At 44.5% G+C, this 133,638-nt stretch overlaps 8 protein-coding genes across 11 annotated transcripts; 3 read left to right on the top strand and 5 right to left on the bottom strand.

Moving 5' to 3' along the window:
• Window positions 1-19,533: 19,533 nt before the first annotated feature.
• On the bottom strand, window positions 19,534-25,131 carry LOC307086762 (kelch domain-containing protein 1). 2 transcript variants are annotated; one of them, XM_079752080.1, is made up of 14 exons: window positions 24,996-25,131; window positions 24,621-24,727; window positions 24,395-24,492; window positions 24,156-24,273; window positions 23,728-23,840; window positions 23,305-23,386; window positions 22,842-22,925; window positions 22,094-22,174; window positions 21,946-22,004; window positions 21,491-21,600; window positions 21,289-21,361; window positions 21,000-21,084; window positions 20,620-20,672; window positions 19,534-20,510 (listed from the first exon to the last, which is right to left on the bottom strand). In XM_079752080.1, the coding sequence occupies exons 2-14, from the start codon at window positions 24,717-24,719 to the stop codon at window positions 20,363-20,365; spliced, it is 1,203 nt and encodes a 400-aa protein (XP_079608206.1). In that variant the 5' UTR covers window positions 24,720-24,727; window positions 24,996-25,131; the 3' UTR covers window positions 19,534-20,362. The 2 variants fall into 2 exon arrangements, with proteins under 2 accessions (XP_079608206.1, XP_079608207.1); XM_079752081.1 differs by having other exon boundaries at window positions 24,395-24,465.
• A 91-nt stretch (window positions 25,132-25,222) lies between these two features.
• On the top strand, window positions 25,223-36,063 carry LOC307086903 (DNA polymerase epsilon subunit 2-like; the record flags this gene model as incomplete). Its single annotated transcript, XM_079752249.1, has 31 exons — window positions 25,223-25,299; window positions 25,544-25,644; window positions 25,732-25,807; window positions 26,264-26,341; window positions 26,430-26,523; window positions 26,670-26,744; window positions 26,843-26,926; window positions 27,002-27,058; window positions 27,315-27,363; window positions 27,463-27,535; window positions 27,921-28,093; window positions 28,362-28,451; window positions 28,549-28,603; window positions 29,118-29,177; window positions 29,267-29,344; window positions 29,750-29,858; window positions 30,228-30,404; window positions 30,512-30,583; window positions 31,799-32,161; window positions 32,282-32,361; window positions 32,449-32,566; window positions 32,748-32,860; window positions 33,373-33,457; window positions 33,578-33,661; window positions 33,938-34,018; window positions 34,102-34,160; window positions 34,432-34,541; window positions 34,935-35,007; window positions 35,340-35,427; window positions 35,520-35,572; window positions 35,940-36,063. The coding sequence occupies exons 1-31, from the start codon at window positions 25,229-25,231 to the stop codon at window positions 36,061-36,063; spliced, it is 3,003 nt and encodes a 1,000-aa protein (XP_079608375.1). The 5' UTR covers window positions 25,223-25,228.
• A 1-nt stretch (window position 36,064) lies between these two features.
• nemf (nuclear export mediator factor) lies at window positions 36,065-49,734 on the bottom strand. The gene is made up of 32 exons (XM_079751917.1): window positions 49,576-49,734; window positions 49,395-49,463; window positions 49,142-49,244; window positions 48,882-49,007; window positions 48,606-48,754; window positions 48,221-48,288; window positions 47,986-48,075; window positions 47,708-47,778; window positions 47,544-47,614; window positions 47,350-47,425; window positions 47,001-47,141; window positions 46,477-46,685; window positions 45,445-45,627; window positions 45,291-45,354; window positions 45,074-45,162; window positions 44,876-44,979; window positions 44,720-44,782; window positions 44,377-44,489; window positions 43,859-43,916; window positions 43,705-43,763; window positions 42,109-42,229; window positions 41,543-41,780; window positions 41,262-41,304; window positions 40,761-40,810; window positions 40,365-40,524; window positions 38,433-38,510; window positions 37,941-38,105; window positions 37,782-37,817; window positions 37,487-37,593; window positions 37,358-37,401; window positions 37,187-37,266; window positions 36,065-36,956 (listed from the first exon to the last, which is right to left on the bottom strand). Exons 1-32 carry the CDS (start codon window positions 49,632-49,634, stop codon window positions 36,879-36,881), a joined length of 3,165 nt encoding a protein of 1,054 aa, XP_079608043.1. The 5' UTR covers window positions 49,635-49,734; the 3' UTR covers window positions 36,065-36,878.
• Window positions 49,735-50,135: 401 nt separating this feature from the next.
• mok (MOK protein kinase) lies at window positions 50,136-54,543 on the top strand (the record flags this gene model as incomplete). Its single annotated transcript, XM_079752036.1, has 12 exons — window positions 50,136-50,322; window positions 50,956-51,070; window positions 51,360-51,449; window positions 51,562-51,632; window positions 51,845-51,923; window positions 52,010-52,058; window positions 52,147-52,325; window positions 52,683-52,784; window positions 52,916-53,089; window positions 53,365-53,524; window positions 53,841-54,038; window positions 54,192-54,543. The coding sequence occupies 12 exons, from the start codon at window positions 50,136-50,138 to the stop codon at window positions 54,267-54,269; spliced, it is 1,482 nt and encodes a 493-aa protein (XP_079608162.1). The 3' UTR covers window positions 54,270-54,543.
• A 1,180-nt stretch (window positions 54,544-55,723) lies between these two features.
• Window positions 55,724-61,652, bottom strand: wdr20a (WD repeat domain 20a; the record flags this gene model as incomplete). Its single annotated transcript, XM_079752130.1, has 4 exons — window positions 55,724-57,126; window positions 58,006-59,349; window positions 59,620-59,802; window positions 61,389-61,652. 4 exons carry the CDS (start codon window positions 61,650-61,652, stop codon window positions 57,073-57,075), a joined length of 1,845 nt encoding a protein of 614 aa, XP_079608256.1. The 3' UTR covers window positions 55,724-57,072.
• A 5,068-nt stretch (window positions 61,653-66,720) lies between these two features.
• On the bottom strand, window positions 66,721-108,390 carry dync1h1 (dynein, cytoplasmic 1, heavy chain 1). The gene is made up of 76 exons (XM_079752177.1): window positions 108,059-108,390; window positions 107,062-107,149; window positions 106,675-106,848; window positions 105,848-106,103; window positions 105,343-105,529; window positions 104,859-105,130; window positions 104,331-104,558; window positions 103,244-103,897; window positions 102,411-102,833; window positions 102,050-102,229; window positions 101,796-101,945; window positions 101,229-101,375; window positions 100,526-100,666; window positions 99,734-99,910; window positions 99,319-99,429; window positions 99,058-99,177; window positions 98,676-98,915; window positions 98,325-98,480; window positions 97,802-97,915; window positions 97,539-97,649; window positions 96,874-97,083; window positions 96,238-96,384; window positions 95,718-95,884; window positions 95,261-95,434; window positions 94,526-94,880; window positions 93,891-94,085; window positions 93,214-93,496; window positions 92,838-92,938; window positions 92,381-92,540; window positions 91,698-91,938; window positions 91,274-91,457; window positions 90,604-90,816; window positions 89,932-90,170; window positions 89,594-89,750; window positions 89,098-89,322; window positions 88,373-88,603; window positions 87,909-88,049; window positions 87,299-87,532; window positions 86,787-86,993; window positions 86,428-86,549; window positions 86,028-86,193; window positions 85,456-85,619; window positions 84,901-85,030; window positions 84,365-84,498; window positions 84,153-84,267; window positions 83,772-83,933; window positions 82,989-83,203; window positions 82,134-82,338; window positions 81,569-81,742; window positions 80,997-81,116; window positions 80,710-80,830; window positions 80,244-80,439; window positions 79,256-79,373; window positions 78,386-78,601; window positions 77,794-78,006; window positions 77,239-77,366; window positions 76,958-77,111; window positions 76,438-76,735; window positions 75,789-76,042; window positions 75,090-75,224; window positions 74,546-74,640; window positions 74,280-74,454; window positions 74,033-74,108; window positions 73,710-73,870; window positions 73,166-73,277; window positions 72,883-73,067; window positions 72,251-72,364; window positions 71,750-71,920; window positions 71,406-71,623; window positions 71,162-71,265; window positions 69,993-70,204; window positions 69,307-69,460; window positions 68,917-69,059; window positions 68,373-68,541; window positions 67,811-67,935; window positions 66,721-67,178 (listed from the first exon to the last, which is right to left on the bottom strand). Exons 1-76 carry the CDS (start codon window positions 108,300-108,302, stop codon window positions 67,050-67,052), a joined length of 13,920 nt encoding a protein of 4,639 aa, XP_079608303.1. The 5' UTR covers window positions 108,303-108,390; the 3' UTR covers window positions 66,721-67,049.
• Window positions 108,391-109,508: 1,118 nt separating this feature from the next.
• On the bottom strand, window positions 109,509-113,553 carry tmem30b (transmembrane protein 30B). The gene is made up of 8 exons (XM_079752846.1): window positions 113,416-113,553; window positions 112,859-113,054; window positions 112,618-112,725; window positions 112,407-112,514; window positions 112,152-112,242; window positions 111,917-112,054; window positions 111,496-111,702; window positions 109,509-110,393 (listed from the first exon to the last, which is right to left on the bottom strand). Exons 2-8 carry the CDS (start codon window positions 113,042-113,044, stop codon window positions 110,215-110,217), a joined length of 1,017 nt encoding a protein of 338 aa, XP_079608972.1. The 5' UTR covers window positions 113,045-113,054; window positions 113,416-113,553; the 3' UTR covers window positions 109,509-110,214.
• A 376-nt stretch (window positions 113,554-113,929) lies between these two features.
• kdm1a (lysine (K)-specific demethylase 1a) lies at window positions 113,930-129,125 on the top strand. Of its 3 annotated transcripts, XM_079752329.1 has the most exons (22): window positions 113,930-113,983; window positions 115,200-115,493; window positions 115,596-115,631; window positions 116,209-116,374; window positions 116,542-116,675; window positions 116,783-116,861; window positions 116,956-117,048; window positions 117,181-117,287; window positions 117,403-117,484; window positions 117,632-117,726; window positions 118,557-118,574; window positions 119,346-119,488; window positions 119,632-119,722; window positions 120,043-120,177; window positions 122,101-122,174; window positions 123,707-123,818; window positions 123,981-124,113; window positions 124,811-124,998; window positions 125,812-125,926; window positions 126,274-126,401; window positions 127,016-127,162; window positions 128,084-129,125. In XM_079752329.1, exons 2-22 carry the CDS (start codon window positions 115,221-115,223, stop codon window positions 128,285-128,287), a joined length of 2,553 nt encoding a protein of 850 aa, XP_079608455.1. In that variant the 5' UTR covers window positions 113,930-113,983; window positions 115,200-115,220; the 3' UTR covers window positions 128,288-129,125. The 3 variants fall into 3 exon arrangements, with proteins under 3 accessions (XP_079608455.1, XP_079608457.1, XP_079608456.1); XM_079752331.1 differs by lacking the exon at window positions 115,596-115,631; XM_079752330.1 differs by lacking the exon at window positions 115,596-115,631 and having other exon boundaries at window positions 116,206-116,374.
• The last annotated feature ends 4,513 nt before the right edge of the window (window positions 129,126-133,638 follow it).

The following is a 133,638-nucleotide window of genomic DNA, read 5'->3' as shown; positions in this document are numbered from 1 at the left end:
TTAATTGTTGAATAAATACCACCTACTGCTTTTTCGTACTGCTACTTTTTGGATCTGCTATAAAGTAGGTTGGATTAACAGGGTGTAGTACATCAGGACGACCCAGGGACCTTCTGGGTAGGCAGTCACAATGATACCTCAACGCAGGGCCCGCTTTTCCAGCATACAAAAACAAAAGGTATTTGCTCCCCTTGAAAAGACACAACTCTTTAAAGTGTTTAAAGCAGCACATTTAGCAAGTTGCAAAACAGAACTAACTTTTTAACACTTTTATCAAAATTCATCTTGGTTCTCTGCGTCCTGCTTAGATCTTACCATTGATAAACAGATGATTATATCCTGCATTGCTGAACCCATATAATCACTGTAATTTTCCAACAACAACGGTATTATTAACAGGTTAAAAGGAAAAAAACGTTTAAAATCGCTGAAAACCTTTGTAGCTCAACAGCAGATACAATTTGAAATATTGAAAACTGTAGATGTTGGAATGAGACATTAGAGAACAAGCCCATGTTCCATCACCAAGAGTCGGATGGGAAGCCCTAAATCCATGATGAGAAGAAAAAGATTTCAACATTTCAGAGAAACAACAGAAAATAAAGAGGAGATCTCTTTCCATTTCCATCCCTGGCCTACTGTGCTGGTTTCAATGCATCGGTCCGCATCTGCCAGTTGGCTTCCTCCTTACATGCTAAACTGCTTAACCCAACCGTCTTGAATAGAGCCATTGCATACAGCCAAGTGATCTGACGCCTTCTTTCAAAATAAAACCTGCATGCCCTGCTGCTGTCAGTGCAGTGTATTGAACCACCAAAAAGCACACAATAAGCAGCAACTCCCTTATTGGCTGTTTCTGGTTCCATTCTGACACAAAAGCAGGCAGCATGAATTGAGTTCAAGACGGTTTTGCGGGTTTTTTTTTTAAGGCAGAGGGAGTTGTGATGTGATGATGTGTTTGTCTTCTCTAGAATGGAAGCGGGTACATCTGCCAACTCTGTTGCAGCGAGTGGGAGACTAACATATCGAGCCGGAGGTATCGGCTGGGGGATTATGGCAACTAGGATCTCCATGGTTTTAAACGACCTGGGCGTATTAAACATGGAGAGATAAATCTGACTATGTTTGGGGTTTGAACCTCACTGTGATGCTGTGCTCTCTGTCTTCTGCGTGGCTGAAGAGTGCATTATGCCCCGCACCATATTCCTCAGAATCAAGCGCACACCCACAGGCAAACATACACACACACACACACACACACAAAATAAATCTCTTCACGCACACACAAATACACACAGACTTCCAGGCCTACACCCACAGGAACACATACAAACACCAAGACTTTTATTCCCTTCAAACACACACATACAATTCTCCTCTTCAAGCACACACACATACACAAATACACACACACCTACAGGCACACACACAGGCACACACACATCCACAGGCACACATACACACACATACAATTGTCCTCAACATGCACGCACACACACACACACACAACAGTCATTACACACAAACACACACACACACACTCGGGCAAACTGAACGTGGCCATGACTTCAGAAGGAGCTCGGGCCCATGGTTCAGATGTTGTTTCTATCAATACCTCGGTAGGTGCAATATTGACTTGGGTGTGTGGAAGCAGCAGAGGCAGAGGAGCTTCAGAAGCGCTGTGTTTTCTTTTACTGTTGTGAGTTATGAGGAGAGGCTTAGGGGTAAAGCGAGAGATGTTAGAAGCTCAGTGTTTCTGAACAACAATAATGAGCTCCTGCCTTTTCCCGCCCAGTCAGATATCTGAACATTGGTCCCAGTCTCACGTTGTTGTTGTTGCTGTTGCAATTGTAGCGTGGGTTTAGAAATACCCCTGAAGAGTTTCACTCGTGAAGGGTTCAAGAGTTTAACTGGGAATTCATGATGAGGACTTTTCGAAATTATTCATAAAACATAATTTTGAATGAATCAAACGTAATCATTCAAATGTGCGAATTGCACTGACTCATGTTTGGAAATGTTGTAAAGTTATCCTCCCAATTTCCATCAGCCCAACCTTAAAAAACCCAAAAATAATAATACATGACCTGGCAAAATGTGCATATTTTACAGAAAAAGGGTCACAGTATTTAGTGAACACATGAAATGGGATGAACTGGTTTCATTCCCTGTACTTGACACAGCACCAGGAACATTATTGAGTAAGTTTGCATTTTTGAAAGGGCCCAAATGCCCTAGTTTTTAAGGATTTGAGTTGTTAGAATGATTGCAAATAAAAAGGCTAATTTGAAAGCTTTTTACTAATTAAAAAATACTTTGCAAACAAACCTTCGGAAAAACTGACATGTGACATATCCTTACTCAACTTATCAACCTATTAATCCATGAAATAATGCAATTAATTCCTACTAATACACCAACCAACCAACAAATCAATGCATCATTCAGTCAGTAATCATTCAAAATAAACATGCCACAGAGAGACACATTGGACATCCGAGTGTCTCTCTCTTTCTGTACCATATTTCCAAGCCGCTCTTGTCACTCATCATTGAATGTAATTTCATGCACTGCCCAGCCGACAGTGGGGAATCCTCTATAGTCGAGGCTTCCCAGGAATTCTGGCGGTCAAGCTGGGGGAAGCACCCATCAATAGTACAAAGCCAATTACAATTACACCTTGTTTAAACTGGGACATCTATTGATTAACCTCATCGTTAGTTATTCACTTCCATCGCGCCGGAGCAGGCTCTGTCTGACTGAAATCCGATCGCATCAGCTGCCAGATCACAGCTACAAACGTTTAAGCCCGGAGGAAAATCATGATCTTCATGGATGCTCAATCCATTTGTGTTCTGATGTGACTCAAGCCTTTCATTGAGTTTAAGCACTTTATTTGTACAGAGTCCTTGGGTACCTTGAAAGGCACTTTTAAAATAAAACGTATTATTATTATTATAAAATACTTATTGGTGTTTGGAATGAACTCGATGAGGAAAAAGATGTGAATGTTTATTTTTTTATTTTTTAAGGAGGGAGGATGAGGTGGGTTTAAGTGGTGACTTGACACTAATTTAAATAATACGAGCCAATAAAAGTATTGGACGTGCGCTTTACCTCCATATATGCAAAGAGCAGCCTTTTCTTATTCTTGTTTTTATTTTTGCAGGGGTTTTATTTAATACTGTCCTGTAAGCACACCTGAATGTTAATACTTCCAGGGCTCTGGGATCCTTTTTTCTAACCACCTCCCAGTTTTCCTGCAGACTCAAAGGGCCTTGAACTGTCAGTGTCCCCCTGCCCGGGGCACATTCACACGGCATAAAGTCTCTGCTTAAGCAGCTTTGATAATAATCTGGCCTCAGCTGATTGGGGGACTACGAAATTCAGGCCCTTCTTAAAGGGAATAGATCTTTTTTTTTCTGTTCAAACCTTCCACCTCCCTTTGTTAGAATTTTCATGAAAAGTTCACCTCCACCTCCCCCCCCCCATTAATGAAGAGTTGACATGGCTGCGATTATTTATGAGGCATCTTTGTTGCTCGCATGCACACCATTACTTACTATCGTGGCACTGCAGAGTTGGACGATGAATTAACAAAATTACATTCATCAATTGTGATGTAAGTAGGCGACTGAGTTCGGCAAGAGTTTAATCTGGAATGTAATGATATATTTCTCCAAATAGATGGATAAAAAAATGGTACTACCATGGCAGCTGTCTTAAAACACTGCCCTCAAAACCCACAGAACCAGACTTTTGAATAAGTCAAAAGTCTGATGGGAATGTGAAAGCAAATGCGAGAATACCACAATACCACATCCCTGTTATCTCTTGTCAAAGTCCCTTTCTGCACAATGCAGATCTCATGATCATTTCATTAAATTGTCCACATATTGCAAGATAATTTCTGGATCTCATTTCATCATTTCACACACAGACACACACACACACACACACACACACACGCACACACACGCACACACACGCACACACACGCACACACACGCACACACACGCGTGACGCCACACACCACACACACTACTGCCAGGCTTCCAGAGCACTTTGCATAGATACGGGGCTTCCAGGCTCCTAATGTCGATAGATGTCTTCAATGGTGACAGCCGAGGGAGAGGGGGGCATCACCATGGAAACCTTTAGGTGTTGCTCCCCGCTGTGTGCCAAGGTGGTCCCTGGCAGAGTCCCCCTGTCCTGGCCAGTCCCCCCCCCCCCCCCCCCGAGAAACCCCCACCTCTGACAGGGCTGTAGCAGACCACCAGACCACCACATTGTTGCGGAGATGATTAATTACAGTCATGATGAAATAGGATGGCTGTGGAAATGTCACAGGGGTGACACAAGCCTGTCACTGTGTGTGTGTGTGTGTGTGTGTGTGTGTGTGTGTGTGTGTGTGTGTGTGTGTGTGTGTGTGTGTGTGTGTGTGTGTGTGTGTGTGTGTGTGTGTGTGTGTGTTTGTGTGTGTGTGTGTGTGTAGGGGGGTCATCTGCTGGCATCACACACATCACGTTGCTCATTATGCCGGTGTCATGGTTTAACTGTTCTGGTGTTACTAAATGTTAAACTGTGTGATTGTTCGCTCATAATTAAGGTGGTTTATTCCTTCAATCAAGAATTTAAATAAACGTATTAATTTGACTCCTGAATGGGGAAGCTTCCAATATAGATAATAAAGGGGATTTTTTTTCGGTGTTCCGTTCAATTAGACCACCTTCAGAAGCAATGCTGATTTGTACAATATACAGCTATACTTGCTCTATTGCATGCTAAGTTCAAAGCACTTTACAGTGAATGTGGTCAACCAGTGAACTAGCACTCTGCAAATACAAAATAATTTGTGATTTCTAATTTGTGGCAGGTCGGACATTAACCATGTTAATAAACAACATGGTGTTACGCATTCATAATTTTGATTTGGCACATTTATTTAATCTTTTACTCTGGGTCGTGCGATAAGATCTCATAACTTCTGCTGGAGAAAAAAAGTGTTTAAACCATGTGTGTCTGTGAGAAGGCAGAGCGTTTTTTATCACTTGATGAAAAACCTGAGGGACATTCTAGATTTCCCTGATGAATTGTTCCATTTACTGAAATAAATTGAATTGATGAAAAGGATCCCGGAGGAGCAGAGAATTGTCCAGGGCTAGATGAAAGCCATCTTAGAGCCCCTATAGCCGCTATCTGGAGCCTGGCTTATTTGTGTTACACGCTCTATAAAGATGTGCTGACAGTCCTTGTTTATGTCTTTCTGTGTTGGGGAAACAGGCTTTTCCCTTTTTATACTAGGGGTTAATAGTGGGGACGTATACACAATCGTTTGAATAATGTGTTCAATTTTGTTCATTAAGCATGCATAGGAATTTGACTCATTATGCAAAATATATATATATTTCCCTTTTGATTATGTTATCTTGGTTCAATCTCACTTAAGAGATAAACTTTAAACAGTTGAAGCAGAACAGGCATAGGTAATTTGACAGCATGGTTACGGTAAACAGAATGTTAGCTCATTGAATAAAAAGAGAAGGGTATTACAAATTCACGTTGACGAGTATGTAAATTAATCATCATGGCATGGGGAGTCATATCATACGTGATCAAAGTCAAGTCAACATCTGTAGCCAGCTAGAATAATTTGTATTTTTTAATATGGTCCTCCACAACATGCTTTCAACGTGCACATCTGCCTGTCACGTGTGTTGCTAAAGCTTATCGGAACTGTCTTCCTTCATGTGGGATAATATTCTGTGTCATGCGTCATACGTGCGCAGGAATGGCAACGAATTTTGAATCAGCTCTGCACAACTAAACATGTTGTGCAGTTGGTCGCTTTGCGTTGAGACAGGAATCTTCAGGACCTTCAAGGTTGGGTTTAACAGTTGACTATGATGCTACAGACACTGTTGTTGTAAAATGAGCATCTTCAAGTCATTCATAACTAACAGTACAGTACAAAACCTTTTTGTATACACGTTAACCAAGTGGCATAAAATCATTTTATAGATTATTTGCTTTAAGGACCAAAACAAGGCTTAACAAAGATCCTCTACAGTTTATCTGTCTCATATCCAAACTACAGGTTGGAATGGCTCCAAGGTAAGGGTGAAACAGGCAAAACTGTACACAGTTTCATTATCTAGTATGGGGACTTTCTAAGTCATTGTGAAAAAGCATTGATCTTGTTTACCAAACACTGATTTATTTGACAAAAATAGCATCCAGGTAGCCTCAAACGTCCTTGATAAAAGAAAGTATGTGTACTTTCTTTGTCCGGTGAACTGTATATAAAACAATATGTTTTTACATTATAATCACTTTCATTTCAAACCTTGCCAACATCAGAGACATGGATTTGGGTGGAAGGCAACACAGGTACTTACAGATAAAAAACTGGTTTTAGAATGTTAATTTTTTATATTTTTCTCGCATATCGGCAATGAGCTTGTGTGCCCTGTGCTTTTGAAATTTTCTGCTGATAAGGAAGGTCATGGAGAAAGTAGGGAAATGGTGGGGAAGTTATCCAGGCACCCAGGTGATTATAGAGGCGTACTGTTTCATCTTTGAATGGTTTGAGTACGAAGGGGATATAGATAACCATCCCCACACCACTGCATACTGATGACCGGCTTGCCTTCTGCTTCGTTCGCTAAAATTATTCAGGTTTTATGCTAAAGAAATTATTATTCAAGGATGGGATATTTTTCTATTTACTCTTTTGACAATCAGTATTCTTCCACTCTATTGTACTTTCTTTCACATTGTTACGTAACAATTCTTTCATTATTTAACTCATTCAATTCTTTTAAAATTGTGATCATTGACATGCATATATGTGCATGCATTTATTTAATTCACATACAGATGCGGATCAAATTAAAACTAATCGTCAAATCATGTTTGTTAAAAAATGTATAACATTTTTTGTTCACTATGTAGATGTTTTTGCAAGTTATCTCACATAGTATGTATAATTGTCCATTTCAATGCACCAATCAAAAAATGAACTCATCCTCATTGTATCAACAACCTCCGTCGACCTTGCAACAAACTTGTGTTCTGGGCAACGGTAGTGAAAATAACGTTAGAGGCCGATGATAAAAGCTATCTGCTGTCCTATTCATCCTCCTGACCATCTCATCAGCAGCCATTAATCTTTCTGGAGAGGGCCATGGCTGCACTTTTAAAAGAGCTGCTGACCCAAGTACAGGACGTTTTTCTGGGTCCGCCAAGCAAGGTTCTCTCCTGGTTTGGTAGCACCAGCAGTTCTCTGCTGCTTCGACTGAGTCCATATAGAGTTTTATGTGAGGAGGGTTGTGTGAGGGTTGGGATTTTTGTGGGGGACGGGAGTACAGATGGGAATCAAACTGCAGCAGATGCATTAAGTGAAGGTAATATATTTGGCCACAGCGTTTATGCATTGTATAGAACCGTATAAAAGTAGGAATTCTAATGTCATTGGCATATTAGGAGTACTGCCATGAGACAAATCTTTGTCATCAACAATCTATTAAAAAAAGTGGAAACTTGAATCCCTTTTTGAGAGGTTGCATCATGATGGATGAGGATGTGGTTAGCTCAGAAGTTGAGCTGTTCGCCCACAAAGAACTACAAACATACAGATTTTGAGGTACTCAAATTTTTGCAACTCTGACTGATACAGAATAATGATAATAATAATAATAATAATAATAATAATAATAATAATAATAATAATAATAATAATAATAATAATAATAATAATAATACAAATCTAATCTTCTTCTTCCATACATGGTTATTTTATTTTAAAAGTCACCCTGCGTCTCTTTCAAACCCCGACCTGGGTCGCCCGGGCCCTTCCTGGGGCCAAGTACCCCGGGGACTTCTGTTACCCCGTCCAAGGTGGTTTTCATGAACCTGGATCAGAGCCCCCAGGGGAACTCAGGGGACCTCAGGGCACCTGCCATGGGACCATTGTCCTGGCAACCAAACACTAAAACAAAAACCCTAACAATAAAACGTAAGCCTAAAAGCAAACCCTGACCTCTACCTTAAACCACACCTAACCCCTTTAACTCCTCTAAATATCAGGCCACTCCAAGGAGGAGCAGCCCTGAGCTCAGACCTTCAGAAAACACTCCAACAAACAGCTTAGAACTGTAGACAAACTGCCCACCAAACAACAAGCACACCGTCCGCGCAGTCTTTCAGTGCAGGAGGCACCCACTCAGCACTGACTTCACCGTTTGATTAAACAGTGGTGTTGGATTACATCTGCGTATTTCGGCTGAGCAATAGAGAGCCTGTGTTTTTGTGCGTCTGCAGTACTTGTACAAACACCTTTGACTTTGGCGCACCTGTTCTCACCGTTTTTTCGGATATAACGTTGTGTACAATATTTTAAAGATGTTTGGATGTCATAAATCGTTTTATTAAACGTATATTTATAGTTGGCTATACCATCACTGGTGTCAAGTCCGTAACAAAGGGGCTTTCTTCTCAGTTCTGACTACAACATTTAATGACATTTAATTATGCTTTAATTAACAGATACGTCTACACGCACAGAGATGTCCCAAAGGATTCCCCAGCCCACATAGAACAGCGCAGCTCATGTTACTGTTAATAATGTATTGGAGGCAACACTCAAATAGAGTAAAAGACCAGAGCGAGTGGGCCCAGATTTGGGCTCTGAGAGGGCCAGGTGAGTTTGAAAGACAGCTTAGAAACACTGGGGGGCTTGTGGTGGAGATCATCAGAGGTGAGGAGGGGACAAGGACCTCAGCTGGACGTCTTGCTGATGTAGAAGGTGACATATTATACCACCAGGTGTGAGTGTGATTAGCCGTTACAAGCCGTTTTGAAAATCCACCAGCTTGTTTTGTCAGAAGAGGTAGATTTTCAAAATGGCTTGTAACGGCTAATCACACTCACACCTGGTGGTATAATATGTCACCTTTAAGTATAGTGAAGCATGAGAGCCAAGGGAAGCCACATTGCTTATGAGCTTCATCTAAACAGTTTAAATAAAAATTATAATAGCGAATATAATATTGCCAAATTCTATGCCAAAACCGGTACTGAATCTGTGTATATATATATATATATATATATATATATATATATATATATATATATATATATAAATAAATACACATTATTTTATATATGTATGTGTGCAAAACAAAGTTTTTGTGTGGCTATTGATAGTGGATTTAGATAACGTCTAATAATATTGGACAGTTTTATTACCTTGTTATGATGAGTTGTACCTTGTGGAGAAACATGGTGCTGGTCATCACATTTTTTCAGCCCCATGAACCAGCCATGAACCGCCTCCTCTGAGGCTTCATTGATAAACATGGACATGCCTCCATCCTACTGGTCGGTGGGCAATGAAAACGTAACTTAACATTAACGCCAAGAATCCATCCAGACTCTCCGAGAGAGAGACCTGAGCGTTGTCTCTGCAACAATAACTACAGGCAGTATATCAAATATTAATGGAAGAACTGCCACGAATCGAGTCAAGTCTAGCCATCTAAAAGACTAGGCATATCCACCCCTTTTCTCTTTCTGTCTCTCTCAACCTACTAACACGTTTACCTTCTCTCTCTTCCTCTGTCTCTCTCTCTATCTTCCTCCTCTTCTTGCCAGTATCTCTCCTACTCTTCCTCCTCATAGCACTGCAACCCGACACAACAACATAAGAGTTCATGTTCAACGTGTAATGTATCACCAATACGGCTTTAGGAGCATATAACTCCCGTCTGATGAAGGCTGACCTCTGACCTTACGTGCAATGGAATCCCCTCCTCATGTGATTTGTGTTGTCGCATGCCAAGTATCCGCCATGAAAGGTCAATCAAGATAGGTCACAGGGGGCTTTGATACTAAAGAGGGGCTGCCGTGACCTTCATGTTGGTGGCATTCGTGGGGGGGGCGGGGGGGGTCATAAGGGCTGCCGGCGGCCATTATGATATGCCCTAATGTAAACACAGTATCGGGATCCGTGTACAGCTTTATATCTGTGACTTCAGTGTGACTGTACAGTACACTGAAACGTTAAACCGCCCATGCAGGCAGAATTTAATGGGATGTAAATGGCAGAAAGACACTTGAATACATATATCAATGAATTAATATATGGATTGATAAACTTAAATTACTATCGTTAAAAGCCAAAGGCCATTGTGTCGCATTATAAAAAAAGGTATAGCTTAATACCATGATATTTACACCCCTTATGAAAGAATGCCAACATCTGAAGGCTTCAAAGAGGAACCATTAGGACATCATTGAGACAGTGTGGTGTGGGGGAACAAAAAAAACATTTGATTTGAAGCCGGACATGAGGTGCTAAGAGATCACATCTCTTTGAATGCCCAACCTGTGAAATGTATTTACAAATCAAAGCCCAGATGAGAGGGACTGCAAGCGGAAGGCCAGCTTGCTCGATTGCTCCTGACACGCAGGCTAATGGCCCTGCACTGGCGCTCAAATGTCACGGCTTTTCCCAGGTGGGCCATTCCATCAAATAAAAAAATGCTATTGGCTTTAGAAGTCTCTCTCTCTCTCGCGCGCTCTCGCTCTCGCTCTCTCTCACTCTCTCTCACTCTCTCTCTCTCTCTCTCTCTCTCTCTCTCTCTCTCTCTCTCTCTCTCTCTCTCTCTCTAACTCTCTGACCATCCCTAATTCTCTTTCTCTGACCAAAAAAACATAACGTTATATGGCACTGCCCTGGTAAATCAACAATATCAATAATAAATGACACGCACACCCTGCTACAGATGTCACTTATGAAGATGACATTTGAATGCACACAGGGCTAATTAGCACCGTAGCTAGCGTCTTAGCATTTAATCAGATATTACCAAAGAGATGACACTAAGTAGGGGTTCCAGTTAAGGTAATTTAATCAATTAAATTTAAATGAAATGCATGAATTTCCTCTTCTCTAATAAAAATGTACTTTCTGTTCAACCTACATTCGGTAATAGATGCATGGACAGCCTTCTGGGCCACTGTTGATTTGGGGTTTGGTGTTGTTTTTTATTCTCCTTTTTTCTGAACCAGCAGAGGTCAAACAGCTTGGCAAGGAATTGTTGTCCGTACACAGGCAGCCACCTGCTGATTTGCTTCCGCTGTTGCAGTCAACCACTGGGAAGAACCTTTTGCGATATCAGCCAACTTTACCCAATTCTTTTTGTCATTCAGGAACAGGACAGGGGTTAGAAGTCTTCCCACTTGTCAACTCAAGGATGTTGACTGGTGGGCTAGGGACATTGGGAATTGAACCCAGAACCCAAACAACTGTTTGGCAAACACCCCATGTTGACTGGCCAAGCACCCATATAGTGCAAGTGTCTGGAGGAGTCATGGAGTTTTTCTTATTACATATGGAACTTCTGCAGCTCTAGTTGAGGTGAATGAAGAGATTGCATGTTGGCATGTTGGATCAAGCAGGAGCAGTTGCAGGTGGCTGGCTGTTAACCAGCTGCAGATGTTGATGTCGTGTTCAACAGGCGGAACAGTTTTTAGTCTTCCCCGATGAAAGCAGCTGAGAGGACAGCAAGACAGACGCTATGATGGGGCCAGATCTCTGAGCTCCTTTATTATTTTATTTTTTATTTATATCAAATTATGTGTTCAGTGTTTTTGTATCAGCACAGGATATACGCGTTGATTGTGTTTCCTATCACTTGTAAGAATTCTCAGTTAGAGAAAGTAGAGACATAATCAAGGTGTCGTCATGCACATATTGTGTTCATGTGTTTATTTCTGAATGAACACATGAACACAATATGTGCATGACTACCCCTTGATTATGATGTGTCAATTATCTTTCACCAGATGCATCGTAGTCATTAGTGTCCTCACAATACGCGCTGATTTTGTGCAGTTCCAGGAAAAGAGATGCTACAAACTGTACCGGACTGCTGAAAAGAGGACTGACGCCTCTCGGTGTCAGTCAATCCCCAGCCACAAAACATAGATCAGCACAACCCCCTGTATGCCAGTATATGTTAACAGCATCATTAACATACCCAGGGGCTTTTCACTTTAACAACCTCTGTTCTCAACCGCTTGCGTGAAGTGCACACGTCGTCAGTAAAACCGTTGAGGAAATCTATTTATTTTTCCCCATCATGATTTTTTTTGCCATGCCAGCTGATCCTGGATGCATCGATAGACATGCACACCAGCTTAGCAAGGGGAATGTTTATTCCCCTTGCTAAGCTGGTGTAATTGGTTGAGAATTGGTTAGCGGTACTCCACAGGAAGTTCAGGTCAAGCGGAGGTTTGAGCTTTAGACTTAGGATGAGACGCCGGGTTTTCCATAGGCCCTCAACCTCCCAGCTGAGGCGGAAAACAGGCAAAAGCAAGTTAGTTAACAGGCTGGGCAAATAGATCTAGAATGTATTACATATATGAACAATGCAAATAGATTTATCTATGCAGCCATACAATCTTTCTTTCTATTTGTGTTCATTATTTTGTTCTCCTCTCAACTTCTCCTAATTGGGGTTTTGGACTTTTATGGAAACAGCTTGCAAAATGAACCCCCCTCCCCTTCAGTTTTAAATGCCAAATTGTGCATGAGTCTTAAACTCGTATTTTAAGACAGCTGATAATAAGGCATGCCAGAAACAATCCTTTTATGAAACTCTGGAGGAATTTTCTGTTGTTTGTTTGTTGTTGTTATTCAGGTTTTGTCATTTCAGCCTAATATAAATTACCACAAGAGATATAACTGTCAGGTTTAGTGCTCAGAGAGATCGAGAACTAGATGGACCCAGGCGCCAAGGGCTCCGACCCACAGATATGGGTGAACAGCCCAAACAGAAAAGTAGCATTAAAACAAGTCGAACAAAAAAGTTCAGACGTGGAACAAAAGGCAGATCACAAAATATGAAGAAAGAAAATGCGACCAAAGCAGGCTATTCCTAGGCTCGTTATCCAAAAATCCAGGTTCAGGCAGAACACCACAAACAGATTGGCAGGTAGTAAAACAGATAACAAAAACTCATAATCACACAGAAGCTTTGATGAAGCTGAGGTCAGAGACATGGCAAAAAGAGAGCATCTAACAAGCACCAGGCATACGGTGATCTGACAGATAGGCACAGACAAAGCAGGGTATAAAATGGCTGGGTATTACAATTAGGACTGGAAAAGGGTGAGGGCCGAAATTGGCTGGAAATCAGAACATGCGTATATATTTTCAATACCACCATTCCCCAACACAACCGCTGAGCCAGTGGCTGGAAGAGTGGTGGTTTTCTGAGTACACCTCTGTGTTTTTGCGTGCATGTTTTACACATGGGCCTTTGGCTGAGGCAGGGCTACAAAGCAGGCCACTCTCATCAACATGACACTGCTGTCTGCCGGGCAGCTGGCCGAAACACCAAGGAAGAAGAAGGGAAAAACAAGCCCAGCAATGACCAAAGGGAGAGACATTAAAAACAAAGTGACTAAGCAGTGGATAAACCAGGTTAGTATTAGCCTTGGGAGAACATGTGTGCAATAGTATTACACTGTTTAGGATTTTGGAATACATCTTTATCTTCTATCATATTGTTAAAACAAAATACCACAATACAACACATTAAAATACAATGTTGATATCATACAATCCAATCCAATATGATTTGTGACGATAAAATACATTATGGCTATCATACAATACAAAACAAAACAATACAACATGGCACAATTAGCTCAGCCACAGGTCGACAACAACAAATACAAAAACAGGTCGCAATGCTACATGAGACCATAATTGGCCGATACTTGAGATGAGAGCGTTGACACTGATGAGTCATCTCAATTAGTAGGTGATTATACAGCGAACAGCAGAGGGTATTGAGTGTATTGAGAGACTCTGGGAAGGGAGTAGTATTACTTTCTGCTGATTAAATTGGCCAAATGGGAGATAAACAGGTCACTGTGCTCCACTCTGTAGAAGAGACCTACAGCACAGAATTAACAGTATAAGGACATCACAAAGAGACATGACAATAATGTTATTTGATTGTTTGGTTCGAAAATCCAGAAAATCCCAATCATTGTATTTGGGCATCCTAAAAACCTACAGTTGCAAAACAAAAGGTAGGTTTCTCTTTTGGGCTGAAATTACTGTAACATTTCCTGAATGCATGTTGCAGAGGTAATACTTATTTACCATGGCTAGTATGTCTGGCAGCAAGTAATGATCTGTCATTTTCCTCACACTGAACCAATTTTCTCCCTCAAGGTGATCTATTAATGTGTATTGTTAATGTTTTCCTTGAATGTTGGCTCCATCTGCTGGTACCAATGCTAAGATTCCCACATAGGCTTAAATTGTTCAAATATGCTGAAGTAAATGCAAATGTCTCATGAATTTGATGTGACGGAAATACAGAGAGAAAGGTGATACTTTAATGTATGTCATATGGGGGAGCTACAGGGCTTCCATAGCATACGTCAGAACATATGCCAGACACAACTCATAAGATACAAGGGGTCATCTGAAGTGCACGGCTTTGACATAGCCTCAACCTAAACGTCCTCACCCAGATCACATCACACAAAAGCCCACTCTTGGATGGAGAGAAATAGCGCTAGGATAAATAGAACCTCGGCACTCGTTCCACTTTTTTTTCCTACATTGAAGTCTCTTGGCCGTGCTTCCACGTTGCCTTGACGACCTTATGCCATTATGTCAGCAGTACAATATGCCTCTGTCTCGGGGCTGAGCACATCTGTTTAGTTGGTTTAGTTTGGTCTCTCTCTCTCTCTCTCTCTCAGAGGTCTCGCTGCTGAGGTTTCCTTAGACAACTCTGTTTAATCTAAGAGAGAACTTGCGCTAAAAGAGATGGATGTTTGTTAAAAAAAATAACATAGGTCAGGGTCTTTTTCTTTTTTTGTGTCTAACAGTGCACTGTTGTTCTCTGGAAGCTGTGTGTGTGTGTGTGTGTGTGTGTGTGTGTGTGTGTGTGTGTGTGTGTGTGTGTGTGTGTGTGTGTGTGTGTGTGTGTGTGTGTGTGTTTGCATGTGTGTGTGTGTTCATGTGCGTGTGTGTCTGCAACAAAATACTTTTAATGACTGCTGTGGAAATCACTGCTTTGAAGTGAGGTATTCTGTCTGCTTTTGGAAGAAGGGCACTGACAGGGGTTGGAGCTGCTGCTAGCTGAGAGAGGGTTAAGAGTCAACTTGTAATGGGGTTGAGGATTAAGGTGAAGAAGTCTGCGTTTGGAAGGGCAGTGAAGCTGGTGGCGTCCATTAACGTTGTGGTGGAAGTGATGCCTCTTTATGCTGATTTATCATGCCTCAGGAGCTATGTTATATTTCCTTCCCTCTACATATGCACTTTTGAGCAAGAGTCGGTCAGCAGTTTGTTCATGATCAGAGGGTCATTTTGTGTGGATATTGTGCAGACAGAGAGAATTATAAAAGAACATCTTTGTCAGATGGAATATCATTGCAATGTGGGATCAGTTGTAAGGGGAACTAGGATTTACTTTGATTAGTCTCTCAATTGTGTTCGACAGAGCTTCATTGACATGGAATATAAAAAATACATTGACTCATAAAGTAAATATTATATAAGATGCGTAACTTTCTCTTCATGGAAAGTGCTGGGTAAATTATAAACAGAAAGAGCTGTACACCCAGTCATTAAAAGTATTCCAGTCAGCAGCACACATTTTCTTCAAATTAAGGGGAAGTCGGAAAAACCACAGTTATTCCACAGGCTGGGCCTCCCTCCTTCCCTCTCGTCTCCTCTCTCTCTCCTCCTCTCTCCCTTCCTCTCTCTCTCCTCCTCTCTCCCCTCCCTCTCGTCTCCTCTCTCTCCCCTCCTCTCTCTCCTCCTCTCTCTCTCTCCCCTCCTCTCTCTCTCCTCCTCTTTCCCCTCCTCCCTCTCTCCTCCTCTCTCCTCTCCTCCTCTCTCTCTCCTCCTCTTTCCCCTCATCTCTCCCCTCCTCTCTCTCTCCTCCTCTCTCCCCTCCTCTCTCTCTCCTCCTCTCTCCCCTCCTCTCTCCCTCCTCCTCTCTCTCCTCCTCTCTCCCCTCCTCTCTCTCCCCTCCCCTCTCCCCTCCGCTCTCTCCCCTCCCCTCCCCTCTCCCCTCCTCTCTCCCCTCCTCTCTCTCTCTCCTCTCTCTCCTCCTCTCTCCCCTCCTCCTCTCTCTCCTCCTCTCTCCCGTCCTCTCTCTCCCCTCCCCTCTCCCCTCCTCTCTCTCCCCTGCCCTCCTCTCTCTCCCCTCCCCTCCCCCCTCCCCTCCTCTCTCCCCTCCCCTCTCTCCCCTCCTTTTCGGCCTGGTCTGGAAGCTGTTGAGCTGTTCTCCAGATGTGGAGGTCTGAAGGCTTGGCTTTGCACAGCCCCCTCCACGCTGACGTTGCAACGCAGCAGGGGGAGGCCAGAGGGGGGACTCTGTCCACACTCCACTCTGGGATTAAATGTGGCAAAACGCACATGTGATTGAAGAATAAAATTGATCAAACATGACTAACACATGATTTAAGAATACAGAACAAAAAACAAACAATCGAACATGTGCCGAAAGATTTTTCTAAAAACATGGCAACATGTGAAAAGAACATGACGTTTTAAAACAAACCAAGATGTCAACATGTGACTTCTTAGGCCTGTGGCGAGTTAAAGATCAGAGCGGTTTCCTGAGTAACTCAGTACCCAGGGCTGTCCTTACAGCTTGCTTTACAGTGCAGGGGACGGCTGCAGCTCTAGCTTCTGATAGGGGGTCAGGGATCAGGGTCAGGCTCCAGTGTGAGAGCAGGTTGCACAGCTGTTTGACAAACCACAAACGTGTGTGTGGGAGAGCGAGGTAGCAAGCGAGAGAAGAGAGATAGGTTAGGGAGGGAGATAGAGCTAGGTGTTAAAACAAGACAGTAAACATCTCCTTCAGTGGGGTTTTGGGACCCCCCCCTCTTACTGAGGAATCTCTGGGGGGTAGGCCATGCTGATGGAATGGAATGGCAACCCACCTCCTATCCTAGTGCTCAAGGCTTCAGTATTAATCATTCACTGAGAGAGAGAGAGAGAGAGAGAGAGAGAGAGAGAGAGAGAGAGAGAGAGAGAGAGAATAATTGCACTATTGCACACATCCTCCATAATGTAAATACTGTTAATTTAGAGTGTATCTTTAATTTATCTGTTTATACGAGACACTGTATTTTTTGTAATTTTTATAATATCGCACATTTTACTTTTTAAAGTACTTTTATAGTATAACATTTGATATGTAGAGATATCTTGTATTTAACGGTTTATACTAATTATATTATTATAATATATACCTTACCTTTTTACTTTTTATTTTATAACGCTAACCCTATAACGTTGAATTAGAGAGAGAGAGAGAGAGAGAGAGAGAGAGAGAGAGAGAGAGAGAGAGAGAGAGAGAGAGACGAAATCATTAGCCAGGAATAGCCCTATAACCCTGAAAGATGCATTATTTTTGTGCATGCATTTAATACTGTAGCCTGTTGTATTGTATAAATCATTTCCATGTACTGTGTGTTGTGCGGTTGTAATGTAGGCTAATTATGACATATTCTAATGAAAGAGGAGGAGTTTTCTCCCCGGGTCGTTTGAGACTAAATAGTTACGTAACTGCTGGTGTCCTTCTGCGCCGCCAGTGCGCATTTCTTTGGAGTTCTGCGCTCTGGAGTTGCTATATTGGGATTCCCTCTTCGGGGATATTCGAATTCGGGAACATGTGGCTTTACAGTAACGTATATTTTGTCTGCTACATGCAAACGTCAAGGAGGAACGCAGTGTCTGGAAAAGACCAGCTATTTAGCTGAATTGCGCACGGAATCCAAAGATTGAAAAGTGATTTAAAGGCTTCTCGGATTAACGTTATTAACTTTCTCTCGGTCGTTGGAAAGTTAATGTTCAACCCCTGCTCGACAACTTCGTTGGGCAGCCAGTAGATTCAATGTAAACTATAAGACATGGGTAGCAGTCTGAGTCTGAGCAGAAGTAAAAAGATCGCACCTGTGTGTGTGGTCGAAATAAACGTTTCCAAAAGAGAAACCGAGTCGCCGGAGGAAACAGTCGCCCCTGCTCCGAGTTCTCCCGGGGATGTAAGGAATTCTTTCAGGCGATTTAAATTCCCAAACTTTACAAACGGTAGCAACTTTTCCAAAGTGGAGTGTGGAAGACGCGACTCGCCTCGATCCACCGAGAAGGATGATGCACATCGAGGGAAACCGGAGCGAACTCCTGCTGCTTGTGATGATGAGCATGGGAATATTTCTAAAACCAAGAATGGACATAATAAGAAGTCTTTCGTCAGATCCAGGACGTACGGCCTGTGCACTTTTAAACGAGTCAGCTCCAACACGGAGTTAAACCCAACGACGACTCCATCGCAAGCGTTCACTTCCAGCAGTGAGTCGCGTCGCCAAGAATGTGGTTGGGAAGACGTAAACAAGAATGGGAACAGTGTGTTCAGCCACGTGAGGAAACACGCACCCGCCGCAGGCTCCGACCACGAGCACAGAGTGAGTGATTAATTGGATTCGGTTAATTAATGAATGAACAGAAACAATCATTACATTCAAATCAAACATTTATGTAAGGCATAGGGCTTACATCATTTGGCAATCAATTGATCGATATTGCACGTAAGGTACCCAATATTGTAATATAACTTACTTTATGCTCATTTTTGTGATTCTGTCTTTCCAGGGCTTAGGTCCAAGTCGTTCTTGTGTGGAACAGGTTCCCAGAACAGGAAACGACTCGTAAGTACGCCGATGTTCCATTATCTTATTAATAATTTATTATCAAGATGAGTTGTGCGCACAGGGGACTTCTGTTGTAAAAAGTCTGATCCCACAGCCAAATCAAATAAACATTAAGGTATTCCAAACCATTAGTACCTTTCCATATCATTTTGCGACTTATCGGTGTTTTGGATGCTTATTTATTGTATTTTGTGCCTCATGAATCATAAAGCCATTGCATTTACAGTAGCCTAGAGTCGATATGGACACACATGAAAACAATTAACGAGAAAAAAGTACTCTCTCATTTCCGCCAGATCTTTTGCCAACTGTCTGAACACCCCAGTGACCACGCCCGTCATTCTGTATGATGGCTCTGAGGAGGAGCTGATGGATACTATCGAGAGGGAATTCAGCTGATCCCCACTCCTCATGGTCATGAGAACGCTTCCATCTCTACACACCGTCTTTGGAAGTGATCCTCAAAGTTATTCAAAGATTCATGTTGTTATTTCGTTTCTCTCGTCATATTCATGGGTGTGCGTAGACCAGTCTCCTGGATTGGATCGTTATTAACTATCCAGATTATTATTATTATTTTGAATATTATCGCCCAACACTGGGCACATCTTAACAATAATGTGTCCGAACTTTCGACAGAGACAAGTGACTGGTCTATGATTTGTCCCCCAGAAGGCTTGAAGCACTCACATATTTGTTACCCATTGACTTGTGTTACCCATTGACTGCTTGTCTTTCACTTGTCTGTTATATGACAAACCTTAAAAACGTTACTTTTTGGCTTTTTATAAGTGGAACATCAATTCAACACAATTAAAGCATAAGTCTAGTAAGATATTGCATTAACTTCGAAGTTCTAGATACAAATGCAGCATGGCTTTTCCGTTATATGATAAGTGGCCACTGCTGTGCAAAGCGGGTATGGGTAGGATTATTTATTTAACGTTTGTTCCCTGACCATGTTTCCTCAACTCCTTAAAAGGAATGTGTGGCCGTGGAGAGATGTAAGAATGAGCTCAGAATCCAGGCTCAGTCTTGGCAGCTGTGCTTCTGCTGCTTATACAGTCTGTGAGCTGCTAGAGATTATTTAGCTTCGTGTTGACATGAAGGTTTACTGGTACCTAGTGGAGGTAGCATGAACTACATGTGGCCCTGTTAAAAAATGCAATACAGACAGTTAAGATCATCTTTCAGCCTTACAGTAAAGCAACTAGTTTGGTTATATTATAGTATATTCTCCAACTTCAATATTGTAAAAAGTGTTTTTTATATACAGTATATATAATTGTCAAATTCTGAACATTGAGACAAGGGTATGTTTCAGTGAGAAATTAATTCTGCAAACACGTTTGCATTAAAGTAAACGTTTTACTAGATGCCTGTTAAGATCTGACAATACATAAAACTCATGTGCCATTTATTTAACGCAGGTAACATAAAATATTTTTTCTTTCAAAAAATACAAAATAGATGGCACAATATAAAATATAAATAAAACAATAAAATATATAATTTCCCCCAAGTTAAATACAACCCCAGATTCTAAGACTTCATTTTAAAAGAAAGTAGCAATTATAAACCAATATAGAGCAGCTAAGAGAAAAATCATTCAAGTGGTGTTCTGTTCTTCGGTGGCTTGTAATAACTCATTCTCCTGTTCACTATGTATTGAAGCTTGGAGGGCAGGAGAGGAATCTGGCCTCCAAGCATCTTGCATATACTGACGTTCTTAGCAATGTAATCCACACAAGACCTACCAGAGGAAAAAACTGTTAGGAAAGCCGGTTCCAGTATTTTGATTTTAAAAAGTAGCACAGCTATTTTTATTATATTGTCTTCAATTATATATGTATATATTTTACCTGAATAGAGGATATGGCTCGGTCTGAAACACTAGTGCATCATTGCAATGACCCTGGAGAACAATACAGATAAAGAAGTGGTTAGGGTTTTCTTGTTTTTATGATCAAAAAGCTTTATGTGACGTTTTTTTAACTTTTATGCATTCATAAAAAGCCGTCAACAATGTTGGTAATAAATGCATTTAAACACTTAACGTATAATCTCAATTCTTATTTATTCTGCAAAACATTACTGAAACAATTTTCCGTTTTCTGTTGAAAAAACACTGAAACGGTTCATCCTCTTAAATTTTGAAAAAAAATAAATTATATATTTATCTATATCTATATTATTTTATATCCTTCTATCCCTCCGACCGATAATCAAGGAAATAACCTACGGTATCAACTAGAAGTATGTAGTCACAACTTCCACCAAACACGATCACATCAGAGTCCTTGCCTGCACTGGCTGTGTGCCACAACCTTACACACGAGGGGGGGAAAAACACCATCAGAATTTACACTACAAAATGTTGCTGTTGATCCTTGACTATTTTAGTAGATGTTTGCAATGGGATTTTTTGGGCGGAACCAAATAATGTATTTTTACAATGTAGTGACCTTTAACACACGTGAGCAAACTGAAGTTAGATCACTGAATATGTGCAGTGGTTCAGATTGTACTACCTTGGTTTGTTCTCGTAAGGGTGGCTAATCTCCCGCCATTTCTTTGTTTCAACATTAAGCAGCCAGCCGTCACCTAAAAAATGTATAATAATAATATAATATTATAAAAAAAATTATTCCAACAGATCACACCAAAACATTTTTGAAACAGCTGATATGATCAAAACAGCTTTCGAAACATAAGTGCTGATAGGTGTATTACTCATTGGTTTGCAGTCCACACTTAGTCCTCCGAACAGGAATAAGGAGCTATCAGAAACCGCAGTGAGTGAATGCCAAGATCTGCCTACTGGAACAACTGAGAGCGGGACTCTGGAAAAAGTAATTTCAACAAATTACTCATCTAGAGCTAGACACATTATAGACACACACATCATAATATTGTATGTGTATTGACTCCGGATTTCAGGGCTTTGGATTTTAGATAAGATTAGAAAACGTTATTGTCAATCACCTTGACAGAAAACAGTTTGAGGTGATAGTCTTTGTTTTGCACAAGACAGTGGAGACAGACAGGAAAGGGGGTGAAAAGACAAGAGAGATTGACATGCATCGTAGGAACAGAGGTCAGAATCTATCCAGGTCACTACAAAACGAGCGTCACTAAAACAAGCATTAACAATGTCTATCAAAATGTTATGGTTGACCCCAACATACATTTCCGCCCATGTCCACGTCTCAAGGTCCAAACAGTGTACATCATTGGTCCTCGTTTCCTATCATGAAAAACAGGATGCTCAAAGGCCACTTTCAGTCATTGATTAGCAATGTGTTTGAGGGAGGGAAAGTGTCAAATGCATCTTACCATTACTCTTCCTCCACAGACGTATCCTTTAGAACCCAGGGTGGTGCTGGCATGGGCAGCCCTGGGGGCCGGCGGGCGGCCCTGTCCACAACCACGACAAACACATCTCAACAAGTCTTCATCGTTTACTTCAAGCTTTAACCACTTTTATTCTTGATTTTCCAGTCAGGTCCATTTTATTTGTATGGCACAATTCTGAAAGTGTTTCACAGGATGCATTATATGGCAGCCCCCTAACCTGAAAACTCCAATAAAGCAATTGTAAAGGCTTAAACACGTTGAAATTATTATAGAACATCTTATTTATATAATACATTGATTTACTATTAATTTCAGGGTAAATTTCCAATATATGTAATGTTGTACCGATTTTCGGGGCTGGATTTTGATCCTGTACCCCTCACTTTCAGGGAAGAACTCAAAGACCCAAACAGAAGGAAAGGCTATTGTAGTCAGTCTTGCAATTGACTATTGTAGTCAATACTTGGGGTGAACCTTGGGTGTTCAGGCAGCTATAACTGCCACTATTGACGGTATGTCAATATGGTAAAAACAACATCTTGGAGATTACAACAGGTGCCGATAAAGAAGTTTGGCGAGTTATGCATCTGTTCGTATTCTTTTCATTCAGGAAATTTTGTTCTTATCCCCTCGCCAAACTGGTTTTGAGCAGCAGGTATCCAGTCGTCCATTCATGATCACAGCAACACACTTAAACAGAGACAGCGTTATAGTAAGGAGGACATACATTAGTCTGGGGCTCCGTCCAACTGGCATGATTGGGGTCGAACACATGGACTTCGTTGTTCCAGCCCCAGTAGACGTCGTCCACCTGGTGGTGAACCAAACAAGGAAGGATGAGATATAATGGAAGGATCTGGTCCAATTGATGGATCTGTCCGGACAGAGATGCTATCCCAACCAGGGCTGATGTAAACCGCCATTTTGCTTTTCAATGAATCAACAATAAACCATTCATAAAACCAATGCCATGAAATGCCCATCACAAGTTAACAGACCCCAAAGTGATATCCTTCATTTGCAAAGTGTAATCCAGCAAATGTTTGGTCGTTTTTCTAGATGAGCGACAAATTTACGAAGTTATAATAAATATATTTTCTGTCGATCAATAAATCAATAAATCAACGGTCATTGTCCCCTTTTCCCTGAATTAGGGTCCCGAGTCTACCAAAGCACAAATAGTTTCATACCCATGATGCCTCGTCCAGGATGAAGTTCCTCCTGTTGATGTCATTTCGTAGTTTGTGACCATATCCTCCAAAGAATGTGATCCTATTACAAAAAAACATATTTATCCATAACTTAAGACTGAAGGGATGAATGATGATAGATTAACAAAAGAATAATGTCAAAATGATGTTTTGGATGAGCAAGAACCAACACACACACACACACACACACACACACACACAAACTTTTAATCTATTATTAGTATACTTTTACAACAGCACAGCATCATTTGATGCTCAACATTTCGCAATAGCTGGTGCTATCCAATTGCTGATAGAAAATTATTAATACTACCAGCACTTTCTATTATTGGGTTGAACCATGGAAGCAGAGGTGAAAACCTGACTGGGCTGTGATACTTGGAGAAAGTTATCTACACACACCTGCCACCAAAGACCCAGCAGGACAGTTTGTCTCGGGGTGAGGGAGGAGCTCCAGACACTTTAGAGATCTTCTTCCAAGTGTAATTCCCATCCAGAAGGTTGACACTGTATATCTGTTTGACAAATATTGAAAGAATTAACAGGCCGAACAGGCTACCCTAATGTGTCTTTACTGTTGATTTAACCCACTTATCTCCCTTTCCTTTTCTTCTGCTGATTCCCCCTCCCCCCCCCTTTTGAAATAGCTTTAGGAAACTGTCATACATGTACTGCATACATTGTATATTGTATCTATTATTTCAATTGTGATGTCCACATCAACTTAAATTAATAAGAAAATAAAATGTTTAACGACATAATGTTAAGTTACTGCAGACCGGCATTTTGATACCCAAACTGAGTTAGTTTTAAATCCATTTTGAACCCACCTCATTGGTCTGGCCATTGTTGTCACAACCTCCAAATATGTACATATGTCCATTTAACGAGCAGCCACACGTGCCTGACATGGCTGGTGGCACATCTCCCCTCATGGTGGACATTTCCCTTCAGTATAAGGGAAGTGACTTGATGATTTTGAAGATGAGGTATGCGAAATACATGTATGCCTGGGCTGCCAAGTGGTTTAATATGCATATGCACTCATTATAATGACCAGCATTCTTACCATAGGCCTCGGTCCATGTCATAGATCCAGATTTCATCATTTGGTAGAAAGACTTCATCGTCAGCAATTGACTGTACAATGATATATAATAAGGTTAGCTGCGAAAGTGGATTTTAGATGTTTATGCTTATATTTCCACGGATTAAACAATATATGGAGGACAACGGCAGATAACGTAAAATCGATGAGGAAAATGCAAAACATTAAATAATATCCGTTTCTTTACCACGTAGCCTCCCCACACGTACAGGAGATTGTCTTCCACCACAGCCGTGTGTCCACTCCGCTCCTGGGCCACCAGTTCTGAGCGATGCCTCTCAGCCATGTCTTCGGCTGGGGACAGAGAACACAACTATCTCTATAATCACCTCTTTCTGTAGAGAAAACATGACGATCAAACATCACCGATTACAAATAAACTTTTCGGTCAGTCAATAATGAATCGAATTGGAAAAGCCTTGTCGGGCTGTGCAAAAACAAGCCATTTTGACAGCAAAGGTTGACAGAAATTGACAAGGTCTAGAACATGATGGCCAGGTTTTGTTGTTTTTGTGTTGTGGTCATTCCCCTCGTCATAACTCGAACACGAAGACATACTCACTATTGACAAGAGTCACAAAATAAACATCTGCACGGGAAATTTAACCCTTTGTAGTTGTGTTTTCATAGCCATTGCATCGCTGACCGAGTTGAAGGACTGCGATTAGCACTGCCTTCATTTTTTTTTTTGCGTTGTTATCAAACAGCAGAGGACTGCAGAGCGGAAGTGATGAAACACAAGAGGAAGCGCGTATTTAGCGCCAAAGCTTGAGTCGGTAGCCGGAGCCTGTAAACATGGAGGTTCTTCGCAAAATCAAGACAAAAGTTTCCGCAGACTTCAAGATGAGAGGACTCATGCTTCGCCCGTATGTATTCTATTAGCTGCCGTTATTTTGATATGTTTTCTCATTAAAGAAGGAATTTCACCAAGAGTATCCCACAATGACAGCTTTAAATGGTGGCAATAATGCTTTCTACACAATCCATTCAACTGCGTGACACCTCTATTATTGTATCCGCCGCTATAGACATATCAATAGTTGTTGATGTATGGGGTTGGTGTTTTTATATCAGTATTAAAAATGTTCATGGAATTTTCCATTATTATAGAGACGCTAGTAAATATCTTGTGGAAGTCCTGGAGTCTGTCAATCCCGACGAGTTGGAGGATGTTATTGAAAAGATATTGGATGCTGTGGAAAAGCAGCCACGTAAGTCTAGACTCTCAATGATTTGTCTTAAATATGTATGCATTTGTGATTGTGTATATAATGATGTCCAAATTTGCATTGCAACAGTTTCCTCTTCTATGATCGAGCTGAGTGTCATGGAAACTGCTGTTCAGGACTGCAGTCAGTCGTGTGATGAAAACATGTAGGTCAATGTTATTCTTTCATGTAATTAATTTATATTACTTGAATGTTATCATTGATACTAGTGGTATCAAAACCCAGTGGGGATCTTCACACTGCTTACAAATTATAGTTGAGTTTTTTACCAGAAATCCTGATTACCCAATTAATAATACAATGTACATATTGTGCCGTTGCTAAAGCTGAATATCTTTGCAGATAGCAAACACAATATAAGATTGCATTAGATTGCACCCGGAGATGAATATAATAATGAACTTACTGGTCTAATCCAATATTAATAATGCTGTAACAATTACAAAGTAATTGTATAAAAAAATGACACGTTGACATTACATTGTTACAAAAGAAAATACATCACTCACTATAAGGCAGTGGCCATTACAGTGACAACTATCCTTCATCCCCAAATGCATTGATTTAAAATGATGCCCTGTGAATTGATTTCTATGTACAGAGACAATGTGTTCAACATCATTGGCGCGTTTGATGTGCCCAGATATATCTACAGTGTGGAGCGGAAGAAATTTGTACCGTAAGTTAATAATTTCACTAATGATGTCCATTCAATTGATCAGGTTACCGTTGACTTATATTTTTACCTTTGACCATGTCCCACTCAGCATCAATATGACCAAGCATCCAGCTCCCAGTCTGTGTGGTGTGGCAAGGGACAAGGCTGAGCTTTTCAGAGAACGCTACACCATCCTACAACAGGTTTGAATTCATTCAGTCTCTTTATATGTGTGTTTGCGTTGCTATATATGCCATCTCGAACGTCTGGTATCTATTGGCTCTGCAGTTAAAAAAATGGTTTATTATCCATGCTATCAATGTAAGTACATATTTTTGTTTATTTCTAGCGAACACATCGACATGAGCTCTTTACCCCACCGGCGATAGGCTCTGCTGTCGACGAGAGTAGAAACAAGTTCCAGGTAATAATCCCAAATACAATAGGTTTTGCTGATTGATGGTCATCGCCTTTATTTCATTCAAATGCAGTGAACTGTAGTTCTGTTGCTGTACTGTTTAGCTGAAAACCGTTGAGGCGCTCTTGGGCAGCACAGCCAAACTGGGAGAGGTCATTGTGCTGGGGATGATCACGCAGCTGAAGGAGGTAGGCAACTGACACCGGTCTAGTCTCACTTCAAGTAAAATATACAGGCGCTAATATTAATCTATTCTTTGTTAGGGTAAATTCTTCCTTGAGGACCTTACTGGTACCGTACAGCTGGACATGTCCAAAGCAATATCCTTTTTCCACATGCCAGAACTAAAAATCTTTTTGTAGTTTAAAATTGTCTGTCAACATGATATTTAGGCTTGTGAAACTCGCAACTTACATTAACCGATGTAAGTCGCTTTGCATAAAAGCGTCTGCTAAATGCCCTAATTGTAATTGTAATGTTGTTGTTTATTAATTATTATTTCTGAATCATCAATAATAATAATAGTTCATTATTTCCATGCTATCAATGTAAGCACACACTTAACCCTGCCTATACCAGTTCCATAATGGCCTGTACACAGAATCCTGCTTTGTGCTAGCAGAGGGTGAGTAGAAACCACCCAACTTCATATTATGGTCAAGGCGATGAACCCTATTTGTGTTTTTTATAAGCATTAGCTGATGTTTTACTTTGTCTCCTAAAGGCTGGTATGAGGACTCGTTGTTCCATGTAAATGCCTTTGGCTTCCCACCAACAGAACCTTCTTCAACGACAAGGTTGGTACTGGTTCATTTTAAACCAAAATTAATTAAAATCAGTTTTATTTTTAATAAAAATTATTATTTGGCCAAGATGGCTCTTTAATTCATACTGTCAAAAGGGAACATATTATGAAAACGACTTTTCCTGGGATTTGGGGTGTTGTTTTGGGTCTCTGGGGCTCCCACACGAATACAAATTTTGAAATAAGTCCATGCATGATTTTTTGAGTGAGATATGCATTTCTGAAAGTACCCCGCCTACAGTTACCAAACGAGCGAGTCAGTTTTGGCGCCCCCTCCTACGTAGGAAGGGGGCACACTTGAATATTACCTCCCACTTCCCCACCCCCCTCCAATCAGAGCTTAGTCAAAACTGTAAAGTGTGTTATTTTACCTCCAGAGCTTACTATGGAAACTTGAACTTCTTTGGTGGCCCGTCAACCACGTCAGTCAAAGCGTCTGCGAAGCTGAAGCAATTGGAAGATGAGAATGAGGACGCCATGTTTGTAGTCCTATCTGATGTGTGGCTGGATAGTGTTGAGGTGATGGAGAAAATTCACACCATGTTCTCAGGTACTCGTTTTGATTGTATGACTTTATATAAGATATGTATTTTATTAAAATGAATATTTGTATTGTCTTATTTACACATTTTAGTAAGAAAGTCAAGTCAACCACTCCAACATGCACCGAAGCATACTTTTTCTGTGTTTAAGGTTTTTGGAGTCAAAGGGTTGAAGAAGCCACATTACAATCATGAGAATGAAATTTTTTGATAGAAACCTATTGTGTGTGTGTGTGTGTGTGTGTGTGTGTGTGTGTGTGTGTTTTTGTGCTGTAGGCTATGCTACAGTGCCTCCTACCTGTTTCATCTTTTGTGGAAACTTCTCCTCTGCTCCCTATGGGAAAACACAGATCAAATCACTCAAAGGTGAGCGAGATGAATAATCGAATAGGTAATTAAATATTGTATAGTATAGCCTTTGAGAGATGCAATAAAGGGAAGTGACAATACACTCTGTTTTCAGAATCTTTGAAGACTCTTGCTGATGCAATCTGCTCCTATCCCAGCATTCACACCAGGTATTGTAGGTTTGAAATTAAAGGGGACATATCATACCACCAGGTGTGAGTGTGATTAGCCATCACAAGCCGTTTTCAAAATGTGCAGCATTGTGACATCACAGGTGGGCGTGTCCACCTAGATGTGTGACGGATAGATGAGCAGTGTTTGCTAGTCTACTGGGTAGGCTGGTAGACTGATCTATCCAGCATACATCTAGATGGACACGCCCACCTGTGATGTCACAATGCTGCACATTTTCAAACCTGCTTGTAATGGCTAATCACACTCACACCTGGTGGTATGATATGTCCCCTTTAACATAAATTTCTCTTCCTATTATGGTTTATATTGGGTGCATATCAGAGGAAGGTTAGCCAGTAACAATTTCAGCCTACACCAGCGAAACTCAGTCATACCAAAATCTGTTGATTGTAGACGACATATCAATAAATAGCTTCTTAAGGGAGCTCCTGTGTGATATATACTGTATAAATACAATATCATTTATATTCATTTATCTTCAACCCACAGTAGCCGCTTCATCTTCGTACCAGGTCCTGAAGACCCGGGCCCCAGCACAATTTTACCACGGTAAACATTTCGACGTCATTATCTGTTGGATTGAATGACAAATGTTTTTCGTGAACGTCTAAACACTGCATGCTTTTTCTTCTTCCCAGGCCTCCGTTGGCTGACCACATCACGGAGGACTTCCGAGAGAGGATTCCCTTCTCTGTGTTCACCACCAACCCATGCAGGTAGAATTATGGGAGCTTACAGGATTCTTTCAAATACACACACACGAAACAAGGTCACTGGTTATATTGGTGGTTATCAGACACCAGTTTACATCATGAATCCCATGGCTACTCTATTGACTATCAACATCTTTACTTCAAATATGTCAGCTGTGAAGTTAAAGAGCAAATTGCTTATTATAATGCTCATAACAGTTACACAACGACGGTATTAAAAGGTATCATAAAGTTGGCGTGGGGATGACACGCCCCGCCTCTTTCCAGCCGAAAACACATTTCTTTAAATCACATAGTGTTCAAATTCAATCTGAAACAGTGGGTCCATTGACTCTTTAACTGATACCGATGCAGTGATTCCGGCCACTGGTTGGTAGTTGCTGAGAATGATACCTTACGGGTTGGCAGGATTCAGTACTGCAGCCAGGAGATTGTGATCATCAGGGAGGACCTAGTTAACAAGATGGGCCGAAACTGTGTACGCATGCCGACCAACAGCCTGGACATCCCTAACCATGTGAGTAGCGGCGTCCTCCCGCTCTGTGTGTAACTTGGTGGCCCAAAGCACATTGTTAGCAGACGGGAAGAAATGGTTTTCAGAGACTACAAATTAAAATTGAATCGCAAGTGGGATGAGTTGTATCTGTCCCTATCAAATAAACACTAACTTACTCATTTGAATTAAAATAAAGACAAACTATTTACTATTCATTCATATACTCAGTGAGCAGAACATTTTGCATAAATGTCTTTGATTAATTAATGAACAGGTAGGTGCAGGTAGACTGTGGCTACCGGGGTTCAAACACTGAGCCCCCCCCCCCCCCCCCCGTTCCTGGTGGGTGTCGTGACATGTGCTGTGCCTGGTTCTTCGTCTGTCTTTTAGTTTGTGAAGACGATCCTCTCCCAGGGCCACCTGACACCCCTGCCCCTGTACGTGAGCCCCGTGTTCTGGGCGTACGACTACGCGCTGCGGGTCTACCCAGTCCCCGACGTCATCATCTTTGCAGACAAGTACGACCCCTTCAACATCACCAACGCAGACTGCCTCTGCATCAACCCGGTAGAGAAACCCCCACTTTTGTCTTCTTTTTGAACCAGCTGTACTCGGTTGACATATCGTTGGTGATTCTGTATTTGTATTGATTTATAATTACTTTATTATAACAGGGTTCATTTCCAAGGAGTGGCTTCACATTCAAAGTGTATTACCCTTCGAACAGGACTGTTGAGGACAGGTGGGTTGGATTGTCTCTCTCTTTTTGGTATTTTCGTGTTTTAATAAAAATAAAATATTTATAATTGATAGGCTATCTTTGTATTATGAGGCTAATGTTGTATCTATTTTGTTGCAGCAAACTTCAGGGACTCTAAGGATTTGGATTTGCAACGGGATCTGCTGGCGTCTGTTTTATTCCTACTTTGTAAAATGTGTCCAACTTTAATATTTTAATATGTGTGTACCTTTTTTATGTAAAATAACTAATAAAGGTTTAAATTCCTAATGTGACATTGTCCAGCTTTTTACTGGTATAGTAAAAACAAGTACTGAGTATTTTTTTTTAAAAACGTATTTTAGAATGTATATTTAATGACCTTTGAGGAACATCAATAATAAGGCTCATTGTTTTCCCTTGTTATCATTGTTATCCCTTGTACCCCAGTTCTCATAGTTCTAATAAAAAATTGACACGCAACACATATATTGACATAGACGCAACCACCCTGGCCCCGCCCCGAACGCGATTCGAAAAAATGAACGGTATGGGCGCCGCCTACTGACATACATTTTTGTTGAAACTATTTGTGTGTATAATAGCCGATTCATTCTGTTGGAATTATGTTGGTCTACTTAATAACATGTTATATTGGACGGTGGAAAAAATAACGAACGACCGAAAGGTAATTCTTGCTTTGACCTTTCAAAAATGGCGTATTAAGGGGGTCCGTGTTTACAACTTCCGGCCGTGCCCCCGGAATTTCTCGACCTCACATTTATGGCGTGTTGCTATTGAAAATTGAAGAGAAAAACAAATATTTCTAAGGTAAGCCTATACATTTAAAATGTTCATTAATAGTACATTGTTCATACAATGCAGTTCATACAATTCAGTGCAGTATTAATGTAATGGCAAACGTGTCAGCCTGAAACGGATGCTTTGCTTGCTTTGAAATAATAAACCATGGTATATTCGCATATGGACAGCTGCTCATACTAATTATCTAACTTGCCTTACTAGCCAGACAGGATATTTATGAAAACTACACAATTAAAATGGAAAATAAACGCAATTCCTTCGTGAACTGCTAATCATGCGTTCATTATTCCGTAAACAAGGGAATGTGTTAGTTAGGGCAACAATATTGAGTGTTTATAGCCAGATGGCAGATTGGACCTCATAGAAATTATGTCTTTGTTCTTTTTCCTTCATATCTAGGTGGCTCCGTCATTTATAGACACCCACGAGTGGGTGTCCTGACCTGTTCGAAACCCTTTTCTTTCGGACCAGTAAGGAATCACAAGTCATAGTTGTTGGACTCGCCGAGTCCAAGACCGAGATGGACGAGGAAATGGGCGAAGATTTGCCTGCAAGAGAGGAGGAAGATGAGGAATCGGAGGGAGATGAGGAATTTGACTGGATTGTAGAAAATGACGGCGATGATGATGATGAAGAAGATGATGACGTTGAAGAAGAAGAAGACGATGATCCCATTGTAACTGAACAGTCAGAGAACTTTGAGGTCAACACTCCGCCAGAACGCAGTGGCCATATAGCAGTAGTAGATAGAAACTGCATGTATGTTTGGGGTGGTTACAAGGTAAGTTTCCTATATTTGGAAGATGTAATAGCACATACTTGTTTGACATATGTAGCTATATTGCTCATTGGCAGCCACTTTCGAATAGTTATGATGCATCATTCTTTGTTGTCAAACAAGAATGCTGTCAACCATGGATTCTTTGACCTGTACTTGCCAAGAAATGAGCTCTGGGAATACAACATGGAGACCGGAGTATGGTAAAAGAAAAATAAATTCCTAACCTTGCAATCCAAATGGATACAGAACAGAAATGGCTGTTATTGAAAAGAATAATCTGTTTACAGGACAAAGCGTATAACTGGAGGTAACCTCTTCACATCGATGTCTGGCAGCTGCGGGGTGTGTGTGAACGGAGTCCTCTATCTGTTCGCAGGGCACTATGCCAGGGGAAACATCAACAGGGTACCGTCTCTATGTTATCCCTGTGTTACTGTCTCGGTACAATATACAGATTTATAGAACTGCTTGTTGAGCCAACTGGATTAAAGGACAGGGCTGTTGGTAACTCAGCCTAACGCCTTGTATTCAGTGCTACTTCTTGTCTTACTAATATATTACTATTATGTAATGTCTTCCTGTCCAGATCTTCTGTCTGAACCTTAGAGCATCCCTCCTCATCTGGGAGGAAATGAAGGATCTGAAGGGAGTCCCTCCATCTTGCAAGGATAAGCTAGGTTGCTGGGTCCAGAAGAACAAGTATGAACTGGAGACTGGGATCAGTGTTGTTTTTATTTGTTAAAGGGGATGTGAACCCGAAACAGTTATTTTTGGTTATGTGTCTTGTATGATCATCAACATAGCATTCTATGCCATTTGGACACTTCTCGTATGCCAGGGTTTGTGTTGCATTTCCTGTACAACATCGCTCATTATAGCTCTCACACACAATGCAGCCCCTCCTTCCAAGAACTCTCAGCCCGATCCTATTTTTGTTTGGATTCGAGCTAAAACCGGGCGTTCACTTTAACAAAAAAAAAACAATTTTAGGTTAGTTTGCAAAAGACGCCTCCTTCTCTAGGTTAAATAACATATGTCAACTTATGCTATTGCATACGTTACCTGTTATTAGGCAGATTATGCTTACTGAATCACCTACTGATCAGCGTTGATGCAACACACCTGTGCTGAAGCTAAATTGAAGAGGAGGCCAGGGAGCTGGCAACCCTGTCCCAGAATGAATTTCTTTTAATTTCTCATGATTTTTACAGGCTGATATTTTTCGGAGGTTATGGTTATGCACCACAAGGACAGCATCTGGGAACATTTGAATATGACGTATCCTCGTCATTGGGGGTGAGTGTTTGACACATTACCATGTTCCATGTTTTGTATTAGAAGAAAAAAATGCTTCAAATAAAAAACAGTATACCAACATGGTCATGCTTTTGCTTTACATTTTCTGTGCTTTTTTAGTGGAACAGCCCCAGTCGAGGCTGGAACAACCACATCCACATTCTGGACCTGGAGACGTCCACGTGGAGCCAGCCCATAACTAAGGTGAACACCTTCTAATGTGCACACAGTCTTCATGACTATACTTAACCTCTCAAGAGCTGTGGGCCCCCACAATTCCCAGAATGCTTCTGAACCTCTGGAGAATTCAAAAAATGTGGATGAGGGTCGGTTATTCTGACAGACCCATGTAGATAGTTTTGCCGTCGGCCTAACATTTTACATCCACCTGATTCCACCATTCGTGGAATCTGGGGGAAACCGAAGTTGTATATTTGAAATGCAGCTCTTTGAACTCTCTCCCCCCCCTCTGCCTCATAGGGCAACACCCCGTCTCCAAGGGCCGCCCACGCCTGTGCCACGGTGGGCAACAGAGGCTACGTGTTTGGAGGACGATACAAGGTACAAAATAGCCGGTTTGATTTATGAATATGAATGCTCGTTTAGCTGCTGTATGGACGTTGACACGTGTTTCATGTCCACAGAACTTCAGGCTAAACGACCTGTACTACATCGAAATGGACTCCTGGGAGTGGCACGAGATGTAAGCAATCAGCGGAAAAAGAGAACATTATAAATGCCCGGCGGAATAAATGGAAACCCGAGGCGAAAAACCCGAGCTCTGCAGTTGGTGTGGCTCATTGAATAACATGGGAGGGGCTTGATGGGCAGATGCACTTTACGTTTGTGCTTTGCTGCGTGTCAGACTGGCCGTTTATGAGTTCAGGGTTTACTTTTTTATTTTTTATTGTATGCTAAAAACCTGTAAAGTGACCCACGTCCCGTTTCCTCGTCTCCTTCCTGTGACCTCACAGGAGTGTCCCCGCCGGGGGTCCCTCGGGGCGGTCCTGGCACTCCTTCACCCCCGTGTCAGAAGATCACGTCTTCCTCTTTGGGGGCTTCACCACGGAGAGGGAGACACTGAGTGAGTCAGAGCCCGGAGAATGAGATTTGTCCCCCGAGGTGGACAACCTAAAGGCACGGTTATGGTTCCACGTCGACGCAACGCAATGACCACGCAGACGCTCCGGCGCAGTCGTGAACCTGTTTTGGTTCTGCGTCGGGTTTTAGTGAGCGGACCAATCGGAGCCCTTGCTGCTGTGTCGCATCAACGCAAGGTTACAATTTTTGGGAGGCGCACGTCAGGCCCTTGCGGTGGACGCAAGGAGGATCTGCAAGGATGTAATAGGTCCCTAAACGCCCTTGCATTTCATTGACGTGAAACCATAACTAAGCCTTTACTAAGGAGCTGCTTGTGTATATATAACTACCTACTGGCGGTACTCCCTAGAGAGACTAACCCATATGTATTCCCCAGGTGACGGATGGCTTTACTGTGCCAGTAAGAACGAGTGGAAGCCTTTCACACACAGTCACACAGAGAGCCCCAGGTAAGCGTCTGGTGGCGTGTTGGTTTGCGTGTGTATACAGCATGTGAGATGGAAAGGATGTTTGACATGGGCAGGTTTTCTGATTATAAAATACACTTCTTGTTCCTGGGTTTCGACCGACTTGTAAATGGGATATAATGGGTGATGCTTTTGGGTCTGTCAAACTGTATATAAGTGTTTGTTTTGTATCGGGTGTATTTCAGTTTTGCTCTAATGCATTTCAATGTATTGTCCAAGTCATCTTTTTAGACAATTTATAGATATTGGGATGTGGTGAGTGTATTGGTGTGCCTCTATGATCCATCGTGTTTATGTGTCTCTGCATCGCCCAGGCTTTGGCACACGGCGTGTTCGGGTGCAGATGGGGAGGTGTTTGTGTTCGGTGGCTGTGCAAACAACCTGCTATCGCATCAAAGAGCTGTGAGTTGAGCTGAACATTCTGCCTAATACCACATGAAATCCGTAGAAAATACTCATACCTTTTTATAACGGCATGTGTTTCAATCAAACAGGCCCACAGCAATGAGCTGCTGATCTTCAACGTGCAACCAAAATCGCTTCTCCGGTGAGTTGATTTTCGTCCCTTTCTTTGGGCTATTTACGTCCTCCTCATAATCTTCAAACCACTTATCCGGGGTCGGGTAGCAGCTCTAGCAGGGGGCCCCAGACTTCCCTTTCCAGGGGCCACATTGATCAGCTCTGACTGGGGAATCCCAAGGCGTTCCCAGACCAGTGTTGAGACATAATCTCTCCAGCCAGTCCTGGGTCTTCCCAGAGGTCTCCTCCCCAGGCTGTTAACCTCATATTTCATGTTATGAATGTCCCCTGCAAACTTGGTTTGCTTTCGAGTCATATCATGAACATCATCCCAAAAACATCCATCAATCAACACGTCTCTTTACAAGAGGTGCGTCCGTCCGTCTGTCCTCCAGGTACTGCATGCAGGTGGCTCTCATGCACAGGGAGCGTCTGGCCGGTTCCTGGGACTGCCTTCCCAAGCACCTGCTGCACAACCTCCAGCAGAGAGTGGGCCGCGTCAACACCCCAGGCTCATAGTCCAGGAATACGCGGCCCAGCCACCCCCGATAAAGATGGCAATTCTGTGCGCCGCATACCCATGAATGCCTGCCATAGCATGTCCTTACCTCCACACCAGTGGGGCACATACCAAATTCGGCAATTCTATCCCTCAGAAATTGGCTGTAACAATCATTGAGGCACCCATAGACCGCTGGCTATTCGATGTGCTTCAGAGACCGTCAATGCGGTTTGTAAGTATTTGCATTGCGATGGTCGAGATTTAAATTAATGGTTTCAACTGTTATTCAGAGTGAAACGTCCCTTTAAAGCTAAAATTGCAATATTGATTTTTGGTGACAGTAAAGTACTGAGCATGTTAATCTTGTATATATTGTAATTTATATTGTTTTGCAATGTGGTTTGTGCTTGTGTTTTAAGGGCATTTTGCCATCTTAGAAGTTATTGAATACAGCTTAATCCCTTAACTTGTTTTCAAAAGGCTCTTGTAGCATTTCATCTGGGAATTATGTAGCTTGGTAGGTAGTTGACGTTGGGCCATGTTGCACTGAAACTTCCTCGGTTTTCTCTTTATCATTACTACAATGCAGAACACATTGTATAAAACCTATTTAAAATGTTGTAGTCGAGAAAAAAATAAACTCAAACGATTTTGTATTGTTAATTTAGCATGGTTTTTATTTGAAAAGAACACACATTCCATCTCAGATTTAGAAAAAATGAAAGCTGACCCTCAGGGTCTAAAAGAAACCAACCAGTCTGTTTATCTATCCTCTATAAATTACAATTAAAATACTCAAGGCTCAAACTGATCCAAATTCTCCTTTTGATTCTCATTTCCTCTTGGCAGCAAGTAGGTTTGGTGCAGATACTTTAACTTTCCCAGGCATGTTCCTTGACAGGTCCGTATCCTGCAACACACAGTATCCCGGTTACAAGATGAACATTTACTTAGAGACCACTAAAGTTTCCTCTTAATTAAAAAGGAGTGTAAATACAACAAAAAGCAAACTGGCATATACTGTAAAGACTTGAAACCTGTCTATTCCTGTTCAAGAAAAGGGCTTAAAGTAAAATCGGTTTAGCAAGTGTTTAGAATATTCTTTTTATGTTTAAAACTGGAAGTAGTCTTCAAACCAACCTTGACGCTGCGGAACAGGTCCTTCTCTCTCACTGTGACCTCCCTGGCTTTCATGAAGCTGAGGACTGCAGTGCGCGCAGCTGAAAGAACACCACATCCAAGGGTTGTAATTTATACATCGCACTCAAAAGTCCAAAAATCATTCAGAAACAACAAAGAACTGATCCCTACCTTTGCCCTTCTTTTGGGCGCCTGGCGTCAATTTCACCTTATGCCTGCAGACAAACCACCAAAGGATTATAAAATTAATGTGAACATCTCCCCATGTGATGAAGTGTCGTCTGGTAGTGTACGACATACTTGTAGTTGGAGAGGGCGGTGTAGGGTGCACAGACGGGCACAGCAAACAGCAGCACGTCCTCTGCATGGGGCTGGCCAGTCAGAGAGGTGAGGAGATTCTCTGCTTCCTGGTCACACACCAAACGAGTACACACACGCAGTCAGAGAAGACACCAGACAGCTTTACATGAAGATCAATCTACGCGGCTACAATAAACATTTCCCATTCATGCAGAGTACAAGGATATTAACAGTGAGTACGTCATGCTTTCTGTGGGGTTTCACTTAAGTACAGAAAACTGAGGGGGAAACCCACCTCTGCTCCGGGGTTGTCCTGGTCCACCTCATCGTCCTGTAAGAGTGTCACCAGACTCATTTTTTAAATCTCACGTGGAAAGCATAACTTTCCTCTGAATGTTGCTGATAGCACTCAACACATTTGAGATTGAGTCAAGGATTCTCAAGGGGTTCTCACCTTGTCCTCTGGTTCGGCGGGCTCCCCTGGGTCCTCCCCCTCGGCACACACCTCTATCCTCACCGGTGGCGCCGCAACACGGGGTTTCTGGGGTCCTCTTTTGACCGGCTCATCTTTCCCCTTCTTGCCCTTCTTCCCTTTCTCCTCCTTGGCAGAGCCAGCGGACTAGTGACGACCCAAAGTGGTTAAGTTATCACCTATCGCCATCACCGTGAACCTGGGACTGTTTCAGGCTTCAGCCTGTTATAACATGTGAACAATTTAGAAATATTTTGTCCATGCAAAGGATGAAGGGTTTTATGTTAACTTAAAATGACAACGTGTAGCTAAATGTGTCAATAAGGGTTTCCCGCAGTAAATGTGTAGGTTAAGGTGATAGGGTGGGGTCGTCTTAGTTAAGACGGCAGGCGTGTGTTGCTCGGGTGGCCTCCTAAGCTGTAAAGGGCTGTGGGAAACCCTGGTGTATATGCACGATTTGGGCATTGCTCTCACCCCCAGCAGCTTCATCATCAGCTCCTTGTCCTCTTCGTCCTGGTCCCTGTACTTCTCCTTGATCTTCTTGAGCTTGTTCTAAAAATACATGACAAAAGGGAGGGGTAAAATGATGCCACTGACATCCAGAATTATAGACCGGTATCTCTTCTTTCATTCCTCTCTAAAACATTGGAACGTGCCGTCGCTAACCAACTGTCCTCCTATCTCTCATCTAGCAACCTGCTTGACCCTCACCAGTCAGGCTTCAAAAAAGCACACTCCACTGAGACGGCTCTCCTCGCGGTGACTGAGTCCCTCCGGGCGGCCAGAGCCTCGTCCCTCTCATCGGTTCTCATTCTCCTTGACTTGTCTGCAGCATTTGACACTGTGAACCACCAGATCCTCCTCGCCACTCTCGCCGAGCTTGGCATAGCTGAATCTGCCCTTTCCTGGTTCACGTCCTACCTGATGAATCGCACTTATCAGGTAACATGGAATGGCTCCTTGTCCAAACCTTGCACGCTTGATACAGGTGTCCCTCAAGGCTCGGTGCTGGGGCCTCTTCTGTTCTCCCTCTACACCAGATCTCTGGGCTCTGTAATTACATCCCACGGCTTTTCCTATCACTGCTATGCTGACGACACTCAGCTACTTCTCTCCTTTCCTTAATCTGACAAAGCCCTGATTGCAACACGCATATCTGAATGTCTGGCAGAAGTCAGCACCTGGACAACTGCCCATCACCTGAGGCTTAACCTCAACAAGACTGAGCTCCTCCTAATACCAGGGAAAGATTGCCCACACATGGACTTACTGGTCACTGTTGAGAACATCACTGTATCTCCTTCTCCAACTGCCAAAAACCTTGGTGTAGTGTTGGACAATCAGTTGTGCTGCACCGCAAACATCACTGCGGTGGCCCGGTCCTGCAGATTTGCACTTTACAACATCCGCAGGATCCAGCCCTTCCTCACAAGGGAAGCAGCTCAGCTTCTAGTCCAATCACTGGTCATCTCCCGCCTCGACTACTGCAACTCGCTCCTGGCTGGACTCCCTGCCTCTGCGATTAAACCCTTGCAGCGCATCCAGAATGCGGCAGCGCGCCTCGTGTTCAACCTACCAAAGTTATCACATGTAACCCCCCTCTTCCGAGACCTCCACTGGCTCCCTGTAATAGCTCGCATCAGATTCAAGATGATGGTACTGGCATACAAGGCAGTCGATGGAACTGCCCCTGCCTACCTCCAAGCATTAATAAAGCCACACACCCCAGCTCGATCCCTCCGTTCAACTACCTCAGCTGGACGTCTGGTACCGCCATCGCTAAGAGCAAGCAAAGGTCGATCAGCAAAGTCACAACTTTTCTCTGTTTTGGGACCTCAGTGGTGGAACGAGCTCCCTACCGAAGTCAGGACCGCAGAGTCGCTCACCAGCTTCCGCAAAAGACTCAAAACTCACCTGTTCAGAGTTCATCTCGACTCTGCATAGAAACCAATGCACAGTCACCATTGAATGTTGTACGTCCTGGCACTTGTACATTACACTTATTCAAGGTACTTAATTGTGTAGCATCTACAATAGCTGCTATCGCTGCTTTATACGGGGAATGGGTTAGCCTAGCGATTGTAATACTTGCACTTGGTTCTATGAACGTCTTTACTGTACCGACAGCGATATTTTGTTTCACTTCTTATGACAAATGTACTTATTGTAACAAATGCACTTATTGTAAGTCGCTTTGCATAAAAGCGTCTGCTAAATGCCCTAAATGTAAATGTAAAATGGGTAAAACAATTGTAACTTTCAATATTAACATTCCACTGTCATCTGTAAAAAAAACTAGAAAAGACACAGTACTCGCTGTTAAACGCGACGAGAAACCACACAACCTTGAGCCGTACGTTCCACTCTACGTACTCTCTTCACCGGAACGTAATGTTACGCTCTGACCTTTTGACCCCTCTTGGGGGGTTCCTGGGCGAATGCTGTAGCGCCTCCTCCTCCCTTATTCTCCTGGCTGGTGGCCCGGACAGCAGGGGAACTGTCTGTCTTCTTCTCCTCCTCCTCTCCCTTAGCCTCACCATCCTTCTGCTTCTTCTTCTTCTCTTCCCTGATGGCACACAGAGAGGCAACAAAAACAACCCGTTTCATAAACCACTGTTTCTATAGGCAAATCTGAGCCAAAACATGTTCATAAACATGTCCCCTGATACATTATGATAACCAACCACCAACAATATTTCTGTAGTAAAGCCTGATTGTAGGAGTTGGTCAGGAATGGTCAGTGTTTATGCATCATGGTTAATTGGCCGTGTTCAGTGTCTTGTTTGCGTTCCAATAGCTCACCTCCTCTGCTTGGCGGTCATGTGCTTTCTGCCCATGGCATCCGCATCAACCTGGAGACAAACATTTAGATCAGTGGTTCCTAACCTTGGGGTCTGGACCCCACTCAATGTCGCCTGATGTGCACATTATTAGGTCGCGAGAGACAACTGACTTATAAAAGATAAATTTGATGGTAGATTGACTAAAACATAATTAAAAAGATTTGAAAGGTCTCATAAAAATATGATATATGTACACAAAGAGACTAAACAACACACAAGCCATTTACCACTAATCAAACTCAATGATGTGTATTGTGGAAGCAGATGAAAGTCTTGGATGCATTAATCTGACCTAAAAATAAGGTTCCAGCCCAATAAGCTTGTGAACCACTGCTTAGTGCTTAGTTAAAGGCAGTAGAAAAACTCATGCTACTGTTACAGTGCCATCTAATGCAATATTTTATAGTATGTTAGGTATACTTGAAGGTTTAGGGATTTATGACTGAGATAAACCAATCACCTGGATGGTCTCTTCTTTTGGGAAAATGGTTATAGCAACAGGCCTGGCAGGGACAAAACATAACAAATATGTTAAAAAACAATTTAGTGCAGTGAAAACATTTCATTACTCTCGGCTTCGACACCCCTATAACCCATCAGTGATAGATAAAGTACAGTATAATCTCCTCTACTTAAATAGCTGGTAGGGGCTAGCCACCTGGTTTGGGTGTACTTTGTACAAAGATGCATTTTACACTACATTTCCCCACGTTGAGACTAAGCTACACCAGTGAAGTGCACCTGCCGGGCTGTAAGTGGGAGAGAGATATGGTGGTGTCTGGAAAGCAGATGTCGTCTTCATTCTCCTCGACTTCCACTACTCCCTCCCCCTCCTCCTCTTCTTCCTCCTCCGCCTCCTCCTCCTTGACGCCCTCCTTCTCCTCCTCAGGGATAAGTGGAAGCTCTTTTGGAGCTGCTTCTCCCAGCTTCTCTCCTTCTCCTCCCTCCTCCCCCTCTCCTTCGTTGCTGCTGTCGTCCCCTAGAAAGAGGCAAGGAGCAGAGACAACTTATGATGAGCTCATGGGGGAAATCTGTGCCGGTTTCTTAATTAATTAACACTTAATTGATCCCAAAGGAAATTGGTTTCCCAGTGGCATTCAAAGATGTAAAATGAAAGCAGAGAGAAGATACATCAAATAAAAAGGCAAAAGTTAAAAAGTAATAAGAACAGTACAAAAAAAGTGAATCAACATTATGTACAACAGAGGGTCAATAAGAGCAACTCCTTAGCTAAGGCCCCCGTATCACTATGCTAGGAACCAGAGAGCTTTGTGGACCCCTGCGTTGCCCCTGGTTGTGGCCGTTACCAATCAACTCCTCCCCATCCTCTAGCAGTTCCGCCGCACTGGACGTCTCCGCCTCCATGTCCTCATCGACAGTCTTCACCTTCCTCTCCCCTCGGTGCCTGAACACACTCTGCTCGTCCACCTGCACAAGAGGGCCAGGGAGACATGGGTTCTGATGGGGCTTGTGCAGCAGTTGGCAGAGAATGGACAGCAAGAATAGACCCACAGAGAGAGAATACACAGAGAGAATAGAACCACAGAGAGAGTAGACAAAGAGAGAATAGAACCACTTAGAGCAGGTCTGCCCAATTTGGGGCCCGATTTTATTTGGCCCGCGCCTTACCCACTGTATATATTATTGTTTTCCGCCATCAGCGCTTGGAATCTGCGCTCGCTCTCATTGAATATTATTTATTGGTGCACTTCCATTCCTGACCCTAGAATAACATTGTGATACATTGGTGGCGCTGTTGAGCTCCTATCCTGTTCAGCCGCCTCCCACATATTTGACTAAATATACTGAAAAATTAAAATTTTGGCCCACGAGCCCCCCCACGATTACATTTTGGCCCTCCACTGGGAAGAATTTGGGCCCCCCTGACACAGAGAATAGAGATAGAGAGAGAATAGAACCAAAGAGAGAATAGAACCACAGAGAGAATAGAACCACAGAGAGAGAATAGACAGAGAGAATAGAGCCACAGAGAGAGAATAGACAGAGAGAATAGAACCACAGAGAGAGTAGACAAAGAGAGAATAGAACCACAGAGAGAGAGTAGACAGAGAGAATAGAACCACAGAGAGAATAGACAGAGAATAGAACCACAGAGAGAATAGACAAAGAGAGAAGAGAACCACAGAGAGCGAATAGACAGAGAGAATAGAACCACAGAGAGAGAATAGACAGAGAGAATAGAACCAAAGAGAGAATAGAACCACAGAGAAAGAATAGACAGAGAGAATAGAACCACAGAGAGAGAATAGAAAGAGAATAGAGCCACAGAGAGAATAGACAGAGAGAGAATAGAACCAAAGAGAGAATAGAACCAAAGAGAGAATAGAACCACAGAGAGAATAGACAAAGAGAGAATAGAACCACAGAGAGAGAATAGACAGAAAGAATAGAACCAAAGAGAGAATAGACAAAGAGAGAATAGAACCACAGCGAGAATAGACAAAGAGAGAATAGAACCACAGAGACAGAATAGACAGAGAGAATAGAACCACAGAGAGAATAGACAAAGAGAGAATAGAACCACAGAGAGAATAGACAGAGACAATAGATCCATAGAGAGAGAATAGACAGAGAGAATAGACCCACAGAGAGAGAATAGACAGAGAGAATAGAACCACAGAGAGAATAGACAAAGAGAGAATAGAACCACATAGAGAATAGACAGAGCGAATAGAACCACAGAGAGAGAATAGACAGAGCGAATAGAACCACAGAGAGAGAATAGACAGAGAGAATAGAACCACAGAGAGAATAGACAAAAAGAGAAAACACACACAGAGAGAATATACACAAAGAATAGACACACCGAGAGAATAGACACACACACACACACACACACACACACACACACAATATTCTTTGTGCTTGCAGGAGGGATTTACCTTGAAGACGAAGCTGAAGCCCATCATTAAATATGACGGTGGCATGTAGTTCTTCTTCCCTGTGGATTAACACATCTTTAGCCTCACTTTCCCCTTGCACTAGAAGTGTATATTAGATGTATAGATAGAGATGAAGAGATTGCGTGACACATACCTCTGATCATAAAACTTCCAGTAGTCAGATACTCTCCAGTGGGAGCCGTTTTGGAGACCTGCCCGTCGTAAAAAAAAAAGGATATTATGAGCAGTGCCATACTGACACTGTTTGATACTGTATGTGCATTGGAGCAGCTATACTTGAAACCTAGAACCCATCTATTCATTAACTCAAACACCTCGCAAGCTACAAACTTAATGATTACCAATTAAAAGTGAAAAACAACATGTGTGCATCTCCTTAAAAGGGCCCCTATTTTACCACCAGGTGTGAGTGTGATTAACCATCACACTCAACAAGTGGGAGTGTCCACTGCTCGATAGATCAGCCTACCAGCCAACCCCTTGGACTGTAGCAACGATCGTACATCTAGGTCGACACTCACACTGAAACGGTTTGTAAGGGCTACTCACACTTAAACCTGGTGGTGAAATAGTGTCCTTTAAAAGCAGCCTGACACAAGCAAACCACAAATGACATCAACGCTACAACCGTAGTGAGCAAGGTGGTCTCACCTGGTGGTGGTGGACCCACCAGGCGCTGGTGATGACCTTGGCGTCCCAGGCAGCACTGTAGCACACAGCCATAGTCCCAGCCTCCGTCAGGCTGCGAGGGGGGATAGGAATCCCTGGAGTATGGAGGAAAATGGTGGAAGAAGTAAATATGAGTACAACAAATAAAGTAAAGCCTATTTTTTTTGAAGAAGAAGTAATGCTAAAATTGGACACTACAAATTAAAGATTTTTTTTTTTATTCCCACATTTAAATGGCAAATTATATCATAAAGCACAATTTCAGCCAATCAGGAAGAGTAACATAGCAATTTTATGAAAGGGAGCTCTGAAAGGGCGGGTCTACCTGATGGATTTTTGATGACACAGCTCGTTGCTCCATGGAGATCAGCGTGAACATAGATGTCACCTAGCAACAGAAGAAGGTCCATGTTTGCCGTTGGGTTTATCCAGTAGAGATATTTGTATTAATAATTAATAAAGAGTGTGGGGCACTTCATACCAGCCCTCAGGTAGCGTTTGACGATCATCTCATTCTGCTGCTGGTCTCTTCCTGCGATCACCAGGTAGTTCTCAGAGCTGATGAACCACAGGAACTTCTCGAACCTTAGAAGAGAACAGGCGGGAAGAACGATTAAACAAAAAGGGCCCCCAGCCTAACTTGATCATCTCCCTCATTTTGTCGTAAAGATGAACTCACCAGTAGACCTTCCTGGCTTTCTGAATCGTGGTCACCGTCTGGACCTCCTTGAGGGTCTTCTTGGTCTTTTTTTCTGCCGATTTAAAAGCCTTGAAACAGAAAAATAACAATATGATAAGGTATTCGTCGGATCTCAAACATTCAACAACATTTTAAAGAACAAGAAGTGTACATGAATTGTAAAAACATTGCCTTCCATTTGTTTGACATCATTCACCTTTTCTGCTGCCTCAACCGTTTTCTGCTCCTTCTTCGCTGCCGTCTTTTTGTGGTCGTAATACCTGAAAACGGGACCAAAAAAAGACATTCATTCCCTCCGTCCCTCACGCGATCCGTGTGGGCGCCATGACGACGTCCGCAGCCAGACATACTTCTTAGCGTTGGCGTAGGCCGACAGGCTGAGATCCACGTCCACCAGCATGGGCTTGTCCTTCTGCATCTTGGTAGCCTGCCCTTTGTCCCTCTTGTTCTTCTTCCCCTTCTGGACCTTCTTCTCTGCCACCTCTTCCTCCTCCTCGTCTGCCTCTTGGTCGTCTTCCACCACATAGGGGTTCCTTACAGGGAATGAGGAGAAGGGTGGGCATATTATACAACTAGTAGTGATACAATATGCGGTTCACTTTCAGGAAAATGCAATTGCCCACTTCCCTTTCTAATAACCTAAATAGACATAAAAATGTAGTTGAACAAATCATTAACGGATAATTGTATTAAATACACAAGTATTACTTATGACAACTCAAATCTATGTTGCTAGGATTGTGGTGGCAACTGGTCTCGTCCCACTAGCCTTGATCTACGAGCCCAAGCAAACAACCCATACAATGACTAATCAACACATTGACCCACACAGAAACAAATGAAAGGGAAACCAACCCACATACATACATGTATGTATGTATGTATGTATGTATGTATGTATGTATGTATGTATGTATGTATGTATGTATGTATGTATGTATGTATGTATGTATGTATGTATGTATGTATACATACGAAACAATGGGGCTCATCTGGAACTTTAAAGAGCACCCTCAACCAACAGCTTATACTACAAATGTTTCTGATTGACTCAATCCAAAATAAATTGGGATTACTTATAAATCATAAATTATATTACATAAAGCTGAAGCAATAAGCGGTAGACGCCAAGAAAATAAACGTAAAAACAGCCTGAAAATCCACGTGATGACTAGCAAAAAAAACCCGTTATAAAGTGCGGAAGTAAATTTAACTAAAGAGGGCGCTGCTTTGAAACCTCATCTACTCAAGACAAACGCTTGATCGGTTAAAGAAACGCATTCAAGTGGGTAGCCCTGCTGTAATGGAGACGCAGACCCCAGCCGTGCTGTCAAACTCGAGTCGAGCCCAACCGGCCCGTGCGTATGGGAGAACGGTCTTACTTCAACAGCATGGTGACGTGGTTGGTCTGCAGCTTCAGCTCCTTGATGGCACAGGCCACGGGGTCCCCAGCCTCCTGCGCCTCCTTGACGATGAGGCCGATCTCGGCCCAGTCCACCTGGTTGGCCAGGGCACTGCGGACCACCTGGAGAGCCCGATCCACCACCGCCAGGTTCATCTCCACCAGCTCCCCCTTCACCCTGTCCACCTCCTGCAGCACACGGAGCGGATACGCAGATGAGCTTGTGGGGAGCGTAACAGGGTTTCCTGTTGCTCGGTGGGACAGCCATTACAAAATATACATATGGAATATGGAAAAATGACACTTTAAGTTGGAACAACTGGCCACAAGGGTGCACGCTCCACTTGTCATTAGTGCCATCAACATTGATATCAATCTAACAAAGTTATTTGTTTATAAACTACCGTTAAGATTATAATCTCTAGGAGTGATATTGTAGAAGATGACATTCTAGGAGTCGGTACATCAGGGTCAGTTGACAGGGCAGTGCACGTATTGACTGACCTGGGCTTGGTGCAGAGCCACCAGCCTGTGCTCATGGTCCTTCTTAACGTTGTCCAGCTTCTTCATGGCCTGTTTCTCCTGTTGCAGGGCCTTCATGTCGATCCTCTGGCCCTCCATCTTAGAGTAGAACTCATCCACTGCCTGTTGGGGAAGAATATCAGGCCACTTTAGTCTCAAAAGCAGGTTGTAATATTTTCGTATTCTACAGATAAATACTACAATCTACCAATAATATATATACTGATATGTATACAACTACCTTACTTAGTTTCCATATGAAGTACATATACAAATAACTTTCCATTTGAAGACAGAAAAAAGACAACAACGTCAAATATTGCATACATACCTTGTCAAATGTGTCAAACTCCAAATGTGGGCCCTTTGCATTCTGAGCAAATAGGAATGGATGAAACTCTTCATACCTGCAAGAAGAAAATATTACTCACGTTTGTTGATTACTAAGGTCAAGTACACTCAGCATATAAACCAACAGCATATAATTCAACATCATATATAAACCACAACGTCAACTGAGCTTACGTGAGCAGTTCCTCGCAGGGTTTGTCTGCAGCTAAGCTTGGCTTCTTCTCACTCTTTTGAATGATGTAACCCTTCAATTTTAAATCAAAAAAGGAGACTGTTATTTAGGAACCGGATACACTTTTCAAACAGAAATACAGAGCAATACGAGTTGGTTGTCTTACTTTTCCTTCGAAGCTTTCAGTTTTCTCCATGTACGTTTCAGCCATCTGCAGGGCTTCCAGGATCTTAGGTGCTATTAAAAAAAAAGGGGGGGGTTAGGGGTGATCTATATATTATGTGCCGGCAATGATGGACAGTCAAACCAATGCACAAATTGCCAAATATATAAGAAAACCTAAAAAGGCCCTGACATACAGAATTCAGATGGCATTTTCACCCCTGTCTTAACTGAGATGTGGTCTCAACTTAAATGTTTCTGGTTGGGAATACCAGCTCATACCTTGAGCAGCGTGTGCTTGGCTGTCCACTTTCACTGCCCCTGATAGACCCACCTCTATCAAACAGTGCTCTATCAGAGTGGCTCCATAGGCTGAGGACAGATAAAATAGACATAAGACAGTCACAAATAACGGAGTTCAACTCACTTGGCTACAATTTATTTGATGTTGAAATGTACATAAATATTCTAGGATTGTGATATGTGGATGTCATCAAGGTGTTTTTAGTCAACTCACGAAGGTGGGGATTAAGGACCCGTTTCACTTGGTCACCATGGGTTGCTTTGGAGAGGACTTCACTCAGTCTATATGACAAAAAGGTGGTTCCGTCACGGCACAACATCCACATGAACAGCCTAGTGGTTGATACATCGGCCAGACAGGCTGCAAGCGATGGAATGAAGACCGTGGATGCTATAACACATTTAGTCATTTACATGTTTGTCCAAAGCGACAAGTGAGTCTGAGATCAATCAAGCATACAATAAATGTATTAGCAACGACAAAAATGTACCAGTGCGAACACGAACACTGTGTAAATGGGTTGGAAAGTGCGATGGAAAAGCTCATGAAAACGTATGGATTCAAATTAGTCCTTTCAGCCACAGGAGCCTCTCATTACCTCTCCAGGCTGATCAGAGCCTCCGGGGGGCGCGCATTCTCCACAGGATACCGCTCTCTCACTGCGATCTTCACATCCTCTACCTCAGCAGTGCGGAACCGCAGCAGATTTAGGATGGTGTATTCATGGTCTGCCAAGATTATGTTGCCCTATAAGGTTTTGTTGAACCAGGTTATATTTCAATGAATGGTAATGAAATTAGCACATCATGACATTGTGCTTCATGTATAACCCATGCCGTTTCTAGGAGATTTATACATCTTTGTGCAATCGTACCCTGTCATAGAGTTCCACGATTAAGTGGTAAGCAGCTTCGTCTGAGCCAAACTGGATGTCAACAATGCGGTCAATTCCAAGCTGCTTCACCTGTGTCAAGCGCCTTGACTTTAGGTGCTTTCGGCACTAAACGGGGGGGCGGGAAACATCACAACAAACTGAATACTTCAATCAAATAAGGAGACATGGTTGGACTCAAAATAATGTATCAAAACAACACAGAGACATTCTGTTTGACTTCAAAAATAGAGGAACCTTACCTTCATAGCAAAGCCAGAAGGCATGTTATTTTTTGGCCATTCAAAGTCTGTAGAGTGAATGCGAACTCCGGACTCAACCAAGAGAATAGCTTTGGTATCAGGCCTGACAAACAGAAACACGTAGATTGTTATGAAAGTATACCATTACATTTATCAAAGGTGAAGCATAGGCCTCCAAGCTTGTAAAGCCATATCTCAATCAAGAACACAAAAAGGACCTTTAGCACAAACATTGGCATGGGATGAACCTTACTTTTGTAGGCGGATGAGATACGTCTTAGTGTCGATGTCATAGACATTGTTGACTCTCATGCCAAGGTAGCTGCAAAATAAGTAAACATATTAACATGAATAATTGTTTCATAACTTTTAGTCATGTTCATTTGGTCACAGATAGCACAGTCAAGGTGTTAGCATAAAGTGTCATAACTTACTTAGCATTTATCTCAGCAATGACTGCCCTAATGTCCACGGTATTGAATCTCGTTTTCATCTTGATTTAATTTCTAGTTGCGATTAAAAGACAACGAACTATTGAAAAGATATCTATATACTACAAGCAAAACATAAGGTGAACATTTCAAGCCCTGCTCATGCCTTGCACCAGAGCAACGCGCAGGCGAATACTACACATGCGCAGTCGTGTCTATACTACGGAAAGCCTGATGCAACAAAATTATGCCTTATGGCACGATTCTCCATCACTCTGGCACGAGTGTATGAAAACATATTTATTTCCATGCGCGTAACCCTATCGTGTATGAGTCTTTCGTGCACATATATGACGAGGAGCACATCATATGCCTGCACACATGCACGTGCATGACACCTGCACGCGGAACCTGCGCAGAGAGTGGCACGATAGTTTTTATTTTTATTTGTTGATGTCAGTAAAAAGGAATGAATACCATTTGCAATCGTCCATTGTTACTAGGGACCCTTCAAAGCTGTTAAGCTTGCAGTAGGCATTTGTTCTACCAATGGAGATTATACGATGATGCACTACTCAAACTGGCTTATTGGGGTGAAAAACAGGGCAAGCATTAGAAATGCATGTAAAACGCCTAACATCGAAGGGGACAGCAGAGGACATCCCGTCGAAATGCAGAAAAAAAACCCATCGACTAATCGAAAAGCATCCGAGCTGACGTTAGCGTTCGGCATATCCCTTTGGAAAAAAGGTATTTGATGAGTTATGATTTTGTTGAATAGAATGAGATATCATCCTGTATCTGCGTGCAAAAATGTGAGGCCTACAGGATACAATACCGCCAAGACTATGGTATCATCTGTGGGTGATTTAGTCAATGCATTTGTACGATTCATTTGGCGTTTGCAGCGTTTCTCCTCAGTGCTGTGCAGGAGTCCCTCGCTTCTGAGTGCACTTCGGGTCAGAGTTGAGGGCGAGGCGTGCTCGGTTACCAAGGCAACGGTCAGCTAACAGGGCTTCGCTCGCGCCGGGGCTAGGTTATCTGCTCGGGTGGGTGTGTTGCGTTTATTGTCAGATCGACGAGTCGCTACTTTTTCTCGGCTATTAAATAAGTAAGAATTGTAATGGGTCGTTGGACAACGCGAAGGATTAATCATCTACGTGTAGACGACAAGAACCATCTGAAATGTGAACTGCAGTTAAGCTAGCTATGCGCTCGGTGTCCAGGCGCGTCACTGACGATGACAGGTCAGGGTGCAAACAAACTTTTAGACAAGACAAAGGTTTCTTCACCTAACCCTAGCCGTTCACATGTGTATAGGCAAATACCAATGGACTATGCTGCACACAAAAAAAATACCCTGTTTTTATTTTATTTTTGCAGGCTACAAAATAATCAAAAAGATTGGGGAAGGAACATTTTCAGAGGTGGTGAAAACTCAAAGTGTGAAAGATGGGAAATTCTACGCTTGCAAAACCATGAAGCAGACAATTACCAGGTATTTAAATCCATAATCACTCATTATCATGAAGAAGTGTAGAGTGGCTTCGACCCGCGACACCTGCAACTTAATACATCAGCCGACGTGTCGTATTTATTTGACCATGTTCATATCAAATTCAGAACAAATTCTGGTGGTTAATTATCCAAGAGTGGGGAGAAAGTTGGCAATATTAATTACTGAATGACTAATAAATAATTCCATTAAATATGTATACAGTGCAATGTCATGTGCAACTGTTGTATCAGCACTTCCTTCTAATTAAAGATGCACGTTTTCAATTTAGTCTAGAGCAGGCGAACAACCTACGGGAAGTCCAGGCCATGAAAAGACTCAGCCCACACACCAATATCATTCAGCTGCATGAGCTGATATTGTAAGTCATAGTCGTTTCACCCTCTTTCTAAGTGTAGTACCCAGTCAGGTGAGTATACACCAATTTTGTATTTGTGGCAATGACATGCACATTCCATTCTTCACTGTTTTAGTGACAAAGAATCTGGCACCCTGTCCTTGATTTGTGAACTGATGGACATGAACATGTATGAATTCATACAAGGTGAGTTTATACATAAAGAAAACAATTATTCAATCTAGTCTAAGGATATGCATTACAATAAAGGCTGACATTATACATATTACTGGTAATTACAAAGCAACAGGTATTGTGTGTAACTAATGGTTATGGTTATTTTTTAAATAATCCAGTTAATTAATCAGAAAATATACAAAATGAAGTATCATTGGTGTAACCAGTACCTTTTTTTTTAGGTAGACAATCTCCAGTGCCTGAGAACACGATCAAACAATACATGTACCAGCTTTGTAAATCTCTAGAGCATATGCATAGGTGGGTATGAAGGTTTAAATGTAAACTCACTAGTCGATACTAATATACATATATTAAGAGCTTTCCCCTTCTCCTGTATATTATAGGTGTGGCATCTTTCACCGAGATGTGAAGCCAGAAAATATTCTCATTAAAGTAAGTGGCACAAGTTTAATAAAACCGTTTCTAGTAGCTTGCCCTGTAGGAATGACTCTCCTGATTCGTTGCACACTACCTGTTGTAGCAAGACACCCTTAAGCTGGGAGATTTTGGATCCTGCCGGAGTGTGTACTCCAAACCTCCGCACACAGAGTACATTTCCACTCGCTGGTACCGGGCCCCTGAGTGCCTCCTCACAGATGGATACTACAGCCTAAAGATGGATGTCTGGAGCACCGGCTGCGTTTTCTTTGAGATCTTCAGGTACCCGATTACATGGATCACTGCATTTAAATCGCTGGCAATAGAAATGGTATTTTGGGAGCGGTTGGTCGTTAGTGTCATATTAACTTAGCATCCGACATGCTTCAACCAGCCAATGAAATCAGTTATTTTTGGTATAATTTGTATGGAGTCATTCAGTTTCAGTTTTTGATGGAATATTTCGTAACCGGCGTATTTGGTTGTGTCATCGTCAAAGCACCAGAATGTTTGGCATATTTTGTATGGAATTAATTAAAACCTGCATGTCTTAAGTCTTGTTGAACAATTCATGAACTCAGCCTTTGTGTTAATTTGATGCCACGGACAGTGACAAATGATTCATAATATATATTGCAGCTTGAACCCTCTGTTCCCTGGATCAAATGAACTGGACCAGATTGCCAAGATCCACGATGTGCTAGGGACACCAGAAGTCAGCGTCCTGCAAAAATTCAAGCAGTAAGCTCCCCTTTCATCCCCTTAACGTTGCTTCATCTTAATTGATTACACATCAGTAATAATGACAATAAAAAAATTCACGTTCCATAAAAAGACAATGCAAACTAAGTTCTACCCACATTGTGTGGTAGGTCCCGGGCGATGTGTTTCGATTTCCCCCCTAAAAAGGGCAGTGGTATCTCCCGGCTGATCCCCGACTGTCCAGCACCAGCCCTGTCTTTGCTGTACCAGATGTTGGCCTACGACCCAGATGAGCGCATCTCCGCACAGATGGCCCTGCAGCACACTTACTTCCGGGAGATCAGGTGGAATTCTTTGACTCTTGATCACTCACCCTTAAAAATGGTGATTCTACCATTTGCAGTGGGTCGATTCTTTCCTTTAAGATATATATTTGCCAAACAGCAGTACTGCACAGACATCAGTCATGGTGAAAAAACACTTAACTTCATTAAGCTTAAACTTCAACCTCAGGAAATAATTCAAGAATAAACGATAATGAAAAGACCGCCAAATCAGGCAAAAAATGTAGATCCTCTTACTCGTATTAACACATTTCTCCTCACCTTGGTTCTCCCAGACTGGCTGAGAAGAAAAGTGAAAGTCTGATGAGGACTATTGAGGCAGTTGAGGCAGGGGACACTGGTAAGATGCCTCATTCTATAGAGCACATCTGGCGGCCAGCCCGAATCGGCAAACAAGTGAGGGGAAGACACTCAAGACAGACTTCTTTATTAAGTGTGAGTCAATCTTAACTTATTACCCCCCCCCCCCCCCCCTCCCTCAAGCTCTGTATGAAGTTGCAGAATTCTTGAAACAATTTTTAGATGCTACTTGAAATTAAGCTTTACAGTGAACATATGCATTTCGTTTTGAGGAGCAGGTACTTTATAATGCTAAAAAATGTGCATGGCCTTCAGGTAATAAGAAATGTTTGATCGCACCCAGAACCTTTCAGCTGGGACTCACCCTAATAATTAAATATTTATTAATAACTATAGCAATATCCTACCCAGGGCATAATTTCAAAATAAATGTGCTTTTCTGTGTCTACAGCATAGCATAAAACATGGAACAGAGCCCCTGATGAGACGCAACATCCCTCACTATGCAGCGGAGTTACCCAAGCTCAACATGGTGGTCCCGGGACCCCAGGTCACCTACCAAGCCGCCACGGTGCCTCCTCACACTGGGGTCCACCGGAACTCACTGCCTGCTATCTCAACCAAGAAGTGCCACTCGCGGTTGGCCAAGGTAAGACACATTCGATGAACAAGTCCCACATGGTGAATGTCTGCATTCAAGTGTGACAGGAACATAGTGAGTGGAGCATGGATGAAAGAGTGCTGTTGTGTGGCTTAATAGACAGGGTTTGATTGAGCAAGCTGTGTTTCCCCCTCCTTCCAGCCCAGGGATGAGTCACATCGTGCCGGGTTGAAGACCTACTACATGCCACCTCTAGACAGAAAACGTGGAGGTTACTGAGGGAAAGACCATCAACCCTAACAGGCTCAGAAAGACAAAATAAAGCGCTTTTTTTAACCCCTTTGTGTGAGATGCAAGTTGGTCGGTGATGTTTTGTGCAGCATCAGAAACAAATGTTTTAAAAAAAGAAAGATACAAGCTGAATGTATGGCCTTTCAAGGTATAATTACAAGAACAGTAGATATCCACAGATACTGTAAATGCCTAATAAAATCGAACTTCCGATTTATTTTCCTGAGATTTTGTACGATGTAACCCACTGTAATATTATTGATTCAAAGTTCCAATTCAGACAATATAAACAAGAGAAAATTGTTTCCCAATTCTATGTTGCAAGGTATCATGACCCCATGCCTAAATAGCATTTATTTTATTTTTTTGGATGAAGCACTTATGTGTATGAAAACCGCCGTTGTATTATAAACCAGCTTTGCATAGTTTCATTTTTAAACTATATTTGTATCCATTTGTTTAACATTATTTCACAATGAGCACCAACAAGACCACGCCTGCCCTCATACTTTTAATGGAGGCGCTTAATAAAGGTGTTGTCCCCGATCAATAGCCGTAGAGCAAGGAGAATGTGTTATGGTAACATGTTCTAATGTCTGTCAGACATATAAAGCTCCGGATGGCCGAACAGGACAAGAACATTTTTTTTTCCACCATTTCCTTGTTTACAATTGTGACATGTAATAAAGCATTGGTTGCCTGAAAAGGAGCGGCATTGACACCAGCGCCTTTCTGAAAAGTTCAGATATTTTTTGAACTACGAGCGGCCCAACAAATGAGGCGGAGCGCGAAGACATTGGGTGCAGCATCTTGTCTTACGGGGGGCCAAAGCGGCCGCTTAGCATCTCCTAATATGCGAAATAATTGAAGCTAAAAACACTTTGTGGACACATGATAAATAAGCAGGGTTTGGTTCGTAAGTTATACACATCACTTAACTTGATTGCACAGTGCATCCACACAATTGGAAAACCTTTACATGTAGGCTACGTCTGAAGCGCAAACATTTTTTTATAACGAAGGGAGTACCCATTTGGAAGAAAATACTCGATGCATTATGGCATAACAATTGCATTGCTCAGAGATTGACTAGAGCGTGACTAAATCTAAACTAAATGTTTTGGACATTTAGAATGAAAATGTGTCAGGTCTCATTTGATTGAGGACTCCGGCAGCCTGCAGAAAAACAAAATAAAGTTTCAAGTAATAGGTCTTGACACAAAGGAACATTGTTGAGAACAAACAAGAAAAATATGTTTTTTTTAATGAAGAATAAATTGTTACGTGTAAAATATTATCCACACTAAACAAAAATGTATTCGATCTTTGTCTCCTAGTTAATGTATAAGGTAACTCGACTCATCTTGGCAGTAATTGGTGATTCACCATAAATAAAGTAAACGAAACAGTTTCACACGCCCTGACGGTCGTCTTCTGTTCCTCTTGATAGTATATAATAAAACCCTTCACCACATCATGAGTCTGTTTTTATTTGTGGCTAGCAAAATCAAAGGTTTACAAACCTCAAAATACTTTTCTAAAAAGCAGTTTTAAACCGACAACATCTTGGAACTCTGGAAGACTTTCATCCGTGACAGTGCCATCTGGATAGTGTGGGCCTTCCCTTTACCACCATGGGGAATTTAACATAAGTAATTTAGAAAACCTACATGGAGTGGACTTCGAACTCAAAAAATAAAAAAACAGAAACCCGTGTATTCAAGATTATTTTAATATTATTATGTATACTTTAGGCTTTAGAAATATAACTATCAATGACAAAACTTCACTGGAGTAATGGTCTTTTGCTTAGGCCCCCATCAGTTCACTGAATTACAATATACACATTATGATACAGAGCAGATTGGAATCTGAAATATTAATATAAATGTTTCAATATTTAAAGTTTCAGAATTGTTCTCACCTACTGTATTAGCCATGTGTGAGTATGAGCACGCTCCAAAATGTAAAGCCATCTTTTTCTAAACTAATTTTAAGTGCAAACTTTTTTTCTTTCCTTTAAAAGACTGATTGCAGCATCCAGCTTATAGTTTCAGGTTTCATCAGACTGAGTTTGTCTTAAGCCGATTGCAGCAAGGCAGTTCTCAACCATCTTGCTTGTTCCTTTATAGTAGTTATAAAAACAAAGAAAATAACAAAATCAGTGCAAAGTCGTTTGTAGGGATTTTTTCTACCAAGACCAAAAGTGGTGTTTGAATGTGAATTAATGCAAATTCTAAAATATGCCGGTTGGTTATAAAAAGGTAAATTCACCAATCTCTCTCCCTCATTATATATATCTATAGATAGATATAGCTATATATCAATCGATATAGCTATAAATCTATCGATATCGATATATCTATACATATAAAGCCTCGGAGACTACACAATGAACAAACTTATTTTAATAGCAAGCCTCTTGCTGAATGGTCACTAGTCACACTTTGGGTAGTGAGAGGGTGTAAATAAAGATTTCTGAAGTTGAAGAAAAATATATAGGAATTCAAAAACATCTTAAAACCCCGGCGAGGATACATGAGCACAATAATCCCACATTGCACCACACCCCTATTTTTGTTTCTGTCCTCTCAATCCTCTAGGTCAATAAGTGATCAACAGAAATATAAAAAGCAATTAATGTAACCAGGAAGAAGGCAGGCGGGCGATGAGGAAGAGGAAGAGGAGGGAAGGGGGGGTGGAAAGAAAAGAAAACTTGCAATGCTTGCGGGGTGAAGAGCAGCATCAGACTCAGGGTTGCAGGGTTGGTTTAGCAGCAGAAATATTGTGGCTATACTACTGTTCCACTGGGAGAGCTGGCTTGGTTTTGGGATGACAATAAGCCCTGGAAAAAGGAAAACAAGGAGAGTTGCATTGGGAGAGTTCACAAAGCAAAGAAAAATCAAGCAAACACAACTGAGTCATTTAGAGGTTATCCCCCATTGCTGTGTCCTGCATTGAGGGAGAGAAGGGTGAGAGCAAGGCCTGCAAGGACTTTCAGAGGACTGCTTGAATGAGGTCATTTCATAATTGGAAAATTTTGGTTAGGGTTATCATCAGATGGATTCACAAGGATCTTTAGAAATGGATCAATAATAAAATGATCGCCAATTTAGTGGCTCTTTCACCAATCCTCTCAAATAAAGAAATATGCCAAGCATACAAGAGTGCATGTGAACACACGAGAAAACACACACACACACACACACACACACACACACACACACACACACACACACACACACACACACACACACACACACACACACACACACACACACACAAACACCTTAAGAGGGCCCAGAATGACTTGACAACCAGCATTTTTTACTCTGCTGCTATGACATAAGCAATATCTCCTTAAACCAAACATCTTCATCCCCTGTATGCCTGAGTGTCTACATTGGAAGTCTTCATCAGTAAAAGCAGACTTAATTATCGCATTGGTTGTCCCCATTACCTAGGCCTAGAGGTTTGCACGGGAAAGCACCGAAAACCCCCCCTGAAAAAACAAGTGTGACATGATTTAAGCGTGAATGGCTATTTCAACTACCCCTAAATTGGTACTCTAAATATTTGCTTTATTAGAAGATGGTTTACGAATACATTTAGGGCCAAGTTAAATCCTAGCAAATGATCAAATTACTTCTTCTAAGACGACTCTTTCCCCACCAACCCCAAACATGGACTCCCACACATTTCCGCGACATTAAAAAGAACTTACCACTTTGCCTGGCCTTGCCCATGTGCAAATAAATCCCTCCTGACAAGCGGTCACTAAACAGTCCTCTAAAAATATGAGCACAGTCAGTCTCTCGTGAGCTATCTTTTTACAGATGAGGGGCTCCAGAAGGGGCACCTCCTCCATGCGCGGACACAGCAGGGTGCCTAGAGTCTTAGCGGGGTCCGCTTTGCTCTTGGTCAGCAGGTTGAGCTTGTCGCTGCTCTTGCTGCTGATGTGCCCCATGCTGTGGTTGCGTTTGTGGTCCTTCTCGTGGGGCCGCTCCTTGCGGTCGTGGAGCGACAGCGTGGCGAATTTGCTCACGCCCGTGGCGATCGCGCTGTCCAAGATGCCGCTGGTGAGGCCCCCGGTGCCGGCCTTGTTAGTGCTGTTGGCCGTGGCGGTGGTGGTGGTTGGGCCGCCCGCGGGGGGGGGCAGGCTGTTTGAGCGCGGTAACGTCGTGGAGTTGAGGCCCGGCGTGCTCGCACCACTGTTGTTTCCGTTTGTAGTGTTGCTGGGAGTGTTGGTCACTGCGGTCGACCCCAGGGGGGGGATGGTGGCGTTCATGACGTTAGTGTGTGTCCGTGTCCGCGAGAGGGGGAGGTGGGGGAAGAGGATGTCCTCTGTGAGGTCCCAGAGGCACAGCTGGGTGTCCTGGCCCACGGAGCCGAAGCGGTACGTCACGCTCACGGGCCGGCTGTCCGTCGAGTTGCGCTTGGAGAGCCGCGACTGCGTGCTGTTTGCCCGGTCCCGTCCAAAGTGGATCATCTGATCCTGGAAGTCCTCGTCGCTGCCGCTGAACTCCATGGGGTCGCTCTCCTCCACGCTGGTGGTGTAGTGGTCGAACGCCACCACGCTCACCCACGACTTGTGTCCGTGGCCCCGGGCGATGACCCGGCAGTCGAGGAACGACCACACAGTCACTAGGTCGTCCTCGCCGCCCGCCACGATGTACTTGCCGTCGGGGCTCCAGCACACGCAGAGCAGGCCACCGAAATAGCTCTTCATGGTGCCGTGCAGCTCTACGGCGTCAAAGTTGAACACCCGCAGGAAGCCGTCTTGGCTCACGCAGGCCAGGAACTTCCCATCAGGGGAGAAAGCAAACTCGTTCAGGGCCCCTTCGCCCACGGTCCATTTGAGCAGCGGGTTCCGCGTGGACTTGCTCTTACACGTGTGGACAGAGTAGTTCTCCCCCTGTTTGAGGAGCTGGTAGTGGGGCGCCGTGGTGCCGCACGTGTGCTCCACGTTGTACAGGTACATGCTCCCGCTGGCGTGAGAGACCAGGAAGAGGCTCTCGGAGCCCGGCACCCATTTCACACATGTCACCCTGGACTTGTCTATGAGTCTCTGAAGGGAGACGAGGAGGAGTATGGTGGTGGTGGATGAGGTGTGTGGGAGGAAAGAATAAGTAAGATATAGTCAAGTATAGACAGGAGACTGATGAATACTATTAATGCTGACAATCATTTACCCAACAAAAAAAAAAGACCTGAATATGAACAGCATCTCATGCAGACAAAAGATTGTGCTTTAGCTAAATAGCAAACGGTTTATGGGAAAAAGTCCCATTAATCTACAACAGTTATTTGAAACATCAGTAGGGAATCTGTATCGTACTTCCTCGTTAAAGAGTTTGCTGGTTTCCTTCTTGATGGGATCTATCAGTTGCACCTGTCCAGCCGAGAACCCCACCAGTAATGATACACTCTCCGCTGTTGCAGTTAGATGGTTGAAGTCGTGACAGGTTGGCTGCGTTCCTTTGTAGATGCGCTTGTCTATGGGTTTGCTCAGGTCAGCAGCCTATCAAAACAGGAGAAGCACAAACTCAGGCCAACACAGGGAGTTGCCAGAAAGAAGGAGGGCCTCAATGTGGCATTTGATTACAGGCAAAAATCACTGAAGTGAGGCAAGCCCAGTTAAATCATGCATGAAAGCAAACAATGCTCATTAGGGTGAGCTTAATGACGCAAATAAATAAACACACTGTATGACCCTGCCATATTATAATGACATTGTGTGCAAAGAATAGCTCATTTTAATTTGACAGGGTCTCTCACCTTGTGGCATACAGCTTTTTGTCAAAAGAGAAGAGCATTGTCCTGCATCATACAATAACAAGTCGGCCATAAAGAAAACCTGACAAAGTATAACAAAATTATTAATTGAAAATACATTTTTCCAAGACTGGGTGAGAAAGAACGAAGGGATTTACTCTTTTAAACAATAACTTTTTAGTGCAGTATTTACAGTAATGATAAATACCAGTCCAGATAATTATCTGATACGCAATAATACCGTAGTTCAAGAGTGCAGGACTTGCCATGTATTTACCAAGTTGTGAATATAAATAGGGAAAATATAAAACGAGGGACAGGGCATTTGTAACCTATTGTACCCAAGACCTCATACTGACATACTTCATCAACCTATGCCAGTGTACTCTTATCAAACAGTAGAACTAGACTACGTTTTTTGTATCAATCTTGGCAGTATTAAGTTATTCTAGGTGCCACCCGGTTCATTCGCATGATCAACAACCACATCAGCACAGCAAGCAAAACACTTCCGGCTTCTCCTAGCATCACACAATGAACGTTACCTAAAGCCACTTTCTACATCGCTAGTTACACAATTAGAACGAACAAGTGCAATCTAATGCAACAATAGATAAATAATTCTCACATTGAGCAAGTAACTTATAGCAAGCCGATTTTCGTATATGCAGCACTACATAATTACTTTAACCTATTCGCCTGTCAAGACTGGTACAAGCTACCGTTAGCCGTCAACAGCTAGGCCAGGTCATTCCTCCAGGAAAGTTATCCTGAAACTTCTGTGTATATCTTGTTTAAACGGCTTCATAGAATACAGCAACAGTTCGCACAAAAAGTTATCCAGTTAAAGTAACTACTACAAGTGACTGACAGGTCACGGATTCTTATATATTGTCATTTCGACACCTGTCAATCAAAGGGCGTCGACAGGTGTTATGCGAGCAGCACCGTGTTACACTCAAATCCTACTCTTTAAACGATCAACAACTTCAACGACAAGGAATCGAATTAAATCCAACACACATTTTCAGACGCATGCTCACATTATGCCCAGAACCGAACATAAGTTGGGAGTATTTAGACCAATGATCAGCCTCGAAATAACTGTGAGTGGCAAGCTAGTTAGCTCCAATCATTAGCCGTCGGACTGCTAGCTCCTAGCTCCAAGCAAAACTGCCAGTCCATCGCTCTCAAAGTCAGACACCTGCCAAACTTAACGCCACGCACACACCGCCCCTGTATTCAACAACACTTTGGATCAAACCCCTGACAACTGACCAGAGGAGTACGTGTGGATGACATTTGGTGGAATAAGTGAAGTTAGCGCGCTACCTTTCGGACGCCTTTGTAGATGTAGAAGTAGAGCTCGCGGCCCACATTGAAACAGATCCGGTCGCCGTTGCCGGACTGGTCGTTGACGTTGACGAAGGAGACCTTGACGGGGTTGGAGCCCTGCGAGTTGAAAGGCACCCGGTTGGGACGGCTGTATTCGGAGTGAGTGAGGAGTTTGTAGACACCTTCCCGAGTGGTGAATTGAGTTTTAATTTCGTTCATTTCCTTCCCTCCTCCCTCCGCCGCCATCTTTGAAATTAACATTCATCCTTTTTCCTCGAGCCCGGATCTTACGCATGGAGCGTGAACTCTCCGACCCCTCCCCTCCTCACCTCCCCCCAGCCGGTAGTACTTGTGGACTGAGTACGTAATTGATCATTTGCATCGTCCACTCGTGACATCGCAGGGCTTTACAGAACGCTGAGGAATATAAAGTTTGTGGCGGCACATATGCTGCTGGTAATACACATGTTGGTGCCCAGTCGATTATCGAATGCATCAGTAAAACTACAATTAAGATTGACGAATGCATTTTATACCGCTATCATCACAAAGCCATTTCATTAAAAAAAAAAAGTTATAAGACGTGTTCCGCAATATGCCACCTCGGAGAAAAGGTCACTTGCGTCCTGGTAAATCTCTTGACAAATTTCCAGATTAACATTATCCATTATTTAATGTTAACATTTTTTTCATAAGTAGACTGTTTTAATTCAGTTAACAGTGATGGCCGTCCTAACAGTGTGGAGGAGCTTGCTTTCCGATACATGGTAAGACCACAAACACAAGGGTAGTGCGTAAATAATCATCTGATTGAAATTGTCGAGAAAGACAAGATGTATCAGATGCATTTTGTGGAATAATAATATCATGTATGTGTTGTGTAGTGATTAAAGTAGGTCCTATTTGTAGTACTTAGTTACTTTCTATCCATGTATGTTTTCCACCAGGAGATGTGTAAAGTGGATTCCAGCACGGATGAGTCAGACAACAGCCCAAGGTCATCAGATACCAGCACAATGGTATTATGTAACTTGGACCCAATCTGCTTCAGACTCCAAATCACAAAATACTATTGACATGTTTTACTTTAATTCATTATGATCTGTATGGTACATATGCTACTGAGTCTACAGGACACGTGAGTTTAAAGTTAAACATACAATATTGTGGAAACCATTCAAGATGTTAATATCAACATTAATTTGGCAATGATACTGAAAAGGATACAATCCAGCACTATTATATTTCATGCAGGAGAATATTTATATTTCATGATATGACCAGTGGTCAGGAAGAAAACAGATTTACAAAGCTGGTAAACATTTTCAGATTAAACAAAGTAGACTAAAAGGGCGCACTCACACTAGGCCATCTGTACCGTGCCCAAGTCCGTTTCACACCTGTACCGTGCTCAAGTCTAGATCGTTTGGCTAGTGTGAGCACGCCAACCGTACTCAAATCCACTTCCATTCCGTGGCCTGAGCACACTTGGGAGAGGTGTGCTCAGGCCACGGTACAGATGCTAATGAGCCGACACGCGCACACGCACGGCTACGCAACCTGAGCTGGATGACGTATAGTCCATGCTACCCTTCTTTCCCATTAAACAATAAACATGACGGCAAGCGGTTCACGTTGGTGCGATAGTGAAGTTGAGTTTTTGATCAAAAATACCCCGTTCGTCACGGTGCGGGCTTTCTTCGTTCACTGGAGAGGCGGGGCTGCGCACGGAGTCTAGACCTCTTTAGAATAATTTGCACACTCCCGAATGTTTTCATTTTTTTATGAATGAAGTCACCCGCATGCAAGAATAAGTTCACGTCTGAGTGTAGGCTACAAACGCGATTAACTAGTGCAAAAACGCCAACATATTCTTTATTTTGCTGACCACTTGTTTTTTATTCAGACAAAAGCCTCGTAAGGACAGTTCCTCTGCGTCTCTCTCGTAGATCGCACCATCTTTCAACGTCTCCGTTTAATACGACTGCATCACCTTCTCTCACATGATCAGCAGCTCGCATATTTCACTTTCTCTCAAGTTAGTAAACTGCTCATGATCATATTGCTGCTTTGTCGTCTTTTTTTTTTCTTCTGCATGATTTACAGACAGTTCAATAAACAGTTAATTTTTTTTAAATTGAGATATTTTAACATTTGTTATCATTGTGTCATTTTTATGATAATTGAGGGAGGGTTAGCCTGGAAATCCAGACCCACATCTAGAAAACTGTAGGGTCTGGCAGCGAGTAATGAAAATGGCCCAACTCGAGGGGCCACACCAAGCATGCATTTGAAAATATCAGAAGAATACAATGGGTGATGTATCCAGACCAGTGGAGCTAACCAATAGATAAGACTCTTGCCGTATCCGGTCGGTAAAACGGCAACGCTTTTGGCCCGCCTATATTGATACATCACGAGTATACACGAGTATATTGCTCGTTCCCAGTGTGACTCGCTGAGCAAATTCAAATTGTGCTCTCGTGAGAACTCTGGATTTCCAGGGTATTATCGGCTTCAAATATCGGCTCAAGAAAATCGGTATCGGCTAAGGCTGATGAAAAAATATTGGTATCGTATCGGCCCTAAAAAATCAATATCGGTCGATCCCTAGTACAGATGGCCTAGTGTGAGTGCGCCCTAAAGTTAACACTGTTGACTTTAGTTGTTGTATGTGGATGGTATATATAGCCTCAACACAGCTACGTATGGCTCTTTAGCTACAGGTACGTTAGCTGCTCATCAAGAGGTCCCCATCCAAAACACAGTGTTGTCAAGAGTGTTTGTAAAATCTCTTCTGAATGACTGATTACCGTGAGCAGGCCTTGGTGACTAACAGGCAGGAGAAAATACCTCTCCCAAAGAACATGTCATTGTCCCACAAGGCCGGGGGACGGCTTCCATGTTACTGCTGGGTGAGCCCTCTACCTAACATTACTAAAGGGCTCACGTCGTGCCAACAGGTGTGGATGTGATTTCGCTGGTACAAGCCGTTTGGCACAGGGGAAGGAATGATTTTCATGGTGACGTCACAAGTGGCCGTGTCCACCTAGATGTACGCTGGATAGACCAGTCGACCAGCCTACCCAGTGGACTGTAGCAAACGTTGCTCATCTACCCTTCGTATGTCTGGGTGGACACGCCCACTTGTGATGTCACCATGAAAATCCTTCCTTCCCCTGTGCCAAACGGCTTGCACCAGCGAATCACATCCACACCTGGTGGCACGACGTGAGCCCTTTAACCCATTCTGCTCCATAAGCACCCCCCTCTCCTTAAGACCCCCTCTCTATGCGGTGACTTTAAAGTACCTGGACCCCTACGACGGGAGCTCGGAAGACTCCGATGAGTCCTGCCACACTGCGGGCCTCTTGGGCCGGAGGCCCAGGCAGCACGGGTGCGCCCGCGGCCACTTCCTGTACTGGAGCAGACGACTCGTCCCCCTCCAGCCACCGGCGTCGGCCCCCTCGGAGGTGACCAAGCGTGAGCCCCGAGCGCCCCCCACCGCCACCACCACCACGGGGTCCCCCCTGCTGCCCCAGGAGCCAGCGGACGTCCAGATGGACTCGGACGGCAGCTCGTCCGAGCTCTGGGTTTCCCCCCGGTCCCCCGTGGGCGACCGAGGCGGCTGCCGCGATCCTGCGGGGAGGACGGGGTCCGGGCACGGCTGCCCCGAGGGAGAGGACGAGCGGTTTGAGGACTCGGGGTTGCACAGCGCCGTCAGATCCCCAACACCACCGCCCTGCGCGAGGTCCCCCCCTCACACTGCGGGGCCCAGCGGCTCCCCAGAGAGGTCCCCTGGCCCCAGCAGCTACGGCTGCTGCTTGTACAAGAGGAAGATGATGGGGCCTCAAGGGACTGGGGTGGGAGAGTCTGGGCAGAGGAAGAGGCAGTGTGTTGTCAGCATGAAGGAAGAGGCAGGGTAAGGAGACTGTGCTGCCGAGATGTTTGGAAGACCCTCGTTCACATTGTAATGTATTTGTTTTTTTGTACGCCTCTGAAGGGAACTAGTTTGGATTGCACGTGAGACCGATTTTTGCATCTTGCCCTGGAGTAGTTCAGTGCCCCGATGAATCAGACAGGTAAAATGCCTACTACCTTGTTTGACCTTTTGCCATTGCAATTTGAGTTAACGTAGTCGTTCAAAGTGTTGCGTTAGACATGATTACCTCACCAGAAGACACATTGGACCTCAGCCACTTCAGTTATTTATGAGTTTATTGCACAAACCACACTTTTTCTATTGAAGGCATTAGTCTGACTTGCCAGTTTGGAGAAGACTATTCTAATTTTGATCACTGTTCAACAGGTATTAAACATTATGCACTTTAAAAGGATGTTTAATTAATGTAAAATAAATATTCTTTTGTCACAGCAAGTGCTCCTGGATTCCTTTTACCTTGAACTCCTTTGTTCAAAACTATGATATACCGATTACCCTTTTCCCCAAGTAAACATCCACATAAACATCACATGGCATTCTGCAAATTAAACATGAACACAATTCCCCATAAGTAACAAATCAAGGATCCTTGAAATTACAGCTCTTCATTACACCAACTCTACCATAATGTCAGCTTCCCCTGGGCCTGTGAAGTTATGACGAGCTAATGGTCTTCACTATTAGAGATAACGGGAAATAGTTTTGCCATTGAGTATCAACATATTGTACTCTATGGTACCTTGAAAAGCTGTCCGCAAAAGATATCATCTTCATGTGGGCCCACTTGTTGTATACATCTGATTTACTTGATTTTAAAATGTGTATACCAACATATCTTCATGGCGTGTATCAAAATATGCATTACAAACATGCATTTTAATTTTAAGGGCAAAGGGTTAAATGTGTTTCTTCGCAAGTTTGACTCAAGGCCAGTAAGAGGGTTCTGCCTTTTTCCTTCAATGAAGTTATATTGGAGGCAAACAGTTATGACATCAACCCCTATGCTGAATAGCACTCATCTCATTCCAATCGGAAGAGGTTGGAGCGCAATCAAAGGTGCTTTGATTCCTTTCAATCCAATCCATCTGTTTTTGTGGGGAGAAATGGCTGCATAGGAGCACACAAGGCCTGATTACTCACCCCATTTGTCCTCAAACAGACTTGGGTTTGTTCAACTACAAGGCAGTTTTTAAGTTTTTAAACTATCTTCCGGTCTATTGGTCAGACGTAGTTTGAAGATAACTCAATGTTTTACATTTATTTTTGTAGATAGAGGTATATAATGGAAAAAGGTTTTCCTTATAAAAACCTTTCCCTATAACAACCAGATAGCCCTCCTTCAAATAGGGCTTAAAGCTAATGCAAAAGAGCAATCAAGAGACAGAATTCAATGTAGCAGTTCATTTTATTCCAACTTTGATCACTTAAAAACATTCAGGTTCTTCCTTAAAAAGAAATTGCATTTCTTTCTCTACTGCTCCTCTACTTTGTTAGTAACCAACCGATAACTCACTTCCTCTGACCCTCAAACTACTTTTCATAAACTGCGTTAATGGATGTTATGTAGATTACTGCTTCACACTAAACTTTGCCGTTTCTATTGGAAAACACTCCAGGCTGCTACTTGTTGATATCTTAACAGGAAACCGATACTGAGTGTTTCGATGAGATTAATATGGGAGTTAAACAGTGAAGAGTATCGGTCTTCATGAGCTCTACTCTGTGCACAGGACAGCCACTCCGCGCTCATAGAAGTTGTGTGGGTCCTCCTTGGAAGCGATGTCAAAGTCCACGGTGAAGATAAGGTCTGCCCTGGTGAAGTTCAGGTACACGGGCAGAGTCACCTGGAAGGGAAGCACAAGAGGAGGACCATTTCAATTTATGCCCAAACTTAATAATAAAAATAACGGGGGGGGGGGGAGACGTTTGAAAAGGAATGTTTTAAAGGGGACATATTATACCACCAGGTGTGAGTGTGATTAGCCTTACAAGCGTTTCAAAAATCTGCCACATATGACATCACTAGTGGGCTTGTCCACCTAGATGTGTGCTGGATAGATCTATAGGTCTACCAGCCTACCCAGTGGACTGAAGTAAACCTTGCTCATCTATGCAGCACAGATCTAGGTGGACACGCCCACTACTGAAGTCATATGGGGAAGATTTTCGAAACGGCTTGTAAGGCTAATCACACTCACACCTGGTGGTATAATATGTTCCCTTTAAGGTGCTTTTTGAACATGGGCATATCGATATAATGTTTGATATCAGAAGGTTTGAATATGGTATGCTACAAGCTTGTGTTGTGGGTTGTCTACTGGTTAGCTTGGTGTTTTGCTCCCAGCTGAACGGTTCTGGATTGGGTCATAATGATCACAGTCTACCCTGAGCAACATGCCTGAACCTTACTGGCTTCATGAACGACGTGGCAACATAAACCCCAAGTGGCTAAATAGTGGAAGAACGTTGGTCCTACCATGGGTCTCTTCTCCTCGTTGCCCTGTTTGTTCCAGCGGAGCTGAGTGAGGGGCAGCTCGGTGGATATGGTGTTGGACAGAGACAGCTTGTTGTTGGCACACGTGGCCCCTTGCAGTTTCAGACCTGCAAGAGAAGCCCATTGAGGAAAAAAAATCCAGTTAGAGTGGCTTCTAGAAAACACTGATCACTATAGACTCTTCTGTCCCTGGATTCATTCAGACTTGGGGACTTTGTAATTGGGCTGTGACATTAGTCGAATTTTGAATTTTTGTACATTTGTTTCACTCATTAAATGTTTTATAGAAATAGAACAGCTGGATACACTTTAGTACAATTTCTTTTTTAATCTTTTTGTATTTGAACATTTTGTGTATTTTTTTAAGGGGAAATTTCAACGTTCTCATTTACAAAGCGTTTTTTGGGAGAGAAATGCTGAATAAATGCATCATGTTTTCAATCTCAAAAATAATCGTTTGAATAATCGAGATTTCAATATTGACCAAAATAATGGTGATAATATATATTTTTTCCATATACTCTGTAGGCGCGTGTTCTCTGACCTTTGATGCCGAAGCTGCAGGCGTCCAGCACGGCGCCCTGGGCGTTGGTGACGTTGACCTCCAGGCAGAGCTCCTCCAGAGACCAGCTGTTGGCCTGGGCCACGTACTGGCGGGTGGCCGTGATGTAGGCCTCAGGCACAAACAGGCCGCCGAGACACACGTTGACGTTCTGGATAGGGGCAAGTTTGAGATTTTTAAGTGATTTAAAGCAGGGGTTTTCAAACTGTGAGGTGCGCCTTCTCTAGGGGGCGCCAGAGTTCTTCAGAGGGGAGGGTGCGATTTGAGAAAAAAATGAACCAGAAAAATAACAATATCTTTAAAAACGCACAAAGATGTTTAAAATGTGTTAAAAATATCTTTCAAAACACGTGTTTGAAATGTTCCAAAAAAGTCGGCAAGCGTCAACTGTAAAAGTATAAAAACAAAAAAAACAAAGCCAAGGTTTTAAGAACCTAATGAGAAACCTACCCAGTGGACTGTACCCACTGGGTAGGTCATTACACCTGGTGGTTAAATAAGGGCCCCTGGAAACGGTTTGGTTTACCTTCAGCTCCTTGGCACCGCCGCTGGCTGCTGCCTGGGAGATCTGCTGCAGCTGCTTGATTCTTTCGCTGAAGTCGGCCACCCACTGGATCACCGTCATTGAGGCGGGGACCGTGTAGCGGCACCAGTTCCGCGGCAGAATACCTGCAGGAAGATATACACCAGAGCTCAGGGGGAAATTCAGCAAGAAGTGTAAGCATTCAGCTGTTAGCAGTTATGCAGCTTCCTGTGCTAAGGGTTAGCCCTTTGAATACTAATCAAAAGATTAAGGACTCAAAATCCTGAGTTTAGCATCTAGCCCAAAAAAATCAGAATAAAAGCGTAGTATATAGCAGTAGTTAAAGTATTTAACACTGCATTACAGGAGGTGTCATTTAAACGATAGGTTTACCTTTCACCAGGTCGTTGATGAGCGTGCGCAGGTCGTTGGTCTGCTTCTTCTTGCCCTCGCACACCTGCACCACGTCTGTCAGGTCCTGGCGGATCTCCTGCAGCATCTTGCCGCCCATCTTCACCTCGCGCTCAAAGAAGCGGAACAGCGGATCCTGTAGGAAAGAAACCATTGGAGAGGAATGTCAAGATACACGAGGGAACCTTAAACACTAGAGACATCTAGTTCTGTTCAACACGAGTAAAAAACCAGCAGCTTAAATCAAGCCAGGGATCTTTGTATATAGTCTTTAAATCCATTTTTTCTGAGTGATAAATGTTTGTTGACTTTGTGATGCTTTAAACAAGATGTTCATTTTTACATATCAACCCCTGATATTATGACGCCCGAAAGCTCAACAGAAGCTGAAGAAAGCGGAAGACTTTGATCTCTTGGTTGTACTTGCTGAGAGAGGGAGCAAGCGAGGAAGTGCGAGCGAAGACCACCTCGACTTGCATACCAGTAGCAACATTTCCGTGAGATAACTGATCATGACGGGGCGACTTTGGACAAACTCTCCTAGTTATGATCACCGGGTGAAGTCGTTGCCGATCATACCTAGCGCGAGCGAGACTCCTTACCCTGGATCCTATCCCCCCCCCCCCCCCCCCCATAACCAGCTCTAACCTGGCCCCGTCCGGCTTTACCTTGATGTTCTCCACCGTGCGCTTCAGGGGGTTGACCATCTGGGGGATGAGCTGCAGCCAGTTGAAGGCGGTGGTGTGGATGGTCCTCATCCAGGCGGGCTGGTTGTCCGACGTGGACGCCGTGCGCTGCTTGATCTCGGCCGTCTCGTAGGCGAGGTCATCCTCATCCTCCAACATCTGCATTTTCAGCATCTTGCTCATCATGTCGATGCCTACGCCCCGCAGAGGGAGGAGCCAGCAAGGGGGGGGGGGGGGGAGAGGATGGTGAGGTTGGGGAGTGGGTGGGACAGGAGATCAGACCGTGGCCGAAGGGGGATAGGGGGAGGGGGGTGAAGAAGTCTTTACAGTGTACCATAAGGCTTTGATAGTTTGGACTCAGGGTTGTGTTAATATGGGATGAACGAACAACAGATTATCACATTAAGCATTTGCTATTGACAATCAAAAGATGTTGACGTTGTCCTCAAGAAGGAGCAGAGGCCGGGAGGGCTTCAGGCCAAAACATGGCGCCAACAACACAAAACACTAACATCGGATTGAACATTCAACACAAAGGGGCATGCCGGCATTCAAGGCAAAATGGGTTAAGTTTTGTTTCCTGCAACAGAAAGGGACCTTGGCTGACATTGATGAAGCAATGGCCTAGACTGGGAGGGAGAAGAGGAGGGATGAGCGTGGGAGGGTAGGGGTACACTGGACTCTGGGATAGCGTGGACATCACAGTGGTCAGGAGAGAGGGTTTAACAGCCGGGAGTGTGGGTCGGGGTGGTATGATCTGTAGCATCTCTGGAGCGTAGCGACATGATGGATGGATAATACAGCTGCTGGAGGATGAGGTGACCGTCTTGTCTCGGGCAGAAGGCTTCCAAACTTTACTGTTTACGCTACGGATGGAAACGTTGTAGGACTGGTAGGGGAGGAGGGTGATTTGGGACAACAACTGAAAGATATACAGGCAAGACCATTCCACTGCAGCGTGTCCTCTCCCTGTTAAATAAATATTAGCCAAGGCATTGATCATTATGACACGAATTATAATAAAATGTCGAGGCAGCAGATATAAGTTGGAGAAGATTTCCCTGTGAAGTTATAGGAAAAAAGGAAGACGTATGAGAAGAATGAATAAATCGATGGAGGAAGGAAGGAGCGGTGGAGGGCGACGGGCGTACCCTGAGTGGTGAGCAGGAGCTTCTCGGCGTTGCTAGGCAACCCGAGCCAAGCCGGAGTCTGGGTGTCCGGGAGCATCTCCACCCAGTGCATGAATTCCTCACGCCTGTGGAAAAAAAAACAACACACAAATGTTGGCAGACATCAGGAACAAATCCCGTCTTTGACATCGACAGTAATCTGAAAAATAGCTTTTAATTTTTTTTAAAGATCCAACACCCGCCTAGAACAAAAACATCCACTGACCTGATGCCCTCGGGCATCTTGATGTCTTTGTGTCCGTCCACCTTCAGCGCCAGCTTGAACTCGCTGTCGAAGCTGCGGGTGGTGAAGATGCGGTCCAGGAAGGTGTTGAGCAGCCGCTGGTCGAACTCGTTGTCGATGCGACCCCCGTAGATGGACTGAGCCATCAGGGTCTTCAGGGCCGCCCAGGGGATCTTTTCAGGGGAGATGTTCTGACGACCCTGAGTGTGTATAGAAATAATTTAGACTTCAGTCACATCTACTGAATAAAGTACAGGTTCAAAGCATTAATAGGTGAAGAAAATAAGAACATTGTGTTAAAGGTGTGCCGAGGTGTTCTCTGGGACCTTGGCGGTGTCGTCCAGCCAGGTGTCCACTGTGTCACAGGCAGAGCGCAGGTCAGACTCCCCGAACTCGTACTTCTTGGACCAGCCCAGCGGGGCGTAGCGCAGGCGCTCCTGGATGACGGCGTGGAACCAGGCCAGCAGGAAGTAGAGACGCGCACGCTCATTGGGAGACTGACAGAACAGCAGGAGGTTAAAGGAATTAGTCACAATGATTCAAAGTTTGAAAACATTTCAATGGAAGTCAATTTTTGATCCAAAAATAAGTTTTTTTCCCCCCAAAAGAGAAAGGCAACAAGAAGATGGATAGTAAAAAGATACCTGATGCAAGTTGTTCAACCCCATTTAACTTCATGGCATTGGAAATAGCAGCAAAAAAAACAACAATGCCTTTCTTTCCCCCCTTTGCGCTCTCATCCACTTGTGAAGATCAACCTTTCCATTACCAGGGGGGTAATGGATTCATGTGAGTGTTGTGGGATGCAGTCAGCCAGTGGCGGTCACCTTGCACATGCGAGCCACGGGGATGCTGCTGAAGGTACGCAGCATGTTGGCCTTCACACCGGGAGGGGGCTCGAACACGAAGATACGGCCGGCACGCAGCAGGTTCACTGGCACCTGGGTACACACACACAGTAACACACAAGGTCACCACTGAGAACCCGGGAGGTAAGACGGGAGCAACTTGATGGCTTAACCATTCATCATTTAAGAAACTTTGATCCAAAGTGACATACAGTGCATTTACAGATGCTATGTCAAGGAGCTCAAGGGATTTTACAGGGCAAAGATGCCGGTGGGAATTTAACCCACAATCTCTGGGGCTGGGCTTCATCACCCCAGCCTCAAAACCTATCCTGTTCCATGTCTTCTACCACTAAAGGGTAACAACACTACTTTGAGTCAAATCAATTTAATTTGTTTGCACTTGATGAGGTAAATCCCCAAAGGGCATCACAGGCCCACAGCCATAAGACACTCCCTAACCCTGAAGAAAAACTCCAAAAGAAACCAAGCTGCAAATTAACAGCAGGATCCCCACTCCAAGGAATGGTTGCGAATTCATCAGGTGGCAAAAGACCAGACGCTTACTGGATGCACCGCACAGCAGAAAGACCTGAGGTGGATGGCGTTACCTTGGGGTTGATCTCCATGGTGAGGAAGAGCCTGAAGCTGGCGTGGGGCTGCATGGAGTGGAGCTTCTTCTCCAGCTGCATCAGCCAGCCGGGGGCCAGGTGGACGTTCTCCAGCATGACCCAGCGGCCGGACTTCACCGCCGTGTTGATGTCCCGGTCGGCCTTGTTGAAGCCCTCAGCCGAACCTGAGAGGAGAAGGGAGGGAGGGGTTGAGGACATTAAAGTTAATGTTCATAAGTGGCAACCTAACCGTAACCCCGCACATAGTGGTCCTTTTACACACCGATAGAGATGGAGGTGATGTGTTTGTTCTCCTCGGTGGCCAGATCCCGGACCAGGCCGCTGGCGTCGTAGCCGGGCACGGAGCACATCAGCACGGGGGTGTTGGGCTTCACCTGTACAGAAACAAACACCAACAAGGTGGCCACTGAGAAGGACTCCTTAATAACAGAAATGAAGGATGCCATGTCATTTATGTCAGATCAACAAGGGAAATTGAGTCTTCTGATTCATCATCATTCATTCATGACATCACAAGTGGGCACGTCCACCTAGATGTGTGCTGGATGGATCAGTCTACCAGCCAGTGGACTGTAGCAAACGACGCTCATCAATCAGCTCCTCTATCAGCGTGTCATCTAGGTGGACACGCCCACTTGTGATGTCAGAAGAGGCAGGTTTACAAAATGGCTAATCACACTCACACCCGGTGGTATAATATGTCACCTTTCAATGTTTTCGTCAATCTGGAAAACGATCTATGGCCGAGGCCCAACGCAAAAAGCTACGGTGGACCTTCACAGAAAATGGTCGATGTCACCACGTACCTCCATATCCACGATGTTGCCCAGGTCCAGCGGCTGCTCGATGATGTTCATGAAGGTCTCCCCCAGCACCTTGCACACGAAGATGTGGGACATGGCCAGGAGACGGTCGGGGCGGAACGCTTGGATCAGCAGCAGCTGGTGCACCGCCTGGCCAATCACAGCTGAGCAGGACGTGGGGACGCAGAGATCAGAGCAAAATACATCAACGTGACACGTGTACGGCAAATTAAGGACAAACCTAAATCCCTATTGAAATTGTTCCAATTCAATAAAATGCATTTGGACATTTTATTGAATCAAATAAAAGTCCCTAAAATACTCACTGGACTGCTTCTCCTCGGACCACACGTAGGGAACGGACAGTTCTGGAGTGTTGCTCTCCAGCCACATGAAGAATTGCTGCAGGAAAATAAAACAAAGGACCCCATAAAGTAATTTGTGTTTACATAGAGTAATTGGGAAAAAAAACTTGGGGTTTACAGTGCAGTAGTACGAACAGTCCAAATATGGGGTAGGGTTGACCCTTGAACATCCCTTCAGACCCACTCAAGACGCTCCATAGGGCCTCACCTCGTCCTCCTCCACCTTGGACACTAGGTCTTTGAAGGCGGGCGTGCGGCTGAGGCGGACCATGTCCTCGCACTGCTCCGTGGTCAGACCCTTCACCTTGGGCAGGGACATGCCCGTCAGCACGATCTCCTTGCTGCGCAGGAAGTGCAGGAACTCCACGTCGAAGGAGCGCTCACTGCAGAGAGACACCAGGTCACCCGTGTTATGTTGAGAGACCACTCTGGGTGGGTTTTACGGTGGGTCACTGAGAGAGGGAGTGGTCTTACGTTGTTATGCCCTTGAGGTTGATCCTAGCCAGTAACATGGCGAAGGTGATGTGGTCTTGGTGGAGCATGCCTCGCGCCACTCTGTTGAACACAACCTACCACCACAAATGATGCAAAAGCACACTCAATACACATACATTTAAAAAGGCTCAAAATGGGTTCATGCATGCCAATATTGTGCGTAAATGGTCAAACTTGTTTATCCCTAGTGCACAATGTTTCACATTTACATTCTGTGTTAACATACATTTCTTCTACTCCTACTCCTTTATGTTTTTTGCACATTCCTATTTCAAAAATTGCAATCTTTAAAATGGTTATGCCTGTCTTTTACAACTGCTGTGTGATGAATTGATTGATTCCCGTGATAAGTGTAGTGTCCTCTGTAGACCCTTGATTGATCCAGGGATTACAGATGTAAATTAGCCTGCATGGCTAAATCTGGCACATTTACATGTCAAACTAATTTATATTAATGTGCACTGTCCAATTTAAATAAAGAATTCCCCCCAAAAAAGAGGAAATGACAGTATGTGGTTCCTACCTGGAAGAGGTCCTTGGTGATGAGGTCGAGCCTCTGTGTGTGGTCGCTGATGCCCTTCAGACTGGCGTTCTCGTACAGCACCTGGTGGTACGTGTCTAGGAAGAAGTGCAGCGAGTACTGGTACAGGAAGTGGATCTGGACAGGGGGAATAATAATGAAGAGGTTAGAAAATAGTTTAAAAAAAAACCTTTTTACAAATCATTTAGGATCAGGGCTCCACACCGGAACCTTTCGTCTGTCATTTAAAACACCATAACATAAGGGCTGGAAGATAAATAGGATTCAAACCGATATTGCGATGTCATAGAACGCGATTATTATTTAACTTTTTTGGATTTGTTACTGTAACTGACTTGAGATCAGTAAGATTTGTATTTATTTTTCTTTTACAATTCAATAGTTAAATAAAGATGTTATAAAATCAATTCATGCATCAATTCATCTTAACACATAGGCCTGGCCTAAAAGAAAGAGCAGCTTATATGTTGACTGCTTCCAATGGGTTGGTCATACTACATAATGATGTATTGCTTGTATAGTGTATAATATTGAACATAAGGAACTTTAAAAACAAGCTAAATCACAGCATTGGTCGAAATAATCGCAATTCCATTATTTCCCCAAACTGTTCAGCCCTACTCATCATTGGTGAGCATTGCATTCGTATTTGGACCCAGAAGAAGCCGCTGGTGTTCTGACCTGGTTCAGGGCCTCCATGGTGAAGTAGATGCTGCTGCAGGCCGAGGAGAGCGACAGGTACTGCTGGGACACCGCCTCCACCTCGGCCATCACGATGTCCGTCTCCTCCACCTTACGGGTCACCTCCGCCGCCTCCTTCTTCAGGTTCTCCAGCGTGGTGATGATGGTGTCGTCATCCAGGATGCGACCTTTGACCTCGTTGAGGGCCTGCAGCAGAGACTTCTCCAGCTGGCGCAAGCGCAACTGGAACTCACCTGAAAAATAACAAATCAAAAAATAATTAACCTTCAATTCAATAAGTTGAATATAATAGACAATTCATAGCAATTATTTCATCATTTACATCAATGAGCTGTCCTAACATTGTTGACACAATCATTTGCATTTGCTCCAATGTTTGCAACAGCCCAGTAGCAATTGTTCTGCAACTGTTTGCGTGTAATAGGTTGATGTTCTGATCATTTCTTCAAACCAAATATAAAAAATTAAAAACAAACTCAAAATGAATTTACTGATCAAGCAGATACAAAAAAAAAAAAAAAAACTTTTGGTGTCAACATTGGCTGGCACTGCCGGTCACTCCCTGTTAAACCCCCATTCCCTGACGTTCCCGTCCCCGGCGATCCCGTCAGTCCTCCGCACTCCTCACCCTGTAGCTTGAGCAGGTCGGAGCGCTTCTCGTCCACGTCCGGCCTCTCGGCCTTGAGGACCTCGTTGAGGCACTGGCTCTGCAGGCTGCTGCGCGTCACCGTGAAGTTGACGAAGGTCACGCGGGAACACAGGTCGGGCGGGAACTCCACCGTGGGGTCCCGGGTGGAGAGGAAGATGACGAACGAGGGGGACAGATCGATGTCCTGGTCGCCCAGGGTGATGAGGACGCGACCCCCCGTCCTTCGCACCTCTCGGTTGAGCACGGGGTTGAGGATGGGGTCGTAGCTCTCCACGTCCTGATGGAGTCACACACACACACACACACACTGTAACTTCTTTATTTATGTCCGGAGTTCCTAATAAATGTACATAAATGTTACAGAAACAAAACATTTCTCAGGCATGATCCAGCAATGTGGGATCACAGACAGACAGACCGACAGACCGACAGACAATGAGTTTACTGAACCCGTGCATGTGTAACGAAATGGGAGAGCACAAGCCAGTCGGGCCATTACCTGCACCAGCAGAGGGTTTCCGAAACGCAAGGCGCTCTCCAGGTTCTTCCTGAAGGCGTCGTCCAGGAAGCTGGTCCTGGTGATCTTGCGATCCTTGTACTCGTTCATGATGAACTCTGTGGCCTGGCCCGATGGATCGATGATGAGTGGGTACCTGGGAAAACACAACAACAAGATGAAAGCATGGCCCTACACAACCATTGTCATGCTACCTTTTGGGGGGTTGTTTGATAGAAGGTGCTTCTCTCACTACCCTCGGGATATTCCCCCTCCTCACTGACCTGTTGAACCTCTTCAGCATGATGGCGTTCTCCGTGCACAGGTCGTCTGCGGGCAGGGAGCTGGCCTGCCAGCGCAGCCTCTCGTCCGCATTGGACAGGTACTCCGTCCTGGCGATGTCGGTACGGAACTAACGGGGGCAAATGAAGATAACGTCTTACATCAACTTAGGAGTGTGTGTGGAATTATGAGATGAAGGTCGATGCGTTTTTAAATAAAACACTTTTATCCAAAGCATATTTATATGGAGGGAGGGATCCCCCACTCTGCGCTCGTTCTCAAGATTTCTTCCTTGCTGAGTAAGGGAGTTTTTTCTTGTCCTTTTGGGGGCTTGGGTCAGGGGGGTGTTATAAATATTTGGCCTGTTAAGCCCTTTGAGACTGTAATGGTGATTAAGGGCTATACAAATAAACTTGAATTGAATAGATACGCGTTGCCAAGGAGCAGGTAGAAGGTTAGGGCTTATACCCACAGGTAGGGCTGTGGAGATCTGGGATCGAACCCAGTACCTTTCGGGGAGTGGAACTCCCTGCGCACGTTCTAGAGGACTTGGTTACCTGGATGTTGGCCTGCTGCAGGTGGTGCGACCAGGTGGTGAACAGGTTCTGCCTCATCTGCTGCTCAAAGTACCCGGCGTAGGCGATGAAGGCGGCAGAGAGCAGACAGTCCCCGGCGATGGTGGACATCTGGTTCTTGAAGGTCTCGCTGGTCTGCTCCCAGCGGTCGCGCTCTGCCGAGAGGCTCTTGAGCAGGGCGTGGCTGCGGTTTACCTGGGGAACGCAGACACAAGAGGAACAGAGGGTGAATACAAGAGCGATGGCTGTGTGTTCATGGGGCCAGAAGACATTGACAACTCGCAATGTTTCACCATAAAATCAAGTCGTAAGCAATTAGTAGTTTCACCAACTAATTTCAGTATGAGCCTATGGGTTGCTATTAAGCTTTCACCAGGCAAACTGAGCTATTTTGCATAAAGTTAACTTGAACTTGTGTACTACCAAAAAGCCAGTTTCTCCTCCGTACAAAGCCAGCATTCCCATTAGACATTAGATTGCTTGGGCAATCCCATTCAGACCCCATTTATATGCTACTGGGTTAAAATGGCGGTGGCCTGGGATGCAGTGCTTGTGACAGACACGTTGGCGTTACCTTGGCCTCCACTGCGGCCAGGTCGGCCTTGATGGCCTGGGCCTCGGAGATGAGGACGGCGTACTCCTCCTTGTAGCGGGCGATGCTGGCCTCCAGGTCCCGGATCATCTGCTCCACCTCCTCCGCCTTGGACTTGTTGTCCGTGGCGTAGTCCTCTAGCTTCTGCAGCTCGTTGCGCAGAGGCTCCACGCGCTTCAGCATGTCGGCGTAGTTCAGCTGGGGAGAGGGAGGCAGGGCTGGGTGGGACCAGGACTAGGAGACTAGGCTTTGAACTGGGTGATAACCATTAGCCCTTTGTCTTGGCTACTTATTTATTTATTGTATTTTCCCACGGGCGACGACGTGTTTTTAACGCGATGTCTTTCGTGTATGTCCAGTCCAGCCTTGTTGTCTCCCCTGTTCTGTGGGGTCTTGTACTGTCCTTTCTGAGCCAAATCACCCAAATTAATCCCTGACGACTTGTGTCGTTTGGCCATAATAAAGACTCGACTTGAAACAAAGCCCTTTCAACTTGACTAATAAGCCCATATCATTGCATTTCTTTGAAAGAAAAATGTAGATAAAGATACTAAATGTTCACATTCAAACAAAATAATATTTGCTCAGCACGGCTGTGCATAACCTTGGTACTACATTCTTACAATCCTTTTGAAATAGGGTCACAATAATAAGCCCGGAAACACTGGAACTTGGGTTATACAAAAAAACATTTTTTAAAAATATTTTGTATTCAAGCCACTGTGAGATGATTGTTCAAATCTGGATACAGGATGCATATCATGATCAAAATATGATTGGATGGGAACCTCTGTTCCAAATGCTAATTAATCGGAGTGAATGACCACCGGTGTACTTGAGGGGTCTCCCTACCTGAGCGATGGCCCATTTCACCATGGGCCCACAGGCCAGAGAGGCCCGGTTGACCTGCTCGTAGTTGTAGCTGGGGTTCGACATGTAGTTCTTCTTCATCTTCTCACGGATGGAGTCACTAGAATCGGGGGACATTTTATACATCCGCTTTAGATCTTAAGGGAAATTCAAGAACCTAGAGAGAATTTTTGTGCACTGTTTGAATAATTTGACGTGGAGTGAAAAGATCACAGGGGGAGGGAGAGAGAGTGGGGAAATGGGAAAAAGATGGAGACTAGGCGGGTGGGCCCGGAATATTAAATTAAATAGTTGTTTGATGGAGGTTTAGATGTGATCTCTAATTGGACTTCCGAGTCAACTGTCCATTTGACAGGTTAGGGTCTCGATCCATTCAGTTAATTCCAGGAAAATGTTAATCAAAGTTCTTAAGTTATGATCAGAATTGTTTTTGATTCATTTCGACAAGATCACATCTTTTCTTTCACAATGAAGTGGAATATGTTGTTTTTTTTTTAAACAAAACTAAGAAAAATCACACCAATAATCAACTTGTCTGGTAATGATTCACAGGATGATCAGTATCCGCATAAACTCGGCGAAGCCGTCATTTTTCTTTCTTTCCGTCGACGTCGGTACCTCATCTCCTCGGAGGAGAAGTTGACTATGCTGCTGATGAAATTGTCCCTGATTATAACTTGTCTGATCTTTTTCCAGTCACTGGTCTCCTCGCCCAGCAGCAGGCAGATAGACTCCAGCGCCAGCTTGACCGCGGCGGGCGGGTTGGTCATAGCCCGCACTTCTACCAGGTGCTGCCTCTTTATAGAGCTCACCACTGGGCCGCGGGGGGACGACGCGGGGGTGGATGGATGGATGTAGGATAAGGAGGGACAGATGGGTAGATATATGGCAGAGAGAAAGAGAAGGAGGAAGGGGAAGAGAGAGAATAACACTCTTTTAGTCAAACGCTTTGGATGCCTGTGACGTCTACCTGATCTCGTCGGCATTGAAGTTGACGATGGTGGGGATAAAGTTCTCCCTCATGATGATGGAGCGGATCTGCTTCCAGTCCGTGGTGCTCTCCCCCAGCAGCAGGCAGATGGACTCCAGGGCCACCTTGACGGCGGCGGGGGGGTTGGCCATGGAGCGCACCTCCACCAGGTGCTGCTTCTTAATGGACTTAACGGCTGACACGGGTTTAAGTTAAGGGTGGAAGGAAGGAGGAGGCGGAGGGTGGTGAGAAAAGGAGGTGAGTGAGGGTGCGAGACGAGGGAAAAGGGCACTGAAGTGAAATCTTTGGGCTATATAACTACTAACTACATTAGTATAGTTATACATGTTGCATAAAGAAAGGATTATTGTACTGTATTGTTCTATACATTATTCTATACAATATCTATCCATCTATCTGGTGCAAAAGAACTTCAGTGAAAAGTAAGGATCATAATAATGTATACCATTTTGAGCCTCAATGACAGCAGGCTCCACTTGGTCCAGATCCTCTTTGACGCTCAGCTGCTTGTCTTTGATCACCTCCTGCTGTTTGTACACAGACTCCTGGATCTCCTGGCTCATCACCTGAAATCACCACGGCAGCGAGGCACAATTAGAATGGGATGCTAGGCTAGGCGGGCATGATTTTGCGGTATAAAGTATCTATATGAATCAGTCAAAGAATTGTGCATCAAAAAGCAAGGTAGGCAAAGCTATGTTAAAACCAATGCTCCTTCATAGGGCTGCTGACCTTCTTCTTCTCAGCCTCCTGCTGGTCTTTGACCATCTTCTTGAGCTTGTCGTTGGCAGCGGCGTTCTTCACCTCCAGTTCCTGGCTCTTGATCCTCAGGTCACGACGGAGCTCCTCCACCTTGGGGGGGGGGGGGGAGAGACGGGAATAATTGTGAGACACAAAAAAGTAACTCCAAGATCCTTGCAGCAGGAAGTGGGGAAGGCCGAAGCCGATTCATTGTCTGTGTGCAATCTTGTGTGAACTTTATGCCAAAAGTCATGACTGTACCCACTCTGTGTACCATTGTGCGTTTTCCCCTCTGCATTCATGTCTGACCTGTACACTTGTTCTCTTTTTTGTCCCTTTCTGAGTGTACTATGTCCATAATGTCAGTGTTATCTGATCATTTGTGTGGCTGCTATTGACTATGTATGTACTTTTATTCAGTATATGCACTTTATTTGTACAGTGTCCTTGGGTACCTTGAAAGCACTTTTAATAATAATAATAATAATCAAATAAAATGTATTATTATTTATTATTTTCTGTCCAATTTCCGAGTATATCTAGGTGGAGGTGGAGGACTTTACCTGGTCGACGGTCTCCTTGATCTTGCGGAGGCCGACGTTGAGGTGCATCTGCTGCTCCTCCAGCTCGCTGCGCTTCTCGTTGAACAGGTTGGCGTAGTGGTTGATGAAGTCCAGGTAGTGGCGCGGCGTGATGGCCATGGTGCGCCCGCCGCGCTTCGCCAGGCGGTTATTTGCCTTAGTAAAGAAAATGACACGGTATGGAATGACTCAAAATGTTTTGTAGGAAAAACGGCCGGTGTCTCGATGGCAAAAGTCTGTTCCCAAATCTAGATAGTAGGCAGGGGCGACAGTAGCTCAGGAAGAAGAGCGGTTTGACGATCCCCGGCTCCTTCTAGAATGTCGGGGTGTCCCTGAGCAAGGCACCCAACACTAACTGCTCCCAGTGGTGTGTGCATGAATGGGTGAATGTCAGGAAATATTGTAAAGTGCTTTGGTTGGCCACTGATTACAAAAAAGCACTTTATAAATGCAGTCCATTTAGTAGGCAACAGTGTTGTTTTTTGTTTGTTTATTTTAACAGCGAACGGAAAGCAATTATATTTTCTGTCGTGTTGACAGAGCCTACCTGATGAAGGGTCGTGTGCACGAACACACAGCCGTTGACGATGGCTTCGCGGTGAGAGGGTGGCTGGGGCATCTTGTCGTAGATGATGGGCATGTAGTCCGGCACCTTCCAGGTGGGCTTCTCCAGGTCCATCTTGCTGGTGAACTCCTTGCCCACCTGGTACAGGGCCTCGGTGGACCAGTCTCCGAACCAGTTCAGCACGCATCTAAAAACAAGAGGAATGGACAGTGAGTGCGGGAACCATTCACTGCTTTATATCAACAAAACAACATGTGCTTCCTAAACTCCAACCTTGTAGGTAATATGTTTTTTTAGTGACCCAGGTCCGCTTTCTACTTGTTACCCTTGGCTACATGTCATTCCCTCTCCCCTGACTCTCTTTACGTCCTTTCCATGAAGGCACAAAAAGGCTGTAAATATATCTACATTCGGAAGTGGGGGCTAGTTTAATCGTTATATACATCTTATGCTGCTCATACCTCAGTAGGTCACTTTACTTTTGCTACTGTATTGCACTAATACATAACCACACCTTAATTGCTCTTTTGCACCTCTATATAGATCTCCGACTATATTTCGTTGTCACTGTACCTTTACTATGCACAATGACAATAAAGTTTAATCTGATTTAAAGTCGCTGGGGTGTGTAGTCGGGGTGTGTAGTCGGGGTGTGTAGTCGGGGTGTGTAGTCAGGGTGTGTAGCTGGGATGTGTAGTTGGGTGTGTAGTGGGGGGGTGTAGTCGGGGTGTGTAGTCGGGGTGTGTAGTCGGGGTGTGTAGTCGGGGTGTGTAGTCGGGTGTGTAGTGGGGGGGTGTAGTCGGGGTGTGTAGTTGGGGTGTGTAGCCGGGTGTGTACCTGTTGAAGAGGGCGGGGGAGGTGGCGGCCCGGTCCTTGAGGCCCTCTGAGGAGGGGTTCATGGTGAAGACCACGTGCAGGTTCCTGATCACCTGGCTGGTGAACCACTTGTACAGCTCCTCGTGGGTGTCCAGCATGTGGCCCTCCTTCTGGGCGCCCTCCTTGCACTGGGTCATCAGCGTGGCGTACTCGTCGCCCTCAAACAGCCCGGGGACCTGAGAGATACAGGGAACACCGGGGTTATGGACCAAGGAACACCGGGGTTATGGACCAGGGAACACCGGGGTTAGGGACCAGGGAACACCGGGGTTAGGGACCAGGGAACACCGGGGTTAGGGACCAGGGAACACCGGGGTTATGGACCAGGGAATGGGTGTGTGAGGGAGGGTTGGGGTCGGAGGGCATTTAGGTAGGAATATAACATTTTAAAGAAGTAGAAGAAAACAAAAGTATAAGTTAAAGAAGAAATAGGGGACAATATCTGACATGTATTTGTTGAGGATATTGCTTTTGAAGGCTTGATTGTTGCCCGGCAAAAGGAGCAATAGCTAATTGCTCCTAAAGAAAATTATATTACTTCATTATTTTTGGATTAGGATATCGCAATCCTTCACGACTTCAATATCTACGTCACTAGCCACAGGACACTAAATTATTTTACACCAAGCATTGAGCAAACTTCAATTTAAACATTTTACAAGAACACTTCAATATAGCCCGTGAGGCTCTCCGTGAACACAGGGTGAGTGTGGGAGAATAAGAGTGTAAGAGTCATCATGTCACCTCTCCGTTGGCCAGCAGGGTGTTCATCCTCTCCAGGAAGCCGGAGTCCAGCACGTTGGACTCGTCCATGATGAAGGCAATCTTCTCGTTCTTGCAGCCCGAGCGCCGCAGCACCGTGCGCAGGTCCTCGTCAAAGTCCTCGCCCGTGTACTTCCTGTGCACCTACACACACACACACACACACACACACACACACACACACACAGCATGTTGGTTAACAGAGCTTCAGACATAAAGGCCATTCATAATGCGCTACATTGGGACGGAATCCCATTTAATGTTAGCGGTAAAAGAAAACATGCATCATTGCAGAAGGTTAATCACAGAGTCAAAACAGAAACGTTTTGATTCTTAATAATTGACATATTGTGCAGTACAAACCTTGATCTGGTAGACGCTCAGGCCATTCATCCAGGCCACAAACCGGGACAGGGTGGTCTTTCCTGCTCCACTGACACCGATCAGCAGGAGATGACCCTGAGGCTGGCGGAAGATTCTGGAAAGGGCCAGGACGAAAAAGGACAGTCAGCTCCAAGCAGAGAGGACTCTGAGAAGCGTAATGTAAAGCGCGGCGGAGCTGGGATGAGACGTACCGGTCGATACGGAGGACGTGGTCCAGCACCTCGTTGAAGAGCACCAGCGGCACGTCCAGCTCCTCCTCGTAGAAGACCTTGAGACGGGCCTTCACGTAGTCCCGGAGCTCCTCCTGCTCCACGGGGATGTAGTCCTACAGGGGAGGGAGGGACGCGGGTCAGTAGGCAGACAGTACTGGGACTTTCATTAGTGTAGCGCCACACAACCTCACTTTATACTAATCGTTATGATTCAACACTACCATAACAAAATAATCATGAGACCCATTGAGTGCTGCTCTAAAAGTAGGGTCTTGAGTGGTTTAATGATACTATGAAATGGGCAAAAGGACGCAGGAAAAAATGAAGCTCAACGGGTAAACCAGAGCATCAATTATGCATATATTTTGCATCATTGATCTTGACCCTAATTATAATAGACCTATTATAGAGTAATCATAATAAGAGTGATTATAATTAGAATGAAAGGGTTAGAGTAATAACAATACAGTTCCATACTACAGTAGTTATCCAGACAGATTTGTTAAGGGGTGTACCTTGGAGAGCCAGTTGCTGTAGAGGATGGGTCGGTTGAGGCCCTTCTCCTTGTCGATGTTGGGGAAGTGCTTGAGCGCCACCATGTCGATGTTCTCGTCGGTCCATCGCCTCTCCTCATCCTCCACCAGTCTGGGAGACACAACGTGTTAATCCATGAAACACCTGCTATGGTTCTGTCACTATCAAGTCAAAGTATTTACAAAGGATTGGTCTTTTTCGGTTGACCATTGTGCATCTCCCTGTTTATCCAGTTCTAATTTTATATCTATTTATAATTTATCTATTTATAATTGTTTATAAAAAAATATTATTTTGTTTTGTTTATATTTTAAGCAAAGAAATACCGTGTATGTCACGCAAACATTTCACTGCACATCCTGTATGAGGCAAATAAAAACCTTTGAATCTTGAAATATGCATTTTATTTTATCAAGGTATATTCTTGGACATAGTGTCCTGATATTTCACCCATTCTTATTGGTAAATGTTTTTTGGCTGCTGACTTTCTCATGGGATTAGACTAGGAACCACAGTTCCCCACGCTCCCTCCTCACCTGTCCTGGAAGAGGCGCAGGGCCTCGTGGGCCCAGATGCGGATCAGGCCCTCCACGGGGAGGGTCTCCAGGGGCCTCAGGGCCTCGAAGATGCCCCTCACCCAGCGAGTCATCTCTCTGGGGGAGTAGATGTAGTGGGGCTGGGTGTCCTGGGTGAAGCGCTCCTACAAAAATAAAAAGAAAAGCATTGAATCCTTTCCAACCGTCACTGGTCTACTCTAGCTCCAATGGTAGGAAATTATTTACTTCTTACTTTACGAATTGACAAAAAACATTGCATATACTAAAGTACAGTTGGGTCATCAGAAGGGGTGCTCGATTATGTTTTTGTATCATAATCAAGATAATTTTGGTCAATATTGAAATCACGAATATTAAAATAATAATTTTTAGTTTGAAAACATTATGCATTTATTCAGCATTTCTCTCAAAAAAAAAAAAAACACATTGTAACTGAGAACCTCCCTTAAAAAATATACAAAATATTCACATAGAAATTTTTCAAATCGAAAATGTGTAATCATGATCTTCCGCCGCTGTGTTTCAGACTGTTGAAGGCCAGCCGGTCGTACCTGAGACATGGTGTAGAACTCCACCATGGCGGCGGTCAGGGGCTCGGCGAAGGTGCGGAGGGACGGGATGAGGCGCAGCATGGCCCGGTTGAAGGTGCCGTAGATCTGGGTGAGGGAGGCGGGGCCCGGGTAGTCCACGTACACCACGGGGACGTGGCGCAGGAACCTGGTGGGCAGAGGGGGAAGGCATTAACGGTGACACCGGTCATGAAGAAATCGGCGACATTTGTTAGAATTGTCCATCAAGAGTGATGGTGAATCTAAATAGCCAGCGATTCTTAGAAAAACGATAGAAGAAAATAAACCGCAACTGCAGTTTATTTCCTAAAATGACAAGTCTTTTTCAAGCTCTGCTGATGTGCTCCTGTACTGTGATGGTAACATGTCTTGATACTGGTACCTGTGTGTGAGGGGCTTTCTGCCAGGGTCCGTAGGGGGGTTGCAGGCTCCGACAAACTGGATTCTTTCCAGTTTGACCCAAGTCTGGTCAGAGGTACGATAGAACCCTCCATGCTCCACCATCTATGGAGAAAATGAAAAATTATTATTAAGTATAGTTTAGCTACTATGTTGAGATGCACCAACTCCTCCTTGTTATGACTCCTCATCAGCCCTCGGTCCGGCTTAAAAAACAAGGTTCAGAGTCTAAGTATTGCAGCACTTGATTTCTGCTCCACCTCAAGCCCCAGCTGTCCGATAAGAGAGTCTACAAAATGAAATACATGCAACTGTGGCTGCTGCCTGGTCATCAGTGCTCACCTGTCTGAGGAAGGAGATGACCCTCTGGGTGCCGTACTTGTCCATGTCGGGCAGATTGATCTCGTCGCAGAAGAGCACCAGCCACTTGCCCAGCTGGACGGGCGCGAGCACCACTCCGTTGGGGGTGCGGCGGTACTCACAGTAGTGGTCGAAGGTCTTCAGCAGCAGCTCCGGGGTGGTGGCGCTGGAGAAGTTCAGACCCACAACCTGAGCGAGACATACAGGGGGGGGGAAAGGGGGAGAAAGCGCCCGAAAGAGAACGGACAAGAGACAAGAGGGGGGAAAGAGAGAAAATGGAGAGAGAATGAAGCAACAAAAAAACACAAAGATATCGAGACAAATATTGAGACAGACAAATCAATAGAAGACAGTAACCAAAACGTCTATCACTAAATTGCTCTAGAGATTTACACAGATGACCACATGTATTGTTCTTGGTAGCACGTGAGCCAGGGCGTGCTTAGCCTGGGACCCTAGAATCAGCCACCCCCCCCTTCCCCAACCCTTCTCACCTCCATGTCAGGCAGGGCTCGGAGGGCGCTGAACAGGGTCATGGTCTTTCCGGAGCCGGGGGGTCCGCACAGCACCAGGGGCTTGTGCTCGGCCAGCCAGGTGTAGAGCAGGGCCTCGTGGCGCACCGTGTCCAGGGTGGGCACCACCACGTCGGGGGAGGCCACCTTGTGGGTCTCCACCTCGATCTGGGGCACCTTGCCCTGCCAGGACTGCCACTCCCCTGAGATGCACACCTAGAGAGGAGGCGCAAGGATGGGAGACGTTGGGTCTTAGGAAACAATGTTTCGTAAAAAAGGACTTTCCACACTTTTGTTAGAAATAATCCTCATTGAATTAGTTTACTGTACGTTTCTATGACAATTTTAGACACATAATTACCCATAACGTATAATCAATATTTTCATAAAATGACATCTTTGATGATAAGCATTTTTTTAATAATATACAAGTGTATGCAATATATACGTAATAGTGAAAATGATAATCTTTACAAAACAATATCTTTTTTTACACAATAGTTACACACAACGGAATAGATTATGTGAACGTACACAATAGCTTGGGGCACAAAGACCACATTTACAAGGCGCTCCATGCATACGCGTGTACCTCGTAGTCGATGATGGGAACGTTGGGGGCAGCGGGCAGGGGCACGGTGGTGATGCGGCGGATGTACTCGCCCAGCTCGCCCCTGATCTTCAGACGCCCGTCGCCAGAGAAGGACCAGAGCACGGCGTAGATCAGATACCTCTGTAGGGGGCAGGAGCAGAACAAAGACAACAGATCAGCGGGATGGTGAAGTCGGATCGGTATTGAAGATACAAATAAAAGGAATAAAGTTGTATAGAAAAAAGTGGTAAAAATGACAGTAACAGTTAAACTAATACTAGGTACACACTCGAGGATAATTAACCTGACTTTGTGCCCGATTTCCCCGTTTTGACTAGCCAGCAAAGCTCTGAGTTGTGGATGGTTCTCCTGATTATTTTTGGGTAGGTTATCCTGTAGCCTCACCGATTCGAAATCGCTAATTGACTAATGTGTACCCGGCGTAATGTGCCCGACTACTTTACCTGCATGTATCTCTCCAGCTGCTCGTTGGGCATGGGGAAGTCCGGGTGGTTGTTGTTGTAGAGGGCCACGTTGCGGCAGGCCTGGTGCAGCATGGAGAACAGGGAGCCCATGCAGCGCAGCCGCGTGAAGTCCATGATGTGCTCCATCTTGGAGGCGTGCTCCAGGGCCTTGATCACCATCCCCGTGGAGGTGAAGTAGGGCTGGAGCGCGGTCGCTGCGTCCCTCTGGATCTGGTGGACGGAGGAACGCAGAAGTCGGAGGGGAATGGGTGGAATTAGTCAGGAAAGGACCGGATCATGAATCAGCCTTTCAAAGTCTCCTTTGTGACGTTTGAGCATCATGATAATACAATGCCTTGTTTCCCTTATATTTAACTCTTTAGCAAGGTGTAACTGCGATTAGGGCTTCAAACAGTGCCCTTATCAAGTGGTGGACATTGGGGATACAATGTCTCAACCACAAGGCATGGACTGTGGGGTTCCTCAAGGGAGTATTTTTGGACCACTTTTTTTTTTTTTTATATAAAAATTACCTAGCAAATGAGCCAAGCCATTTCAGATTAAATCTACTGGTGACCTCATAAGTGGAAGTTTCCAACCAGATGATTGATGGCATGTCTGGATGAGTTGACCTGATTAGCAAACTTCTTAAAGAGTTGGATGCCATCTTTCGATCCACGAGTAACTACATTATGAAACACGATGAAGAGTGATGCAATCCCAACCTGCAGCATGGGCGAGGCCGTCTCCTCCTCATCCTCTGTGCCCTTCCTCATGCGTCCCAAATCATCCTCGCCCTCGTCCAATGGGATGCTTCGAAGGCGCGCCAGGAAGTGGTTGAAGACCATGTCGGTGCTGAGCACGTCCTCGCTGAACCACACCATGCCGCAGCGGGACACGGTGGCCAGCGTGGCGTACTTCAGGTCCTGCACCTCGAACATGATGCGCACCTAAGGGGAGAGAAGGAGGGAGGTGGTCAGTAGTGCCCAGGGTTGGAGGTTGTCCCAGATCATGCTCGACAAATAATTCCAGTACAATACAGCATTGCTCAGCTATGGTGCAGTCAGGTCTTGTCCCATTACCAACAGGACAAATCAGTCATCAGTTCATACCTACAGTAGTTGTGTAGATCGTTTAACGCCGAAAACGCGATCAATATTAGATTATTCGCACAGCCCTACTGTACGGTCAATGTATGAACTACGGTCCTTCTGAGCTTACGTTGGGGGGCAGACTGAGACGCTCTCCGTTGGGCAGCGTCAGCAGCTTGTTGTCGTCCAGCACGGAGTTGAGGTTCTCCACCCACTCGGGGTCCACGTCGCCGTCAAAGATGATCCACTGGCGCTTCTGCAGCTCCCCGCGCACGTTGTCAATGATCCTGAAGGGAGAGGGGCAGTAGGGGTTGGCGAGTGGGTCAGGAACCCAGAATAATCCTTCAAAGTACAACGATAGTTTGAAGCACTTCAACTCAATACATGCCTCTTAAAATATAGTATAACCACGGAGAGTTATTGCTGCTACAATAACAAATGTTTTTGCTGATAATGGAAGTGGCTCACTTTCTGAGGATGTGCGTGAACAGGCCGTCCGTCCACTCGCGGGTGTTGGGGTCCAAGGTGCCATACAGGTGGTCCTTGCTGATGGCCTTGGGGTCGATGATGTGGGCGACCCCCTCCATGCCCTCCAGCCTCTCCAGGGCCTTGAGCAGCACCCTCCAGGCCATGGTCTTACCACTGCCCGAGGGCCCCACCATCATCAGGCCGTGGTTGATCTGGGTGATCTGGTACAGCTGCAACACCTGTGGTGGGCGAAGGACACGTAGATGAAGAGCCGGCGATGCATAGGTACTGCTTTCCTGAGCACCTGTAGCGTATAGGGTCAATTATGTTTAGATTCATACACAAAGCTTATGTAGTCAGTCAGAATCAACATCCCCCGTCAACATTTAAATTCTCCATTTACATTACTTCATCATATTATATCACTATATATATTGAAGACCTTATATTGTGCATTAGTTATCTCATTTGCTTTTAATATCTTGTACAGGTTTATTTTGCATCTTGTTTGGATTTTCTTTATAGCATAAGCATGCCACAACAAATTCATTGTATGTGAAAGCATAAATAGCAATAAAATGCATTATCTTCTCGTCTTTTTAATTATCCTTATCGTTTTACTTTTTTTTTTGCTACTTTTTTCAAAGATGGCGAGAAAAGAAAGATCCATACCTTCTCCACCCACATGGTGCCCACGTCGTCTCCGTCTCCGTAGGTGAGGTACATCTCGGAGCACACCTTCTTCAGCTCCTCCCGGAGGGCCGTCATCTCCCCCCGCATGTACTGCACCCCGGGGAACACGTCCGACAGCAGGCTGAAGAGCAGGGGGATGTCCTCCGCCACCAGCTTGGGGACCATGGTCTCACAGACACTCTGGATCAGGATCTGGAGGGGGGAGATGAGGGGGACGGATAGCGGGGAGACATTAAAGGCAACACATTAAACGGAGGACAAACTCATTAGGTTCACGGTAAGATCTGAATTTAAAAAGAGATTGACGAGGACTATTTTTAACCCATCTTGTAGCAACGCAAGGTTGATTCACCAGTTGACAGAATGTGATGAACCCTTTCAAAGTCGGTATGATTCTACAGGTTTATTATGCGAAAGGGAAAGGGAACTGAGAGTAATGGTCATGCATATCATTTTATAATGAGTCCTCTCCCTCTGAGATTAAAGATTAGAGTAGAGACTATGCTATGTGATGCGAGATACAACTGTACAAAATCAAATATGGAAAAAAGCATGTCCATCATCAGGATTATGTCGTTTTTCCATTCCCTCTTTTAAGTGGAAACTTGATAAAAAGCCCAAAAACATGTAAATCCATGAATGTTCCTACCTCCTGCTCAGGTAGGTTCTCGGCGATCTCGTTCTCGTCTACATTCTCTCCGCGCTCCCGCTTCTCCTTCTTGATGCGCTGGATGCGCTCGCGCTTCACGTTACCGGCGCTGATCAGCACGCTCTTCAGGGCTCGCAGGCCGAAGTCGTAGTGACTCTGGGACGACAGCTGCTCATCGCACAGCCTGGAGAACAGAAGACAACAGAAGAGTCAGTGGGAGTCCAGGACACAATAGGAGCAAATTAATCATTTGAACTCATCCAAACTTATAACCTTTATTTTGTAAGATTTAAACATCCATTTCTACCAAATAACCATTACCATGGATTTCAAAGGATGAAAATCAACCCCCCTGGGAAGTTCTGACCAACCTGATAAAAATAAAAAAGACATCAAAAACAACAATAGCGACGACGAGACGTACTTGAAGAAGGGCACGATCTTCTTGGCCAGAGTTTCTGCTGTGCGGAAGCCCTGGGAGTAGAGCATGACCTGGGCGATGAGCTGCCGGTCGGGCTTGGTCATGGCCAGGCTTCGGAACAGCTTCTTCAGGTTGTCGGGCAGGTTGGAGCGGCCGGCGTAGCCCGGGTTCATGGTGATGAAGATGGCCATGTCGGGGCTCACCTTCACCTGCTTGTTCAGCAGCTCAGTGGTGATTGGTGCACCTTAAAAAATGAACAAAAAATATATAGACAAGAGATAAGTTGGGGAAACTCGGCTGAGTTAATTATTTTAAATGACATGCTTTGTGAAATAAAAAAATGATGAATCAGTTATTTTCACTTACATTTCAGCAAATTCATCGAAATAAATATTGTAGAGGATATCCTTTCAAAAGGGTTCAGGCCAAGCAACCCAGAATGGATGCATTAGGCAAAAATCAATCAGTTCTTACACGGTTTATTTTGTCTGGTTCCCTGTAAAGTTTAACCTCTGAGATGATCTCTCTGTGCAGAGCTGACCGCATTAAGACATCCGCTTCAGACTTTTTACCTGAGGTTTAACTTTAAAAACGAAACACCTCCTACAAGCCAGTAGCATGCATCGTTCCATAAGTTCCTCCTGCCTAGATCATCGTGTCACGAGCAGGACAAGCTGTAGACGTACTTCTGTCCCTGTTGGGGTTGCTGTGCTCCCTCAGAGCCACCTGGATGTACTGGACCTGCTGTGACACGGCCGACAGCATCCTCTCCTCCAGCCGGTTGAACTCGTCGAAGCAGCCCCACGCGCCCACCTGGCACAGGCCCACGAAGATACGCCCCATGGCCTGCAGAGGAGAGAACCACACAAACCACCTGAGCTTTGGGCTTCGTCGTTGGTCCAGAAAGGAACATTTTGCAATTATTAATTGCTTGATTATTAATTACTCAACTTATTAATGGAATTTAGAGATTGGAATACATTCAAGCAAAACAAACAAAAATAATAACGATAAAGCAAGGGCATACAAGACAATGCATGAACCTAAAAGGTGCCTATAGAAATGCACACCATACGTACGTCTTTAAAAATAAATATATTTTCATTGATTAAAGAGGGTCTGTAATAAAAACCAACAGCGCACCTGGAAGTCGAAGGTCTCGTCACAGTTGAACACCAGGACAAAGCGTCCCAGCTGGTGGCCCAGAGCCTTCACAGACTCAGTCTTTCCGGTTCCGGCAGGACCTGAGAGGGGAGGGCGATGGATTTACTGTCGGTTAATAAACCCTTTCAGTTAATAATGAATGAGTCATCATTATTTGCAAGGCAAAGATAAGTGGATTTACATGATAACCAGGCATACATAAAGTATTAAGCTATACCACACACACACACACTATATTTTCTAAATAATAAGGCAATAAACCATTGCATTACAATATGCCAGTGTGTGAGCCAAGCATTGTATCCCAATCCTAACGTGAACCCCCAAACTTTTCCCACACCCTATCCGGGCTTACCGAAGGGGGACCCTCCGAGGCGGGCCTCCAGAGCCTGGGTCATGGTGAGGTAGCAGCGGTCCGTCAGCGGGGTCTGCACCAGCTTGTCCTGGACCCCCAGGTACTCGAAGCCGTAGTTGAACTTGGCGTTGGCCATCTGGATAGACAGCTGCTGCAGCACGTCCGTCTGCTTGGGGTCGAAGTAGAAGCGCATCTGGCTGAGCCACTCGAACGACTTGGGGTTGTCGATCTTGTTCTTGATCAGCCGCCGGGTCACGTCGCGCTGGTGCACCAGCTCTGTGATCTGCGGGGGTGAGAGGATGTGGTCAGATCGGTAATCATCATCATCATCATGAGATTTCTATGGCGAAGATCTCCACTTCAAGTCATAATTAACTATCTACATTCGTGACTATATATTAATCATTGGAGAAGCGATGTGATGAGAAGATGCATTATACCCTCAAAATGATCTGGATACGGGAAAAAAGGAACAACTTGTAACCTTACCATTTACTTGTTTGTAAATGGGAAGGTATACTTGCATGGTCAAGTACCATGCACTTTAAGAATCACCTATGGTAATACATTTTACCATATATCCCAGCCCTGAGAGAGAGAGAGAGAGCGAGAGAGCGAGAGAGAGAGAGGGCTAACCCTAGAGATCAAAAGAGAGAGAGAGAGAGAGCATCACGCACCAGGTGCTCCAGTTTCCTCCTGCGCAGTGGGGGCTGCTCCATCAGCACGGTGTCAGCCAGGACGTTCAGGGTGGCCTCCACGTACTGCTGCACGCTGTGCATGGGGGACATGTCGCCGCCGGCCGCCACCGTGGTCAGCGCCGACTCGATGTTCTCCGACCAGGCGATCTGGGTGGAGAGCACCACCAGCTGGGCCTGGGGGAGGAGGGCGGGGGGGCGTTGGAGGTTAATGGATGACATTGGTTTGCACCGTTTGCATTCTTCACATTTGGTCCGTTTTGGTTTTTTATAGTTCTGAAGTCTTTTTGCTCGTTTTTTTTTCTTCATGCCTTTTTCTACCAATGTATTGGTCCATTATTCCGTTGTTCGCCATGGAATCATTATCTGGCCATATTAGGCACTTTGTAACACAGAATCTAATACAATTAGCAATTTAAATTATAGAATATGATTGTAATTCTTACTATACCAGAGGATTCCCTCAGAGAGGTTATGAACTCTTCTTTGTGTTCGATATGCATCTCGCATAAGACCTCGTTTGTTTTCAGGGTCAGATCCAAAGGAATCTTAAAGAGATCCATGAGTCCTACTTGGCCACTCTCCTCATGCACCCCCTTCTCTCACATCCCACTCACCTGGTAGCGATCGATCCAGTTGATGTACTGGGTGAGGTCCACGGAGTCGCCCTTGTTAAAGTCTGTCACCTCGGTGACCGACTCGGCCAGCAGCTTGGCGAGGGTCACCCTCATCTCCTTCTCCACCAGGGTGAGCCACTCGTTGATCTTGGGGTGCTTGGTGATGGAGACGGGCGTCTTGTAGGTGATCTCCTCGCCCTCGCGGGAGCAGATGCCGAGCACCTCCGTGTTGTCCTCGTTCAGCAGGATGCTGGAGACGCCCGCGAACATCTTCTTGAAGTGCTTCTGCAGCTTGGCCACGTTCTTGCTGTTGCCGATGATCTCCAGCAGGTCCTCGTCTCCCACGAAGTAGAACCTAGTGGCAGAGGGTAGGGTAAGATGCTGTCCGTTTCATTTGAGCTTAACTAGAAACGATTCTCACTATTGGAATACTCCTTCACACAATAAAATACATCAGAGGAGCATGCCCGACTCAACATTATCCTAAATTGGAACATCAACGCATCAAAATACAACCATAAATAACATAATGACAATGAATGTCTGGAATGTCTTCAAGAGTGATGAGCAATTTCTTATTCTACCCTAATTTCAGTATTTCATTTGTTATTGTCCTGTGAAAATAATGAAGGATCCTTACGGTTTGAACATGTGTGCATTGCAGTTTATTGGAATACAACAAATCTGAAAAAAAAATATTTATTTAAAAAAACTTATTTAAAAATAAATCTTTACCGGGGGAAGGAGGAGCGCTCTCTCTCCAGGTACTCTCCCAGGGCCTTCTGGATTTTGCCTAGGAGGTCAGCGAGCCTCTCAAGGGACCTCTGCACCCCCTGGATGTTGAGCACGTCCATGATCAGCGGAGACTTGGTCACCTTCTTCATCAGGGTCAGGAACTCTGTGCTGATGCTGGGAGGGACAGAGACAAAGAGGGACACCAGAGGGTGGAAACATTAGCCATGGTTTGCTGGTGGTGCAATACCTACTCCAGACCAGATACAAGACTTTATTAATCCCAGAAGGGAAATATGGGTCTAACGACCAAGTCTTACAATTGATTATTTAGTCATTTAGTGGATGCTTCTTTCCAAAGATGGCATCTCGCTCTAGGGTGCCTACAGGTAGACATTTCCACTTTTTCCACAGTCAAACAAAGACCGTCTTTGCCGAAGTATTGCCATGTCTGACTTACTTCTGGAACCTCTGGGTCTCGACCGGCAGCAGGTGTTTGATGTCCGCGCTGCCCGTGAAGATGCCCTCCAGGTAGACCCAGCGGCGCTGCACGTCGATCCAGACGTCAAACAGAGCCATGATGCGGTTCAGCTTGTCCTCCCAGCTGAGAGCGTCCTCCTCAAACACCTGGGGGATGGAGGGGGTGAAGAAGGAAAGTGGAAATGACCATGTGGTCATTGTACGACTCGTGTCTGGGGGGGTCTGGGTTAATGCGGTAGAGCTATGAGTCAGGACCGATGTGTGGGATATAGCTGGGGACAAATGGGGAAGATCGATAACAAATGAATGTAATTACATATATATGGATGCCTTGGCAGTTTAATTTAAACGTTATGTTTGAAAACTGTATGAAAACTCATGTTTGCGACATTGTATTATAAATGTATACATGACTTTACTGATCAAAATATATTCAGTGGTTCCTGGACCGCATGAAAACGTCCTTTATATACATACAACATGAAGGCTGCTGCACTTACCTTGTAGTACGGGGACAGCTTCATGGCGGACACGCTGTTGATGTGCTCCTTGACCTTGTTGAACAGGTCGTCCCAGCCCCGGATCAGGCGGCACTTGTTCTGGTAGTTGATCAGGTCCAGCTCGTACGCGTTCCACACCTCCCGGATCTGGACGGAGACATTCAGGGCAATGTAACGTCGCGTTGGCTTTGGTCCGCGTGACGTTGGAGCCGTCGACCCCCCCGCCCATGTCCGCGAGGCCTTGCTCGGACCACTATGCGTGTGAACAGCCCACAATGTATGCATAGCGAGCGCATACTCAAGATAAAAAAATGGTTGCATGTTTTGACAGCCAAATGGCGTTGGAAGTCCTGGCAAGAAATCTCGCAATTGCTTGAAATTGATTTTTATGATTTTTCTAAATGCCTTTCCCCAAACATTGATGTTCTGAAAATGGAAAAAATTAATAAAAACTATCCTAATTGTGTAATTGGAACCTGGATCAAATAAATGACAGCCAATTCAACCATAAATAGACGCAACTGAAACAAGATAATCAAAACATGCAGATAAAAATAAGAAAACATTGATAAATTAGACACAAATCTTGGGCATATTTCAAGAGAATCCCCTTGGTTTAGTTAACGTTGTGTTCACCTGCTTGAGGAACTCCTCAAGAGCCATCTCTCCCTGGGCCACCAGCATGACATCCTTCACCACCATCTCGTTCTTCTGCAGGTCCACGTCCCAGACCTGGCCCAGGGTCAGCTCCGACGGCACCCAGTTCACGTGCAGGCGCTTCATCAGCGTCTTCCAGTGGCGATCCTTCAGGGCCTCGGACTTCAGCTCAATCACCAACATGTTGACCTGGTGAAAGATTTGAAAAACATCTGTTAGGGCTGCTCAACTATCGGAAAAATGTCATAATCACGATTATTCTATATATAAATACATATTGAAATCATGATTATTCAAATCATTATTTTAGAATTTGAAAACAGGATGCATTTATTCAGCCTTTCTCTCCAAAAAAAAAAAGATTGTAACTGTGAACTTAAAAGCGCTTAAAAAATACACAAAAATATATAAAAATATACAAATATGCATCCAGCTGTTCTGCAATTTCTATATAACATCTAATGAAAAGAAAAATAATAAAAAAAGTTTCTTTCTCGATTATTTTAGTTTGAAGATCGTTTGACCCGCAATTCAATTTTGATTGATTGCACAGCCCCAACGTCTGTTGAAAAACCCATCTCCACTCTCGGCATTAATCTGCAGATATTTTTAGAGAATTTTGTCGTAAAGACGTTATGTCTGACCTTCATGTAGCCCTTCAGCAGCCTCTGGACGTATTCGTAGGAGGCGTACTGGCGCAGACGCGCCGGGAAGTTCTTCAGCTGGTTCAGAAGAGCGTCCAGACTCTGACGGAGCTTTGGACGACAACACAGAACAAAACATTTAGATCAGGTATCGAACAAGTATCTAGAATCAGCTCACATCACATGAACCTCAGCATATCTGAGAGGGCACATGAGAGTCAGATTCTGCCACATGATTCTGACGTATGCGATTCTTCTGTTACCTTGCGTGGCTGGACAGACACCCACGGCTGCTCCTTCATCTGGTCGATCTGCTCCCAGACCTTGGAGAGCTCCGACCACACTCCCTTCAGGTCCTGCAGCTCCTCCAGTGCCACCTAGGAACCAGACGCACCATGCAGTCAGTACGACACCTTCAGGAGGAGATGTTAATGTCTATAGCGGTGTCGGGAAACCCCACACAAAAAGCTTTCCATTAAAAGCTGGTTGGGAAAGGTATTACGTTAGCAAGAAACAAGTCTTGCCTCAAGACTAGTGACCACCAGACCGCAACGGCTGGTATGAGACGTGACAAGTTTCTGAACAGGCTCATTTTAGTCTATGGGACATTGTCCTAGACCTCATGCCTACCTACAACCCCACCTTAAATAAAAGAATCCATCTTTGGGATATACACCATATAGGGAGGATGACATTACAATTTTTCCAAAAAGCGACTAGCATGTAAGAACCGAGTGCCTTGTGTGTTGTTCCTGCGTGTCGGTCCTCGAGCGGGCCTCTGTTTACCTGCACCCTCTCCTCGCTGCCACTGAGCAGCCCGGTGTCTGTGAGCTCCAGGGCCTCCTTCGCACGGGCACACTTCTCCCGGTCGTCCTTCAGGCGGCCGAACTTGCCCTCGTAGATGGTGAGGGACTGGAGGGCCTCCTCCGGACGCAGGCTCCCCTGTAAGAAGATAATAGACATTGTCAACACTTTAAAAGATTTTTAAAATCGAGGTGATGCTCGAATATTCACATTTTCTAATCTCGAAGCTGCTTTTGGGAGAGTTTCCCTTCAGCGTTCAGAGGGCTAAGGGTCACAATGTATCATGTTGGCCTGGGAAGACACTGGAGACTGGAAAATGGAAGGGCTGCTTACAGCCACTGGTTTGGCCTTCTCCCAGTCCGTGAGCAGGTCGGTGGTGCGGCCCTCCACGGCGCGGTCCTCCTGGACAATCTTCATCTGCAGGTTGGCCACCTGCTGCTGGATGGCGGTGTCCTTGCGCTTCATGATGTCACTGAAGGCCCCCCACTCGCCCTCGATGTTGTCAATGTAGAGCCAAGAGGGCGGGAACTGGAAGCGCTGCTTCTCCAGCAGACGCTGCCCGTTGCGGAACAGCTGGGAGGCGGAACAGAGTCAGACATTAGGGGAGCAGAAGGAAACGTGGATGAGGTACTACGGTAGAGTGGAACATTTTGGGATTAGAAGTAATCAATGAGTAGGTCGTGTTTGGAAATAGTATAAATGATGTAGTACTTACATCCACATTCTTCTCAAATTGTTTGATCTTGCGTTTGAGGGTCTGGACGTAGGTGATGAAGGTGACGGCGTCCGAGGTGCTGGCGGTATCCACAGAGTGTTGTTCCAGTTCCAGGCGAGACTGCAGAAGGGATGCAATAATGAACAGTACAGATTAACATTTAAATAAAATCATTTCACTATTTCGAATCACATGTTAAGCAACGCAATTAAGATGCTTAAAAGGGGGGGGGGGGGGGGGGGGGGGGGGGAGAGACTGTACCTTGGAGATCTGGGAGTGGAAGTCCGCCATGTTCTGACCCAGCATCTGACCAAACTTGCTCAGGACCTCCTTGTGCCAGGAGTCGTACTTCAGGTTCACCTTGGATTGGACCTAAGAGACAGGGAAACGCACGAAAGCAAATGGGTATTTATATGCGATATTGTACAAAGAACAGGGTAAAAAAATAAATAAAGAATTGATCCATCTATATCTATGTATAAAGAGTGAATAATCCACTGTATTCTCATTGAATCTTCTTTTGTTTGAGTTGCACTGTTCCTTTGCTGCTGCATCACCTGAATTTGCCTTCCAGGTCTAATAAAGTGTCATCCAATCGCCAATGACATTTTGTTTCACTTTGCTCAAACTTTTGGGTTTAATTTGCCACCTCAACATAACCCAGGGGCGACGTTACCTTGCCATAGTCGATGATGACGGGACCGAACTCCTTCCGGGTCTCGGCGTTGTCAAAGGTTCCGCGGGCCTTGCGGATCTGGACCAGCAGGGCCTGCCACTTGGTCAGGTCTTCACCCAGGCGGTTGTAGATGTTCTCTGCCTGCATGTCCCACAAGCACTGGTACTGCAGCCAGACCTGTTGGCGGAGATGGGGAGAAAGGGATCAGCAGGATCACGCAAAGAATACGTTGGAAAATTGGAGATAGCGTTAAAAAAGAAAAAATATATAAAATAAATAAATAACTCGTGCTGCACATCCTAGTCCCATAAATGTATGGAACCCAATTAGCAGTAGGGCTGCTCGATTATGGGAAAAATCATAATCACGATTATTTTGGTGAATATTGAAATCACGATTATTCAAACGATTATTTTTGAGTTTGAAAACATGTTGTATTTATTCAGCATGTCTCTCCGATTTCTTTTTTTGTAACTGAGAACTTTGAAATTTCTAATTTCTACTAGATACAATGTTGCGCCGCGCAGCATCCGGCACAAATGGGTTAAAAAGATACACAAAATGGTGAAAAAGAAAATTATCCAATCTACAATGACAGACAGATATGTATCCAGCTGTTCTGCCCTTTCTATAAAACCTTAAAAAAATAAAATAATAAAATAAAAAAAAGAGAAAATCGATTATGTTAATTTTGTGATTGTTTGACGCTAAAATCGAAATCGCGATCAAAATTCAATTAATCGCCCAGCCCTAATTAGCGGTGGTAGTCCTACTTTCTTCAGCGGTTCCTACCTTGACGTACTGCTCCACCTCGCCCACGTTGTCCTCCACAGAGTTGTAGGCCTCCTCCAGGGCCGCAGGGCCGTCGGGCATCCGGGTCAGGGCGTTGCGGTAGAACTTCTCCTCCTCCGACAGCTCATAGTGAACCCCCACCTGGGGAGCAGGGGCAGTGTCAGAAACAACAGCACACGTTGGAAGACTCAATTTGAGGCCATGTTCAGTGTTTAACATGATGGGTGGTAATAGAGATGTCAAGCAGCGCTGTTGCAAGTAATCTCTTTGGAAACAAGAGCCACCTCATTTCCAGACACCCGGCTAAAAAGGCAGTTTGTACACTTTGCAAAGTCGGAATGAAAGTGCACCACCGCACTAGTGCTACTAAAGATAAGAGCATGCAAAAAAAGAGCACGTACACCATAATGGATGATGGGGATCACCAGAATAACTTATTGTTATCATTAGTAGGAAGAGATATTTAATATAGGAGGAGAAGGTGCAAATAGTTGGATCAAGAGTTAAGAGATTTAGAGGCACTGGTGGTAATAAGAAAATAGACCAACTATGCAATTACAACATTTGACAATTATTTCAAGTAAATTAATCCTAAAAGATTGTTCGACATAATCTTACTGAAAAGGCTAATTACAGAGTGGCTGTTTTTCTCCATCTCAGACACCTTGCCTGTCTAAAGGCTCAAAGAAAACGCTGTGGGTACCTGGTATCGCTGGCTCTGGATGCGGGGCAGGGAAAGGATGACCATCTTCCAGGAGAACATCTCCTGGTACAGCTTGTAACGACAGTCCTCGATGGGCGGGTTCAGGTAGATCACCTGGTTGGTGATCCTCAGCTCATGGACCACGTTCTGAAACACAAAGCCATCTGTCAGCGGAGCTCGGAGCGTGCGGACCGGGAACGGGCCTGACAAGCTGGCATGTAGTCTCCAGCAGTCCCCAAATGAACACCTACCAGCCAATGGCTGAGATTATACAATTTTCAAGTACAAATAGTTCAGGGATACATATTAAAACAATTGCTTGGCCAATAAAAAAAATGTACATTCTTGCAGGTAAAAAGACAAAAGTTTAGTTTTATTTTAGGGAATGACATTTTAATCAAACAAGACATTAGCCAAGGCATGGTAAGTTTCTTATATAGCCCCTTTCATTACACATATTGCTTTACATAGGCTGGAAAACACAATCCTAATCACATTTTTAAAAAGGAAAATCAATTTTAAAAAATCATCGCCTTAAGGAGAACCACAAAGAACCATATAGCCTACCTTGATCTTGGGCTCTCCTCCAGGCTTGTGTCCAGCCTGTGGGGCTTCAGTGTCCATGTCCACATCAGCCCGGTCCTCCATCTGGCCCCGGAGGACCTGGGTCCAGGCCCTGAGACCGGCCTGCAGACGTACCCCAAGGACCCGCTCGATCTGAAGGGAGGAGGTGGTTTTACCTTCAAATCGACCCTTTTCCCCAAAGAGACTGTGAACTTTTGCTTCCAATCCATTGCCACCAAGACATGCCGGGGGCTCACCTCGATGTCCAGCTTGTTGACCCAGATGGGCAGGTTGGAGTAGGAGTGCAGGTTGAGGTCGTCCACCGCCTTCTGGACGCGGTTGAGGATCTCCGAGAAGGTCTTGTTCTCGAACATGCAGGTGTCCAGCGAGCGCACCTCCAGGTCGATCTTCTCCTCGATCAGCAGGAGGTCGTCCACCTGGTGGGGAAGTGATGAGGAAACAAATGCTTTAGAGTACAGTCCGGGAAGGGACGACTAGCTCTTCAACCGTGAGAACGAGTATACGTTACCTAAGTTAAGAAGCTTTCATCAAAGCATTCGTCATGAAACAATGGTAACCTGGTAACATTGTAATCTCTCATTCCCCCTGCCCACCCACCTTCTCCTGGAAGTTGAAGACGGTCTCTGCCAGCCTCTGGACGTAGGGGTCCAGCTTGTAGGACTCCCAGACCAGCGCGATCCCCTCCGTGACGAGCGCCTGCACCTCCTTCTTCAGGCCGGCCACCAGCAGGGAGATGGACGAGCGCTCCTCCACCTTCTCGCACGTGCGCTCGTAGGTGCGCACGCTCTCGATCAGGGAGATGGCGAAGGGGTAGAGCTGGTTGGCCTGGTGGGCCTTGTTGACGATGGCCAGCGGCACGCGGAAGCTCAGCCACTTGAGGTTGCGCACCTCCTTGGACAGGGTGATGATCTCCGGGAGGAAGTTGACCTTGAGCTTCAGCATGTTGCCGGTGCGGCCGCGCGCGCGGCTGCTCTCGATGGTGAAGATGCGGCCCGACACGCCCAGGTTGCGCTGCTGAACCTGGTTAGGCCAATGAGACGTGGGGTTTGTTTTGGTTCAAAGTTCAAAAGGGCAGCTTTATGGTTAATTCCAAAGACAAATAGAGGAATCGAAATTGCGTTGGTCTCTGACCCACGGTGCAATAAGTACAAAAGGCTAACATTTGTTCAAATGAATAAAATAAGTTAATGTTGATGCAAGGTAAAAAGACAAAAGGCTAAATGTTTGACTAAATAATAAATGTATACAAATACAAATAACTAGTATAATATATAGGATCAGCAAATGGCAATAAGGTGTTGACTGCATGTCACGGATATGGGAAGCTATCGCAACTTTTCAACAACTTAAATGAAGGGCAATGATTTTAGTCCTCCAAAATGTTTTCAATCGGAAAGAAATAGTAAATTCCTTGGACGTCAGACCCATACCTTGCGAGCCCAGTCGTCAAAGATCTCCTGGGTGTTGAGCTTGGCCCTGAAGCTGTCTCCGTCCTGCTTGAGCTTCAGCCCCTCCACGTGGTTCTCCCAGCCCTTGCCCAGCACGTCCTCCACCCGCTTCATGTACGCCGTGAGCTGCCGGTCGATCTGCTTGGCCCAGATGATGGAGCCGGACACGGGCGGCAGGTCGCGGACGTGGCTCATCTTGCAGGCCTGGCTCTGGGGATACTGCACCTTGAACTTGTCGTGCAGCGACTCGATGTCGTCTTTGACGCGCTGGATCAGCTGCGTCTGGTACTCGCGGATGGCGCCGCGGATGTGCGGCCGCACGAACAGCGCGTTGAAGCGCGAGAAGATGCGGAACATCTCGTTGGCGTTCTTGGCCGTGCCCAGCTGGTCGCGCAGGCGGGCGGTGATGCGGGTCTCCACACGGTCGATGCGCTCGTCATAGCGCTTCATGGCCGCCTCCCACGCCTCCATGCCCTCCTTGGACACGTCCAGGCCGTCCACCTCCTTGACGTTCTCATAGGCCAGGTTGACCTCCTCGATGGCGTTGGCGTCGGCCGCGTCGAACAGCACCTCGGCCACCTTGATGTCCTGGGGCTCCACCACCTCTCCGGGGGCGTGCTGCGGCACGGCAGAGATCTGGAGACCGCACGGGATCATCCTTAATGTTTAATGTCCATGTGCTGTTTCCCCCTTTCAAACTTAAGGACCAAAATGGAAACAAGTCTCTGGGCTTTACTGTGTTTTTAGACCTTTTGAACACTTGTGGTTGATTGTTGTTCAATGAAGTTTTCAATCAAAACAATAATCGGAAATTTGGTAGACACAGCAGGTGAGCAAAATATCACCGAAACATGCTTCTGTGGCCATCGTTTAAAATGTGCAAGAGCTGTATTTTATTCACTCATGTTAAAGGTTTTATTTGCCCTATTGCGTCTTTTTAGTTATTTTATTTCCAGAAGGTTTCAAATCATCTCGATTAGGGATGTTTGCTCTACTTTGTATTTTAATAGTTGTTATTGTACATGTTAAAGCTCTTTGTGAACTGCATGTTTAATATTTGTGTCATTACCTGGGGCCTGAGGACTCGAACGATCACGGCCCTCAGCTGCTCGTGCTGCCTCCTGAAGCGCCTCATGTGGTCAAGGCGGGACTGCAGCTTCCTGTGAGCGGGGCTCAGGCGCCACACCATCTTGAGGTTCTCCTCACGCTTCCTCTTCACAATGTCCCTGAGGAGCACCTGAAGCTTCTCGTACTCGTCCTCCCAGGTCTGGAACACCTCGAAGCACGCCACCATCACCTAGCCAGACGCAAAGACATGGCAGCGGGTTAGCACGGGAACCACATACACTTTTGCGCATGGGATTGGAAAAGCCTTGAGGAAAGCAGAGCAAGCCTACAGTAAGGTAAAAGGACACAAGGAAATATAGGAGAAAAATAATGAATGTAACACTGGTTATTGGTATTCAATTAAAAACAATATTTTCCCTTTTTCATTTAAAATAAACAGGGAAAGCCCATGGATGCCCAGACTTTAAAAAGAGAGCATCTTCTAGTTGTTCTCTACGGGAAGGTCGAAAAGAAACAAAACCACACCCACCTTTTCAAACTCCTCGTAGGCCACGTGCATGAGCTTCCTGGTGCCCAGCACCTTGAGCAGCTGGGAGCTGAGGTCGCGGGAGATGGCCTCCACCAGGCGCAGGGCCCTCTGGATGGGGTACTTGGTGTTCCTGATCTTCTTCAGGTGGGTGAAGATGGCCATCAGAGCCTGGCGGATCTTGTCCAGCTCGGTGGCCGACAGGAGGTCGTTGAGGGGGAAGTCCTTCATCAGGGGGTTGTAGTCGTTGACCGTCTCCACCGCCTGCTTCAGGCCTGTTGCCAACGAACAGAAAGTTAGGATTTTGTATTTACATTTTTGGAATATAACATAGATATAAAAATAACATATAAAGATAGGGGGGAAATTAAATGAATTTACATTTTTTGAATAAAACATAAAAATAACAATGAGGGAACAAAGGGGAAACTAAAAGATGATGATAGAAAAGAAGACATTTTTTAAATATAAATTGAAGGAGTCTCACCGGTGTCAGTGTCGAAGCTGACGGTGGCATGGAAGCGTTTGCCGTGCTTCAGGATGTCCAGGGTGAGCAGCACCTCGGGGCTCTCCCTCTTCTCCTGGATCCGGTTCAGGGCCCGCTCCAGGTTCAGCCAGAAGCTGATCTCCTGCAGCGCCGTGCCCGACGCCGGGTCGCGGTCCAGCTTGGTCACCTTCGCACGACATGGAAGAGATAAAAAAAAAGAAATAAATGGAATCACCAACAACCAATGGAATATTTGGAATGCCTTTAAAGCAAGCGTGGATATCAAAGTCCCTAAAACAGTCATGTTTGTACGTTGGTCAAGTGAATGCATCAACAACGGGATTTGTATTAATTAGTCTAATTAATATAATAATAATTTTCTTATCTTGCACGCTCTTATGTCAAAAGCTAAACGAATGATCACATATCCCTATAAAAGAACCTCAGCTTGGTGAGATGTCTAACGCATTGGCAATTGTTGACCAGATACCTAACAACACCTCACCTTCTGAATCTCCCTGATCCAGCGGTTGACCCCAGACTGCAGCTGGTTCAGGAAGGTGGGGTCTTCCACCTTGTCCCCAAAGTCTGTGACCTTGGGCTTTTCGCTACGCTCATAGCACTGCTTGGCGATGTTGGTGATGATGGGGTGGATCAGGAGGCTGATCTCCGGGATCTCAATGTTCTGCTGAAGGTGGAGCAGGCCCATTTCCAGCTCGGCGATCTTCTTCTCCACGGATGGAGCCATTTTGTCCCCATCCCTGGTAATTTATACGAGAATATTATACCAAACATATGCTGTCAAACGACATGCCATTGTAGCATTGGGGAATGATTGGAACAAATGAAAATAAAAAAAGGGGAACAATGTTGTCTCTCAGGCCTTAGGGCTAAGTCCTGAACTAATTATAAAGGTCATGCAGTTTTTCTTTATACTTGGTAATGTAACATGTATAACAAGTACACTACTGAGAGGAACATTATTTTGCAAGTCATGGCACTGGGATAATTCTAAATGGTTCTGTTGAAATTCTATCATTCTACCACTAGGGGTATTACATCTTGCCGAGTCATTCTGGGAAACACTGCAAAAGGTAACTAGCTAGGCACTGGATTTCAAGCAGGACTGGAAATTATAGCTGGACTATTTTTAAAGTATGTTGAGAAAATGGCAGCATAAAAGGAAAAATAGAAATTCCCTGCCTTAACACTTATGGCCTCATCATTGTCAACAGCATCGTAGATATTCAAGGGTGGAATTACAGCCACCACCACTCCTGCCAATTTCCGACTACCACCACGGCAACTTGGAAATCCAATTCTCAGTCTCACCTGTCCGCCTTGCCAGACTCCCGGATGTAGGACTTGAAGAACGGAGCGACAGCATTGCTGATGAATGAGTGAAGAGTCTCGTAGGGGGAGTCCTCACTCAGGGTCAGCACGCGCACCTGGGTGGAGATGGGCTTGTCTGCATCGACCATACCCGCCCTCTTGATGAAGGCCAGGCTGGGCAGAAGAAAGCAAGTCTAGGCGTTAGCAATATGGTTCAAACATCAAGGGCATCAATATCAGCACAGAACATCCTGTCTGGTATCAATAAAGTATCATCTAATCGTGACTTCCTATTCCCACTCGGGACATAATGCAATCCATGCTAAGAAATGCATGCACTGATGGTATAGCAAAACACTTTGGATCATATTTTAGATCATCGGCTACCTGTTGGACTTGATCCCATAGTGGATATCGATGCTGATGTTGTACGCAATGGACTCCTTTTCCTCCTCTCCTTCATCTCCGACATCCTCTGTGTAACAAAGGAGTGACAGGTATGATATTTGAAAGACTGGACCATGTGAAACCCTAAAATGAAATTCATTGAATGTCGAAAAACAACCACAGATATTTATAATAGATTTATTGCATGATTGTTATAGGCTATGCTATGATTACAGGCCGTGATTCAGCAATAATGCCTTTTCGGTCGGTCGGTCTATCGGATGACTTTTATCATCCAGCACCGCACCCTCTTTGCAAGTGAGGTCACCGGTTTGAAAAGATCCCTCAGAACAGCAGACAAGGCTATCACACCGCAGTGCTGGAGGTTCCGTAAAGTCAGTGCAAAGCACCCAACATAGTCAGCAGTTTGTCATGTGAATGAGGGCAGGACTCGATCACAACATCGGACAGTGCTTAAGCATTGTTCGTTAGTAGATCCCAATTTGACAACAAAAAATAGATGTTGATAGAAGCTCGATCACGCAAGTGCCTGGAGCTGTAAAGGGCTAGGCTAGCTACATAATAAGACCATTGTTGACCAAATACAGCCATATACAAATATAATATATCGTCCAGTGTATTTCAAATTACCAAATGTATACGGTTATTGCCCCAATGTGTCTTATTATCTTTATTACAGTATAAATCACCACGCCCATAGCAATGCATGGTAATGTTACAGTCTGCAGTTGGGATGCCTAAATTGCACCATGGTTTTGTTGGCTCCAAAAAAGTTTTAACCCGGCATTTCCACACTTTAAAAAGAAAGCATTTGACTATGCCACATTAAACATCAACCAACATTACAACATAATACTGCGTGGTTTGCCTTTGTGTGATGCAGCTACGGGACACCGTTCATTGTCATCGATCAGACGGATTCGTTCCGATAAGTGTATGACTTCATATCATGCACAGTGATATATAGGAGACCAACCTTTGAGGCAAGTTCTCTCGACGAGGATTGAGTTAATTTGAGGATCAGAAAGGAATTTCTTCATCTGCTCCACTGAGCTCTTCTCCTCTAGGGCGGTTTCCAGCGACGCCGGGGCCTCGCCGCCATCTTCCAGCAGCAAGGGGACAAGTTTGCGAATATGCTTCTGCAACACAGAGGTATCGGCTACCGTTTGGACAGCCGACACTTCCATGGTGCCAGAATTTTCTTCACCCACGTCGGACATCTTTTTGGTCGGCCGACGACGACCGTTCGTAGACGGAAAGTTAACAAAGACCCAACGCAGTTCAAGCGGACCACTGCCTCAACAGCAACTGCAGCCAACGAGTGCCGCTGTCAGACGCGGCAGACAGTAGACGTCAGATTTATTGTGTGCAAGGGATTGTGGTACTTGTCGTCTCATTGGATCAGTATTCAATTGAACGGTACAGATTAAAACTGCATCTCCCACTGAGCATTTCGACTAAGCGTGGGACAGGATCTTGCAGCCTTTCCCTATCCTGTACACACACACACACACACACACACACACACGCACACTCACACGCACACGCACGCGCGTACACACACGCACACACGCACACAAATTGATGGTCAAGATGTATCCTACATGAAATCCTTTTTTCCATCACCAGGCTACCTATTTTTTTTCAGAATTTATATTCTGGTACATACGGAAACATGGTTAGTTGAGAATACTGATACGAAGTAAGATATAGGCTAAATTATGTTTTGTTGATTTTTTGGATTAAGGATGTACTAAGAGATTGCACTAGGTGTCAGCCGCGGACGGCTGATTTATTCTTACGCTTGCAGTGGACGCAAGGATCCACATGCATTTCCTGACACGTCTGGTGTTCCTGACTCATCTCTTGAATCATTCAGTCTCGTTCAGTTTTCTCTCAACGGCCAGGACTACCTCCTTAACGCGCATTAGCCCCCGTCCCCATGAGCTTGTTTTCTTGGCCAAGTCCTGCCTCAGCTACTCTGACGATCGAAGACTGCATTCGATAATTCACTATTTTTCGGGTCTTTTAAACAAATTTAAAGACCGTCTGAGATAGAAAAAAGGTAGATATTTGCATCTTTAAGTTTTCTTTCTAAATCATTTTATACATGTGATTAATATTAAATTCATGAAAACCGGGAACACAGTTTGCAGTGTATTCTAACGACTTTAAAGTGATGTAAAGTAAGAGACCATCCATCAGCTTGGGAATGTTTCATCCTTCACAAATATGATCTGAGATCACAGGTGAAGTCAATTCCTCCCACGTAAAGTCCAGGCCCACCAAGGAGGCCCATGCCAGATAAGGAACTTGTTAGTGCTGTGACGAAATGGTATTGGCAACACCCTTTGATAGCAGAAGTGTAACACCTCAAAGACATAATCGATGTCAATTTGACTCACAATACAAAGATATAATTTCTTTGATTTTTGAAACATTTTTTATTGATAAAATAGAAAGGAAAATATTCGTCCATATAGATAAAACATAACAGATGAATATACTCAAGTAAAACCATACATGTTAATATAATGCATTACGTAGCCGTTACCCTGAGCAAATAGTAAAATGCAGTCGATAGTTTCTAAAAGTGAATGTAATACACAAATTGAAACCATTTGCAATGAACACAATTCAAGAATATGGCTTTCAATACCCTTACTTTGTACAAAGAGAAAACTGAAAACTCCAAAAGCCTGAGAAGAATGACCTGTCTTATGAAAAAAATAGAAAACAAAAATCTGAAAGTCATTGAATGTATTTAACTTAATAACTAGCCTAAAAGTAAAGTCATTGAATGTATTTAATTTAAAAACAAACCTAAAATAGAGGGCCGTGTATTTGATACCCGACAACTGTCCTAGACTTCATATCGTCCACCATAAACTACCATGATTTTTCAACTCTGCACACTCCACACGATGCCTACAGTAGGCTTTGCCATGGATTCCTATCACTAAAAACCATTGATGCGAGAAAACAAATGTCTGATTGTCCATTCTGACTCTTGAACAGACCACGTCACATGTTAATGAAAAAAATTGACGTGATTACAGTCCCAGATTTGTTTAGGTTTTTTGGACAATTGCTAGCGAGTTCTGTATAGCCAATTGATGGACACATGCTGAATTACTCTTCATCTGGGAACTTGAATTTAGCATAGACAATGAGCATGACGATTGACATTACGACACACAAGGAGCCAATGACCAGATAGGCAATACCCAGGAACTGGTTCTTTCCACCCATCCAAGACACGTTGCTGAAAACCACCTTCTTTCTCCCGTCAAAGGCCATCACGGGGTAATCTGGGGTACAGTGAATTAAGGAATTCGACATAATAATATAATCACCACACATTCAATTAATATTTTTGGGGTTACAAAACAATATCTGTTGACTATGTGCACATATCACATTAATGCGAAAAGATATGTTAATAAATATTCCCTTTTGTGGAGGAAACGAATGAAACATGCTAAAACATTGTGGTATGTGAAGTAGTAGGGAAGCATGTGTTATACAACATTATTATTATTATTTACAGTGTAATTCCACTGGTACGTTGGTATAGATTTGCTATTGGTCAGTTTCTTTAAGATCCTCAAGCACTCCCTTTGACCAAATCCCCAATGAAACAAACAGGCCTTCGTATTAGTCGAATTAACTGATATACCGTGGCCTTCAACTCAAGTAAGCATGTCCTTGGGTTGCTTTGAAATGAGATAAGATGCTACTTATTATAAATTATATTTAACCTAATGCATCTTGTGTTGAGCGACGGATTTGCATGAACAATACATAATGAGCCTCCAGACCAAAGTAAATAGACAGCACTTATACGCGTTTTGATGTAGTACAGATTGCTTGCTGTTCACCACACTGCCAAGAACACTGAAACCTTTGGTCATTCCTTCGTAGATGTCGGCATCAGAAAAACAAACCGGCGGCCTTGTCCTGATGGTCTCTCTTAAGAACCACACCCAATTAAACTAGATGCCAAATGCCAAATCAATCACAGCAAATTATTTCCATATCTTGTTTGCATTTTGCAAAGCCTGTGTGCGTCATTACTCCTTCAGGAACACCCAGGTCATTGCTTCTCATATTCTCTTAAGCAGAAAACAGAGTGCTGCAGCAAACTGGTAAAACAGGTCAGGGTATGTGTAGGGTTTACACAAACATTCATAGAGGCTACTCATGCCTTCCTACGACACAGACCCCATATGTTCCAATACATAACAGATATATTGAGGGATTAGATGGTAGTAACCAGGATGTGATGTATTGCAAAGACCACACACACACACACACACACACACACACACACACACACACACACACACACACACACACACACACACACACACACACACACACACACACACACACACACACACACAAGGATACTGTAACCAATTACAAGGGAATAATCCCCTGGCGGCAGGCCCTTTGCATAGTCTCCATCCGTGATTCGTCTGTACAGCTTTCTGAAGTTTGGCAAGGCTGACCTTCTCATCCACACCAGGAAGTCCTGGTTGATGAAGCCGTTGTTGGCTGGATATGTGGGATCTAGCTCATAGGCAGGCCTTGGCCAGAATATAGGCTTCACGGTACCTGAAAGCAAAGGATGAATAATCTTGTAAATTACAAATAGTATACTGTATTTCACTTTGTAGGTGATCTGACCTAAATCTCATACACACACTATATCTATTTATATTCTAATTGATTAGAGTAAGAAATGAACCAATGCAAAATAAGGTTTTAGACATCGTGATATTTGCACTGCACTGACATTAGATTAGAATTTTGTTGTGTTTTTTTTTACCATTGAATGCGTTTCTGAGAGGACTGATAGTCGGGTTGCGGTACTTGATGTTGTAATCCGTCCACCAAGCGATTCCCTTTCCATCAAAAGGAACCGCCACATTTCTATTATTGATGATCTGGAAGAGCTTGAAAGTGTCTTTTTAACAAAGACGGAGTGGAAGAAAACAAAATCATGTACAAAAACATCATAAACCAGACAGATCAATCTAAACATTTTCACACCACTTATTTACCATTGAACATGCTGTTTGCTATGGAGCCACAGGGTACAATTGGTTTGTCGTTGGCATCCTTCTGGTAGGGAGCACATGATGTACTGGGCGCCTACAACAAAGGAACAAAAATAACAAAAATAAAAATGAAGCCAAACAATTTGAACAATTTGAGGCAACCCATCACTTAAACTCTGCTTGAAATGCAAATAATCACTACCTTTCAACATTCCCATCAACTTAAAAACAACAAATAAACTTGAATAACTATTTTACCTTAAAGTAAGCTAGGTCACCAGTGAGCTGGGTGGCGTCTTTGGAAGCGCCATACTGCCTGTAGTTTTGAAAGTAGTTGGACAGTCCATAATAAAAAAAGACCGGCCCCTGTGGTTGATGATGGAGTCAAGTCAAAACAAGTAAAAAATAACAAGTTTGCAACAAGGTTAATTTGAACCATAAATATAATTGCTATCCCTATGTTGCATACCTCAAACAACTTGTCCAGAGAAAAGTTGATGGTGCAATTGCAGTTCTTGACCGTCGGGTTTGTGCACTTGAAGCAAGATGAGTTTGTCTCTATCCCAGTGTAGTCTTTCTGCAAGTGTGAACGGGAGGGAACCCATTAGGTGTTAGCATGCATATTTCATCACCTCTTGTTGTTTGTGGTGTTTGTTACAGACACCTGCCGACAATCGATCTGGTCCAATCGATCAGTGTGTCTATCCTACCTCCAATACTTGGATGTTCTGTGAGGTGACGAAAAGAGCCACTCCAATTCCAATGAAGGCCACCCCAATAATGACAAAGCCTGGAATCACAATGCCAGCAGACAGCATGGGCTGCCAGGCGGGCAGGCGCTGCTGGGTAAAGGCTGTGTTATCTGGCCGGTTGGCTGTATTCTTCTCCTTAGACATTGCACTGGTTCTGTGGAAATAATCACATTTTTGTTTGATTACCTTTTGTTGTACCATAAAATGATTTTTTTTTTTACTTCCTTGAATGCTGAAATTAGTTTACTTGACTGAAATCGATTAAAAATGATTTAATTCTATCTATACACGTGCCAGGATGTTAATTATAATAAATCGATCGCTATTCCAGGCATTACTTGGTGATAGACTGCAATTAAAGCTAGTATTTAGTAAAGTAGGCTATTGGAAAAATGCTAAATAACAAACAACTTCTTTGACACAACCACTTCATAGAAAACTCGAGTAGAAGGAGTAGGACCAATCGAGCTGTTGAAATAAGTCTATTAAAACAAAACTCCTTCAAGTTTACTTACAAAATGTGGGCATCGAAATGGAGAAATTAACGAGTTAGCCACACATAATAAAGCTTCGGACGCAGCCCAGGTTACAACTTCGACGGAGCAGATCCTGTACCTTCCTGATACACCTTTGCCTGCACCTTCCTGATACACCTATATACCTGTCTTTCGGGTTTAGACTCTCTGACGTCATCATGTCTGCTGTGGCGTGAACACTGATTGGGGATCAGTTTGGCACTTTCCTGACTTGTGGCTGCTATGCATTACGGTGGTGAATATTGAACATTGCATTTTACACATAGTTTTTTGCCATATATTTTGGATATTTATATTAATTATGTTTATTGTTTTACACATATATACATAAATCCAATCAAATAGAAATGCAATTATACATTGTAAGTAGAATTTGGAGACAAATATCTGAATATCTAATGACTCCGGCTTTGTTTGACTGTGTATCCGGCCAATCAGCGTGGCTCAGAAAACTTGGTCCATGTCTAGTTTAGCCAATCACATGACACTCCTTCGAGAGGCACTGCAGTGAAAGCTGCCTTTGTGTTGACATTTTCAGGATCAAGAGGTAATGATAATAATTCAATCGTTTGTGACAAAAAACGCACAAAATATAGCATGTTGCCGCGAACAGGGGTACTCTAAATGTTTTTGTCGGTATACGAGCTCAGATCCTTGTGAAAACGAGGTTCGCTAGTCATGATCGGGTCACACCTGCTACTGAGCCACGGTTAACGTTGCTGCTAGTCGACACTCATTGTTAGCATTTAGCTAACAATAAGGCTAGCTTGCGCAACTAATCGATCGTCAATTAATTTCCTCGGATACCTTTTCAAATCGTGTCGAAAGAAACGCACGATGGAATAGATTCATGTGTAGGCTGCTATTTACACATTCAACCAATGTACATTTTCCTTTTTGGTGGTATGACAAAATGAACCAAGCTATCCCTAACTGGCTCAGTGGCTAGCTCAACCCGCTGCTGGCTCTGCAGGCTTCACAGAGAACTAGCATTAGCAAGCTAGCCGGTTCTTGCTATTTTCCATATAGCGACGGTAGAGTTACACAATGGATTGGTTCTCTGGATGATTATCATGTAGTATGGTATAATACAATATGATATAGAGTATAAGGCCGTCAGGTGTTTATATAACTACATCTCTGGTTCTTTCTTTATTTCTTAGTGTTTGAATGGATATTACGAGGTGCACGGAGAAATGGGTAAAACAATGCTATTGTACCATAGAGCCGTCATTTCACAAAATCATATATTCATGCACCGTGTCCAGCAGCATTTAAATTCCTGTTACGGGTTGGGGCGATACAGTTCCTAGTGCCAATCAAATCTAGTGTTGTATTAGTCTAATGCAGCAGGTACATCTATTTTCACCCAAAGTATAGAGGCGAATAAGTAGCAGTTTCATGTTGTTGCTCTTGTTGTGTTTTTATTATGATTGGCCATATATGTTAGGTCTAGGCACCAGAAAATAATTGTCTAAATATTTTATGATTTCTCTGAATAAATGAATTTCCTTACCTAAAAATCCCTTAAAATGGCAAAGCTGTTTTGCACTCAACTACCAACTATAGTGATACCTATGATATTGATCGGCATTGCTCATGCTTTTCTTCATTCTCTTTTTTTTCTTTTTTATATTTCTGATCATTTGTTATCTTATCCACTGTGCACATTCAAGTGGCAGATATTTCCCCACCAAAAACACATATTTTGTCTTAAAAACCGAAACCGTCAATACTTATGCTATCCTCCCCTTCCGCCCTAGGAGAGGCCTCCAACGTCCTCCATGATGTTGTCCAGTAAGAAGTCAGATGCTGGCTCCTCTTCTTCCACCTCCTCATCCACTACCGGGGCCGCTGGGGCGGAAAGGGCCTCTGGGTCAGATGCCCAGTCTGGGCCATCGGCCACTGTTCCCGGACCCACGGACGTCAAGAAAAAGGAAAGGGCTTCCCCAAGCGGGGAGCCAGGGGGGCCCCCTCTACCCCACCAAGCAGGTCCAGGAGCGGCGGAGCAGGACGCTGCGGAAGTCCGCAGGACGAGCCGTCGCAAGCGAGCAAAAGTAAACATCTAAGATCTTCGTTGCCCTTTATGGCAAGAGAGGGTGACATGTTGCTGGATATGAACCCTTTTTATTTTTAATGTCTAAATCGTATCATTATAGGGCAAAGATTGGAAAGTTTACCATTATTTCAATTACGTGAGTATATTGTGCATTCACTTTACACTATACACCTGAAATATATATATCAGCATTTCTACCGTTTTTATGATGTCCATTGTTTACCTTATCACATTGTGTTTCCTAGTTGCCGTAAAGTGGGCAAAGCAGGGAGCATTAATGAACTCCATTAATGTCGTATCTAGATCAGCAGGGACAGGCTACAGTCAAATGAGTTTCTAAAAAGGAAAAGAAAAAATCGCTTGGACCTCGGCAGTAGTCAATCAATAACTTACTTTAGGATCATATGTTACTATTTCTGTCTTATAACATCCCCTTAAGGCTAAATCACATAACCATGCTATCTTTCCCCAGTAAACCCAGGCGGTTTCACACACAAAGACGCAGTGAACACGCCTACATCTACAACAACACAGAGAAAGGACATGGCTATAGTATTCCTGAAGAATAACAGATCATACCTCCTTCCCTAGATAAAGACTCCGGGCCATGGAAGAAAGTGAAGAGTGTCACCCCTCGCACAAGTTCGCCCCTGCCTTCCATCGGACCCCAGAGCCAGGTTTTCATAGAGCTTTTATTGTGCGTCCTACTGCAGGTGGAGTACCGCGAGATGGACGAGAGCCTGGCCAATCTGTCTGAGGACGAATATTATTCTGAGGAGGAGCGCAATGCCAAGGCAGAGAAGGAGAGGAAGCAGGTGGTGCCGCCGCCCGCACCTCCGCCGGAGGAGGAGAATGACAGTGAGCCCGAAGAGCCCTCAGGTATGTCCCAATGTCCATGCACTTATTACACCCTGTGATAGAAAGCTTATAACTTGTATAATTTCCTCCGTGTGGCTCCCTGTTTTATGTACACAAGTATCATCATCATATCGTACCGTCTGTTGGTGACTGTTTAATCCCGCGATGGACGTGATTGGCTTACTTAGGTGTGGAGGGAGCCGCCTTCCAGAGCCGCCTCCCCCACGACCGCATGACGTCGCAGGAGGCCGCCTGCTTCCCCGACATCATCAGCGGGCCCCAGCAGACCCAGAAGGTCTTCCTGTTCATCCGGAACCGCACGGTAAGGGCCCACCCTTCCACGCACGCTCGACAACAGGCTCGTTGTTTCAAAGGCAAGACGCGCGTGAAGTGATCTCTTTGCTATTTTCCCCATGATGTCTCTTTCAGCTTCAACTGTGGCTGGACAACCCTAAGGTGCAGCTGACGTTTGAAGCCACCGCGCAACAGCTTGAAGCTCCGTACAATAGTGAGTTCAACTTCAGACTTTTTCCTTGACTCATCTTCTCGTATATTATTTGTGGAACAAATGGTAACCTTTCTCCGTCTCTTTATCTCATCAGGTGATACTATTCTGGTCCACAGAATACACAGCTACCTAGAGAGGCATGGTCTCGTCAACTTTGGCATTTACAAGAGGGTCAAACCATTACCCAGTGAGTGCACGTCATTTTATCTTCAGCAATGAAATGCAACTCTGAACCTTTGGGCTCAAACGTCTCCCCGAGCCACCAATGGCCGTACACCAGTCCAGGGTTATATCTCACCCGTCTTCCTTCTTCCTGCAGCTAAGAAGACAGGAAAGGTCATCATCATCGGAGGGGGCGTGTCGGGTCTCGCTGCGGCCAGGCAGCTGCAGAGCTTTGGGATGGACGTGACCGTTCTGGAAGCCAGGGTACGTCAATAGACGAGTCAACACCAATATGAATAGGTGGGACTGGTGTTCAGCATGACTGAGTTTAGTGATTTGTTTCTGTTAGGTTAAATGATTTTTTTTTCATCTTCTACAGGATCGTGTTGGCGGCAGAGTGGCCACGTTTAGGAAAGGCAACTATGTGGCAGATCTGGGAGCTATGGTAGTGACCGGACTAGGTAAGAGACTTTCATTCGTCCATGGCATTCCTTCATCTGCAGAAGTATTACAGTTACAACTTATGCCAATGCTTTTTGATCGGTGCTTCAGTAACCAATAACCACCAGTAGAGGGCGGTGTAAAATAATATTTCTGTGTGTGCGTAGGAGGAAACCCCATGGCTGTAATAAGTAAGCAGGTCAACATGGAGTTGGCCAAAATTAAACAGAAGTGTCCTCTCTATGAAGCCAATGGCCAGGCCGTAAGTATAACCAGACATCCTAGATCTAATGCTATTATTCTAACAGTAAAGTTTATTTTATCTTCGAGTATTTTACCTAGCAGACTGAAATCTGAAAAATATAAAAGTTATCAGATCACTTTTTTATATTGTTCTTTGATTGTTACTTACCTTGAAAAACAGTCATAGAAGTCTCAAATGGGTATATACTTTAAAGATGGGATGTGGATTAATGTTATGGATGCATGTATGCATTACACACTAACTACAAGGTAATGGATCTAAAGCACAGTGTGTGTTTGTGTATGCGTAGGCTGTCTTTTGTATTTAACAATGTGTGGTTTAACAGTAAATGTAAAGTTCTTGGTCTTTGTACAACCCGCATCTGTTTGGACTGAAGGCTCCTTTATAGACCTGTTTTTGTCTCCCTGTGAGTTAAACCATGCCACACACTGTAAACAAAAGAGTGGATCCGTCCTTCACTGCTTTGGCTAGTAGGTCATTGACCACAGTCCCTTTAATGAAGGGCATTTAGCAGGGAGAGGCCAATGCTATTATGGGATGTAAACAATCTGTTTACTCATTTGTTTGCTGGAAGTGAGAGCAGCGGTAGTGGAAATGGAATTATTTAGATTGTTGATGAGGGCGTTTCCTTGTACAGGTTTAAAGGCTCTTCAAGCCTCAACATCACGTGGAATGAATTTAGTCATCGGCAGCTGAGATGAAAATTCAATGTAAATGTTTTTTCTTTTGTGCAAACCTGTTGAGGTGAAGCTGTATTTACTTTTTCTTTTGTCTCCCTTCCCTCTTCTCAAACCCTCCCCTGTTCATCTTTTGGTGAACAACTTTAGGGGGAACGATGCACGAGTGTATGTATTGTTTTATTTATATAATACGTACCTTACCTTGTATTAATGAGCATTCCATTTCATCCATTTAATTAAAATTTTCAACCCATAATGTCACGACAGTTTATCCCTCTGTAATGAGAACCCTATGATAACTGATACAAAGATATGGGAGATATGTATTGACATTAATGATGTTTTATTTTGGTGATGTTCTGTCTACCAGGTTTCACAGACATTTTCATGCAATACTTATGCAATACCATTTAATAATTATTTAATTGATCTTCGCAGAAATATATTGCTTTTGGCTGGATTTGATTACAGTAGCATGCAGAGTAAATCCATGCATGGTCTTTGTTATTAAGTTAGGAAATAACTTTTTATATTTTGCATGAAATGCATGCTTGCTCTTGTATGCCCTGTGGGAAATGACATAATTATACGTTTATTTTTTTATTTTATCTATACATCTTCGAGGAAATCCGATTACTGCCTATGTTTTAAAATTTGTCACCATCTTATTGATTCCTTCCTGGTATTGCATGACTTTAAGGGGAAATTAAAGACAAATATTTAAACTGATCACGGATATTACTAAATTATTTGCCCTGTTCTTTCCTTCTAGTACAAGCTGCTATACTCTTGTGTATTACTATTGTAACCTGCCGGTGGGTTAGATTCTGGGTGCCAACAGTCTGTGTGTCTGTCTCCAGGTGCCCAATGTATTACTATTGTAACCTGCCGGTGGGTTAGATTCTGGGTGCCAACAGTCTGTGTGTCTGTCTCCAGGTGCCCAAGGAAAAGGACGAGATGGTGGAGCAGGAGTTCAACAGGCTCCTGGAGGCCACCTCCTACCTCAGCCACCAGCTGGACTTCAACTTCCTCAACAACAAGCCTGTGTCCCTGGGACAGGCCCTGGAGGTGGTCATCCAGTGAGTGGCACGCTCATACACCGGCGCATGATTTTACAATGTCAACCATGGGCAAAATGGTATCGCTGTAATGCAAACTGCGCATTTTAACCGATTGTACACACTTTAGTAACCAAAACATATGTGTGTGTGTGTGTGTGCAGGCTGCAGGAAAAACACGTAAAGGACGAGCAGATTGAACACTGGAAGAAGATTGTCAAAACCCAGGAGGATCTGAAGGAGCTGCTAAACAAGGTGAACTTAACTTCTGTTTTATATTGTTTCATATTTTACATCTGAATAATTAAGGACATGGTTCTGCTCCTTTCTTACCAACTTGGGTGCTACTACTAAGTCGAAAATGACATGTAGATTCAAATTATGCCTCAACAATACCTCTTCTCGTAGCCAAGGGCTTATCTCGACCAAAGATGACATTTTATGGTATTCAGGAATACACAACGAAATGGACAAATCATAAAATGTTTGCACGCATACCAAACCATGTTTGCTGACAATCTTATTTTGATCCTCTCCTCCTTCTCCTCCTCCTCCTCCTCCTCTCCTCCCATCAGATGGTGAACACCAAGGAGCGCGTGAAGGAGCTCCACCAGCAGTACAAGGAGGCCAGCGAGGTGAAGCCACCCAGGGACATCACGGCAGAGTTCCTGGTCAAGAGCAAGCACCGGGACCTGACCGCCCTGTGCAAAGTGAGCCCCGTCTGATTCCAAACCCATACGGTGTTTCCTGCCTCCCCCTCTTTCTATTTCTGTCTCTCTCTCTATCTGTGTCTACTTTTTCTTCTTTCTTTCTTTCTTTCTGTTTCTTAAAGTGTTTATTATTAATGGATCTAATCTCTGCTGGCTCAGGTCTTGATAACCGGCGCGACTAATGTAACAGCCAGACGCCCAGTCGGGGTCAACGCTAGAATGGTGTGTCAGAGCAAATTGCACACACATTGTAATGTGTGCGAGTTTGGAGATGTGTGTTTGCAGATAGCAACGGTATGCAATAGATTGCTGGAAAACGATCAAGTTCTCGTTTTTCCCCTTGTCATCCTGTGGTTAAAAAGAACCCATCGCAGATTGTGTTCATTAATCATAGTGTGGTGGTTAGGCATGCATGTTTTATCTATTTCATGGCACATTGATGGGGCTCTCTTGCATGAGTCAAAAATGCCTCTAGTCTACAGGATTTGCATCCACCTCATTTTCATTATCTGTGACTTTGACTGGTAAATACATTAAAATTCTCAAGCGTACCTAGCTCATAAAAGTGATGTACAGTGGCCAGCGAGGTAGAGGATGCATCAGCATCCCTAACCACATGCCATTGTAACTCTCTCAAGCAGGCAGCGCAGGACTGTGTTTAAGTGGTGTAATGCCCTGGCTGGATGTGCTATTAGAGCCAGAGCTGGCCTTTTTATTTTGGGCTGGAGATAAATCTGCTCTCGGTGAGCTGTGTGTGTACTTAAGACCGTGGATAGAGCTGCTTCAAACACAGCTGCCGTCTGGACCGGAACGGACCCATTTTTTCCCCCCTCATCCACCGTCTATAGAAGCCACTTCAAGGCCTGCCCCGATCGGCGTCTGGCTCAGCCCGGAGCCGGGGTCACATACCCGCTTGCACAGCCCCCGTGGACCTTTCTTTGTGTAACCATCCGTGTGTACTCACACATGAGTAGGAATGCGAAGTAAATGTAGTTTCACAACGTAGTCAGCAGTTGGATGCGTTTGTCTCTGTTCGTTTTTTGTTTTTTGTTATTTTTCATTATATTATATATATATATACGGTTTCTGCTGGCCGTAGCGGTCAGTGTGGCTCACTGTAGGGCAGCGGTAGGAGGCGTTGTTATAGTGCAGTAGGGTGTCTCAGGGCCTGGTGGCAGCTTTTTATAGACAGCGTTTTAACACCGTGGCTGTGGCTGCCAGCACTGTTGCGGTGAACCTCTGAACCGGCCGACTCAGCCCACTCTCTGACTGCTCTACTTGTCCTCTCTACCTGTCCCAGAACACTTTAGGGTGTGTTCAACGTGGACGCGCACACGCACACACAAATTCATAAGAACTGGCATGCAATTTAAAACAAAAAAATACTTTGACAAAATGCTTAAGTAAAGAACAGCCCTTTGCTGGCTTCTAAAACGGGCTTCTTGCCAAACAAAGCAACCTGTCTTGACTGAGAAAAAACGTGTTTTATATTGACACCCATATTATACAGTGCCTGTTCTAAACGCTTAAACGGTTCCTATTCCGGTTCTCAAGAATCGCTCTTCCAAATAATTTCACACAACAGCCTCCTTAGCATCACTCCCGCCAAGGGTGAAGTCAATCAGATTTACTGTTGTCAAGAAAATCTAAGGACAGACATACAGAGGCTCCACTTATTATAGTTGGATAGATCATGGGTGCAACACCATTTGAGATGCACTGCTGGCAATATAAGCTTACAGTGTAAAGCACACCTATTAATCGACTCCAAAAACCAGTTCATTGACAATATGCTGACTTCAAATGAAAATACTCTCTTGGCAGTGCAAGCCTATTCATGGCTGCCTTCTAGTGACAATGTATGCAGTAGATCAAGACAAGGGGGTTGCTCAAACTCTTCCACGAACGTGTGTCTGTCCTTAGGAGTACGATGAGCTGGTGGAGCTGCAGGTGAAACTTGAAGAAAAACTACAGGAGCTGGAGGCGAATCCACCCAGGTGAGACCTCCTATACGTCTGTCCAGCCATCTTTTCAAGGGATCTACACGTCCTCTTGACTTAAGTGACTCAGGGCGCACTCACACTAGGCCATCTGTACTGAGCCAAAGTCCGTTTCACACCTGTACCGTGCTCAAGTCTAGATCGTTTGGCTAGTGTGAGCACGCCAACCGTACTCAAGTCCACTTCAATTCCGTGGCCTGAGCACACTTGGGAGAGGTGTGCTCAGGCCACGGTACAGATGCTAATGAGCCGACACGCGCACATGCACGGCTACGCAACCTGAGCTGGATGACGTATAGTTCATGCAACCCTTCTTTCCCATTAAACAATAAACATGACGGCAAGCGGTTCAAGTTGGTGCGATAGTGAGGTTGAGTTTTTGATCAAAAATACCCCATTCGTCACGGCGCGGGCTTTCTTCGTTCACTCGAGAAGGCGGGGCTGCGCACGGAGTCTAGACCTCTTTTAGAATAATTTGCACACTCCCGAATGTTTTCATTCTTTTATGAATGAAGTCACCCGCATGCAAGAATAAGTTCACGTCTGAGTGTAGGCTACAAACGCGACTAACTATTTACAAGTGCAAAAACGCCAACATATTCTTTATTTTGCTGACCACTTATTTTTTATCCAGACAAAAGCCTCGTAAGGACAGTTCCTCTGCGTCTCTCTCGTAGATCGCACCATCTTTCAACGTCTCCGTTTAATACGACTGCATCACCTTCTCTCACATGATCAGCAGCTCGCGGATTTCACTTTCTCAGTTAACTGCCCACGATCATATTGCTGCGTTTTCTCTGTGATGCCAGCGCAGCAACACCACTACCCAATGTGTGCAGGGTGCGGGAGGGTAAATCGGGGTTCTAGCTCAAGCAGGTAATTTACCTCGGGGAGTGTAAACGAGCGGACCATGCTGCAAAAAAGGCGTGCCTAACACGGCCTATTTGGCAGTGTAAAAACACTCAGTGAGAGAGGGCTGTATCTGAGTAGAACGGCTCCAGATAAGCAACAAAGTCAGTAAAGTGTCAACTGTGTTGTCTGTGTTGTTCGACTAAGCAGCGGACGCTTGGTGGTGACGTATTACGACGTGATGACGTATGTACAAGAGGCAACCGTACTCAGGCCCAGTTGAGATTGCCTAGTGTGAGCACAGGCCAGCAGCACAGCGGGGGGGCGGGGCAATCGTACTTGAGCACGGTACAGGTGTGAAACAGGCTTGAGCACGGTACAGGTGTGAAACAGGCTTGAGCACGGTACAGATGGCCTAGTGTGAGTGCGCTCTCAGTGCTCTAGTGCTAACACAGTTGTTTACACTCTGTATGTCAACTTAAACTTTTCACTTGACTAAAAGAGGAAGACCATGAAGTTCAAGAAAATCAACTTTTGTTGCACTCCATCTCTTAACAGGACCAGGAAACACGGCTTTATCAAACCCAGTTCAACATTTTTTTAAGATGAGTGATTGCTCTGATGTTAACCAGTACCCTTTTATCTCCCCCTTTTCCTCCTCTTCTCCTTCGGCACGACAGCGATGTTTACTTGTCTTCGAGAGACAGACAGATCTTAGACTGGCACTTTGCCAACCTGGAGTTTGCCAACGCCACACCCCTTTCCACCTTGTCTCTCAAACACTGGGATCAGGTACAAACGTTTGTCCAATCATCATGTCTGATTATGCAAGGGTTTTTTGTAATGCACTTTCTAATTGTTATGTTAAATGCTATGAAATTACTGCTATGCGAAGTGATCATCAAAATGTATTCCGCAGTGCTAACAACGTGGTTACGATGTGTTTTATCACAGGATGATGACTTTGAGTTCACTGGCAGTCACCTGACGGTGAGAAACGGTTACAGCTGTGTGCCCGTGGCACTGGCCGAGGGCTTGGACATCAAGCTCAACACCGCGGTCAAACAAGTCCGATACACGGCCTCCGGTAAGGTGTTATCTGTCTGTTCTTTATACACTGTCTGTATTATAGGTGTTAAGGTTGTTTGACTTTTATGACACTTTAAATGTAACCAAACATTTGGTTACATCTAACGGAGCAGTTAGGGTTAAGTGTCTTGCTCAGGGACACATCAACAATCGGCTAGGAGGAGCTGGGGATCGAACTAGCAACCTTTCGGTTACGAGACAACTACTCTACCTCCTGAGCTAAGCCGACCCACATTTAAACCATTTAAACCACAAAGACTACCCCATCTCATGGTGAAACACTGGGAAGTTACCGGATCGGCTTAGAAACTAACGCACAATTGCAATTATGTGTGTTTCACCCGAACGAAACATCCCCACGTTAGGCTTGTTCTTTTACAAGTATTTGGTAGCTCTTGGATCCAGAGCTCTACACCAAGCCAAACTCCAGTCTTCCATCTCATTTGTCAGTAGTTAATTGTTATTTTTGCATTTATTTTTTGAGGGGATCTGTCATGAAGGGATCTGAGGTTTTCAGTAATCCAAAAGAAGATGTTGTATCCATGAACACGCATCAACATTTTTTGTTACATATACCTTCGTGCGTCCCTAACGTTTTAGACGGGGCGCACGGTGCCGCATTGGGAAGAGAGTCCATCATTTATAAATGAATCTCTCAAGGAACCACCCTGCGTTTATCTCCCCCCTCCCTCCAGGCTGTGAGGTGATCGCGGTCAACACCCGCTCCACCAGCCAGACCTTCATCTACAAGTGTGACGCCGTGCTGTGCACCTTGCCGCTGGGCGTGATGAAGCAGCAGCCGCCCGCAGTGCAGTTCATGCCCTCGCTGCCCGAGTGGAAGACCGCCGCCATCCAGCGGATGGGCTTCGGTAACCTCAACAAGGTGGGTGTCTGAGGGGCAGGGCACCCTGAGGAGTTAACCCACCCGGGGGGGGCCAACGGCTGCTTTGAGAATTGTGTATTTCCGCCCAACACTACCAGTCAAGCAGTCGTTTCAATGTGTAAATATGCAACTTTTTTAACCTGCCGCCATTACATTTTGGACCCTGCGAGCACCTACGCCTACGGATATGATTCAAACTAGTGTTGGATTTCGAGATGGAACAAGTGGTTCAATCGTATAAATAGCCTGGGAGCTTTTGTTTTTCTACACCCCCTCTTGTAAAATTGGAGTGCCGGATGAACATCGGTATTGAGTGGGTCGGATAGAAGAGGGGTTTAGGAGTGGAGCCAAGTATGCTTTCTCTCGCTCTCGCTCTCTCCCCCTCCCCCCTGGGGTCTCTGAGCATTTTCCTCTATAGACAGCTCAGTATGCTGCCAACTGCTGCAGCACGGAGGAGAATGCGGCATACTTATGCAACAGGGAACAGGACTGCACTACCCTGTTACCACCAGGGGGAGCTCTTCTCCTGGATCCCATTCACAGCCATCTCTTATAGCTGGATAGGGAAATTCAAGATGACCACAGCTGAGATCCAAGACATGTTTGTCCACTATGGCCCTCTTTGCCACCCCGACCCTACCTGGAGGAGGGATCCGTGTCCTTGGGACGGCTTGTGTTGGAGCTAGGGTTATTTACAGTCTGAATGGCTATAACTGAATAATTGCTAGAGGAATAAAATGTGCTTGTAAGTACCAGTACTTGTGACCTTGTAAGCTGAATGTGTGTCACTGATCTGCCCTATGTTTCGTCTAGGTGGTGCTGTGTTTTGACCGCGTCTTCTGGGACCCCAGTGTGAACCTGTTTGGTCACGTGGGCTCCACCACTGCCAGCCGCGGGGAATTGTTCCTCTTCTGGAACCTCTACAAAGGTGAGCCCCCCCCCTCCATAGTGCCCACTAGTAGTCAGGGGTAAAAAAAAAGGTCTGATGGTTGATGTATATTTGCTTTGGCAATTTCTGCATTTTCAGCATTAAATGTATTTTCTAGTTTACGATAATTACTCAAAAATTACTCTTGAGTGATATCGTCTCAAGCCACTCTCATTGCGAGTGCGCGAGCAGACTGTAGTTCACTAAACGGGCCAATAATGAGAAGGAATTTCTGCATCGTGCGCATAGTACCTCTAACAGAACTTTGAGTATTTATACATGGGATCGATGTCCCAAGCACATCGCTATCTGAATCAATACAATAACCGCACCCCCTCGTCTGCCAGCTCCCATCCTGCTGGCCCTGATGGCGGGCGAGGCGGCCGGCATCATGGAGAACATCAGCGACGACGTCATCGTGGGCCGCTGCCTGGCCATCCTGAAGGGGATCTTCGGCAGCAGCGCCGTGCCTCAGGTACCCCCACCCTCCTCCTCCTCCAGGGTCAACCTGGTGTTTTTTATAGTCTTGAAACCATCACTCGGGAGGGCAGTCTTGATTTGGATCTGGAGCCCTGCAGATGGTATCCCCAGTGCAGGGGAACTCGTTGCTTGTTGTTTCGATGGTATCGCCACAGTGTGCCTGTAACCCGGAAGGCCCTTCTGTAGCCCTGACATGTGTTATGGCTGTGGCCCTCCCTTCAGTACATTTCCATTCACCAGAGAGAAATGGTGATGGATTACATTTTTTCTTCCGGCTCTCCAGTCTGTTTGTTTTTTTTTTTCACTGGAATGCCAGATCGGTCGCTGTATAGACTCGCATCGCCGCTTCACACAAAGCGAGCTAACACGACTGGCACTCATATCTGTGGTCGCAGCCAGGGCCAGCTGTCACGATAAATCATTATGTACGGTTAAATACCACAAGGATCAAGATTGCAGCGGCCAGCGTTGGCAATGATTCACCAACCAGCTGCGAAGCGCTTTTTTTTTTCCTAATTGTCAACATCATTTTTTGTTTGATTTAATATTCAAGTAAACCTTTTAACCAACTCTGTGTTGTGTATGGGTGTGCCCTGGTTGCCGTGGCAGCCGAAGGAGACGGTGGTGACGCGTTGGCGTGCCGACCCCTGGGCGCGGGGGTCCTACTCCTACGTCGCTGCGGGCTCTTCCGGAAACGACTATGACCTCATGGCTCAGCCCATCACGCCCGGCCCCGCCATCCCAGGGGCCTCGCAGGTACAGCTGGCTGTCTGTGTCTGTCTGTCTGTCTGCCTGCCTCTGCCTGTGTCTGTCTGGGTCTGTGTCTGTCTGCCTGCCTGTGCCTGTGTCTGTCTGGGTCTGTGTCTGTCTGTCTGCCTGTGCCTGGGTCTGTGTCTGTCTGTCTGCCTGTGCCTGGGTCTGTGTCTGTCTGTCTGCCTGTGCCTGGGTCTGTGTCTGTCTGTCTGCCTGTGCCTGGGTCTGTGTCTGCCTGTGCCTGTGCCTGTCTGGGTCTGTGTCTGGGTCTGGGTCTGTGATGATGTCTGTGTGCCTGTGCCTGTGTCAGCATGAGAGCCAGGATGGACATGAGCCAAGCCTACATTATAGTATGACTAGTGCCAGGGCACTGGGAGTCATTCCTAACACAGATGTTTCTGGGGGTGGTTTGAAGTTGGCATGCAGATTGATGAGACCCCAGTCATATTTATGTGTTGATTGATGAGCTCAGTCTCTCGAGTGCCTTCCCCTCCTCCTCTCCCTCCTCTCTTTTCTATAGTCCATTTCTCTCGCTCTTCATCATACAAATCAGGACTAAAGGCTCAGTTATGGTTCCACGTCGACGCGACGCAATGACCACGCAGACACTTCGACGCAGTGGGGAACCTGTTTTTGGTTCTGCTTCGGGTTTTAGCGAGCGGACCAATCACAGCCCTCGCTGCTGCGTCGCCTCGACCCAAGGTGACCCGAGGAGGCGCCCGTCAGCGACCCAAGGAGGCGCCTGTCCGGCCCCTTGCGGTGGACGCGAGGAGGGTCCGCGAGGACCTAGCGGGCCCGTGAACCCCCTTGCGCTGCGTCGACGTGGAACCATAACTGAGCCTCGACCTCTTGTCGTTTGGACTCATTCAGTTTGGTCCAGATTGTTCACCCCCCTATTCCTCCTCCCCCCCCCCCCCCCCCCAGCCCGTCCCGAGGCTGTTCTTCGCGGGGGAGCACACCATCAGGAACTACCCGGCCACCGTGCACGGAGCCCTGCTCAGCGGGCTGCGGGAGGCGGGACGCATCGCCGACCAGTTCCTGGGGGCCATGTACACCCTTCCCCGGCAGACCACCGTGCCGGCCGCCAGCAACCCCCCCCAGGCCCAGCCCGCTGCCGCCGCCGTCTAGACCGTGACGCACGCACTGACACACAGACTCATGGACGTCGGCGCCGACACGCATACACACTCCCACCCCCCCCCCCCCGCCGTGGACTCCCAACGATGACGACTCCTGCCACTCCTCTGATGAATACTCCCCCCCCCCCCCCCCCCCCCCCCCCTTTTTTTTCTGTGTGTCTGTGGGGGGGAAAAAAACGCAGGAGACTAGTTGTGTCTGCTCTGCATTCATCCCCAGTTTGACTTTATTATACATTTCAAGGCTTTGTCGCGCACACGCACAAACACTCAAACAACAAGATCCAATAGGAATGCTAAATGGTGTGTCCGAGCCGCTCTCCTGCTGGGAGGCCTGTCCTGTGGATGGGGGAGTGTATGGTTAGACATACGTTCCTCCTTGTCAGAGTACAACGCTGCCATACCTTCCATAAGACGGTTCGGCTCGGCCGTCACAACGTGTGTGTATTATAACGCGTCAGTAGCATTACCAACTTGGGATTTAAGAGTAAAGCTCAGAAAAAGTACATGTATTTTTGGTTTAGTTATTCAGCTGTCCTAGTTTGGGGTATAGTTAGAGAAGAGGATATATTTATACCTTATCGATGGTTCTATGTATATATATATATCTACACATTGATATGGAAGCCGAAGATAAAGGCAGTATCACTCCATTGGAATGTATTTTCGGTTCAATGTGATGTAAAGGGCATTTTCATGGTTCCATGTAGAATGGATAGTATAGCGAGAAAATAAAATTAGAAAAAGATTTTGTGAATGTTTTTGTTACGAGTTTTAAATGTGTCGTCACCACATACTTTTTTATACATAGTTTTTTTTGTTAATAAAAGAATTGCATCTCAAGGATTCGGTTTTTATTTCTAACATAATGGGAATTGTGCAAAGAGGCCGTTTTGGTTCTTATGTCAAACCCCTGATCAGGGGCCAGACTGGGCCTCTTCACGAGGGTCTCTGCCGGCGGCCCCTCATAGCTGAGGTTGTGATGAACCAGGGCAGAGTAACCATTGGTCAGGCCCATGAGCTGTGGCCTTTCTGAGGCAGTGTGTCTTCCCACCGCCAACCCTCCGTCCCCGGTTTCCATGTCTTCCCACCCCACCCCCCCACTTTTGTTTTTTAGCTGCGGTTCCTATGGTGACCAGAGGAAGGTTTTGATCTACAGCAGCGGCGGTTCCAGCCAGGATCTCTGGAGTGAATAGCATGATGGTATTTTCACTTTCCCTGGTAAACCAAACGTTTTGGGAGCAAGCCGGTAATGTTTACTGCTGAGCCCCATTTTTTTTTTGGACATAAACTGAATCTTAGATGAACCACTTTCTGATCGGAATAGAGAGAGAGAGGGAGAGACTGAGAAACAGGGAGGCAGTGGTTTGTCTGCGTGTCTGAGCACATCCCCACCCGGCTCGTGATTCATGGATTCACAGCACAGACGCCACAGGTGCAGGGCGGAATGCACTCATGAATACACAGACACACACCTCCCCCATACTGTCTGCATAATGCGGATGCACATTGACATCCATGATCATGTAACAAGAGTTGATGCATTGAGCAGTGGGTGAGGTGGTTTTTACAGGTTGATAAATGATAGGTTAAATAAACAAATTTATGGTTGGTGTTAATTTATTGTCTGAGGGCACTTGCGGAATTCCCATGTGAACAGTGAGTCTCTTGTGTAATGGAGTGAATAGTAAGTCTAGACTTTAGTCTAATGTAAGTTGGTGTAGTTTTGTCATGGGGTAAATAGTTATATAGTTATAAAATAGTTAGTCTACTGTCATGTAATGGAGTGACAAGTTAGTCTACTAGTCTAATGTAATGGACTTAAGAGTTGATCTATTCCATCTAATGTAATGGACTGAAGAGTTAGAATAGTCTAATGTAATGGAGTAAATTGTTATTTTAGCCTCATTAAATGACTGACGAGTAAGTCTAGTCGAACATATTAGAGTAAATAGTTATTCTCGTACTGAAGCGAAGTGTAAGAAGCCGTATAGAGGTTAGTGAGACTGGGACATTTTCTATTCCCATTTTATCCCCACACAAGCTGCATATTTGAGTGGCGTGCGAATGCATAGTTTCCACGCTTGACTTCACACGGCTAATTCAGCTCAGGCACCGGGCTGCTCACTAGGACCAAGGTCCAGGCAGGCTCCGGATGCAGGGTGAGGATACGCAGGGCTACACGACGTGAACCCAAAGAGGATACCTCACAAGTAAGAAACACTGTCTAGGCACAAAGCCTAGGTTTCTTGTGCATACAGCACCACTGTACTCAATGAACAACACAAGCTACAGGTATAAATGCTAGTAAATCAAAAAAAATAATATGAGCGCCCGATATGTACAACATCGGCAGAAGTCTAGCCTGTGTGGATTCTTGCAACCTAGAATAACTATATTGGACTCTGCACTAGAGGGGCAAACCAACAACATCAGAGCGGAGAAGTAAACCATTTCAGTACAGCTGGGATTGGGGTAGTTTAGAAGAAATGCTATCCCTGCATATAAACCACGTTTATGAGGTTAAAAATGAACTATCCCTTTATGTAAGCTGTTTTACCTTGAGTGGCATGGAAACCCATGGTACCCCCAACCAATTTGAAATGCGCTTAAAATGTTTGAAGTGTGAAGAAGGCGTGGGAATCCACATTTATTTTCTGCATGCATGGCATTTCTGGTCTGCGAGATGCCATGAGGTGGGTATACTGTAAAACAGGTAAGATTTAGCCTTCACAAATGTGTGAACTGTACCTTTAAGAGGTGTAATATCCCCTGTTGCCATGTGCTTTTTAAATTATAGTCTCATTCGCTTATAGAAGATTTCTGGTCTGTGGATGTGGTAGGCCTAATAAATGGGGCAACCTCTCCATAGGTCAAGAATAGCCCTGCTGGTTACAGAAAGGCACATCCGTTTTATACAAAAGGCGTGTCGCTGACTTTGCATTCCAACAGTTTGTGGTTTTCCTTTCTCGCACACCTGACCAATTTACCTCGTGTGTACACGAACATGCTTAGCGTGCTCTCTGTCAGTAGCTCTTTTTTTTTTTACTCTTTTTAAACAACCCTACCGAGTTGAGCGCACACCCAGCTGAGACCACACACACAAAACAACTGGAGCTTGCTGAGGTTGCACTGCGAACATACTGTTAACGCAGAACATTTCGTTACAATATAAAGTGGTCAAGCCGAATTGACAGAAAATTCAAAATGACTTGCTTTGCTTTTTACAAACATGTTTGCTTTTATTTTTTTTATTGGAATACATAATTCTGCTGTACATATAGCCTGTTGGCAGAGATTGAGAGATCCACATGCAGTGTGTCAGCCATGGGTAGGTTAAAACATGCACAATGTATTTATTCTAAAACAAAAAAACAGCATCACCCACCCTGACCCTCAGTCTGTCAGGAATACCAAATCTTAAACCCCTTCCTATTTGATCTTAATACATACAGGTCCATCTTTCTGTATGTCTACATCCCTCTCAAACAACATCTTTCTTTCGTAATGCATGTTGCAATTTAAAAAATAAAGCATAAGTGTGTGTGTTTTTTTTCCATCTCAGAGAGAGGGTATCCAGTTTTAGCCGAGGATAATCGTGTAAGTTATTTTGTTTGCATGTGTGTGCTAGGTGGGAGTGTAAGTGTGAGTGTTATCGTGTCTGAAGGCCTTCAACACATCTTTCTTTGGCAGAGCTTACTAACGCACTGTATACACACAATGTTATAACAAAAACCCTGATTATTATATCTCATGTGTGGAAATGAAGGAAGCAAAGGAAACAGCACATGGTAAACAACTCAGCCCTGCTTAGCTCTGATAAAAAATAAAAAAAAAACACACACATCGCCATCATTCTTCTATACCGTCACACAAATGTACCCACCCCCGCCGTTTCGCTCTCTTTCCCACACTATCCCGCTTGCTCACTCGCCTCTTGCTTGCATCAATCCCCTTATATCATAAACATGGGTGTTTGAGAAATGTTTTGCATTAAAACAATAAACAGGAAAATACAAGAAACAAGTACTCTCCAGGAGTGCAATAACAATGAAAAAAAAAAAGGTAAATGCATTATCTCACAAAAAAATATTCTTGAAATCAAAGAGGAAACATAGGAAATATATATTTCGTAAATAAGGCCCACTTTACAAAATTACAAGGTTTTCCTTAAATAAAATCAATCCCATACATCTTCCAAAATAGGACATCTTTTGTTTAACAAAGAAAACAAAACATCATACTGCTGAAAATAGTCTTTCTCTTTTAATTCAGTAATACTACACAAAGGAGACGGTTAACTTTTAGAAAGAAAACACTGGCACTGCCTCCACCTGTAGACCAGAAATACTGTGGAATGATTTTGGCACAATGTTCGAGAAGGCTGAGACATTAGCACAATTGTGTGCCATTCCTAAGAAAAGAAAATAGTTACCAAGATCCATTCCCAGAATCCATGCAATACCTTTTCTTGTCATACTAATGTAAAGAAGTTATCTTGTCGCCTTATATGTTTTCATTATTCAAAAATTTAACTTGAACCGGGTGCAAAATCATGATTACTTGCATACAGTACATTCAGCATAGGAACAGGAAGGAAAAATTTTGAAGTAGGCCTACCATTATGAAACAGAAAAGGTTGAGAGGGGGACTAAGGGGGGAGGGGGGGGGTTACCTACTGAAGGTCCTAAAGTTAAGTGCTGGCTAAGTGTGGATTATGGCCCTACACAGCAACAATGACACCATGAGCAAGGCTTTACAATGGCAGCCTTTGAGGGCAACTTGCAGCTCAGAACCTTAAAGCCGCTACTGCCCGCTCCCTCCAAGCTTGCTAAGCACATTCTAGATGACTTGGTTGCAAACCAAGACCCAGACCGGATCAAAAACAATGGTTTGTAAAATATGTTTATCCATACGATCCCAGACTTCCACGGGGTAAGGAGTTAACTACTTGATTGGCCGGAAAGGAAAGTTTGTTCTCTCGCTTCCTTTCATCATGACCCGCCTTACCTTCAAGATAAAACTCCTAATGAGCCCTATTGCCCGTGTTCATATCGATAATGAACTGACACACTAAGCTGACACAAGTTTCACAACAACAACAACCATATATATAACCATATAACAAGTCAGGGACATCGTGAGCACAGTCTCCTACCAAATCACCCAGCTGCTTCTATAGATGGTTCCACTGAGCCGTGATCTCCTCTAAACCTGATGATCAATGCACTTAACCGTTGTAAAGTCCCGTCCGCTGCTATGAGAGAATGAGATGAAAAGCGACGGGAAGCACGGATTCTAGTCAGGATGGAATATAGCTTAGCATTCAGGCCGGTTGACCCA

Source organism: Pollachius pollachius (genome assembly GCF_949987615.1).
Source record: "Pollachius pollachius genome assembly, chromosome: 15".
NCBI classification, from domain to species: Eukaryota; Metazoa; Chordata; class Actinopteri; order Gadiformes; family Gadidae; genus Pollachius; species Pollachius pollachius.
The sequence above is the reverse complement of the archived record's forward strand: the minus strand, read 5'-3'. Positions and strand labels throughout refer to the sequence as shown.

Bases quoted from the DNA above. Each gene is read 5' to 3' on its own strand.
- LOC307086762 (XM_079752080.1), bottom strand. From the start codon at position 24,719: ATGGCTGAGAGGCATCGCTCAGAACTGGTGGCCCAGGAGCGGAGTGGA. The intron at 24,493-24,620 runs GTAAAGAAACGG...CCACTTTCGCAG, and splicing joins ACGTGTGGGGAGGCTACGTG to CTAACCTTATTATATATCAT. The intron at 22,005-22,093 runs GTAAGATGCATT...TTTTCATGATAG, and splicing joins TCTGTGGAGGAAGAGTAATG to GAAACGAGGACCAATGATGT.
- nemf (XM_079751917.1), bottom strand. From the start codon at position 49,634: ATGAAAACGAGATTCAATACCGTGGACATTAGGGCAGTCATTGCTGAG. The intron at 49,245-49,394 runs GTAAGGTTCATC...TCTGTTTGTCAG, and splicing joins TATCTCATCCGCCTACAAAA to GCCTGATACCAAAGCTATTC. The intron at 36,957-37,186 runs GTTGGTTTGAAG...TGTGTGTTGCAG, and splicing joins ACCTGTTCCGCAGCGTCAAG to GATACGGACCTGTCAAGGAA.
- dync1h1 (XM_079752177.1), bottom strand. From the start codon at position 108,302: ATGTCCGACGTGGGTGAAGAAAATTCTGGCACCATGGAAGTGTCGGCT. The intron at 94,881-95,260 runs GTAAAGATTTAT...CTCTGCCACTAG, and splicing joins GAGCGCTCCTCCTTCCCCCG to GTTCTACTTCGTGGGAGACG. The intron at 80,440-80,709 runs GTATACATTATT...AACCCGTGTCAG, and splicing joins TGTCATTGAGGCTCAAAATG to CCGTTAAGTCCATTAAGAAG.
- tmem30b (XM_079752846.1), bottom strand. From the start codon at position 113,044: ATGTCTAAGGAGAAGAATACAGCCAACCGGCCAGATAACACAGCCTTT. The intron at 112,055-112,151 runs GTAAATAAGTGG...TTTGTTAAAAAG, and splicing joins AGCAAACAGCATGTTCAATG to ACACTTTCAAGCTCTTCCAG. The intron at 111,703-111,916 runs GTAAAAAAAAAC...CTTTGCTTTCAG, and splicing joins TCTCAGAAACGCATTCAATG to GTACCGTGAAGCCTATATTC.
- kdm1a (XM_079752329.1), top strand. From the start codon at position 115,221: ATGATGTTGTCCAGTAAGAAGTCAGATGCTGGCTCCTCTTCTTCCACC. The intron at 120,178-122,100 runs GTGAGCCCCGTC...GTCTGTCCTTAG, and splicing joins ACCTGACCGCCCTGTGCAAA to GAGTACGATGAGCTGGTGGA. The intron at 123,819-123,980 runs GTACAAACGTTT...GTTTTATCACAG, and splicing joins CTCTCAAACACTGGGATCAG to GATGATGACTTTGAGTTCAC.